Below are 136,081 nucleotides of genomic sequence, written 5' to 3' on the forward strand. Positions count from 1 at the left end.
GCATAGGCAGCAAACCTGCGTTGTTGCTTATACTCAAGACACTGGTTATCAGTGTATCATCATCGATTCAGTTTGAAATGGACAGCTGAGACAGAGGAGCAAATTTTCTCAAGTGAATGCAACTATATGTTGTCCCAGTATATTCAAAGCAGAGTAGCATTGACTGTATGAATTGGCAATTCAGTGGCCAGCAAGTTCATAAATTTGTGAGTCTTCTAATCGTGCATAAGATGGTAAGATTCATTATTTATCACTGCTTACACGTTTTGTACTCTGTAATGCCGTTGAGTGCATCATGCATGATACGATTATGAAGTATTCTGGATATAATTCTTAAAAATATTACTTTCACACTGGAGATAGAGGATCTTGTTGCTCTACTGATCCAACGGGGCCTGTAAATTTGGTGATTTACACTATGATCTACTGAAATCTTAAATGCTGACCGGGAGTCTACGTGGTTCAGATGCAACAAAAGTTGCAATAGTTTGGTTAAGTGCTTGTCCTCGTAACGGCAGTCAAACTGGTTTTCAGACACGTACAGGCTTGAAATATTGTGCCTGTTTTGGATTATGATAGGTTTCATTCTAAGTATTTCCCGTTAAAAGTTACAAAGATTCTTTTAAATGGCAATAGGAAAGAAGAATGGAAATTATTAACTCGGGATTCTCAGTTTTTTTTAAGTCTTTATTGTTCCAGTTGTAATTATCTTTCTCGCTTGTGCGGTGTCGGTCTCAAATGGAGCCATGGAAAATCTCTAACTTGGCCGAACTTTTTTGGGTTTTGCTAGAAATTAGGCTACCATATAGATGACCATGATACCGGTACTAATAATTTTTGCAAAGAGATGTTTTGCAATCGACAGCTGAAAAAAAAATAATATCTTATATATATATATATATATATATATTGTATAATGATGGCTTACATCCGACGAGTATGAATATGGCCAACAAAATCAAAAAATAAAATACTATATAAATTTTCTGACAACAATGTATGATCCAAAGTAGCCATCCAAGTGGTGAGCAGCAAAAAAATCTACTTAATCAGCACCGTTCATCTTTTTGTATATATATGTGAAATTTGGTCGAAGACTCAAAGCCCTCCTAAAAATCTGTAAGCATCGCAACTATTTAATAACACCACCAAAAAAAAAAGAAAAAAAAAAGGTAGGTCCTATCATTGCTTACTTTGTAGACTGCCAGCTCCAATCCACCTGCTCAAGGAAGCTTCCTGATTCCTCTATCTGCCGCTCGGGCATCCGTTACCGTTCCTTGACATCCTATGGTTCTTTTTTTTTTTTTTTCTGAAATCTTATGGTTCTTTCGGTGGCAAATTTTCAGTACTTTGTCTCGGGAGCTATATTTACACAATGACCATTACACTGCCTCGTAAATCTAAATCTAGTGTTGATATTTCAAAATATCAATCATAATTTGGTCACCAACACTCTTGCAATCAATCATTGGGAACTGGGTGGCGCCTCATTGGTCGCATCCTCACCACCGAGCAAAAATCATATGGGGAGGATACCCGGAGAGAAAAAATTCAAAAATTATACATTATTCCTTCTATTAATAAAGTCTCCAGTCTCGTAATTTAAAAAATAAAAAAATAAAATTGTGTATGTTTTTTTTTCGTTTCTAAAATATATTTTTAGCAGTACATATTAAATGGCTAAGTAATGCACTAATTTTGTGGGATTTCCTTTGGTGCTCGTGTCAAAGAACAAATTCATAAATTATACATTCTTTCTATTAATAAAGTCCCGAGTTTCATGATTAAAAAAATAAAACTGTGCATGGCCTTTTTTTTATTTCTAAAATATATTTTAGTAGTACATACTAAATGACTAAATAATACACCAAGCAAATTAGTCATTTAGCAAATTAATATATATATCTGAATAAATCAATACATAGTTTCTAAAATATAAGGTTTATCATCTAAAATATAGAGTTCATTAGTACATGGTCATATAAGACATACTTAGTAAAATAACCATCTAGGACCCAATATATACCTCCAAGCATACATAGTTATCAGAACATCATATTTTCTAGTACATATTATATGACCGGTAATACATAATTGTCAGCTTCTTAATATATACTGTACCCATTTGATACACATCTAATAATGATTCGATGCACACCTCCATATAAATCGATGCACAGTTTTCAGAATATATTGTTCACTAGTACACACTGCATGACCAAGTGATATGCACCAACATATTAATCATCTAGCAAGCTAAAATTGATACATCGGGATACGGCATTCATCAATACCAATATATAGTTTCTTAACTTTATCTAATATAATAAATTATATATATATATATATATATATATATGATTTCTTTGGTTTTATAAGCTCTTAGTTATAAAAATATTGGAAAAAATGAAGAATTTGGAGGAGGAGAAAAGAATGCGGAAGGAGAAGGAAGATCTTACGGATAGAATAGATAGCTTGATAAAAAAGATGGTAAAAAAGAGGCTTGACGAGAAAAAAAAAATGTTTTTGAATAATTTTTCTTATATATATTTAAGAATTATATTTTTTCTAAAAGAGAGTGAAAGAAAATACGGTAAAATAGGAATTCTGTACCGTATCGTATGCTACAATGCTGTCCCGTATGACTTTTGTTCCGGTGACGATACTGACGGCACTATATTGGCATTCCCGAGATTGTTTGAGCGGAAACCTCCAATCCGAGGGCGGAGGCGTCGCCGTAGCCAAGGGGTACTTCCTCGTCTCTCTCTGCAAGCAAACACATCCGTTTCCACTCCCGATAACGTTATTCCCGCTATCCCACAGTGATTCCATGGCCGACCCCTCTTCCGACGATCTAGACCAACTCCTTGACAGTATGCTTCTATTCCCTCCCCGCTTTCTCCCCCTTATCTCTTAATTCCCACTCCGTTATCCCATCTCTCTACTTTATTCCAGGCGCTTTGGACGACTTCACCAAGCTTGATCTCACTGCTTCTCAAAGGTGTTCTTCTTTTCCCCTCTCTTCCATCCACTTCCAATCTTTAATTGGGTTAATTTCATTTCTATCTGTCTAAATAGGAGCGGTGGGGTTGGAGATGGGAAAGAAGGAGGTGGAGGAAGTGGGGAAGAGGGAAGGGCTTCTTTGCCCCCTTCTTCCTCGGTGCTGGGATTGGGTATAGGGCTGCCGGACCTGAAGGCGAGGAGGAAGGGGAAGCAGCGGGCTCCTCCCGAGGGATCTCACGCCTCCGAGGCGCTCGAGAAATTGACTCAGCAGACCCGCGAAGCCGTCCGGGGGCTGGAGTCGGCCACCGCCGCGGCCCCGAGAGGCGAGGGTGGTTTGGATAGCGAGGCCATGGTCGAGGACTTTGTCAAGCAGTTCGAGGAGCTCGCTGGGTCTCAGGCATGTGTCACGTTTTATTTTGTTCGTTTGTGTTTCAGAAATTAAGTTCTTAAGGATGTTTGGTTTCTGATAATTGGGATTTAGAATCATTTACATCGAGAAGAACGTAGATTTTGTGAATCTTCCTTTTATTTACTTCATTTATCTGCAGTTTATGATTGTGTCGCAGTAGTTTATGTGGTGGATTAAATTAGGGGAGCTTCTGGTAGATGTAGAAATGATTTGAGTTGCTTTTCATTGTTTTGGTTTATCATTTGAATTTATCATTCTGCAAGCTTATTTAGTGTTAGTTTTAGACAGTTACGTAAGTTGATTTTTGGCTTATAACCTCTATATGGTGACATATCAATTAGAGTTGGAAAAGGTTAGTTTTCGGTTTTGAGTTAATTATGGTCAATTTTAGCATAAGTACTATGCTCTAGTTGATAATGTTCTCTTTATATATTGGAAGGGAAATATTTCCTCTCCCTGCAACTGAACTGGTTAATATAAGATTGTTTTTCCTTCCCCTTTATGGTTGATAATTAACTATGGGAGGGACATAAATGGCAAAAAAGTGTTGCTAGGATCAATCTGCAGTTATGTGGGCTTCATAAGCTCCTCCTGCCTAGTTGAGGTTTCAAGTGACTCCAGGATTCAGGAATCTCTTTGTGCACTTTTAGTTATAGTGCCATGGAAGGACATAGTAGTGGGCAAATTGATAGGCTATATCTAAAACAAGTATGCATCAATGGGCAAAAAGGATGTATGGCGAGCAGACATCAAGTGTCCATGATTTAAGTTGATCTACCAGAATCTCTGGTCTTTGGGTTTCCAACTGCATGCATGATCTTGAGAAAGAGGAAGATAAGTGTATGGATTACTGATTTGAGTCTAACATGGTGTGAGCATCTACATTGGCCACAATTCATCAAGGAAAAAGTATGCTAACTGGTAGAAATGAAGCTCTTGATACTAATATTGATATTGCTATTATGATTCTTGACATCTTTGATTTAAAAAATAAGCTATATGGCTATTCTAGGCATCCGTAGAAGTCTTTCAGCATACAAATGGGGATTGAGCACACCCTAGGGGCACTTGGTAGCAAGGTACCTAGGAGCATCTTCACCAGCGAGGATTTTTTGAGGCAAAGAGAGATCATAAGCATCAGATATCCTGGATCTTGGGACTTGGGAGTTAATAAAACATTAACTTCATGGAAGCTGAAACCTCCTCCACCCAATTATCTTACCTAATATGATACCAATGCCGGTGATGACGACCTTTGATTAGGGCAAGAACTATTATGATGCTTATGAGCCCTATGATGAGTAAGCAACGACTGGAGGATTGGTTAATTAGGTCCTGTTACTGTGGGCTATGAGTGAATTTTGAGCATTACCGTGACCATGTATTCCCTGACAAGTTCTTTAATTAGTCAAATAATGTTAAGTATTTCTTGAGGTGGCAGACTACTATTATGCGAAAGTTTTTAACTTTAAATTGGGAAGAAATATATAACCAAATATTTGCATAACTAATGCCCAATAAGGCTGATACTTATACGAGGGTAAAAAATTATTACTTTCACATGTATAGAACTTTCAGAGGGTGAAAAAAAATATCCGGAGCTTCATGGTGGGTTTACGAAGTCATTTAAAGATAAATCTTTTTTTTAAAGAAAAATAAAGAAGCCATTAGTTCAACTGTTTAGAAATATATAAGAGTTATGCGAACATAGATCTCATTCCCCCTTCCCACCCACCCCTTTCTTCTTTTACAGGCATGATGTGATTTGATGCTTCCCCTGGATTTTGTCTTGGGCCTTCGAGGAAATTTTGAGGCTTAAATTCTAACTTTATTGTCTTGTAATTTTCAAAGTGCATGTTTGATTGCTTTTATGCGCTCTGTGACAGCAAATACCATTTTAAAGTATTCAAAGAGGTTATGATGTCCCAAAACCATTATGTATATTTTATTGGTTCTGATTTTCATGAGCTCATTTTTCAGTCTATCTAGTGGCACACGGAACAAACTGCCAAGTTAAGCAAAAAAAAACAAACTGCCAATCCTTAAAATTTCCAAATTAATTTCTGGAATAGCATTGTACTTCCAATTGCTGTTTGTAATTGGCTGAATGCCCATTAACATCTGGAACATTTAAAATGGTTGACAAGAAAGACACTGTTTGCTATAGTGAATACTGCAGTGACACGTAGTCCCTGATGTAACGAGAATGGTGCTACTCATTTATTTAATAGAACTTCAATGAGGTTCATCCAATAAATCTTAAAGCAGAATGAATTGACAAAAGTATCGAGATTTAAGTACCCTTTCATTATTTGCACAGATAGCACCTCAGGACTTCACAGGGTTGCACCAGCAAATATTTGGTAGCTACAGCTTACATGTTCATTTGGATATATCCATGATTGTCTAATTATTTGACAAAGTACAATTACCTTCTGATGGCTTTGATTTTTTCTGGTGTTATTGTACCAACGAGGATGAGAATTATGCCTGAAGATTAATCAAAGACTTAACCTGTATTTTTTTTATGCCTTTCTATATTTTCATTGGAAATTGGATAGGATACTCTGGAATCATCATGGAGATGAAAATCTGTATTCCTTCCCCTATTTGCTTTATGTTTTTTTTTGGCTTGGAGACTTGTCAGGACAAATTATTACTTTAACTCAGAAATCCTGATTTAATTAACATTCGCACCATGGATTGATAAGTAATAAGCATGGTAAGAGAGATCTCTAGAAAAATGATTTTGAAATGTTATATTCTGTCCCAGAGTTACAGTAATATCATATATGATTAGTAGAGGTTATAGACTATATAATGAAAGCATTATTATCTTATGTATGATCATCCAAATATTCAGTTAAATTCTTGTTTAACATCAATAGAAAAGGGAAAATCTTGCTTTTATATAAAAGAAATATACTCTATTGCCTACAGAGGAATGGTGTTTACCTGAAGCACTATTATTCTGTTTGAGTGATATGCCTTTTTTGGATGTAGAGATTTTTCATTTTATTCTTTTACCTGAGGCATTACTTTGGTTTCTTGAATCTTTCTAATGGTCTATTGGATTGAAATTATTATGTTTCTAACACATTGATTTTTCTATTATATAGGATATGGAATCTATTGTTGAAACTATGATGCAACAACTTTTGTCCAAGGAGATTCTTCATGAACCTATGAAGGAAATTGGAGAAAGATATCCAAAGTGGTTGGAGGAGCACAAAAATAGATTGAACCAGGAAGAATACGATCGCTATCATCGCCAATATGAGTTCATATTGAAGCTGAATGATGTATATGAAAATGAGCCTGAAAATTTCTCTAAGATTGTTGATCTCATGCAGAAAATGCAGGAATGTGGCCAACCTCCCAATGATATTGTTCAAGAGCTTGCCCCTGATCTTGATCTAAACAATCTGGGCCAAATGTGAGTCTTCCATTCTATATTCTGGCTACATAACATTCTAATATACATTTTCTAAGTACCAGAATGTATCTATTATGACATTTTCCCTTGATTGATTATTAGGATTTTTTTTAACCAATAACACAGGCTCTAAGGTACTGGCTAAAGCTTGCTGATCTTAGGTCCTGGTTCCTGATAGAAATGTGATATACACATGTTTTCTCCTTTTATCTCCTCTTTTAGATGTGTCATAGATTAGATTAAAATTCCATCTTGATCTCAGACATGTCTGTTGATTCTGTATGAGTTTCTGTCATTGCATATAATGTCGGCGTCATTCTAAAGGACTTCCTTAACATGTTCAGAAGCTTCCATTAAGGATCCTATGTTTTTGATTACTTGGACATTGGTCAGGGAAGTACACCCACATTGTTGCGAGTGTATTGTTTGAGAAATATGCTTCTTGTGAACATCTTGTGTGAGGAAGGCCTCAAGGCATGTGCAGAAACTCTTGTAAGGCCTTCCATGTTTAGATAAACGAAGAAATGAGGTCAGGCTCACCTTGCACTTGGCTGAGTTAAGCATGTCAATGGGGCATTCACTTCCATGTTCTGACCCCTGACCATAGCATGCCCTGTCCAATTTTATTTAGACTCTGATAATTATATAATGAATTCTATTCAATGGACAATAGATCCAGATCCGAAAAGCATTGCAGCTTTAGAACAGGTATCAGTGGTCCAAGGACAAACCCAGATGTAGAATTAACATAATAAGCTAATGGAGACATTGTGGTCTTATCAGTAACGGTGGAGACATTTTAGAATTTGTTAAACTTCTTTAATGTCTTTGGAGTATGAACCATAGCTTTCTTATGGATTACCTTTTGTTAGTGTTTCTGCTGCTAAATAAGTTGCACCTACCTGCCTCTCAACCTTCTAGACAGAGAGATGGTGAGCATAAGGTTGCATGTAAAGGTATTGTTTCTAAGAAATTTTCATAATCCGAACCTGGGGAAACTACCATGTGCAGTCAAAAGATTGTTTTGCCTCCACTACTTCCATATTGTTTTGACCTAATGATAAAGGTGGGTTTGAGGTACTGATGCACTTGGTTTGTAACTCATATTCACCCTTTTCATTTCTAGTGCCTACTGTCAGAACCCTTTTATGCTAGTGTGCTGTGCCATCTTACAGTGCATGAATGCAAAAGCTTTCTGAAGTATAGTAAAAACTAGATAAGTTTTCTAGCCCTCTTGGTCAGATCCTGTCTGTTTCAGCTTGAAATCTGCTTCAAAATGCTACGTAATGACCAGCAACAGTCTTTATTTTACAGGCCTTGTCTCAGATCCATTAGTTAATTTGCATGCAACTGCACACCATTGACTTTTTATTTTTAATTTTACCTTTTGTTTATAAGCTGTCGTGTCTTTAAATTTTCCATACCTAACAAACATGGCTTTGAAGTTGTTAAACTTTTAAATACCTTAGAAACCCTTGAGAATCTCCCAAATACTCAGAGAATCCTTTCCGTTACAAGTCTGTTTCAATTCAATTGTATTCTCTGACATCAATAGGATTTAACTTTCCTTACAAGTCGTCTACCCAATTCCAGTTTCTAATGCAAGTAGTTGGAAAATCAGTAGGTGAGGATTGTTATAAACTTATAATTATGTGACAGTTATGGAGGAGAAAAGGTCAAAAAGCTAGGAATGGAACAAATATTCTTGACTCGAGCGTCAGTTGTTTTGCCAGATTTGTGACTAGGATCTTGAGATCATGTTCTATTCTTGTCAAACACTTCACTGAAACATTACTGCAAGAAATACCCCTAGCACTAGTAAGATTTCTCATTAGTTTATTGAAGATCGTGCTTTTAAGTCTTTAAATGACTATAATCATTTACATCTCCTTAAGTGAAGGGTAAAAAGCCTGAAAAAAAAGTTGTGGCATAATTAATTTTCTTCGGTTGTAAGTGCAGCCCATTTTCAGCCTAAGCTAATAAACAGATTCAAGTCTTATGTTTTGAGTGCAAAAGGATTAGATCTTTTTGTTGAAGATCTTTTTATTTTGTTAGCATTGAGGATGAAAGGCATGTGAAATGAAAATGCCGACATCAACAAATGATGTAGATGGTACCAGAAGTAAAAGTTGAAAAATTCATGGCATTGACCTCCAAATAGCATATATGGCTTATTTTGTTATTGGTGACATGATGTTGGTTGATGATGCATCCATGGAAGGGCAAAATATTAGTTGAGGTTGTCTGTGAAACTTATAGATGATATTAATTAAAAACTATTTAATGAAACCCCAATAACCCTGTTTCTTTTTCTTTATTAGCAACAGCAGTGAGAATGTGTCATAATGAGGATGTTGTTAGAACTGAGGATGAAGTTTCTTGAACAATTTTCATTACCTTGTTTCCATTTTATTGAAGGATGGACACATCATTGAGAATGTCGCAGCAAGGATTAAAGCAAGGCTCGTACAAATGCGCCTAGGCATAATTATGCTATCATCAACTATTATGTAGATAAACACCTTTGAATTTTATGGATCATCATACTAGGTACTGAAAAGGGCATAACATAGTTACCTAGACCAATGGCAACTAGTGAACTCATCTTCTTATCGAGACAGAGGTTAAGGCACCTTACATAGCCAATATGTGTGATTTGGAGTTTTTGCAGGCAGTGAGAAACAAGGTTAAGATTTAACAATATTATCAATGTGTGCTGTATTATGTCAATGATACCTACTGTATAGAGGTCTTCCCAGTGCAGTATATAGTCAATTTGCCTTGTGACTTACGAGGCATGCATTGAACTCGTTTTGATAAGTATCACTTTTTAGCACATTATGATACATAAACAATGCACAGAGATAAGTATTGACAAAGTTAATATTGATTGAAGTCAAACTGATTATGAACTTTATATTGTGTTAGTGGTGTTAAAAAAGCAAAATAAGTATTCATTCATTGCATTAGACATGTCTAGATGAGTCAAACATATTATATAAAAATTTAAAGGTCATTAAAAAGTTATAAAAAGAATTCATATGAATTAAAGAGAAGCTTCTCTTGCATATCACTGTAAGTTTAAACTGGTTGACTGAGTTGTGTATTCCCAAGCTGGTTTATGGCAGGCATCGTCTTGATACAGATACTATCCTGAGCGATGACCGATACGGGCACAACATGCGAAAACTTTGTTCTTGAACATAAAAACATAGCTCGTTCCCAGTTTATCCCATGAATTTTGTCAACATTTTTTCCCTCCACCGGATGGTAGTGTACATATTAAAATGTTTTGGTGATCATTTATTTCCATCATAGATATGATAAAATTAATTAATAGCCTCCTAATATCACCCAGCAAACTGAGAAATCAGGAACCATATGACCAGTTCAACAAATTCAATCACAAAGGCAAATTACAGCTCTAGATGAGCGCAGGATGAGTCAGCAAAGCTTAGGATGTTGAGGTAAATGTTACAGTACAACTAGGAAGAGTAGAATTAGATACAAGTAATTAGGCTAGACTAGGAGGAGCACCTTTAACATGGGTTTGAACATGTGCAGTATAGGTCAGAAAGTCCTGATGAGGAACAGATTGATTCCGGTTTAGGAGACTAGAAAAGAATAAAGGTAGCAAAGATGACTTATACAGGACTAGTACTAGGGTATATGGAGGTAGCTTTTGTTTCTACGGGCAGTGTGTGATAGCAACCAATTGTGTATTAGGATTAATAGGTAATTAGATGAGGAAGCTGATATAGTTTTAATTCTTGACTAATATTTAAATTTTATCAGTGGATGAGAAGTAATGCTGATATCTCAACTCATGCTATTCATGCATCAATGGCTGAACTTCTGGTATCTGGTATAGCTGCTACAGCAGAGGACAGTGTATAGGTCAACATTTGTTTGACAAACTTATATTGTTGCTTTTGTTGGCAGAACCATTTGAAAGAGAGATCATATTCTGCATCTACCACTGAGCTTTGGCTAATTACAGGATTGCTCTAAAAGCACCTAGTTATGCTACCAATTATGCATCTGCTTGGTACAATCCCATGAATGCCTGACAGGATTGCTTGAGATGATATGTATCTCATCATCTTACAAACAATCTGCTCATAGGATTTTAATGTTTTGCTTTAAAATTGCACATTTGTGAATTTTAGCTTCTCTTTTTTTTGTTTTGTTTTGTCCTGCAGATCACCAGAGCTGCTCCAGTCTACATCCAATTGCTGTATAATGTAAATTGGGCATTGTCTCTCAGTATAGCAAACTTTTTGCTCCTCTTTCTTCTTTCGGGATGTCGAGAATAAGTTGGTTTTACTTCAATGTTTGCTTCCTCTCTTTGATTTTTTCGCATGAAAAATTTTATCAGTATAGCATAATTTATTATGTTAATGCTTTTGAGTTTATAATATTTTTTGGGTTTGTAATGTCCCCATTTGAATGCCCCCTTTTTTGGGTACCAAACTGGTACGGCGCTGCTTAGTACCAAGGGATGAAATGCTGTGGAACCAAATAAGATAGTGTTTCTGTCCATTTTCTTGATTTAACAACTATATTACAGGAATCTGTATGCTATGTTATGCAGTCAAACTATATAGAAACTGTATCCGTTATTTCACTGCATGATTTAACAACAATATTTATTTAGTGGATCTGGTTTTTTTTTTTTTTTTTTTGACGTAGAAACAACAGACTTGTGGAGATAGTTGTGCTCTGGCATCTGAGAGGCCGAGCGGGTGCCTTCCATTGACGAAGTAGCACTCCTTTCAAACAAGGGTGCGACCTTTAAGGTGCTCTTTTTTTTTTTGCTAAAGCACCTTTAAGGTGCTCTTCTTCGGTTAGAATTAGAACGTCACCGGAAAAAAAATAGTTTCATGTACGGTAATTAAGGAAGAATTTTCCGAGAAGGCTATTATGAGAGTGAAAAAAGTACACAAATCTTAAAATATTTAAAATATTATAGATCGATTCTTGGATAGCGGTATTTTGGGAATAAAAAAATTTTAACGTGTGATATTGGAACTGTTGGCTATTGGTTAACCGTATACGAAATATTTCGACTGCTTAACCGGTGTTTTGTCTCAACCTCGAACTACTAAACCGTTTGTCTGTTTTTGTATCTAAGCAACAATTGATCATGCTGCTTTTTGACCATTACAAACCTTCAATATGCTGATTTCTACATTCAAGTGGGGGAAAATAAACAAATTATCGAATTATAGCCGGATATGGAGGCTCTGCCCTAACCTCACTCGCTTCCTCGCTGCCCGCCCAAAGTCTATCTCCAAGTTTCAGCGGCCGCAACCCAATGATGATGCCCCTAGCCTAAGGAAAACCATGAAGCCACCTATCCCCTCTCGGTCCTTGTTTGAGCAATAGGAGGACTTGTTTTTTTTTTCTTTTTTTTTTCTTTTGATAATAGGATGGATCATACAGCTCTAGTAAGAGCAGTAAGTCAAAAGATACAATAAGGTGAAAGAAAAAAAAATGTAGCCTCAAATCTATCCCACAAACAACTATCTGAATGCTGAGCTCCGAAGCAACCCAGTCAGCCATTAATAACCATTATGTTTGCCTTTCGATATACATGGTTAGCCCAAAAGGCGGCACAACCCATAAGAGCTTATTTTTCTAAAGTTACTCTATTTTACACTTTTCTATTTTATTTTTTATTTTTTATTTTTTATTTTCTTTTTTTGTTCCGTCACTTCCAGGGGATGGATCCATGAAGCTACTTGCATATGCCATGATAAATGCTTGCATGAGGCTGTGGGGATCCCCTATAAAGATGATTCCCTTTTTTCTATTTTTCCCCCGGTAGCCAAGAAACAGATACAAAATCAAATCAAAACCAAAACAAAAATTTACAAACAGCACTATCTCCTCAGATAACCAAACCCATGTGCATCTGCCCATAGAGTTATCCCCAAATGAGCTTGGAAGAACATCTCCTTGCTGCAGCACAAAATCCTAAGCAAAAGCTTGCCCGACAAACCAATCAGCTGCCTGATTGCCCTTCCTCTTAGTCTTAATATGAGTTGCTCTAAAAGAATTGAGCTTAGCCCTCCAAGCATATATATCATTCAACAGTGGGTTGCATTGTGATCTGTCATTAGAAGGTTTAGAAATCCAATTACTAACAGTGGCTGAATCACCTTCCACCCAAATTTTCATTGCCTGGTAAATCACCACAGCATAGAATAGACCCAACCAGGCCCCAACTAATTCATCAAACACAACAGACCAAGAGCACAGCTTCTTGCCACCAGCCATAAAGATATTCTTTTCGGCAAGCTCTTCTTGATTCTTTCTCCAGGTAACATATGATAAAACAAAACAAATAATAAACAAACATAACTAAACAATCTATATTAAAAAATAATCACACAGAATCTACTTCCTTTTGAAAACATTCTGTTTGGTAGGATTAGAGTCATGCATTCATTGGATACTGCCGCTATAATCAGATCAATCGCATGTCCTATTTGAAAGCCGTGCCCCTAGAGATACCCTTGCTTTGAACAGATGAGAACCAACGAAAAAAAATTCCAATTTTAAGAGTATCACTTTTTGAAAAATACAGGCATCCAACCGTTACATCTTCGTCAATGGATCAATTTGAGACATAAATTTGCATCAACCTAACTTGAGCTAATCATCTACTTATAGGCGTTATGAGGTTAATCAACATATCCAGCCAACCTCATTTGTCTTTTTTTTTTTTTTTAAGTGAAAGGTCTGACTAACCTCATTGGTTGAAACCATATATAGCACGAATACAAATTTAGTTTTCATTGGAAACGCATAGGCTGTAACGCTGTCTGGTTTGAGTTCTTTGGGAACAAAGAAAGAATAAACCCTGAAATAAGGGAGGAATAGCTGTTCCGGTCATGCCAGCTTATTCCTAGAATAACTATTTCCAAGAAGGGTGAAATAACTTTATCTCTTACGAAGCAACGCCCTCTTCTATTCCTTCTTTTTTTATATGAGTAATACCATCAAATCCTTAATCTAGAGGTTATCTGTCATGATTTTCTTTTAAACAAAATTCAGCCAAACATAACAATGAATAACCTTTTTTATTCTACCTCTTTATTTTTTTTTATATGAATAACACCATCAAATCCTTAATCTAGAGTTTACCTGTCATGATTTTTTTTTAACAAAATTCAGCCAAACAGAAAAAAACAGAACCTTTTTTATTCTACTCTTCTTATTCAAAATGCAGCTCAACACAAAATCTGCAAATCTCCTACACTAGAGAGAGCAGAAAGATCTTAACAAGATAACATGTATTCTTCTAGTTCTGCTCTAAAAATTTAAGAACATGACTGAACTTTTGTCCTTTTTTTTTTGAGAAACAAAAGTTCTTTGAGTTCTATTAAAACAAATTTTCCAAGAAGAAAAAGAAATGAAGTCTATTAAAAGCTTATATGCAACAAACTGAAACAACATCAAAACCCCCTACCACCTCATTGATTTATTCACCAACTACACTGCACAAAACCACACCCACCAAAATCCAATGATCCCATGAAGAAATAAGCACCATCTCACCTCAACCCAAAAATATGCCCATACTTTATTATATTGCTAGCATGGAGACTACATTCAACGTGCTCGCGTTAGCTCCCAGCATCCCAAAGGAGTGATCATCAGCAATGGCCCGCCCGTGCAATAGTTGGAGAGATCTTCGCCGGTGAAGAAGATCCGATGGAGATGGAGGAGGATGCAGCCCTAGGCATAGAGCCGGGAAAATGTTAGCCAACACGTCAACCCAACTTATGTTCGACCTATAATAAGTAAATTTGAGTTTGGGCTAAATGGTTCAGATTGTAAACAAGTAGACCTATTTAAGCTGTTTAATAATTGGGTCGAATTGAAGTTTCAGCCCTTTGACCCATTTACTGTATTTAATAATTGGATCAGATCGGGTTAAATAGGTTAAGCAGGTTACCTTTTAATAAATATATTAATAGATCATATAGGTTATACAGATTAATAGGTTAAGCAAGTAAGCTGTTTAATAAATAGGTCGACAGGTTAATATATTAAAAGGTGGAGCAAGTTGGGTTGGGTTGTCTATTTATAAATATGGCAGGTTCAGGTTTTATGTCCTAATTTGTTTAATAAACAGATCAGATGTAGAATTTTTGGATTTGATCCCTATCTAATCTGATTTATATATGATCCGACCTGATACGATTGCCACAGGTCTACGTTGGCTCTAGAGTCGATTCAGGATTTTTGTTTAAGCGAATCTTCGGACCTAATTCAGGCTCGAAGCCCAAAACATTCCGGTGGGGCTCGAATTGAGGCGTGGCTTGGCCCGGCCCATCATGTTTAAAGCCCTACGGGAAGCTGGCTAGGGTTTAAGGAGTTTCGAGGGTTAGGGTTAGGGTTTGCCGCTTTATTTGTGACCGGCCTTTTCGCTGTCGCAGAGCGAGAGCGAAGAGAAGAGGAGGAAAGCGGAGACCAGTCCATCCCCCGATCCTCTGCAGCCATAGTAATCCACTCTCTCTATCTCCTTCTCTCGTTCTAGTTTCGTTGTCCCATCGATCTCTCTTTTGCTGCTCTTGATTTCCTAATCCTTCCCTGTGGTGATGTTTCTCTCGTGATCAGGTGAAGTATTCGAGAGAACCGAACCATCGATTAAGTGTAAGCTTTTCGATCTCTGCCCCGATTTGGTGCATTTTTTAAGTGTTAAGCTTTAGTCTTGGTTTCTTGGACCTGATGGCTTCTCATCTGGTTCTGTTGGCACCCCGAATCTCCCATTTTGGGCGTCTGTGTTTTGTTTTGTGTATGGAACCCTAGATTTTCCAAATTCTCTGACAAAAGCTTGTTGATTTACAGGATCTGGACTCGAGTTTATAGGACCATTGAACCAGAAACAGGCCTGGACCTAACCCGTCTATGCCTAGGTCAGTGGCATAATAGAGGCGGCGATTTTTCAGGAGGAGATCGATCACGATTATAAAAAGGCCGCATTTTTGGGCGCATTGCGATTGAGAAGCGAGGGGGTTTTAGAGACGGCGGCGGTGTTCGGAGGGGGTGAGAGTTTTTGCGGTACTATCTTCCCCCCCTAAAAACAAGAAGATGGCTTCGGGCGATAACGAGCAGGCTCACAAGGCCCATCGGTCCCGGCAGTCCGGTGCTTCTGCGAAGAAAAAATCAGACAAGAAGAAGAAGAACCAAGAATCTTCCGATGCTGAAAAGAAGCAAAACCCTAAGGTAGCAATCTCCTCTATCTCCATGGCCTTTCAGATTGGGCAGCGGTTTATCTTTCTCCCTTTAGTCGCTTTCTTGTAACTCTAAATTTCTCGCGATAGATATTACTCTGCCTCTTCCCTCCTTGTTTCTTCGACCAAATTATTCTTTCTTTTAATTTGATCTTATGGTTGAATTACAATTTGCTTGAGATTTCTGTGTGTGCTGGCCAATTGGTGGGTTGGGACATACCTGAACGAATTCCAGACATTATGGACACAATGTCGTGGGAGAATTTGTGATGGCACTTAATTTCCAGAGAAACAATGAACTTTGAAAAATTTGCATTGCTAGTCTATGATAGGAGTCTATTTCATAGATAGGAGCTATGTAAAAGCTTCACTAGGGACAATAAAGACAAAGTTTCCTCTTCTTTTGTTTGCATGACTAAAAGCAGATCTGTTCGTCTTGTCATCCATTAAATAGAAAATTTCATAGAAGATCTACATTAACTGTGAAAATTATGAAGCTCTTGAAGAAATCCTAACAGAATGATGAGAACTCAAGTCATTCATTGGTCCATAATAAGGCTTGACGATAGAAAGTAATAAGATATACCTGTTAACCTGCATGTCCTGATCTAGATACAACCTTTGGAAGAGATGCTCGGATGTAAATTACAACTCCCCTTTGGCTGGAAGGTGCCTTATTATCTTTTGTGATTTCTTGGATCAACTTTGATTAAAGATTCACATGAAATGTATAAAGGATCGTATTTTATGATGACATGTATGATCAATAGCATTATTGTTTTTATGAGATGCATAACCGCGATATTGTCATCTTGTTTTGGAAGAAGAAGAAATTTCTTCAACTATTGTAGATTCCAATGCAACATGGCTTTTATACAGAGTTAACTCTGTGTGCGATACCTTTCATGAAGGGTCAACTTTTAAGATCAAGAAGCATTATGCAGGAGTTTGAGAATTTTATATTAGTGAGTTCTCACAATTTTATCAACTCTTTAAAATTTGGTGCTGAATTCTTGGGCCAGACAACTTTGGACAGGAGAGAGGGCTGCCTTTTCATAATAGCAAGTTGTTTGGTGGGTAGGGACACTTATGTTGGTGGTTACAGAATTCGAGCTCATGCACCTTGTAGCAGACCTATAAGGCGTCCCTCATACTTAGAAGGAGATTGTGTGAAAAGGGAAGATGATAGTTGATATAGGAGGTTGCATTCATATTTGAGGCACATTATAGACCAAACTGAATTACACATCCCTATATGAAAGTGGAAATCACATCAACAAGTTCTATATTAGTCAATTGTAATGGTGAGGGTGGTTTTTAGTAGTGAACTTCTGCTACCACAAAAATCTCCATATTGATTACCCTTGGTCCTTTTAGTAGTACATGGTTATTTTGTATGCTTGTGAAGTCCTTATTCCTTATCGTGGTATAGTTTGAGGTCAATTAGCTGTTTGCCAAGGTATATTTGTGGAGTCATGTGGCTATCATAACTTAGTTTGGGATTTGAAGCTATGTAGACCATCTCTTAGGGTATTGTAATTCAATTTTGTTTTTCATTTGTATTAATGCCTATGAGCACAAACAAAGAAACCTTGAGAGGTTCCTTCCCAGTTGTGTGAGCTTAAACTACATATATAAGAAGGTTGGTCTTTTGCCAGTTGCCGCTTCATGTTTTATGGCAAGCCTCTTTCCTATCCAAAGTTGCCTTAGCCAGGATTTAGGTGCCAATTTAGAAGGTTGATTTGAAGTTGGAGTCAATCATATAATTTTATCAGTTTATTGAATTTTAGTCCACAAAGCTGATTTGTACAAATGGGGCAGTCTTGTTACTTAGGTTTGTGGCTGGGGTGGCCGTGACTTTTGGCTCATTGCAATTTTTTGAACTTGCATGAAATTCTAAGTGCATTTTGTTAAACTATTTTCTCTTCCATTATCAGATAATGCTGTTCAGTCTTATTCTGTTCCTGTTTGTCTTTTCAATTTACCATTACTAAAATTCAGCAAGTATGCGAACGAGATGACTCATCATAATAGAAAAGTATAAGGGAAAAAGGGAGGAAGAATAAGATAAAGAGATGAGGGAAAGAGAAAGTAAGGCATTGAATTACTTTGAAGATGAAGAAGCGATTGTTTTTTCTCCGAACTTAAATGAAAACTTCACATTGCATGCCAATGGATCCTCTTGTAATAAGAAACACCAAGACAATTCTTAATCATAAAATATCCCTCTTAGTGTGTAGGGCCACTTAGGGTAGGAAAGGGAGAAAAGAAAGTGTGGTTGATATGGGCATACGGATGCTCAAGAAGGAAAGGAGGGCTAGAATCTGCTTTTCTCTAGTTCTCTATTTGACCAATATCTTTTATGGTCATATGACTAACTAAGGTTTGTTCGCATTTAAGCTATGCCACATGTTCACCTAATCTAAGCCCTTCAAATACATATATCATGGTTTGATCTTTAGAAGCAAGAAACTTCTACCCAGGAAACTCAAACCAGCAACTGCTTCCTAGAACTTCCTTATGTAGTGTTTTAGAGCATCTTTTCCCCTGCATTGCACTTGTACGATTCCCAAACCTGGCTCCCGATATTGGCAACTTCCATCTTACTCATACAATGAAAACCTCATTATAAGACTTGAATAGCATTTGAAAAATAACCATCGGGAGTCGGGACTATAACTATATCTTTCAATTTATATAGATGATCAAAATTTTCATGGTTGTACTTTTGTCAATAATCCCAATCTTGTAGCTTCTGGTTGCATCATAATTTCAATATTTTTTATTCCTCTGACGAGGAGCTAATCTTCACCTTTATTAATAGTATATTTGCATGATTGGAAGGTTCCAATCTGCTCATTCCCTATGGCATCATCTTTTGAAATCCTATATAATTTGCTTATTTAATTTGAAGAATTTTGAGAAGATCATGCAGAGAGCTCTTAGGATACCATGTCATGAGTGGCAATTTCTTTATTGATATAACAAAGTTCAAACACTAAAAGGAATGTCCACATCAATATCCATCAGATGCTCTTTATTACCATAAATTTGTACCTCTTTTCAGGAATATTTATCTAGGGAGGTTGTTGGGGGGCAAATTTCCATTCCCTTTGGTGCATCTCATTAATGTTTATAAGCCATGTTAATAATCAACGATCAATCAATGTTTTGCATGACATGCTAAATGGCAGATCACCATTTAGGATATGCAGTTTGCATGATTGGGAAAGAAGTTTCATGCTTATGAGCATGCCACACTGAGAAGAAAATTTCTTTAATTTTTTATACAATTAACAGATTTGATATTTATTTTTTTTCGAAGTGTATGACTTGGATTATACTAGAATGGTGCTGGGCATGTGTGATACATGTGAGGGAAGCATGGATGGCTATGATCATATGAGAGGAAGTGATGATGGTTGCGATCTTTTGTCTAATTGATGTACTCCCACTTTTACTTGGTGCAGTCTTGGTTTTTTTGCTTAAGTAGGAGTTGAAGCAAGCAGGATGTGTTTTTATTAAAGAAAGGGACATATAAAGCTACTTATGAATGAACATATGCCAATATTGCAATTTGAATGGAGGCTTAGGAATCATGGATGGTGGCTTGGGAGTAGCGTTATTATAGCTTAGATACTCTAAACTAGGCTTGAGGCTAAGCTTCACCTTACTAAAACTATTGGTTCTTAAAAAATGTCTTTCTTTTTTTTTGGGTGGTGGGATGAACTGTTAATGTTTCAAAATCTTTCAAATCAGTTGTTCAAGACCTTAGTGAGAAATCCATGGTTATATCTATTTAGGGAAGTTTTTATTTTTTCAGAGAAATGATGTCTTATACAAGGGTCAGTGTTTCAAAATCTTTTAAAGTGCTTGTTCAAGACATTAGCGAGAAATCCATGGCTACATTTGTTCAGGGAAGTTTTTATTTTTTTCAAAGACATGTTTTATACAAGGGTCAATGTGCCGCATCTTGTGCCCATGCAAGACACATGTTGGCATGGTATGTATCATGCATGTTGGTGAAATTCCGAACCTTGTCCAATAATCATGGCAAACAAAAAGGAACAGGCATACATGATACACAGTGTATTCTGCTGGTATTTTATTGGCATGGTGCATACCATATGTTGTGGACTGGCATATTACAGTACATCAGTCCATGGTTTTAGATTTCTAAGCCTTTATCTTAGTATGGGTGGTCACTGTATGGTTAGAATTGATTTGGATTTTGTGAGGATTTCGCATCTGTTGTTTTATCATTCTTTTCCCCCAAACTCATCTCAATATTCTTTGTTGTTCTATGGTGCTTATCACTGCTCACAAGTAGTTTTCTTTGATCAACAATATGCATTCCTGAGAATTTTTTCATAAGGAGGGTTCCTAGAAAGAATTTGGAACAGTTGCCTGCTGATTGATTTATGTTTCACTAGAGGATGATGCATACGACACACGTGGCCTGAAAAACAAGGACACTGATACAGTGAGAAATGCAGATACATATTGATGAGTTTTGAGAGCATACTGGAAAAGGCTTCCAGATGTTTCAATTGGGAAAGGCTTTTAGATATGGAGATGATTTAATTGGGGAATAGTGGGAAACATTGCGTAGCTTGGAAACATGGAGATGCTGGACATGTGCCTCATGCACATGAACTCCAAAGTTTGCATTATATTAGAGTAGATATATGTGTTGCAAATAAAGATAGACATGGGTCTATTCGAGGGACAGGAAATTGGTGTGGTTCAGTCATCAGGTTAACAATATTATTCCCAGAGAAATTGGTAAATTTTTGGATGTGGCGGTATGCATTACATATTCTTCTTTAACTAAATTATAGGTAAAACAAGCAAGTAATGCTTTTTTTAGCTGGAAATTTGATGGACAAAGTCTTCAAGCTCCTTTTTCTGATACTGTGTCTATATGCATTTTTAGGGACGTCTATGTGTTTATGAGAAGAATCTCGAGGAATTTGATTTTTGAACTTATATCCAGAATATGGTTTATGTTAGCAATCTTAACACTGTGCAAATGATTATACAAACTTTGCCACTAATGAGGTCTGTAATTGTTGCATCTGGCATTTTTGTGGAGACTTCTGGAAAGTTGATATCAGTTAATTCATGCATACTGTTGCTGAGGGTGCACAGCTACAATACCACCTTATTGGTTAGCTTATGAGAGCACTATTTTATAATTTTTATAATCCATTGTTGCAGGCATTTGCTTTTAATTCATCAGCAAAGGCCAAACGTTTACAATCCCGTGCTTCGGAGAAAGAACAGCGCAGGCTTCATATCCCAACAATCGATCGTTCAACTGGGGAACCAGCTCCATTTGTCGTTGTCGTGCATGGGCCACCAAAGGTAATGCCGGCAAGAGCTGTGGAATTTGACTACTATTTACCAGAGACAGTTTGTACTCTCTAAATTTTTATAACTAAATAATTGTAATTTGCAGGTTGGGAAATCTCTTCTGATAAAATGTCTTGTAAAGCACTATACTAAACAAAATTTACCTGAAGTTCGAGGTCCAATCACCGTTGTATCAGGTTTCTCCTTTTTTATTCCTTTTTTTCATAGATGCTGCTAGGCTGCATTCTTGCATTTTCTTTTATCGATTAGTTATGAACCTTTGGGATTACCCAAGTTTTATAGGAATTTATGCTTTGAAGTAGCTATCATTAGAAAATTTCTTGTGGCAGCTAAGAACTTTTTTCCCATTGATTCCAGGAAAACAAAAAAGAGTACAGTTTGTAGAGTGCCCTAATGATATAAATGGTATGATAGATGCTGCAAAAGTTGCTGATCTTGCATTGTTGCTAGTTGATGGAAGTTATGGTTTTGAGATGGTAAGTAGAATTTTGCTGTTAATTTTGTAGTTCATTCAGTAGATGTTCTTGCTAGTTACTCTGTGCTGCTCTGTAATTGGAGTTCTGCATGATGCTAGAGTCTTGAGTACGTGTGGTACATTACTGCAAACATATCAGCTTGTTGGCATTCATAATTTCATCCATCTTGCAAACTCAGGCAAGAGATGCCTCTGCGGTCTAGACTTCACTTTTGCTTTGAGTTAGATACGTATAAACTATTTGATGTTCACCAGTGATCCTTCTACTTTTTGCCCCCAATGGCTAAGCCCTAGTATCTGTATTCTTGAGGAAAAGATCATCCCCACTCTCTGCATCCCTAACAAGCATGATTGTAGATACTGAGTTATTTCTGTCTGGGCCACACGGATAACTGTTCCATCTCTGCTGGTTATGGATAGTTCTGCTTTTAGTAGGTTGTGAATGAAACCTGGTCATTTTTGTTCGAGAATTACAACTTTCTTTGCCCAAGGATCATCTTTCTTTCAAAATATGAAAGCTAATAACAACTCAGAAAATATTTGAAATTTAGTAGTCTAATGGATTTTCCTGTATTGCTTTGAGTACTTAATGTATAACTATTTTCTATTACCAAAAAAGCAATATCCCATGTTTATGGATCCAAGGGTAATAGATTCTTGTGCTACTTGCTTCTACACAAAATCATATGCCTCCCTGCTCGCAGTCTGTCGGTTGTCTTAGATCTTCCTTTCTTTTTTTTTTCAGGCATGATTGAGCAGATAGCGTTGCAAAATCATTTGCCTACTTTGTCCACATTGCTCTGTCTTAAGTTCTTTCTCTTTTGATGTATAAGATGGGAACCCATGTTTATCTGAAATTCTTGAAACCTTCTCTATAATAAACTGAGATAACAAAGACAATTGATTCAGCCATTCGGGTAATCTCTTAACCATCAAGTTGGACAAGCTCTTTATTTTCTTTGAATTTCTACTAAATACAAATTTTTCAAATTTTTTTCAGTGGTTAGGGTTTGAAAACCTTAGTTTTGAAAGATTCTTATCTGTAATATAGCTTTTACCCCTAGTTAAATCTCACCACTTAATACTATTATATATGTCCATAAGTAACTTTTAGCCACCTGTTTAACGTTATTAGTTGGTTTTTAGTCACTTGTATGTTTTTTTTCATCTAGAATACATGTTAATGTTCTAGGGCTGTCCTTTGGTGTTGGCCTGTTGCAAATGGAAACATTTTTCTCATCAATGTTTCTCATCCTACCGGACACTTTTTGTCACAAGCACTTCTCATTCATGTCAATGCTCGCTCATACATGTCCTTAATTCAATTTTAAATGACATGTACTCCATTAGCATACCTTGTAAGCTCATAGTTGTTAAAGCAATTCTTGACATATGCAAATTGCAGCTACTTAATGCAGATTCTTAATTTTCTTTCATGATTGCTCTTCTAGATGTGCACAAAAATTCTGTCCGAAATCGTTGATGTCATTTCTAAAAATGATGCAACCAAAACTTGTAATTGGCTGTAATTTTTTTATAAATCTCATTCAGTATGCTTAAATGCCAAGGACGCTGTATGTAGATGGAAATGTCGATCATGAGATTACATGAGGTGTGCAAATGGCAAATACGCTTTTTATGCGGCCACTGTCTTAACAGGTTTTGAGACCTGAAAATAGTATGGACCACTTACAATAATCAAGTGAATGATGTCACTCCATGTGGACATACTTTGTCTACATGTTCCATAGACTTTAGCAGTTCTGTCTAATTCTAGACCTATTCAAGCTTATAAGTAGAAGTTTCTTATTGCGTTGAATCATGGAGACTCAATCAAGTCTTTCTTTTGCAGGAAACTTTTGAGTTTCTTAATATTATGTCAGTTCATGGATTCCCAAAGGTTATGGGAGTCCTTACACATCTCGATAAATTCAAGGATGTCAAGAAACTGAGAAAAAACTAAGCAGCGTCTCAAGCATCGCTTTTGGGCTGAAATTAAGATGGGGCAAAACTTTTCTATTTATCTGGTCTAGTTCATGGAAAGTAAGTTTTTAAAATTTCTGCATGCTCATTAATTTGGTTCATCCTCTTATATCATAAGTATGCTTGATAGTTGATTATTAATGTCTGTGCTGAGAGCTCCAGGTTATCATTGCAAGTTGGTTTCTGCAAGTTGACAATAGCTTTAGTTTTCTAGCGATCTGAATAGTAATTCTCAGGAACGTTACTCATTTGTTTACTTGATTACAGATATCCTAAACGTGAAGTTCACAATCTTGCTAGATTCATTTCAGTTATGAAAGATCATCCTTTGTCATGGCGATCTTCGCATCCGTATATATTGGCAGATCGTTTTGAAGATGTTACTCCTCCTGAAAGAGTGCATAGGGATAGTAAATGTGATAGAAACATCACATTGTATGGTTACCTTCGAGGTTGTAATATGAAGAGAGGTACCAAGGTATTGCTTCAGGCCTCATGTTCTGCTGCTTTTAGTGCATTAGGCTTTATTCCATGATGGTGACAGATTGGATAAATTATGTTAATATGCTTCAGTCAGAGTAATTCCATCAATAAGTAATTCCTTCAATAAGTAATTCATGATAACTTATTTCTGGTTTACTTTTAGCTTCTTAATTGTCAAGGTAATTTGTACCTTATAATGCTTTTCTTTTCATTTATAAGTTATAACCTTCTAAAGTATTCTCTTCTTTGAGGGGGAGCAGATGCGTCTGTAGTCTATGCTGACTTTCAGTTTGGAAGATCATGTACGAACATTGATGAACACTACACTAGATAATGAGGGAATATGTCTACCAGATTGTTGAACTTTTAATCTCTTGCATGTATATTTAATTCGTTTTACTTTTCTTGAACACTCTTATCAAGGGACACCAAGTCATATCTTGAAGAGCTGAAGGGACAATCAATCATTTGAATCCTTCCTTTGTCTGCACTTCATTTTCCTTCAATCAATAATTTGGTGAAGATCTTTTAAATAGAAGCAATACGTTAAGAGAGAAGAGAGGAAGCATAGGCACGTCTAGTTAGTATCGTTCCTCATCAACAAAGTGCCTTCCGGCTCCCTCCTTCCTAAAATAATAGTCTGCAACATCATGTTAGTCATCATTGACTTATGCAAGTTTTACAAAGTATCAATTTGTAGCTCTCTTCCTTCATTGTTGTAGGGCTATTCAGATACCAAAATCTTTCAAAGATTTTCTGACATCTGAGGAATCAAGGGACAAGAAGAGGCTTTCCCTCTTTTCCCAACAAATGATTTCTTATTCGGATCATTCCTCAACATAATATTTTATCATGGTAATTATATCATTGCATCGTAGTCATGAGTATGGACAATAAACTAACAATGTTGCTAAATTATGTCTTCACTGTCTATTGTTCCTAAAGATGATCCAACTAGTATGTCTATGATCCCGACATTCATCTGCAATATTTAATTATATTTCAAATTTTTGAAAAGTAATAAAGAATTTGTCAGATAAGTTAACATTGTTGCTAGATGACATGTAATTGAGATTGTATAATTTAATGAAAACATTCATATTTAATCCAAAGGATCAGGCTAAGCTGCCAGTGGAGGCATATCTTGGATATGCATATGGTCATTTAATTTCACATTTAGCAGATTCATAAGAAATATTACTAACTTATAGATGGATACATAATGGATAAATATTGAAAGAAAGTGGATTCATTTATTACTTTTTTGATTCACAAGATCGCATTATATGATGAGTGTAGAACATGCTTGGATAACCAAATCACTATTAATTGCACAAACTATAAACAATTAAAAAGAGTATACAATTAATCTAATAATTAAGAGTAAAAAACACATTTAGCTAATTTACGTTTATTAAGAATTATGACATACTATCACATAAATAAGTAGATTAAAAAACATTATTACAAGATATGGACTAAACATTAGGCTTAATTATATTGTAAATTAATTCACATTAATAGCAAATCCACATGTACTTAAATAGTAAAAACTCCTTTATTAAATGATTATATGCTTATCCATTTATGATCCACAAGGTCAGGTTAAGCTGCCAAGCGAGTATTGGATGCAGGCATGATGAGTTAATATTGGAATTAGAAAATAATATGTACGATGCCATATTTATTTGGAGAAATATAAATAGATTAATTACAAAAATGATAGATATTAGAAAATAGTGATAATTTAATTAAATGGATACACATTATGTAAATAAAATGATTATATAATGTGAAGATGCATATTAGCTAAGTAACCATAAAAATATCATGTTATCATATAAATAACAGCATAAATGAGCATTATGACAGAATATGTGGCATTATTATAGTAAATCAGAGAGTCAGCAAGTGAGACAGTGGTGATTAGCCAAATTTTGGGGATATAAATAAGGACCTTCCAAACTTTTAATTATAAAATATGGAGGTGAGGATCACAGGCTTTGCCTGGTTGGTTGGTTTTGAAAATTGCAGGGTATTAGGAGGAAATAAGGTTTAAAAAGGTTTCTTTGTTTTTTTGGAGGGGGGGGGGGAGGGGGGCATGGGGGTATAGAGTGATTTGGTGTTGTCAATTTAAAACAGTGACTGAAGAATAAGTGGGATGAGGGTGCCTGCACGTCTCGTCCCCCATTCCTTTTAGAAATCGGGACTTGGAATGGCATGTGACTTTGATCCCTTCGGACGTGGAATTTCTTGCCCGTTCAATAGCATTCCTGCTCCTGAGTATTTGGGATTGTATGCAAAGCACACGCAATCCCCCTTCCCCTCGTTGTCCTGATCTTTAGGGCTTTGAGGTTTTTTTGATAAAATAAAGTGGGACTGGGTCTTGCACACCGTCTTAATGGTCTCGTTTGAGAAGTCACAAGCAGCAACCAAGGGCTCTTCGATAGAAAAAAGAAGAGAGAGAGAGAGAGAAGAGAGAGAGAGAGAGAGAGAGGAGTCTCGCAGTGCCCAGATTCGGGATTTCAATGCCCACAAAGCTTATAATCAAGGAGAACATCTTTTTTTGCCTTTAATTTAGTTAAAAATAAAGAAAATAAGGTGAAATCAAGTTTTTTTTTTGGTTTGACATGAAAATGCAGTATATTGTTGGGTAAGGATCAAGCTACAAGACTGTATTTTTTTTCAATATACATTTTATTCTTTAAATTATAATATTTTCAGCATGAATTAATTACTAAAACAATAGAATTTTTTTTTGGGGGAATGTATCATCCTTCATTGTTATTAAGCACATGCAACTTAATTTTTGCAATGTTTGGATAATTTCTGGGTGTGTTCAGGAGCACCTGAACCTACACCCAAATTAAAATTAATTTCATTTTATCTTGACTAAAATGCTAATATTCAGGTTGTGGAGAACCATATATAGTACCCATGGCCAACTTACAAGCTTCTAACATTAGTTACACTAAATAGAGCCAATTTATTAAAATGCATTATTTTTGAAGTCCAAATACGTTGAAAGATAATAAACCAATAAAATGTCTAAGAAAAATTGGGAAAAAAGTAAAAAAGGGTGCCCTAAGGAAATACAGGGACACCCATTGTGCCTGTGTCGGAAATGAGTTCAAGACGGGCTCATTCCCAATGGGGAAATCAGGGCAGCCCTGTCCCCATCTGTTTCCTGTTATTCCTGTTACATAGTGACTTATAACAGTGGCCCCATTATTTAATACTGGTATAACCATAACTGGTGTTGGGTGAATCTATTATACTGTCTCGTTACTTTAAATCATGCTAGGATGTAAATTATTATTTACTTTGATGAAAGATGCAAGTTATTCAGGGAAAATTTTCATGGATACTTTTTATTTATTTCTTCATTCTATCTCAATTTGTTGCAAAATAGAAAAGTTCTGATTTCAACATATTCTGTAGTTAAAGGATGTGATTCATAATTCTTACAAGAATAATGGGTTTGATTTCAGTCTGGCTGTTCTTAAAACTGGTTACACACTTGTTGTGGTGCCTGTAGCTACAGATTTGCCAGTTTATTCCAAATCTTACATTGTACTACATAATGATATCTGATTTTTCGCAGGTGCTATTGCTGGTGTTGGTGATTTTCTTTAGCTGGGTTGACTGGTCTGGCTGATCCTTGCCCTTTGCCATCAGCTGCCAAAAAGAGGGACTTCGAGACAAGGAAAAACTTTTTTATGCGCCTATGTCTGGTCTTGGGGATCTTCTCTATGACAAGGATGCTGTTTACATAATATAAATGATCATCTTGTTCAGTTTTCGAAAGTTGATGATGAAAATGGTGCAGCAAGTAGAAGAGGTAACATATCCTATCTTTTGAAAATTTTTCATGATTCTACAGCATATTTTATTTTGCCAATGTTGTACCTTTGACCTTCCATCTGATTGCTGAGTGTTTTTTGTTTTTTTTTTGGGCTGGGGAACTAATGTTATTAGCAAAGCTGGATCGTAAAAATGTAGATGATATGTGATACTTCATACTTTCATAGAATTAGCAATATTTTCCAAATATTGTTTGTAAAGTACAATGCATTGTCAATTATCTTTGTCCTCTTCTTTTGTTATTAGTGATACCTTAATCCCCTTGAATCGGAAGCATAAGGGGGAGCAAATTCAAGTGTTGGGCTTGCATGTGAATGCCTTAAAAAATTAGGGTGCTGAAGCATCAAGGAAGCATTTATACAAATTATATTAATATTATTAAATTTTAGAAAGCTTCTTTTCTGTTTCAACATTTTGAACAAATACAGGATATGATGATTAAAAGATACAATAAGACAACGAATAGTACAGTTATTGGAATAGGATTTTCATTAATAATGTAGAGATAATGGTTAATGTATCTAGATTGAAGTACGGTGGAAACATAGTAGGCGTGGGTGTTGGAATGCGGATTTGGAGCCAGTTTTCAGCACACTGATAGAAGATTCCTGCTATTAAGAGATTTAATCATATGATATATGAAATAAGTGAATGAAGGGAATTAACAATTACAATCCCTCTAAAACTTATAAAGACATGCATTTTTTTTTAATGAATTTGGCAGAGGTAGTATGATGACCTGGTTAACGAGAAGGAACATAAGGAAAAGGTTGAGATACAACATAACCTGTAGGTAAAGGGCAAAAACGGCTGTACAAACCCTATGACAGCTTACCAGCTGAGCCAAGGCAACTACCACTAGTTTATTAGCCAAATGAAGACTATGCCCAATTTCTCAAAAATCTTTCCCAGCCTTCTTTTGTCACAGCCTGCTGACTTGTCCCAAACTTTCCACGATATTGTTAGCAGAGGAGGTTTTACCTAGCCCAAGGTTAATCCTTAAGTTGCTAGATTTTGTTGTAGTGTCATGTAAGGATATGTTGGAATGTCACACAATCTATTTAAATCATTTGCGAATAATAACAAAGGAGAAGAATAGCGATGTTGATTTACAGAAAGAGAGCGAGCACAATGCAACCAACTTGTTTTAAGGAGGTTATGACACATATCTGTGAAATTAATAGGTAGATGCTTAATCTTCCCTAGCAGTAAGTGCATTAGGATTGGAATCTGAGATCAGTTTAAAGGCCCATTCAGTAATGCAGGTATAGAAGGGCTTCACTGTAAATCATTTGGTCTTCAATCTCGAAGAATCTGAGTATTCTTGTGCAATCTCAATGTAGAAACTAGGTCTTCTGAGTTTCTCTTTAAAGTTCTGTGGATACAAATTTACTTTATTCACTCTCTAGTTTATATAATTCTGAAGAAACCTTCCTCCATTGGTGAGCAATAGCACCATGGATGTCTACACCTTGAAACTAGCCTTCCTTGTCTCACTAACTGCATGGATGCTTTTTAATGTCTAAATTTGGGATATTTGGGGTTATCCTAAAAAAACCATTTACCCCCGCACATAAGCCATACTATGGATGCTAATTTATGTGTTATCCACTTTTTGTTGATGGTATTTGATTTTGATTTGCTTTGCTTCATGAGCACTGTTTTTTTAAATAACTTATCAAGGAAAAATGCTTCAGGTCTTGCACATGCCCAAACTTCGGCATTGCAATAAAGTTGAAGTCTGGTCTAGGAAAAAAACACATTTACTCATGGTTTGCTTTAGTAATTCAAGCTGAATTATACGGATTTTATCCCTCTGTAGCTTAAATATATGGATGGCTTGGATTCTTAGAGTGCAGATGTTGGTTGGGGTTGTGGACAAGCAGATAAGCTAGAACAAAACCTGATCCATCTGGAAAATGATTTACATTGTTGGACCATATCCAGTCAGTTATTTTACATATTGGTTTGATTTTAGTTCATTCCCCTTTGATGTAATATATCCTTTTTTTGATTGTCCATTCTTCAAAATATACTTCTGTGTTGGATTGGGAGATTTACTCTGTACTCATAAGCTTGTTTACTGCTTTATCAAACTTGATCACCATTGTATTCATAGCTTGTTAGCTTCAAGCATCAACTTAGTAAATTTCACATCAGTTGTTTGTTGACAATGGAAAAAACTCTGCACTATTCTTTTAACGCATCAAGGAATTTGGTTTGGTGTTGCTTAGCTTTTCCAAGAAAGTCTTATGTACTTTCCATGGTTTATCTTTATGTCATAATCTTATTTACTGTATTTCTTACTTATGGGTCAAATGCCTCCAGGAAAGGATGTGATGTAGGCGAGGTCTGTGAAAACACTTCAGAGTACGAGATTCTCTATTGATGAGAAGTTGGAACAGAGCTTCATCAATCTGTTTAGTAGGAAACCCCCTACTACATCAGGGAATAGTGCGAAGGATAATATGTTAAACCATTTGGAAGTACTACCAGTGAAATGCAAAGTGATCAAGGACAGACTGGCATTTCAGATCAAAAGGATAATGATCACATGGATGGCACTGGAGTTGCAGAGAGGATGAAGCTGAGGATGAGGCCCAAGAAAAGAAATGAACTTGATGATCTGATGAAGATAATAATTATGCTTGGGAAAACAATCAAGAGGATGACGATCAGTATATCTTTTAATCGGGATGTGAAAGAAAATTGAATCATATTTTGTGGAAGACTAAGGAGAAAAGTTATATCACAAAATATGGTGATCATGCTGATTTAAGGTAACATATGTTTTTATCTTCATTTTCATTCAGTTGATTTGATAGCATATGCTAAACCATACTCCATAGTTGTACTTGGACCTGCTCTGTGTGTGTTGTGTGTGTGTGTGATATACAAATGTAGGTGTTAATGTACGTTTTTTTTCCTTTAAGTTACAGGTAGAGTAGAGAACCATGATATATATGTTAGCATGATAAATGTTGCAGTCCATCCTGTTTTTTCTTACCACTGCTGCACGTGATATAAATGTATGACTGTTCTTGCTTATTGATTTTGGCTTCTTTTTATATACATGTGATGCTGTATGGTTGCTGTGAGCTATATTCTATGTGTTGTATGTGATAGTCATACTCTTTAGCCTGTGTGGTTGTCTTGTTAACTGCATGATCTCACATGGAAAATTATAACTTATATGATGCTCCAGGATGTGATCTATAAGGAAAAAAATCATTGCCCTCAAAGAAGCATGGGAATTCGTTTTTATATATATGTCTTTACGCACATGTATTTTTAGCGGATTCTCCAGTTTACATAGTATGCTCATAGCACAATGATGTGTTTGTAGGAAGTTCAGTTAGTGATATTTGTTTAAGTACTTTTACCCTTAAGGCAGCAGAGAATTATCAAATTACTATCAATATTTATGCAAGTAAAGAAACATGGATGGAACCAACAAAGCCATCCATGGACAGAGAAGCATACAATAACGATATGGATGAGTGCTTTTGGTATATGTAATACCTCGAATATCTCCTCAGTGGATAATTTTGTTATGCATAAGAGTCAACTGATCCGATCTGCAACAGTGAAGACTATAAAGACTCCGTTCTGCTTGGAGAAAATGGTCCTCATAGTCTATCTGGTTTGGAACTTGCAACCTCTTATTGAGGCTGGAAGTTTGACCTCTTATGGTTGTTTGTACATGATGTAGCTTTTGGATGGAAATCATTTAGGCCCTGTTTGGGAGAGTTTTGGCAGTAGAGCTGTTGGAAGTAGAGCTGTCTGAAGTAGAGCTATTATAAAAAGTTGTTTGCTGTTTGGTAACTATATTCGTAAAGTGCTGTGGTACTTTTTTGTGTTTGGTAAAAACTGAGAAAGTACTTTATATGACAAAATTACCATAAAGACATTGCATAGTATTATCCAACAGAACATAATAAAACATAACATAAATTAATACATAAATATACGATATAGTATAAATTATTGTAATATAAAATAATATTATGTAATATAGCATAATAGTAATATAATTATTAGAGTAAATTAATATTTGTAATATAACATAATATTAAATTATTTAACATAACATATTAAGTATTATGATATAATGTAATATATATTATATTTATAGTAATATAATAATAAAAGTATAAAATATTATAATTATAGTATAATTTATCATAATATAACATAATATTAAATTATTTAAAATAACATATTAATTATTATAATGTAATTAATATATATAATATTATAGTATAATACAATAATAAAGGTATAAAATATTATAATTATTAGTATAAATGAGCTACCTTTCCATCCAGCACAAACAAAAGTGAAACGCATGTCAAAATCACAACAAATACCTTTTCTAAAATGTGGTTCAAGAATGCATACAAAATTGAAAAAAAAATACCTTTTCTTACGGAAAGGAGTCTGATGCTAGGTTCTGCTCCAGCAGATTTTTAGTTTATAAAGGACAAACTATTAATTTATTATATTTTAAATGGGGCATTTTTGTCAAAAATACAGCTTTCCGAAAAAAGCTGAAACAGCTTCCTTCCAAAAGCTCCAAGTGGAGCTTCTCCCAAAGCTGTTTTCAGCTTCCCGCAAAAGCGAAACAGCTTTTTGAAAAATTTACCAAACACAGTTTTCATCTAAAAGTACTTTTGGAGGGCCAGAAAGTACTTTTTGGCCCTCCAAAAGCTCCCCCAAAAGGGCCTTAGAATTTATCAAGGGTACAATCATGTTGGTATGTTCCCAAAATGTCTCGGTTAAATTCAATTAATTTGGTCGATGTTGACATACAAATGCTTATTACCCTTGAGGGTCATTATTTCCTTTCGCTTCAGTTGGTAAGAGAGCTTACCTTTTGGTACAGGTGGGCTTCTTGGAAGCATTTACAGCTAAGAAGGTTAGAAGTATTTAGGTATTATGGGGTTTTAAGAAGCTTAAAAGATAATATTTCAATGTTTTATAATTTTACTTAATGCAAAAATTTATCAAAACATGAGAAAAATATATACTGATGTTATTTTTTCAGAAAAAAAGTATTTTAAATTAGCAAGATTTTGTTACAATTTCACATTAGACAATATATATTTAAATAATGTCTATAATTTTTCTTTTGTTAGTTTTCTAACTTCTCCAAACTACTTCATTTTTTTCTTTGGGGGGGGGGGGGGGTTGGTGGGCGGGATCTTTTGTTATAGTGCTATTAAAGCTTTTCCAGGTTAGGTCTCCAGAACTGTAGCCTAAGCCACCAAAACCACCAACTTTGCTGAAATCTTCCGTTTTGACCTGGTACCGGAATTCATTTTAAATATTGGGTTGATGAGTAGCTGGTACTTGTAGCACCTTCTGGTTTAATCTGTGCTCTATAGTAGATTCTGTGTTTATTCAATAAATCTCTGATGCTTTATTCTCGTAAACTCTTGTATTTAAGTGCAAAATATAGATCATTTGCAAATTTCTTCGCTAGAGCCATAACATAATCCACTTCCCATATATGCTAGATGGATTCTCTGTTTTTGATGCACCATGAGTTCGTGAATGTTAAAATACTTTCAGTTTCATATTGATTTATCTGTAGTACCTGCATCATTTGAGCCACATCCGTATTCATGTGTTTCAGGACATCCATGGCTTATTTTAGTTGTATGTTTTGCTCTATTGTCCTCATTTAATAAGTTTTTAGATGCCTGATTATAATATTAATGGTCATCTTGTTTATGGATGGGAGATATATTTGAAATTGTAATGCTGCTACGGTTACTCGTATGGTTATTGAATTGGAATTGGACTCTTCAACCATGTTCATATAAGGTATACAGAAAATTCATTTAAAAGGTGATCCGTGGTGTCCTAAGAACTTGGGGTTTTAGGATAAATGGCCTCTGCTGTCTGCACATCCTACTTCTCCTGTCCCCCACTGGCTCAGCTAATCAAAGGTTTCATATAACATTTCCAATTTGTGCGTATCATTTGTGTTTGACAGCCAGATATTTGAACAACCTTAGCTGTACTTTTATATGTTTATAATGATCCAACAGTTGCTCAATTCCCGGTAACCTTAAGAGCCAATCTTAGCCTAGTTACTAGAATGACAGTTCATTTCTGGTCAGTACATATACTGATGCTATCAGTACCATGAGATAAAAACCAAAACTGCATGCATTACATTGCATATCTGCCTTATCTTCCCTCTTTGCCAGGCTGCTGTACTTTGATTGAAAGCCAATTTCTTAAAAGCATGTCATCTGAGTTGTGTGATTTATCTTTTAAAAGCACTATTGTTGTCAATTTGTCAGGGTGGAATTTGTATCTGATTGTGTATTTTGACTCCTCTAGCCACCTCTTGATATCCTCATCTGCATGACTTGACTTCAAATATTCAATTATAGTTGGACTATGAATACATACTTCTAAGGTCCTTTTGGATTCATTTGTAATATTGATTATTCTGCTTTTGATGCTCTAGACTCTCAAATCCTCCTGTTTCTGGTGTCCAGGATTCTGAGGAAGATGATACAGATGATCATTTAGCTGATGGTTCAGAATCATCAGGAGACAGTGGGGATGACCTAGATTCAGGTGGTTTTCCGCTGTCTTTTTCTGTTTTGCAATGGATTGTGGTATATACAATAGCGTTCTTTCAATTACAAAGAGATGCGCCTTCCATAATTCCTTATGGCTATTTGTTTGCACATTGATTTTTTTTAATGGCAATTCTGCATCTGGATATAGGTATAACACATTGCATGACAGAAATTTGAGATCAGTTGAAAATTCTTTGAAAATGTTCTTTAATTTATCTAAATGTTCAATCAAATTGTAAATATCCAATTATTATGAGAAGTTGGAAACACTTAAGTTTCTTTGGCATTCACATTGCAGATATGGAGACAGACAATGCTTCAAAATGGAAAGAGTCCTTGATCCAGAGAACATTGTTGAGACAAAATGTCAATCTGATGCAACTTGTATATGGGCAATCTGCATCTAAGTCAACAACCAGCATGCGAGAAGCTCATGACAGTAGTGACAGTGATGGTGGTTCTGATGAAGATTTCTTCAAGCCAAAAGGGGAGAGAGAAAAGGTATAATTCATGGGCTTTCTATGAATCATTTGTTGTCTTGTCAGAAGTCTTCTTGTGTTTACGTGCTATTTGCAGTTGCTGCTTACAAAAAATCCTGGTAGATCTTGATTATAAGAACTCTTCTTTCCATCTTGTGAAGAAAATGTTCAATTTTTCTGATTCAAAATAATGATATTCTTATACATGTGCTGCAGAAATTGAATGATAAATTAGGTCATGATGACATTAATGCCGAAGACTGCTCTAAATTCATCAGTGTACAACTCAAAGACTGGTCTGATGAAGATCTTACCAGAAGTATCCGTGATCGATTTGTCACGGAGACTGGTCCAAGGCTGCTAGAAGGGGTCAGGCAACAGACAATGATGATGATGGAGGAGATGATGAACCTGTTTATGGCGATTTTGAAGATTTAGAAACTGGAGAGGTGTACAGGAATGAGTCAGCAGATAATTTTTGAGGGGAATGGAAACATTCCCAAGAGAGATGATCCGGAAGTGAAAGGAGCGGAGGATTAAGAAGCCTTGCTCTTCGTGCAAAGTTTGATGCTCAATATCCTTCAACTGTTTTTTTTTTATTTGCTGGCTATTTTCTTTAGATCATGAAATATAAAATAAACTGCAATGACGTGACCATCCGCTTTCAATAGTTGTAGTCTTGTAGGCATTTTACTTGAAGTTCTGCTCATCAACCTTCTGACTGGCTCAAAAAAATGTCATTTATGTTCAATGTTTTTATTTTTACTTATGCTGTTACTTCTACACAATGCTACTTTTTGTGTATGTGTGTGGAAGTGTTTTGTTATTCATGGACCTTAACTATGACTACATATGATGGATCTGAGCTGTCTGATGAGGAAGATCCATGAATCAACAGAGAAGAAGTTCAACCGACATCAAACCAATGATGGTGGTGGATATTTAGACAAAGTATGCCTGCCTTGTTTTAATACCAGTATCTGACATTTAACTGCATGCATGGCATGCGACAACTGATATTTGGCTTTTGCAGTTGAAAGAGGAGGTTGAACTCCGCAGACAAATGAACATATCTGAACTAAATGATCTGGATGAGGCTACTCGAATAGAAGTTGAGGGCTTCAAAGCTGGCACTTATTTGAGATTAGAAATTCATGATGTTCCATATGAGATGATTGAATATTTTGATCCCTGCCATCCTATTCTTCTTGGAGGCGTTGGTCTTGGGGAGGAAAATGTTGGATGTATGCAGGTCAGTATGTGCCTTGAAGTTGTTTCTCTGACAAAATATTGCTTTGGCTAGGCTGTGCTTGACATCATCACCAGTTTTTTGGTTTTTATTTATTGCTTCTATTTATGGTTATTTAGATTCTGTTTTCAATATTTTGGAAATAGCAGTTGTAGTTATTTTCATTTTTTAAAATCTGAAAAATAAAATTTCTTTTATTGTTGATAATGGTTGTAATTATAATGACACGAGTATTGATGATGGGGGAATGTTTTCTTTTGGGGGGTTTTTCGTTGGTAATGGAGGGATCTGTGTGATGGATAGTGGCTACCGTAGAGATTGCATTGAAGGGGCGGTTGTGGCAGCACCAGAAATCATGGTTCATAGTCTTTGTATTGGACTGCGTACCGTAGGAGATTGGTACTGTACCAGTACTATACCGTACCTTACCGAACTATATCGATCCACCAAAGAATATATTTTTATTTTTTTCAAGGTTTTTAGGGTTTCTTTATTTAGTATTGAGTGGAAAATAGGGTTTTTGTTAGTTCATTTTCGATGTTCCCATGTAAAATACTTTAAAATTTTTATATAACATGCCTAAAGCATGTGAATTTGTTTTCCCCATATTTTTTTCAATTTCTATCCGTGTATGTGATGTAACATAAAAAATAGAATAGAAGAGAGAAATGCCTAGATCGGGAGTAGCTAGAATAGCTCACTCTTCCACTCTTCCTCTTTCTCCTCTCCTTCTCTTCTTTATCTCTGACCTTGAAATGGAGGGAGAAAAGGATGCTTGAACCCTTTCTCCCTCAATTATTGTGACATCGAACTATTACAAAGCTCTTACAGGGCTGAACCCATGCTTAGAATCGAGTGTTCTAGGTGGTTCAGTCTGGTAAGGGCCGCTTGCCCCGGTTCGGCGAAAACTCAATACCTAGATCGATAATGCCGAATTGGGTTTGTGTTACAATATTGCGTTTCTTGGTGGCAATGTTGGAGCCAACAAAGGTGGTAGTGGTGGGGGTAGTAACCATTGTTGGTAGCAGTTGTGGTGTGGTTGGTGGTAGTGGTAGAAATCAATTGGTGGAGGGGTGGTGATGGAGTAGGTGGTGGTCGTGGTTGAAGTTGAGCTAGATGCAAGGTGTTGTAATAGCCTATTTTGGTCCTCAAATTTTTCCCACTCACCTTGAAGTCGATCAGAATATTCTGAATCCTTCAAACAAACCCTTATTTGTGTTGAAATACCACATGTAGTTGATGAAATCATAAGGTAGATTAAATGTAGGAGACTTATACTTTGCAGTAAGAAACTATTAGCTAGTATTGTACTACTTCGAATTCTAATGATGATGCACTATTATCAGATAAAGTGGCTGGAAACTTCTATCTGGAGTATCACTGCATCAGAATTCCTTTGGAGACTTATCTGCATGCTAAATGCATCCTTACTCTAAAACATTTTGAGGTCTATATCTGTGCACCCTTAGCCGAATCCACTCCTGCACTTGTTTCCCAATCAACATTCGGTTAACTAAAAGAAAAGATTTGAATGTATCTAGTATCTTCATGCAACAGATCAATCCTAGATCCTTATGGAAGATCATCCCTGATTTTTTGGATGCATGTGCTAAGAGATTGGTGCATAATTGATGATGGATGACCGATGGTGGGAGACTGGATGGTGATGACTTTGAGTGATTGAATGCCGTTTTCCAATTTTTTATATGATATCTTCTATTTATGTGAAAGTGTCATCCTACACACGCACACATATTTATATTGACTAAGTTAAGAAAAAATTTAATTACAGTTAGGAAGAAACAGCAATTTTTTTAAAAGTGTTCTTGTTTCACATGCTTTTATGCACATAGAAGTGTTTAGTGAAAAGGTGGGTGGAGATACAACCTTTGGTCTTTCAATATGGATAATATGAGGGGCTATCAATTCTATTTTTTTTGGGTCCTTAACAAATCTAACCATATTTTCTTATATATGTTCAAATTGAAAACTGAAACTGGAATCAAAATCTTTGAGGTCTAGTGATAATCTATTTGATGAATTCTTTTTTTTGTAAAATTTGTTTTGGATTAAGGTTGAGGGATATGTAACTAATTTGAGGTTGATGAGTTATATGTGTGTTTTCTTTTTAAATGCTAAAATATGATATCTTTCATAAATTATTATTTATTGGAAAATTATAAGAACTTTCAATTAGGTGTAAATGCATATAAGTTGAAATGGCAAATGAAGGGTTGGAGGTTTTGGCCTATAATATAATGCTTAAAATACTAAAATTTGAGGCTTTAGGAAAAAGGTGGCCCAATGCACAAGGCTCTTGCCATTGCGGGATATGAGGATGGTTAGATGTACGCAACCTCACCCTCACGTCCGGAGAGGCTATTTTCGTGTTTCAAACCCATGATACCTAGGTCATAATGGAGCAACCTTACTATTGTGTGAAGGCTCATAAAATTTGAAGCTAGTTATTATATATTAGTGTATTTTGTGAAAGGACCTTTTCCGAAAAGGTATGAACATAGATGAAGTGGCATATGAAGATAGTGACTTACGAAGGTCTGGAAACCTGATCTAGCTTAACAAGGGGTAGATTCAAAATGCTAGTTAGTTCATGCTTAGATTATTATTGGGTTTTTTATCAAGCATTTCCCTTTGAACAGATCTGTTTGGCTGGGTAGCTTCTCTCACTCATAGGCATATACATATACATATACATATACACACGCATATATATACATATAAATACATATATTTGTGCACTTAAGGTATCTAATTTTCACGAACACTGTTCTCTTTCAGTGAAACCTACTAACTATCACATCAACCCTCCTTGTCAAGAAGTATATAAAACTATAGAACCATCCTCCTTTGGTAAGTTCAAAACCAGTTATTGTTGTTACTGCTTTTGCTTGTTCATTTTCCAATAATCAGCATTCCCTGAATTCTTACAGTGTATAATGAAGAATCAATCTTGTTGACATGTTCTGTGGATGAAATCATAAAGTCTAGATATCTCATGTTTGTCACACTATCTGGCCTCTTATGGAGATTCTATTGTGTCCTTCTCTAGAAGTTAAAACTCTAGTATATAAGATCTTTTCCTATTGTAATTCAGGATAAATTTTTATACAATTAAATGTTAAATGTGATGGTTTATGCTATTCTCTATGATGCTTGTTTGCTTTGAGTAATTTCCTTTCAATGATTGATATGCTTTAATACTGATACTCTGTTCTTTTCTGTAGGCTCAATTGAAGCGCCACAGATGGCATAAGAAAGTACTCAAGACTAGAGACCCACTTATTGTTTCAGTAGGTTGGAGGCGGTACCAAACAGTTCCCATATATGCCATCGAGGATCGAAATGGACGGTATCGCATGCTCAAGTATACTCCAGAGCATATGCATTGCTTTGCAATGTTTTGGGGGCCTCTTGCACCTCCTAAAACTGGAATACTTGCTGTTCAGAACTTGTCAAACAATCAAGTAAGATTCTTTTAGAAAGAGAAATAATTTTTTTTATTACTTATCATTAGCTAAACAATAGTCACCTATCCTATTTTATAATACTATTACAATAGGAAAACGTTGTTAATTTGGGGTATATATTACCCATTAGTTTTGACCAGACTCAGCAGAGAGATACCATTTAATTTCTAACTTCTTAAAGCATCAGTTTATCTGTTCAGTTCATTCACTTGTACTCTTATCTTTTTATTTTTTTTGGACTTACTGCATATTAGTCCACAATCTCTCGTATTTGCTATTAGTTCCTGTGAGCTTCCTATATACATTTTAATCCCTGCAATCTTATAACTCTTTCCTTTGCATATAAGTCCCTCGGGTTAACTATACCAGACCTGAACCAAATATCCTTTTTTATTTCCCTAATTGTGTTAGTTTACTAACAGATTTGGTTTAATGACTGTTTTTGCCCTTATAAGAGAGTGCAATGAACCTTGAACTCTTAGACTCCTCTCCACGTGGGAGAAGACGGGAGAACGAAACACTTAGCAAAAGAATCTAGGTTCCCCTTTTCACTTTGGCCGTCTCTAAGCCCCCCCCCCCCCCCCCCAAAAAAAAAAAAAAACTCATTTCCAACTCTAGTAGCTGATGCGGATGGAGAAGATTGTATGGATTAATATGCAAAAATGAAGTATGCAAAAAATCCTTTTTTTTGGAAAAAAAACTACTATTTGCAAGAACAAAAGCATTTTCCACTGGGTATCCTGAGATCAAAGCATTTAAGTCATTTCAATAGGTGATAAGACATTGCTTTTCATTTCTTTTTCTTTTTATTTTTATGTGCAGGATGGTAACAACTAATCTTTCTAGCCAGACCACAACTAGGTTCCATTTGGCATCATGCTACTGTACATATCATCCATACTCTCCATATAATAATTTAGACATGTTTCTGTTCAATTTGATGAATCTAACCTCCTGGACCCTGAGGTTCTCAGAGGCAGGTTACCTAACTACACAAATAGGTGAATGCTTGAGTACCCACTATGATTTTTTACTTTCTACTCAGTCATATATATATATATTCTCAAAAGTTACTTAAAGACCATATTCACATTGCTCCTTCCTCTCTAGATTTTTCCATTAATTGTTCAGGTCGAGAGGTAGCATTGAATCTTGACCATCTAGCCAAGATGCCATGTTTGACAGTGGAGGGAACTTGTCTCTTATCTGTTCTATATAACTGTTGAAGAACAAGGCGATTGATTTATATGTTTTTGTATATGATTTCTATAGGAAAAGGAAAGGGTTAGCTTCTTTATTTTTTTAGATCTTAGAAAGCCAAATTTTTATGTTTCTTTAGTGGAATAAAAATTTCCTTGGACCACTTTCTGAACTTTCATATATTTTGTTCAGAAATATATAATCATGCTCATTACATTTGTGTATTTATCCAACACATTTTGCAAATCAAAAGCACCTAAAGGCCAAGCTATTTTATGATATTTCCCTATTTTTGTTCTGTGTTTTGTATCTCGGCAGCCATGGCAGTTAATAATTTGAATTTTCTATATTTTATTTTGAAGTTCCATCAACCTTTATCTGTGTACAACGTTGTCAAATTGCTTAGGTAGTCCTAGGTGGTGACGCTTTTGGAGGCCTAGGCAGAGTACCTAGGTGGTCCAGCAGGTTCTAGAGTAAAAAAAAAAATTCTTAGATTTTTACTAAAGTATATGTTCTCATATATAGTAATCTATAATTCATAAAGAAGTTTTGATTTAATTAGTTGGGTTTTGCTTAAGTACTTAAACCATCTTAGAAATATAACGTATTGAAGCATTAGCATCAAAGGAAACACTTAATTAATGGACTAAGCTTCTTTTTCTGATGGTGGAAATACCTTTTTTCTTAAGAACTAATTTGTTAAAAAAAAATTATTGCTAAAAGTAAATGAATAAGGTCCCTCCAAGATAAAGGCAGCTCTCTTAGGTGGCTAGGCGCCTACTTAGGCACCAGCTTAGGTGCTTAGTGGCTGCCTTGCCTAAAGGTCTGCAAAGCAGCAAGCACCCATGCAGTTGGGTTCTCCAAATGCTCTGACAATCTTGACTTTGTAGCATACCGAGGGGCATATCACTGCTGTTATCTTACAATATGATGGTATGCACCATTAGTCAAGTCCTTGATGTATACACTAATTTTGTGTAAAAAATTTAAATATTTTGATCAAACTATTTTGTTCCAACGGAGCGAACCATGTGTACACATTATGCAGTGCGAGTTATAAATACAGATCTTACTACTAAACCTAATTCCATTTATAACCATACAAGCAAGGTTTATCTCCTCAAAAGCTGCATTTGTTGTGGAATATGTTTAACACAGGATAAGGATAAGTTGAGGAATAAATAGGGAGTCAAATGGTGGAATAATGCTGATTCAAAGAATAATTCTATTCCTGTTCTGAAGAGATAAGCGAGCAAAAATCATCTAAAAAATGCCAAAGGTACCCTGACGTCATCCTTTTATATTTTGCCAAAAGTTTCTTGTTGTCGGGATAGGACAGAATAAACAGGAAATGCTAAATCCTGCAACCAAAAGAAGCCTCAATATGAGATTGCGATTTGTTAGCTTAAGAGGCTATACGAATCATATCATGTATAGCATATTACTTTAACTATATAGCTGTGCATGTGGAGTTCAGATGCTCTATGAGTGTACTTGTAGTGTCTATGTGAATAATATAGCAACTTATTAAGCATTTTTTCAATTGTGCATTATATTCTAAGTATATATTGAGTCTGTATATACATAGTGTATTATGTCTTTCGGACTTTTTTATATGCAATATGTGCACTGAATTTCCCTGAATAAGGAATTGGGGAAACCTTATGTAGAGTGGCTAAGATTTGTCAAAAAAGGTCAGGAAAGAAAGGCAAATCTCGAAACAGTATGAGAAGTTAAAACAATTCATTGACAAAGGTCAAAGAATGATCTATTGTGCTATGGTTATGATCTATTGTGCTTGTAAATTGCTGCAGTGGACTCTGGTTATGATGCAAAGTGCGCCCATTCACAAGTACTGGAAGAGATTTGAAGGGAAGAGAAAAAAAATGGTGGCCTAAAGTCACTAAAACAGTTGCTGCTACCTGGATGGTTCTAGAGATAGGCGATAGAATTTCCAATTAAGGAAAACACTATTCATGCTGTTAAGAGGAAAGCCACATAATGCTGTCAAAATTTTTGAACGGACCCATAAAGTGACTGGATAACTTCCTGGTCAAGACAATAACTTATATCCTTTCCATTTTAAGTTTTAGATCCAGATCGTCATCTTTTCCCACAAAAGAAAAAAAGACGAACAAATCATAGAAGTGATGGCTATTCAATGAGTGCTTCGAGATCAAGAACTGCAGGTTTTTTTTTCCTGGTTGATATCATAATTCAAATGCACACTAGGAACAAGTGCTAAAGCAGAAACCATAAGCTTCAGGAGGCCTGTTTAGATGGTTGTCAACTTGGTAGCATTGTTAAAGGAACTGAAATGAAGAAAATTGAAGATAGAGTAATCCTTGATCTTATTGTATTCTCCCGAAGAGACTTCCCTGCCAAAAATCTTATTCTCATTTCCTAGCTTAAAAAATAAAAGAGAAAAAACCTGTCCTTCTGCCTCTGAAGTATAGCTAATATGAAGCAATATGACTTTTTTTTGTGTAAAGCTGCGTTATCACAATGAAACTTTTTGGTGGTCTTCTAAATTGTCTTGCACTTCTTGAAACAAGACTACCTACATTATAATCCCGGTCGGTTTTAAGTAACCTAATATAGTAAAGTTAGCTGTTGTCTGGCAGTCATATGCTAGTTGGTTTATCAATCTAGCACCTACACATGAATGAAAGTTGCAAAATTTCAAAGAATTAAAAGCATAGAGACAAAAGAAAACCTAAATTGAAACTCTGTAACAGACTATTCAATCAAACTTGTCAGATAAATCACCGCTAGTATTTCTGGAAACAAATAAACATTAGATTGGAAATTTTTTCAGCAAACTTTTTGCCTTTAATTTCATGTTGCTTTTTCCTTGATAATTATTGGATTTTATTCAAGATTTCAATCGAAGGATTTTAAATTGGCATATTCATGTAAAGAGGAAGGCTGCCTGTTCCATAAGTTGTGATTTTTGGTCTGACTGCTTCCACTGTACATAACTGACTTTGAGGTTAGGCTCGTGAATAGTTTTTTCTCCCTTAATCTCTCTTTGTTATCTCTTTCATTATTTTAATTAAGGGACCTTCAACACTGTGCAAACATGTAAACTGAATAATTATCTCATATTAACTCATTCTTTGTTTATGAATATTTTTAGGAAGTTGTATATCTGTAGTCAGAAGTCAGAGATCCTTAATAGTTGTAATGGAAGACATTGAGATTGCGCTGATAATGATCAAACAAATCTCTCCCTCGATTATATTTTTCCCTTGTCCTAACTGTTAAGAGTGATCCATGAACTCTATTCCTGCTTGCCATCAAGAGACTTGCATGTCAGAACATTCTAGGATCCACAAAACTACATTTCTACAAGATCTCACTGGAATTTCTATAGGCAATACTTGATAAACTCTTGGAACACATGTTTGATATAAAATCTATAGGTTTAATGTGTGAAATTGCAGATCTGTTTAGCTGTAGCATTGTGCTAATATGGGATATTGTATTTGACTATGTGGCATTTTTGTTGAGGAAGTGTGATTCTCATTGCACAAATGCTGAACGTTACGAATGTTTTCTCAGGGAGCATTTCGAATTACAGCAACAGGCTGGGTGCAAGAGTTCAATCATGCTGCTCGAATAATGAAAAAGATCAAACTTGCTGGTTATCCATGCAAAATCTTTAAAAAGACAGCACTTATTAAGGACATGTTTACGTCAGATCTGGAGATTGCTAGGTTTGAAGGTGCAGCTGTTCGGACGGTAAGCGGGATCAGAGGGCAGGTCAAGAAGGTAAACTATGCAAATTTCCTTGTCATGCTCTTAGTGCTGAAGGTTTTGATCATGCTTATCACATTACACTAGCAAAATGATGTGGATAGTATGTATGAGGTTTTTCTCAATTTTGGAAAAGCTACACTTATTAGCTTTAAATCTGAAAGCAATCCTCTCCACTTTTCGTTTATATATTTTTAACTTCTATGAGTAGTTTCCCTTTTTCAGCATTAATCTAATTCCACTTCTTTCATAGAGCTGATCTAAATTATTAAAATGCCTGTTTCAGGTTGTCTTTACCATAAGTTTGTAACTCTTCCTGCAAAACATTCTTAAATAACTTTGACCTGGCTTTTCTGTCCCCTTTTTAGTTCTATGGACCCTTGAATATTCACCACATGATTTTTCATAAAATTTATGTGAAGTTGCTTTCATCTTCAGAAGTAACATCGGCTACCAATTTGATTTTTAATGCACGATAAGCTCTTATTTTCGAATTATTTAATTTAGTATCTCCTTGATGATAGGCTGCCAAGGCAGAAGTTGGCAATCAGCCAAAGAGAAGGGGAGAAAATGTGAAAGAAGGCATTGCAAGATGCACGTTCGAGGACAGAATCCTGATGAGTGATATTGTCTTCTTGCGCGCATGGACTCAAGTTGACATACCCCACTTCTATAACCCTGTTACAACATCTCTCCAGCCTCGTGATCAGGTGTGGAAAGGCATGAAAACAGTAGCTGAGCTGCGGAGAGAGAATAACATTCGAATTCCACACAACAAAGACTCGGTCTACCAGGTTCTAAAGTTTCTTACTTGCTGCGCTTAGGGCTGCTTTCCGTTTTCCATTTGTGAATGTTATCTTTACATGTCTCAATTCATCATTTGCACAGCCCATCGAGCGGAAGCCAAGAAAGTTCAATCCATTGGTTATCCCGCCAAAACTGCAAGCAGCTCTTCCCTTTGCTTCAAAACCAAAGAACATGCCTAAGCAGAACCGTCCACGTCTTGAAAACAGACGAGCTGTGGTTATGGAACCTCATGAGCGGAAGATTCATGCCCTTGTCCAACACCTCCAAGTGATCAAAAATGAAAAGGTAATGTTTTCTTTGAAGGAAAAATTTGAGTGGTTCCTATCAGCAGCAGTTTAATGTTGCCCACCAACTACATTAAGGTTACAGTCTTACAGAAGTGGTATGAATCTACAAAAGGGGAAAAACTGTCAGCTTTCCATAATAATGCTTTGCTGTTGTCTATGTTTCTGCTTCCTTGGTGATACTTTTTATATCAGCCACCACTTGCATGTGCTTATTCTTTTACTAGTTTCTTCTTGTTAAATTTCCATCTATTGTCTCTCTCTTTTAAAATGATGGGTGCACCTGCAGATGAAGAAGCGAAAACTCAAGGAGCAGGAGAAGAGGAAAGCACATGAAGCAGAGATGGCCAAAAATGAGCAGTTATCCAGAAAGCGTCAGAGAGAGGAACGCCGGGAGAGGTATAGAGCGCAAGATAAACAAAAGAGAAGAACCACCCGGAGAAAATTAGCAGCTTAACAGCAAATTTTTACTACTAAATTTGGGCCATGGCAAGCTCAAGTACGTCAGGTTGGCTCGAAAGCTGGCTCTTTGTTCAACAGCCAGTACATTTTTCAACTTCCCACTTTATGCAGGCTGCTGTGTGGACTGTGTTGGTCTGTGGGCGCCCATCTTTCTATAGTCCAGTAGTCTGGGGTACACTGACTGAGCTTCTTGGGAGGGTGTACGAAGATCGGAGATAGTTTGCTGATCTATCAGCTGCACTTGGTGTCTAAACAAATTTTCATTGAAGCATGGAGCATTGCAGCTTCTGGCACAATGGTTCTTGTGTCTCTCTGCGATGTTTATATGTACATTTTGTAGGCATCCTGTAGTTGTAAAGGTTTTGTAGTTGTGGTATTTGCCACATTTTGTTGAACATAATTGGAATGCTCATTGAAGGAAAAAAAAGGTCAGATTATATGATACTCTCAACCTATAATTGTTCAACCCTGACTAGAGTGTCAGAACAAACTGCAAATTACCCTCAGGTCACAGTGATGGGCTGCGGTGAACAGGTTAAATGGTTGCTACTTTCATAGTTACATAGTGTAATCTCCTTTTTTCCTTTCTGGATAATGCTGCTGTTGCATATGATTGGATATATGTGCAATAAGAATGCATGGTGACTCTTGGTTCGGGGAGAATATATCTTGGTGGCCAACGTCGTAGGCTTACATGAAGCTACTCGCCCAGCCTGCTTCTTAGGCTGATGGAAAGCTTCTCCAGTTAAGCAGCTCTGCCACTCATCTCTAAAGCTTTTATGGCTCGCTTCCTTCTGTTATTGTTAGTTTTAGCTTATACTCTTGCCACACTAGCAATGGCCAGGCCTGTTCATTACAACCATCGCAGATCCACCCTCTTCTGGTGCACCCACAACCGTCGGAGTTCCTGGAATTGCCGGCGGAGAGGAGTTTGCAGCAAGGGATGGTCTGATGGATCGACAGGGGCAGATGTGGTACTCGAGGATTTGCAACTGCCGACCATAGATTTTGTTGGTTCTTCAATCCTTTTCTTTTGCATTTTCTTACTCAGGGAAAGCTATGTAAATGAGTTTGGCCGTTTGGCCTTGTAAACGTACAAGAGAGAAATATAAATAATCTCATAGCATGCTTACATGAGTACTTTTTTTTTAAAATTTTCTATCTTAATGATATTTTCATCTCTTGTGCGATGTATGAGGTCTTCCATTAGTTCGGTCCTAATGCTTCCATCGGGCTTGTGCTTTATTTCTGCTTTCATGTATCCTAGCGAAATAATTGATCTAAGTTAAAGGATCACCCATCACCCAGAAACTTAGTCCTTCGTAGCATCTTGCTAGAAATAAAGATAAATGAGGGATGCAATAAAAGGCGATCCATAATAGTGAGAAGAAAAATGTGTCAGGACAGCATTGCATGATATAGCAATTATTTTTATTAGATGTTAAGAATCCTAACAAAGTGAAAGTAGAGGTATATGATGATGGAGCTCCAGAGGGACCAGAAATGAGTTGCAACTTGCAAGTGTCATCAATGCCTTGCATATCTGTGAATTTATTAAGAAAAGGGCGTCGTTGGCGGAATATGGTTAATAGCTTTTTCTCCTGTTAGCCAGGGCCATTCTTATGGGCATTCCGATCAATGGGGCTCCAAGTGACAGGACCTCTTCAACTCGAACTTGTATTGCGTAATAGGCTAAGAGCGCGCGCTCTCTCTCTATCTTCTTCTTCTTCTTTCTTTCTTTCTTTCTTTTTTCTTTTTTTTTTCTTTTTTTTTTGTGCTGAAAACGGATTTTTATACAATACGTGTATGAATACACCCAATAAAGTCAAAAAATACTAATTCACGGAGAGCCAGTGGCAGCTCTCCCTCTCCCACCCAAAGGGTGTATCCTGAATGATGAGCCGCAAAGGTAGCCACCCAATCGGTTGCCCCATTAGCTTCTCTGAATACATGTTTGGCCTGGACGGCCACCCCAACCCCACACATCATCCCTATATCCCGAACCAAGGGGTGGTTTGTGCCCTCAGCCCCTCCTGGATCCAACTGATAATTATGGTCGAGTCGCCCTCCAAGACAATCGAGCCAGCCTGCAATACCTGCCTCGCATATCGAAGATCCGCCCAAGCAGCTCGTAGCTCTGCCGCAGGAACCGACGTGCCGAACAACTGACAGCCACCTGTTGTCACCGCTCTGGAGTGCGGATCCCGTATCACAAAACCCGCACAACCTCGTGCGCCTCCATCCAGAACCAATCCGTCGAAGTTGACCTTGAGGAAACTCGGGGATGGGGGTTCTCAGGTGAAGAACACCATCTGAGGAGCTGCTGGAGCAGAGAGGGAACCCCAGGTGTCCCGAGCTATCAAAGGTCCATCTGAAGAAGGTCTGATCTCCAATGCCTGCACTCGCGCAAACTCCACTACAAACCTCGGTGACACCCTGCGCTCACTGAAGGTACGGGCGTTCCTTGCCAGCCAGATCTGATATGCTGTGCAGGTCGCTCTAATAGCCTCTTGACATGTCCGAGGGCGGGCCAACCACTGCTGCATCATCTGTAAAAACTGAAGTCTCCCACACCAGACCTCCTACGGGATCCCTGCCCACAGCCATGCCGACCTCGCCCACGTACACTAGAAGAGCACGTGGTCGACCGACTCCTCAACACTGCTTGTTCCACACTCCGCTGGGATCCCCCAGCCTCACCTGCTCAACACTGCTCTCGTTGGAAGGCGGTCCCACGCCACCTTCCATAGGAAGAGTGCCGCCCTTGGGTCAAGCCCCGACTTCCAGATCCAAGTGCAGTCCTGCCCCGGCTCATGCTCCTGCTAGATAACACCGGCGAGGTCTCCCAGTCTAACACTGGACCGGCAAGAGGTGCCCCAAACCCTGACATCAGGCCCCCCACAACCCGGCACCGGAAGGGACCGAATCCTCTCAGCTAGGTGTCCTCCGAACAACTGTCGTAGCCTAGCGTCATCCCATGCTGACTCTTCCGGGGCAAGAAGATCGAAGATCCGCAACCCCTCCACTGCCTCAGCATCGATCATGGTCGGCCAGCACCTCAGTGGGACGGTATCCATCCATGGATCCGTAGTCACATTAATACTCCGTCCATCGCCAATCAACCACCTGGTGTTTGCCGATACCGTCGACAAGTACCTCCCAATCTCACGCCACATGAAAGAGACTCGCCGCCCACTTCCTGCCACCTTTGAGCCCTCGCGGCCATATCTGGCCGCCATCACCTGACTCCACAACCTGTGTGGCTCTAGCAGGAACCGAGCTGCATGCCGAGCAATGAAAACCTCGCGCCACTCCAGTAGGGACTGCACCCCAAGACTGCCCTCACTGGTAGGCCAGTAGACATGCTCCCAGGCCACCAAAAAAAAATATTACCGGAACCCCCCTCTTACAAAATAACAGCCCGCGCAGGTTCGAAAACTGCATTCCACGTTTTCTTTTTTCCTTTTTTTGTCTCCGTCTTGTTTTTTTCTAAAAAAACTTTTTTCCTTTTTCTGTCTCGACTTTATAGATCAGAAACCCCTCTCTTACTCAAAGGATTGATGTTCCTGGAGCAAAGGAATCTTGTCATTTTTCTTTTTTCACCTTTTTTTTTTGTTCTCTACTTTATAGATCAGAAACTTCTCCGATACTCCAAAGTATTGATGTCTTTGGAGGGAGTGAACGTTGGATTTCAGCTTTTTTTTATTATTATGTTACCTTATGGCTAATGAAGTGATTCAGAAGGATTCCAGATTTGACATAAATTATTTTAACTACTGCGAATAAGATTGGATAGAGTTCAGAAGCGAGATTAATCGCATTAGAAAGTCGAGTTGCATGTTAAATTTTTGGAAATTATAATTTGATCATACGACGTTCGATTAAAATAATTTTATTATTTTTTAAAAATTAAATAATTTTTTGATATCTACATTATGACTGCCATCTCTTTTAGAGACATCTCTAATAATTAAGCTCAAATTTCATCATTTGGGTCTAAAATGGGCTCAAAGTTTGTAAGATTTTGATGGCACCTATCTTTTTATTTAAAAAGAACCAAGGGAAGCCATAGAATGATATATAAATTGAGACTTATTGAGTTTATTTTTATTAGTGATATATTTATTTTAGAAAAAAGTCGTATTAAGAAATCTATCTCGAATTATATAAGGATGGGCTTCACTATCATAAATTGAGCCTATGTTCGTAATTTTCTTTAAGAGATTTCAGTTGAGAAAAATTTTCTTTCCCTCCGACCAGATCATGGAAACAGAGGTTAATGTCAAACCCTTCCTGTTTCATGAAGCAACCTCAGAATGACAAGAAGAGAAGAAAGAAAAAATAGTATTGCTTTAACATGTACGTTAGATCCCCCAGAGTCCAGATGGAAAGTAAAGGAATTATCTGGCAGTTGCTTCCCTTCTTCACCTCATGGAATCAAAATCCTGTTCGCCGGCCAAAGCTATACAAAGGAAAGGGACGGGTTCCGCCTCCCTCCTATTCCTCTGCATTCTCCCTCGTCTCACACAGGTGCAACCTTTTCCTATCCCTTTTCTCCCATTGCTTCTTCATGGACCTTTTTCTGCTCCCCTTCTGCTGTTTGCCTTTTCTTGTGACATGTTTGATATAATCAGGTTCTAGGCAAGTAGGACAAGTTATTTAGAAGTTAATGTATCGGTGGAAGTTTCTTCTTTCCAATGTGGCCTGTACTAGATCAAGATTTTAGCTTCATCATCTCAGCTATCTTGGTGGATGACTGTTACCGAGATGAAGCAACATATAACAGCATTGCAGCGTAATTATATGCCTAAATCCGAATAAGAAGTACTTTATTTCCAACTTGCACTAAAAAATAAAAGAAAACCATTTATGCATGGAAATCATAATTCTCGCATGTCTTCTGGTTTTCGTTCTCCATTTTTTTTTTGAGTAATTAGTGTCTGGCTATCTCTATCGTGATCAATTTGTTTTCTTAGTACTATGGTAAGCACAGATGTCAGGATCTAGGATGATCAATATCTGCTATTTTTTTAAATATGTTTATTAGCATAAGATCAGGAAATTCTGGAGAAGGAACCTGAACAGGTAGTTCCCAAAGATGAGGAATGCAACTAGCTTGTCATTGCCTTGGAATCCCTGGGTAAGGGAAAGCCCTTGTGGAAAAGTTCCAAGATATGATCAGAAGATGATGTAGTCTCCATGCATTCATATGTATCTATAGATGTATGTATATGTGTATATATGTGTTTCCAACATAACACTAGGCTCAGACATATCCTGTACATGGCCATGACAAATAATATATGACAATTGAAGTGATATCTCTCCCTTCTCAAGATCTCTTTGCTTATCCTTTCCTATTTTGTGAACAATATGACCTCTGTCACGACTCCTTAGAAAGCATTGAAGTTTTTAGATTGCCTACCTGGGTGAAGACACTCAGTTATTATATAGTATTTGCTCTCTTATGTTCCTTTCTAATGATGGCCATGATATTTAATAGGTTGTACTGTATTTGATGAATTGAAGAACATGAATTGTGAATTTCTTTCAACTTTCAAACAAACTTGAAAAGAAACTTTATCAGTGGAAAGACGACATATGTCTTCGCGTGGGAAGAACGCCACCAGAGGTGCTGCTGTTTCTGAGAAACAAATTTCAAATTCTAATGAACTCGAGCATCAGAAGAGAAGGACCAATTCACTTAATTTGCCTCTTGAAACTCATTGGGAACTTCCCCAAGTAGGAAAGAAGAAGTTTTCTTTGTCACGGATGAGTTTCAGGTCTCTCCAGGATTCACTTATAAGGATTAGTAGAAGCAAAACATACCGTAGCAGGCTTCAAGGCGTTCATGACCCAAAAGAAGAACATGTGGTGCAGTCTTTCAGGCAGTTACTTCTGTCAACCAGCCAACTTCCGGAGAAATACGATGACTATCATACGCTTTTACGGTATGACTGGTTAAGTTTCTCTGACACTAACCCCCCTTCTTGGAAAAAGTAGATCATTTTATTAACTTATGTGAATCATGGTTTTCCACATAATGGTAAACAGATAGAGCTTTGCATTGGTAAGCCATCATATTTTGGATCATTTCTACAGCAAATGAGAACTCAGTTTAAAATTATTAAAAGAAAATTTAACCTTCTTGAGAACTAAAGAAGAAGAATTGGATTTTCGTCAGAGAAAAAAAAAGCAGAAGAATTGACTTCCATGTAAGTTTGCTAAAACATTTTATTTTTGTTCCCTCTAGTTTTCTACGAATGAGAGGTTTTGACATAAAGAAGGCGAAAGATGCGTTTCTAAATATGCTGAAGTGGCGTGAAGATTTTGCTGTAGATACGATTGCAAAGGTAAAAAATGAATCATGCTTTACTTAAAATCCCTCTATAGAGCTATGTATCCTTTAATTTCTTTCAAAATTTTTCTTTACTTCAATGATCATTGCTTTTTCAATGATCAAGGCAATAAATACAATCTTATTACATAGTGCAACTACACTTGGCTGCACTTCATGGGCACAGTCTTATTTTCTTCAGTACGTTATTTATCAATATGATAAGATTATGTAAGGTGCCAAGTCAGCATGGGTATTTGATGAATAGAGAGAGCTGATGAGGATAAGCAAATGGAAAAAATGTTCTAGGTCAGATAGTGGAGCCAGCTATAGCCATTAGAATCAGACCATTCATAACCATAAATATAAGCATCCAGCCTTTTCCCAACTATTTGGGGTTGGCTAATTAATTGCCATTCATATGTAAGCAAATTCTAGATTTGTGCAATAACTATATAAACACAATAAACTATTAATAAATCATTTCAAATTTTCTGTTCGACCTTAAAGTGGCAATCATTATCCAATCATGCTCAGGCAAAATACAAGCTACACTTGTTCCGCATTGAACAATGATAAAGAAATATGTATTCTTGTTTGCTGAAACAATCATTTGCCATTAGATGGGTATCATGCTGTAGTTTTGCCGGTCCATGAGGTGGTGTAGGTCTTCTTCTAATGCTGTTGTATGGAGAAACTTTTTCCCGGAGGAACCGTTGGAACGAGTAATTCATTCTGGGAAAAGAAAAAGGAACGGAGTCACCGGTCTGGGTAAAGCTCTACCCTTAATGCACCTATGGGGGTAGACTGACAGAGAAAAACAGTCAAAAGATCTTATTATATTGATTCATACATTCACCTGGAGCAAGAAACATTTTTTATAGGATCCTCTGCAAGCTTGATCGTATTTTGGGTAATCTCAAGTGGATGCAGTGTTTTCCTAACGCATCAGTCAAATTTGTTCATCCAAGCATGAAGGGACGATTCGTATCTGGGGCAGTTTGCTTGCTTGCCTTTCTCGAGCAGATGGATGCTGCGTTCTTCAATAAAACAGCATCAGTCCCCATACCCATGAATATACTGGCAGACTCGGGGACAAACCTATGCTGACTGTAAAGTTGGTTAAAAGAATTTTATGGCAGGCAATCCTCTATGTTTTTTTTAATAAAAAAAAATAAATGTATCTAATCCTACTGTCTGACATAACCACAACCAAGGAAATCTGCATGTGCAATCTTATGTAATTCAGGTGGGAACTGAGCAGTCCATATAATAATAGTATGTAGCATAATTTGCTAGCTAATCTGCAGGCTGTATGTGGACCTTATATCGAGTACCAGTGACATACTATGGCACATACTGAAGATTGCCATAATTGATTAATCACCTGCCAATCTTCTCAAAAGTGACATAAACGGCAACTTTGATATTTAAGTTTTACAATGCTTATAAAGTGAATCAATGAGTATGCATGTATTTAGATTTCAGCTATCAATATAAAATGTGTTCTTCATATTTATTCTTATAGAGATGATCTAAGAGTGTCATTCCTATTCTGATTCTTGAGTCCTCCACTGCACTCCTGGAATAGCGCTGAGCGTTTACAAATTACCTAAAAGTTGTAGTAAATGTCATGATGGCTGAATTTCCAGCTGGAATCTATTAGGATTGAATGAAATTTTGAATTATTAAAACTTATTTTACAATATTGTTGAGCAAAAATTCGATCTGTATAGTTTTAGAACCACTATCTGAATTGTTTTTTTCTTTTTGCTGCTAATTATGCCTCACTTTCGCTTTACCTTTTTTATTGAAATTATGTGCTATTTGCCAGTTCATGTGCGGTATCTGTAAATTAAGGGCCTGTTTGGCCTCGTCGTTTGTATTTTTGTTTCTCTACAGATTAGGATGTGGCAAACAGCATTTGCATGTTCAGCTGCTCCTTGCTTCTACATATGCTCATTTTTGAAAACGATAAAATCTTTGCTTCCAAAGTCTCTGAAGGTTTTACAAACAGTTTAAAAAAAAAAAACCAAGAGTTTCATCATGTTGGTAATACAGTCCAGTACATTTTTCTTCTTCAGTTTTTTGAAAACAGAAACAGAAAACAAAAATATTACCAATTGGGCCCTATATTTACGTCATTTTTCAACTAGCAAGTTAATATAGCTTGACTTATTTACAGATATTGTATGCAATGGGCTTCAATGTGTTGTTGCTTTAATCAATTAGTGCAATTGCCTAGTTGATGCATAACATAGCTCTATCTGTTCGATTGACTTCAGGTTACAAAATCATGAATTATTTGCAATTTCAACCTTACTCATTTCAAGTAGCTTTCAGATGAACCGTAGTTTGCAGGATTATGAACATGTATTTCACTTGTTATTTTCAGTAATTTCACTTTATCTGTGGTTATTTTCAGGATTTCAAGTTTGAGGAGGATGAAGCAGTTAAAAAGTGCTATCCACATGGATATCATGGAGTTGATAGATATGGTAGACCATTATACATTGAAAGAATTGGGTCGGTGGACCTCAATACCTTGTTGCGTGTAACTACAGTTGACCGCTACATCAAAAATCACATTTCAGAACAAGAGAAAACGTTAAACTTAAGGTACCCTGCATGCTCACTTGCAGCTAGGAAGTACATAGCCTCAACAACAAGCATTCTAGATGTAAAAGGAGTGGTAAGTTGTCATTGTTATAAATAATTTCTTGTGTTTTGGAAGAATTGGCATCCTATCCTTTCTTTGGTTTAATCTTCTGGGCCCCACTGCACACTAACTTTGGTCTATTTGTCAGATAAAAATGTATAAAGCAATTTAATGTGACCAATGATTGTCCATAATGTAATTCTCCAGGTGGTAATATGACCTCAAATTAAGTAAAATCTTAACTCAAATTTATTTAAGGTGTGCCAATCACTTCTAGGTGATCATTTTGTAGTTCTATATTTACAGGCTTGCTTTGCTGCTGACCATAGACAATTTAATTTTGGATATGGAAGAATGACATTGATGCATGACTATGAACTCTGAAATTCTAGAAGATTCATGACAAGATCTCTTTGCAATGTTCACTTTAACTTGGCAGCATCATTTCTTTGTCATCTAGAGAATTTTTAATAGGGAGATTCCCTCCTATCTTCTTGTGATATTTTTGCAAGTGAGACTGGGAATGAACATAAGCAATCACCACCTTTCTAATTCTAAGCAAATAATTTATTTATTGTTCTGAAAAATAGTTACTGCTTCTTATGTATTAGACGCAATATCACAGATTTGTTGATGTCATTATAAGAGCAATCATGATAATTTGCGAATCTATATGCTAGATAATTGTGGTGGCACAGATTATCTGTAGCTATCCATTGGCTGCATTAGGAAGAGCTTTGTGGGCTAAAGTTTAAGTTGTATGATTCAGTCTTTCATATTTTTTTTACTTTTTTTGAGGAATAATGGAGGAAGCAGGGAGCTTCCCCCAATTTTATTAAAGAAATATAGATTCATCTTTTATAGGTTATAATGTTATTTATGCCTAATGATGAGACCCTTGCCTAAAAAATCATACTCATGTAAGGCTTTCATAAACTCGGCAGAGGGCGTCCTGTGGATAACCACTTAAATTTATGCAATTACAAACTAGTTCAGGTAATCAAATGGCATGGATAACCACGTAAACGAGCAATCATATTTGGTTTTTTTCTACTATGGCAATGTATTCATCTTGTTCAAAAGTAATTAGAAAATTGAATAAAAAAGGTTTGCATCTCTAATATAGAATGTTCCCAACATTTGGTGAACTAATAGTTGCAGAAATCAGGTGTAAACATTTGATACAAAACTATAAAGCCATTTCTTGTGAGTTTTCTGTATGCAGTTTACTCTAACTTGATCCACAACCTTTTTTGTCTTCTTTTGTTTACTTCTGTAGTTAATTTTGAATGAATAATTCATTTATAGAATAGTTCTGCATAATTGTAAATTTTAATAAATATGTTTCTTTCGTCTATACTTTTATCCACTCTCTTGCAGTTGTATATACTCTGAACTGTGAAATTAAATTTTTTTGTATGAATACTAAGTTGAGGCTTTAATAAAGGCTTGAGTGGAATGCAATATATCTGATAGCTTCAAATTCCTGATGTAGGGTACCAATAACTTCTCAAAACCTGCTAGAGAGCTTTTTACAGAAATTCAAAAGATTGATAGCAATTACTACCCAGAGGTATGAGAATTATTACTCTAGAATTCATTCGTATGGACCTGATTAAGATAGAGCTCGGTCATATAATTGCATCTGTTTAAAATTCATCGGCTCAAGCATATGTTTAAGCTATTTCTTATGCTTATCTATCTTCTTTTGAGTCCTTTTTACTTAGCTGTTTGTTGTCACTTTACCTCTAATGACTAATGGTCATACTCCGTTTGCATCTTATTCATTTAAATACAAAATTATGCAGTAGAAATTAGCTCTTAGAAGTGTAAATATGTTTCTCAAAATGTGCAATAATTTGATTCACATTTTTAATCAACTATCAACCGCTAATGATTCTTGAAGCTGACTCCACCTAGCTGGCATTAGGCCCATAGGTTATTATTCATTAAATTGATTATGGTAATATCTATTTGAGATATTAATTTTCAATAGTTATAGTCTTTGCACAAAGACCTACGGTTGTACATGGCCTGTGATATGAGGGGTTTTGTAATTAATGCGTGAATTTGATTATTGAAAAGGCATTTCTGAAAAAAAAAATCCATGGAATTATAATCAAAATATAGGGTTTTTAAAGAAAAATATAAATGCACCCTCTTTCATCATGAAACTCGTTAACCCATGCTAGCTGTTTGTCCAATGACTTGGAAGTATCCTTGTAATTTTTCTTTTAACATTCTTACAATTCTAAATTTTTCTTGTAACATTCTTACCATTCTACTTTGTCTTATTATCACCACTCTGCCTCAATTGTTTGTATGCTTAAATCAATTTTCCTAAAAGTTTTCCTTGTACATATGTGTCTGTTAGGTCTCAAGATTACAACTATTTTTTGCCTTTTCCTATAGTCGTTTGCCACATAATTGGTCATACGGTTCCTAGTCTCCACACTCATACTTCATCATTGATTGCATATGATACTTCATCATTTGTTCACATGTCATTTATGCACAACTCAAAATTTCCCACTTCCTTTCAACGATCTCTAGGCTCTCCTGACATCTGATTCATCTGATCTTGCGACCTTTTTCTTGGGCATTATGTGGCTCGATATCATTCTTCTTCTACTTGTTTTCAGAGTGGAAATTCCAAACCACTAGTATCTGCAACATCAGTTTCAAGTACAACAACAAATTTGATCATTTAATTTTCTTTTTCTGCGTATTGGTTAAAACATCTGGTGGAGAATTTTCAAGCATTTCTTCACTGAATATTTCTTTATACTCCTTTCCAAACAGATTAAGAGATATGTAATAAGTCTGTTGAAATCACTTGAAGAGTTGATGGATCATTGTTCATAAATCATTTATTCATCTTGTTTTCCTGCTCGTTTACAGACTTTACACCGACTATATATCGTCAATGCTGGATCTGGATTTAGAGTGCTGTGGAAAGTGATTAGTGCTTTTCTGGAGGCGCGAACAATGTCAAAAATACAGGTTCAGCTGCTTCTTTTTAATTCTGTCATCCTTCTGTGGACGAGGAGGGAAGTAGACATCTGGTTCATTTAGGTGGAAATTGTGCTATCAGTTTTCTTAATCCAATTGAAATCATACATATTTAGGTGTTGGGAAACAAGTACCAGAGTAAGCTCTTGGAAGCTGTAGACCCAAGGTACATAACAGGTCCTTATGTTATCAACAAGTTGTCGTATTGTTGGCTGATAGATGAAATATGATTCTACAGTAATTTGCCAGACTTTTTGGGTGGAAATTGCACATGTTCTGGACATGGAGGATGCCTGTTGAAAGATAAGGGACCATGGACTGACCCAGAACTTTATAACATTCTGCAGGTAAAATCTTGGTGCTTGTTAAGTTTTCTTTGATCATTTTTCCTCTCTCTGCATTGGACCAATGCACCAAGTTCATACGTCCTTACTTGATAGGGAAATTACTCTATTTTTTCAGGAATTTTTCAGTAAAGGAGGGAAATTTGTTGATTATGAAGAATCAGACTCTCAGATTGTAACATCCTTCGTTCCTCATGGGAGTCCTCATATTACTAAATTCTAGCTTATTTAGCAGAATGTCTCTATAGTTTTGATGGTTTGGTTATGTTGCTGATGGATGCTTGGCCTCTTTTCACAGGAAACTTCTGATAGGTAACTTAGGTCCAGTAGTGGAGGAACTCTTAAAATGATATTAAAAGATGATATGGTGACTGATGCTGTAATTATCCTCCCATGAAGCTAATAACTTACACATTTAGTGAAGATGGGTAAACTGTCAGAAGAAAATTGTTTGAACATAACTTTGCTTAGTAATTCAATCTTTTTCTCAAACAATTTAGGGCAATTACTCGAATAGTTTGTATCCATCATGTTGGAGATTGCAGATTACCTCAAAGATCATCTATAACTAAAACTCTCAAGTTTCGGATTGCTTAATTCAAAATACTGACCAAGAGGCCTTTTCCAGTATGGATTACATTTCAAAGAAGGTTCCTAATTGGCATAGAGTTTGTATCTTGGGACTGCTAAGTTGTTCAAGATAATGCGTGCACTCCCTATAAAATGTATAATTCTGAAACCAAATACAGTAATGCATATTTATCTTGCCTTGCCACATTTAACAACAAAAAGCTTTGGCAAAACAATTTTACTTCTTAATCTAAATATTACAGAATATTGCTTTTGGCGTGAATGCCAAAATCATGTGATTATAGCAAGATGACAAAAGATATCGACTTAAGAAGCCAGATAATATGCAAAGATACAGGCTTTCAATATTCAATGTGGATTCCAACTCTTCAGCACACAAGAAACATTTAGGTAAATAAATCCTAAGCACAAAGAACGCTTGAATAAACAACAAAATAAATAGCATATAAAAGAAGCAAGAATACTTTGCAGAAATTTCCTCTCTTTAATACCAGGTTATTGCATTAGATAACAAATCATATATTTTTATTAGTATGATTCCTCTTACAATGTTTTGATGCATTCTAGCCTAATGAGATTTAAGGGAATGAGTTTAATTCATGATTAGTACAGCTGTGTTGCACAAAACCAAAGTGTTACAAAAATGGGTACATATTTTGTTTTATGGAAAAAAATAAATAAATAAAAGCTTCATAAGCCTTCATTTATTTAATGATTGGTCGACTCTTTGCAACAATAAGCTTCTCTCTCAATTTGGTGATATTTGGTCCAAAATCAAAAGTATAAGGGAAAACTTCCAATACATTGAATGATGATTCTTCCTCATGTTAACACCCCACCTGAAAAAGATCTTTGTTTGTTCCACTCAAAACCTTGATTCACATCTGATGTAAATTTTTCTGATTTCCAATAAAGGCTGGGTGGCTGTTTTATGCCTCTTTTTCATCGAAAAATATTTTGTTTTATGGAGGAAATCTAAGGACTAAAGATTGTTCAGAGTAATGTTGGCTATGTGCATGAATTCATCAATAGCCTATTATTTGGTATTGGGCATACATGAACACTTGGATCTTTTTTCTTCAGTTAGCTCTTGGAAACTTCTCGAAAAGCCAAACGACTAGAACTTGAGATGCTAAGGGCAGAGGTTTCTCTTGTATACATGGATATGCATGCTTATTTAGCTATACAATGTAATATTCATTGAATTTTGTTACATATTTTGCTGATTACCCTTAAATTTTAACTAGATGGTATATACGTATTACTTCTATGTCTTTCAATTCTTACACCTTATATTGATGTAACACCAGCATGGTGTTCATGTGACATTTTAAGAATCGAGCCACTGAAATGCTCTGATCATTTGCAGAGCTGGGCAGGCTGAGAAATCCTAGATGATAGTGGTGATAAAGGATTTTAGGTAACTCACATTGACTAAGGGGTGTTATGCTCTGTGAATCAAAAGTTGTAGGAGGGAATCGAAAAATATGAAGGGCCAGAGGATTTAAAGTGGGAAGGGATACCTAAGGAAACCTAGATGGAAGTGATGATGAAGATGTTGAGCCTGTGACAGCGGAAGGCCATGGGGAGTAAAGGGACTAGAGACCTAGGCATCCTAGATAGGAGTCGTGGGAGATAAGGATTCTAAGCCGCCTTAATGAAATGGATTAGCTAGTTGTTCATGGTATTGGTTATGATTTGTGTGAAAAGAAATGTTCTAAATGGATTAATTTTATATTGTTTGTCTTTCTCCTGTGTAGTAAAATTAATGCTTCTCTATCTTGAGTTGTGATTGTTAATATGAAGGTTGGTCACATATATCTAGTACTCATTGGTGACTCAATTGAAGTATTATCAATTTGTGTTTTAGCATAATTATCTTCCTTAGTAAAGATCAACTTTTGCCCTTATTTGAAGTCCCCAAATTTATTAATAGGAAAATATGTGTTAAGTATGGTAAACAGGAGAAAGACTGACTTTTGGAATTGTCGCTGGAATCTTCTTCTACTTGGGGCGCCATGTCTGCTTTGTAATTTCTCTTTTCACTCCTGCACCCACTTCCTATGCCTTTCCTTGCTCTAAAAAATCTTAAAAGCTCCAATTATCTTCTTCCCCATGTACTCCTGATTTAGGTAACTAGGTTTACTTAGAACTATATATTTTTGAAGGTATTGGCAGGAAGAGGTCTTTCTGCAGAAGAAAAGATACTGTCAAAGAGCAAACATATAAAAACAAAAAAAAAGCAAGTCAGAATCTTTGACTAACCTATAAAAGCTTCAGCTTTTAAGATGATAAGCATTGCTGGATCTAAAACTCCATGCATTTCCAGATTTTGATATAGTCTTCACTTCTTAATCCATCAGTCCTTCTACTGGAATAAAGCATAGCTGCAAGACAAATAATACATGCTACTCACAATACCAACCATATACCATATTTTTATGATGGCCATGAGAGAACACTGATTATGCCTGGAATTGCCAAGACCTTCATTCTTCTTTTAGTTGAAGTCTTAAATATGTTTATGTATTTCCAGTTTTTCAAGTGATCCTATTTCTTCTAGGCAGGTCTCATTTGGATGCTCTACAAAATTGATGCATTCTGTCCTTTAGGGCATCTTTGGCTTGTCAGCTTATCTGCATACGTTTCCCACTCAGGTAGGAAGATATGAAGATATGAGGTGGAAGAATGAAGGTTATGGAGTAGTTGGGGCAGTTCATCGATTCCACAATCCCAATACCAGTTATCACCTTTTTTAGGTGGATCCTGATTAAGGGAGAAAATGAGCCGAGCAGCTCGCTAGCTGCTCGAGCTCGATTGGAGTCCAAGCTCGACTCGACTTACCTATTACCGAGTTCGAGTAGTTTGGATAGTTTGTGGAGTCGAGCTCGAGTAGCAAAATATTAAAATATTTTAATATTTTAAAATATAATATTTATATATTTTTTAATCTGATCTAACCCTTAACTTTTAACTATGTTTTTTAATTATAATGTAGGCTCGGATTCGAGCTCATGTATGCCTAGTCAATCTCATTGCTTTGTTTTGATCAAGTCGAGTTTGAGCTTGGATATTAAGGCTAAACTGATCTCGAGTCGAGTTTTGAGCTTGAGTATTTTGAATCGAGTCGAGGTTGAGCCTCTAGCTACTCAATTTGGCTCGGCTCGATTGCACCCCTAATCCTAATGTCGTGAAGACTTGAGATCTTGTGAGCAATGACTTCGACTGATTATTTCTCCTCATTCCCTTATTCTACTTAGCAACTTTCATGTGACATGGGAGATATCCTATCAAAAGGGTGATAGGCACGAAAACAAGGCATTGGTCATAGAGGATGTAATCAGGAACCCTATTTAAGAAAAAATATTTTCTCAATTTTATTAAAACGTCTGTAGTTTAGAGTTTTAAGGGGTACTTTCTCAACAAAAACGGTATGATGGAACACAATATGTATTATATATAATAGGAATGATGGTGAAGAAAGATTCAAAATAACCCCAAATAGTGGGGGGAAGGCTTAATGACTACAGGTACAATAAGATGGACATTTTTAATGCAGGATGTTGATGGTTTCCAGCAAGACATGCAAACAAGTGATGTTGCTGAGCATATGGCACAGAAAATTTTAGAACTTGAAGATTGTCTTGCAGACACCAAGAGGGTGAGTAAAGAAGTTGCAATTAATCAACCATACCAAAGTATGGTAATTGAAGAACTAGTTCATCCTTTGCTTTCATCGTCTCAGATCTTACAAACACTTCTGTCTAAGCAGCAAGAGCTCGCAGAACATATAGAACAGCTAAAGAAACTGACCTCAGTAAGGACATCTAACCTTGCTTTAAGTGTTTTATCTCCTAAAGCCCCTTTGAAACTTAACCATCAACTTCTTGTCTGATCTCAGATTGAAGCATGTCTCTCAGAAAAGAGCACATAATGGTAATACAAGGCCGGGCTTTCATCGCAACATAAAGCTGATAACAATGCATCACTTATTTTCGAGATGTGCTTGCAATGATGTATAAACTTTTTAAATAAAATTTGCTTTCATTTACAAGAAGATCACTAATCATGGATAAATCCTTAATATGTAGAGTTTTTTTTTGCAAGTCTGGTGTTGTGGGAAAAATGTAGTGAAACAGCAACGAAACTCTGCTTAGTTTCAGAGAAAGATGCTTGATGTACTTTTAAATTTCTACCGTATATATCTATGAGTTCCAGCTTCTATTTTGAAAAGCCAGTATCTATTTTTAAACACTGCTCACATTCCATTTGCATGTAATGTGAGTTTGTTCAAGTAAAGCTTACTTTCCAGTTGAATATATCCAGGATATTGGCTTAAATTGCTACTCACTTTGGATGTTTACTTGCATTTCAGTTGAACCAAGTTACTAGTTAACAGAACCGAAATTCCTCGCCTTTGGTAGCTTGATTTCTGCTTCAAGAAATATTAGTTCATAGCAGCACACTCTAATTCTGCATCTTTATTGTTTAGCAAGTGTTAAATTACTTGGATGGAAATTGTCTGAACCAAAATTGTGTTGCTCACAGTTTTTTTTTTTACTGCTCGAAGGGATACGAAACCGAATTGATTATTAGAAAAATAGAGAACATTTGATAAAAAACAAGTAGTTCCAGATTTTCTATCGCAACCAATGTTAAGTAAGAGGCAACCTTCCTTGACTTGAAAATATGCTGAAAACTCCACCTTGGAAACCCAATTTTGCAAAAATTGCAAATTGATTACATTAGGTGTGCTGATTGGACTATGAACACAATTTTAAGAGGACCTAACAGCATCATCTCCAATACATGAAACAGTAATGCTTCTCAAATCTTAGCAGATGAGAGCCATTATGTGTACATGCATGCTGACAGAGATTCAAGAACCCTTCAATGGAATATGATGTTCTGTGCTAACTAAAGAGATTTGATATATTCAAAAAAATGGCAAAGATCGCATTATTACATATAGAAACCGATTTCTTTGCATCTGTTATTTATTCTTCGCCTTTCTTTATCAGTTGTTCTTGTAACAGATTTTTTTTGGGAAATCTCTGTTTGACATCAAGCAAGTTTACTGTGAAATATTGCCTTCTAACTAGAGATCATCTATGTTACATGCACAATGTCTGTTTTATGCAGGAATTTCTTTTGTTTTTTTGATGAAATTCCTTTTTTCAGTTGACTCTATATAGAACACCTCATGAGCATTGAACATCCAAAATATAAGGTCATTGTGTTCGTAAAGAAGCTGAAGTATACGCTTATTGTTATGAAGGGAAGTTGATGCAGATCAAGATAAAATTTTTCTCGTATCAGCCATCTATTCTTTTCTTTGTGCCATAGAGCCATTAGAGTTAGTTAGAGAACTTGAATTGGAATCCTATCTCAACAGCCAATTATTCAATATGCATTGTTGTTACATCTGCTCAACTTTTCATTGCATATAACTTTTTGCTAGCATGCATCATGTATCATCTCAGTAACAAGCCCATACAATATCACATAATGATTCATGCGCTATTTGTTCTTTGGACTTTCCCGTTGCTTCTCCTTGCCTTCAATCCAGCAATTCTGACAATATTTCCGATGATCACCGGATTTCTTTTCACGACGGCCAGTTCCTGTACCAACCAGCCCAAGCCGAGACCAGCCCACTGATCCCCAACGTGGCCGCATGGTTGCAGAAAGGATTGGGCTGTATGTCTGCCAGAGCTATCACCAGGTCTGCTATGTTTGCTGCCACTGCCATCAACCTCATCACCCTGTCATCTCTGATCTTCCTCACCTGTTCCTCGTCCTTCATAGCTTCAAGCTTCCTCTGTTCCACCAGTCCCTTCTTAATAATAATAAACTCCATTATGATGAAGAAAACGTAGCCAAGAGCCTCTCCGAAGGCCGAGATGTAGCTCATCCTTCGAGCTAGATTAGCATCTATCACACCTATCCTTGACAGCCAAAGCAAGTGGTCGAAGAAGAAGTAGACCATCTCACCGGCATTGGCGAACACCGCGAGGAAGCGGAAGAGAGGGGCGGAGCCAGGGTTCCGGCGGAGGGCATTGAAGCCGGTGAGGAAGCGACCACTTCGAAAGGCTTTGCGGCTGAGGCCAGAGGCCACTTCCCAGTGCTTGGCTCTTCTAGCTATGTCTGGGTGCGCGGCTTCGACATGCCAGTGCACGAGCTTGGAGACATACTGGAAGGTCTTGACAAGCTTGTCGATGCCATCTCTCTTCGCAAGGAAGACGACGAGCTTGTCGACGGTGTCGGTCATAGCTTCAGAGAAGGAAGTGGAGATGGTGGGCTACTGAAGGAAGAAGGGGAGAGGAATCTGTGGAGGCATATGAGCGTTCGTGTGCACCACTAGAACTATGTTTGGATAAGTAGCTGCAGTTCATGGCTGCAATGCCTTCCTGCTGGGTCTAGAAATGCGTTTTTTTTTTTAACGTTAGGGATAAAGATAAGAAGAGCTCTGTTTCCCTCCAAGAAAATTTTTATATCGTATGATAACGGAGGAAATCGTCTCGTCTTGCTGTGCAGAAATTCTAACTTACACCTGGTGTACCATCTCAGGGGTACACCAGGCCAATGATATTTTGCCATGTGCCGCCTATGATAGGCTTCTTGGAATTTTTTTCGCTTTTTTTTTTTTTTGGTATAACGACTGCTCATCCTACTCTAGTATAGGTGCAGCCAGCAGAGTTGAGCTACAATCTAGCATAACTGTAAAGGAGAAACTTCCTGGTGTGTCCAGAGAACCTCTCCAATATGGCGTGTTGTGCTGTATAGTATATGACTCAGTGGGCAGCCAAAATTGAAGTATCTTTTTGCTCTTTGTTATGTTCCACTTTCCACTTTAAGTACTTGAATCAAGATTTATAGACTTTTCAGAGTATCTAGGTCTCGATCCAACATGAACCCGGCTTAATCCGAGCTTTTTTTTTTTTTTTTTGAGGAAACTGAATCTGAGCCATTGCCATCCCTTCTTTTTTTTTTTTTTTTTTGATGAAAAGAAGGGAAGAGGGGGGTGAGGAGAACCTCACCGCGTAGCCACCTCTACTGGGCTCCCTCCATGATGGAGAATGTTCAATATGGATAGAACCTTTTTTACTCGTATTCTCTCCATCCGTGGTAGAGCTCCACCAGCGTGGCAACCCGATCTCCGTGTGAATACATCACACCAGCACTACCTAAGTAACTGGTATACTAGATAGCGACTCTACCGGACAAAGCAGATGGAGAGCATGCAGTCCCTGTATTTAATCGATACCCGCACGTTTCGAACCTGGCCACTCTGGTGGAATTAAAGCTTCATTCCCACCGTGCTACTCCCTCAGTGGTATTGCCATCCCTTCTTTACAAAAACATCAACCTAGAGGAATGGGCCCGGCTTCTTTTTGAGTCTTCTTTCTTTACTTTGGGGCCCGGCCCACTTGAACCGGACCGTCGCCGGTGAGCCACAAACGCGCGTCACATCTCAATCCCGACCGTCGGATCCACTCTCCCCCGTATCAGGAAAACTCGGCATTTACGTCCCTCCAAGGTGGTTTCCGGCAATCTCCTCTCCTCGACTATCCGAGGAACTCCCAAGATTTGCCCGCTTCTCCACGCCAGGATTTCATTTAGAGAGCAGAGCAAATTCGTGCACTCGTTCAAAAGGAGCAGGATTCAGGCAATCTTTGGACAATTTTCTTGATTTCCCCCCCTAATTTTACTATCGTTATATCAAGTATTTCTTCCAAGTACCCACTGGTGGCGTAGTAACCGAATTAAGTCGTCAATAAGGTTTCTTCTGCTCAACTCGGCGATTGACTTCTAGGTGTTTTTTTTTTAATAAAAAAAATCTTTGTTATTCTTGGATTTATTGGTTGTTGAATATGTCTGTCAATTTCTTTGAACTTTATATTTGGAAGGAAAGAAGCATTTTTTTAAGTCAGTTCTTATGAGCAGCTCAAGATACTAATTTGGCATCTTGTGATTTAAGCTCTTGCGCATTTGCATATGGAAGATTTTTTCGAGGAACTAGTTTGATTGGTAATCAATGTAGAAAAGCATGAGATGTGGTTCAAGAAGATGAATTGGAAATATTCACCATTTACACCATCTCAACGATGATGTTGTTACTAGCTGATAAATTATCCAATGTATTTAAGCATACTCTTGAGTATGTCGCAACTCTAAAGACAACTTGCATTTATGGCGAATAATCATTGACTAGGTATATGAAGATGTTAGTTTAGTGAACTAGGAATATGAACATGTTAGTTTAGCGAGCGAATCCTATGAATTTAGAAGGTTAACATAGTATGCAAAGAAGGAACCGTTTTAAAGCTAATACTTCGTTTCTTCTACGAAATAATTTTCAATTTTTGGTGATAAAATGATCAGTATTTATTTTTGATTTGATATACACTCTGTCAAATCTTAAACTAATCTAATCAAAACTTGTCCTGAATGGTTCCTCAGCGGTTTTGGCCTTTCCTTCAATACCCTGCTTAATCATTGAAAATGAAATTCCATTTATGAGTACATAAAAATGCATAGCATAGGGGCCGCAGGGTTCTAAAAACTTCGAGTTAAGGGATAAAGGTATAAATTGGCTCAGTTAGTGAAGTCATTGAAAATTATTTTCATTCAATTTTGGTTGGGTTTTTCACCAGTCTTAGATCTTAAAAATAAATTTAACCTGCATGGGCAAATAAAATAATGTGCCGCTCAAATTTTATCTTACCAACAATTATTTATTATATATTTTAAAAGTATAATTATTTGCTGTCCGATAGCCTGCCCATATATAAATATTTATTTTGATCATATAATATGTCCACCTCAAATATATATTATTTGCATATTTTTCTATAAGTATCGCTACCTAATTTTAAAAAAAATATATATGTATAGGAGTTAATAATTCTTAAAATGGCGTAAAAAGAATACGGAGCGCCGGCAACAACTTTAAACCTTTTTTTTTTTTTTTTGGTATACTAATTTTTCACATTAACAAAGTAAAAAAAAGAAGACGGCTAAACGGATAGGAAACGTCCGCCTAGAAAATCACCGGGTTAGCGGCTGTGTTTTGCCTCCCGTAATTTTGAACTTGTAGTAGGCAAGTTGACGCAATAGCTCACAATTTTTTTTTTTTTGGTTTTGAACCCACTTTAGATGCATATAAAAATTAGTTTGTTTAGGAGTCATATTGAAAGAAGAAATTTTAAAAGGAAAAAAGAAAACGAAAAGAAAAAGGAACTCCTCGGGCGGTGAAGAGACCGCCAAGAGGCATGCAAGAAGAGGACTACTCCAACCACGCAGCCCTGCTCCTCTTTTCGACTGCGCTATAAAACCCTGTGGCAACCACCTCTCACCGTTCTCTCCGCTGTTATCCTTTCCTTCATCGCTAGGGTTTGATTTGGTGCTCGCCCCGTTGCCTTCGTTTGCGGAAAACCTAGGGCCTTCTCCGGCCATGGACGCCCAGAGAGCACTCCTCGATGAACTCATGGGGGCAGGTAATCCTTCGCGATCGACCTCTTGGCGTAGCTTCTTTGATAGATTTATCTATTCTGTACGGTGTTCGCAGCTCGAAATCTCACGGAGGAGGAGAAGAAAGGGTACAAGGAGATCCGCTGGGACGATAGGGAGGTATGTGGTTCGTTCATGGTGCGATTCTGCCCGCACGATCTTTTTGTGAACACGAAGAGCGATCTTGGTAAGGTTTTGATCTGTCCCTTCTTTGGTTTCTTGTTCAAATTATTTTGCGACTTCTTAGGCTTGGGTTCTTTGTCAGGACCTTGCCCTAAAATCCATGATCTGAAGCTCAAAGAGAGGTAAGTGCTTATGCTACCAACTTCCTTGAATTAAAATTGGTTTTGAAGAACACCTTGAATTAAAATTGTGGAATAACGTTTTCCAATGTCAGAGTGTTCGCTTTTTTTAATGATTTTTATACCTGTTTATGAATTGGTATTTTTCCATTACTGGGACTTTATTATCCAACTCTTTAGTTGGTTTTGTAGAATGTTGTTGTGTTATTGAATGTTAGTATTTGATCTTTTATGCAAGTCAACATACCCGTAATCCATGATTTTGGCTTAGCCTGGCAACTTGTGGAATGAATTATTTTCGTTGTATGGGCATGGTGGATGACTAGAACCTGCTTTTGCTATTAGTTAGTTTATGACTAGAAGAATTCTTTTGAAGATTGCTGCTTTACACGTGTCATGTAGGAGGGAGCTTTAATATGGGTTACTGGCGTGCTATGCTAAATATGACATTTGGAGTTCCATGGCTATTGCATTGTTTTTCCTTTGAGGTAACTGGTCTAAAGCTTTGTGATCAGATCCTTGCACGGAACCATATAAGGGAATCTTATTCCTCATTCTGGGCTTTACGCATGTTTTTCCATCCGTCCATTAGTGTTACCATGACTCTTGATCCATCATTTTTAATCCTAGTTTAATTTGTCCCTTTGGGCATGAATGCCGAATTTGTCAAAATTGAGCTTTTAAACTTATTTTGGAAGTTTAATATACTATGCAGGTTCTGTAGGCATATCCCAATGACAACAGCCTCATGAGCGTCATGGAGTGAACTGAAGTTACATGTATTCATAAATAGATATGTGTGTGAAAACATGTTAAATGAATGGAAAGAATTGCTTGTTGTATAATTTTCTAGGCACATGTTCTTGTCCTTGCCTCGTGTCTTGGTCATCATAATATTTTAGAAAAATGAGTTTCATTATTTTTTATTATATATTTTTTATTGTTCCACTTTTTTGAACCATAAATATTTTAAATAAATTGCACCATATAAAATGATCGATTCCTATATATTTAATTCTCAATAATGATTTCTATGCATATCTATAGGAAGCAGAAAGCACAGATGTGAGTGAAAGAGAAGATGAACTAGCTTGAAGTCATTGTTGTATAAAGGAGTATTTTCACACATCTAGCAATCAACTGCCAATAATTTGCAAACATGACATCCAAAGATGTAAATTCATCTCCTTCAATTGTAATCCATGAAGAATGCCTTTTTGCTTAGAGTAGAATCGATCAAAAATGAAATGGCATCTTTGATAAGTATGTCACACGGTGCTAACTCTGATTTGGAGAAGCAAGGGTTTTTGGCATCTGAGGCAGCCTCTAAAGGAAACACATCATGACTTATCATCATGAATGGAGAGTGTTCCTTGGAGATGGCATGTAGAACTGCACCTTTCAAACTTAGGAACAAGCATTTTGCTCTCATATTAGATGTAATCGGTGTTGGAGAACACTGTGTGGGTCGAATATATATTGCTTGAAAGGTGGCAAAATTGCTGATATAAGTGTTCTTATTAGTGATTATGATAATGAGGAGGATGGTCGATGTAGCTTGACATACATGAGCAATGCTTATCGATAGAAATAACAGATAGGAGGGGAGGAAAGAAAATGTAGACTAATAAAAGAGAGTGAGTAATTGCTCAACAATCTAGAACTATTTAAATTGATGATAAAATTGTTTGTTATTATTCTTGTATGCACCGCTGATGGGTCTTGAGGAAATAATTATAGATAGTGGTTGGATGAAGTGGAAATATCATTGCATGGATTCCCATAAGAAGAGAGGGTGTTTCTTGGAAGACTAGATGGCTACATAGGAGAAGATAACAAGAGATACGAAAGATCACGTGGAGGGATCTATTTTGAAACTAAAATGAGATGGGATTTAATTTAATTTTTTAGTGTGTATGACTTATTAGTGAGAAAAGATATGTTTAATGAATTGTACATCATAGGGTTTTTCAAGAATAGTATGGATTCTTTACAAACTGATTATTTTCTTCTTACTGGAAAGGGACAAACAACATGCATTTATTCATTGGGATCATATGACTACCTAGCATAGCTTAGTATCCATGGACATCTGTAAGAAGAAAGGGGTAAAGAAGCCAAAGTGCCGACTCGGTTTGCACCGAGTCACGGAGCACTGTGGCAATAATGCCACAATGGCGGCCACTGTGGCATACTATGGAAATAATGCCACAGTGCGGCCTGCTGGGGCTTTAAAAGCCCCTTCAGCGGTGTTGGGAAGGCCTCTCGGGCCTTCCCAACGGCGAGTCCACACAAAGCCAAAGCTTCCTCTTTCCAAAAAATCTACAAACAATACTGATTTAGGCTATCAGAAGGAAGAGCCAAAGCTAAATAAGGTATGCTTCCTCTTCCAAAAAGAAAAACAAAAGGCACCTACAGCCCCAATGGAGAGTGTCGATAAGGAGTTCTGGAGCAGCAACGATGGCAGTTCTAGTGGTTATGGATCTGCTGGCTATGGAGGGAGCGGAGGACATGAGACTATTGTTTATGAGACACAGTCGCAGGGTGATCTTTGATACGCTGGTGAGTTCTAGTTTATGCATGCTACACAAGATAGGGATCATGATGCACCATAACCCACGAGGATATGATTGCATATAGAAGATGGGTTCTTCGAGGTTATTCAGGAGGACACGATGCAGCTGCAGATGATCTCGCACGTGGAGTAGGATCCATAGACGTATCAGATTTCGAGTCGTATACTGGATCTTATTATTCGCAGCCACAGACAGCCTATGATCTATATGGATACGGATATGGATATGGTGCGTCTGAGGCATCTTTCGGTGGCTACTATCTTATGCAGCTTGGAGCATCTCATGGGTTGGATTTTGCTGCCGACATATTCGGATGGGCCCTTCCATAGTTGTATTATCGGCCAGAGGACATCTCTCAGAGACAGAGCTTTAGCGAGAGATTCGAGAATGCTTATAATCTTAGCTCGCGTTCCTTATAGAATAAACGTATAAGACTACACCGCTGCTTGGTTAGCGGGATATGTTGATATGCCTCCTGACTATGCTTATGATCCAGATATCTACGAAGGCCATCGCTACTTGACCCGATTTTAGATATCCATATGTATGTTGTACATTAAATGTATATAATTGATTGTATTATTTTATATTTTTTATGTTACTACTTGAATTGAGAATATTTTATGTTGTTCCTTGTAGCATGCAACATCTCACTAAATATTTTATGATTTGTATGATTTTAAAACAATAAAATGCAGCATTAGGTTCAACCGGGATCATAGAAATATTAAAAAATATCAAAAAAATATCAAAAAAATACCAAAAAAATATCAAATTACACTTAAAATCATTAAAAGACTTCAATGATTTGGATTACCAATTAAATATTCTTCAAAAATAAAAAAAATTGGGCGTACTGGTACGGAACCGGCACGCCCTAGCTGTACCGGTGCCGGTTCAGTACTAGTTTCTGGTTCGGTACCGATTCTGTACCGGTTCGGTACTGAACTGGACTGACTGCCTACTGGTAGGGGTCTCGGTACCAGTTTGGCGGTCCTTGGTTTGAATTATGTTTCTTATTTGTACAGTGCATCTATTAATCAATTATGTTATTTATTATGATTCCCGCAAAATGAAACAGCAACTCATGGAAGTGCATTTGACTAACATGAAACATCTTATCACTTGGAGAGTAGACATGCTATTGTTCCATTAAACTTTGGTTGCAATTTAGAGATAGGCAACTTTAGCTATACCAGTGTATTTTACTCATGGAAAGACAGGAAAATTTGCCATTTGAGTGATAAGAGCAAATTTTAAAAGGACAATGGAATAAAGTAAGACATTTAGACTCTTGATGGGGCAAGGCATAAGCTTAGGAGGTTTAAAAATGTGAGAAAAATAATGTCAAAAAAAGCAAACAAAGGATGAGTGTTAGGTTCAGACTTGACTAAGATATTTGTTATGGTCATGCATTCCAAATGCCAAGTGCACATTGCGCATAAAGTTTAGTGATTACTGTACAGTATCATACCTCAGGATTTGCTTCACGAGCCATGCAAGAAGATATGGAGAGATTGTTTCTTCGTAATTATCTGGCTGAGGCCAATCGAAACCCAACATGTATGCCTCCCATTTAAGTCGTAATTGAAAGATTGAAATCTGCACTCATTTAAGTTGTAAATTAAAAGATTGAAATGTGCACTTCACATGAGCCTCCTACTCTTCGTGCTATAAAGCCGTAAAGCCTCAAAGTCATCATCGAAGCTTTTTTGGATAACCTCACTTCATGGTCAAAAGTTCAGCATTCAGGAATGATTCGGCTAGAGCTAATGATCTGGAATTCAGAAAAATGCAAAAAAAAAAAGAAGTAAGAGGTTCAAATAAATTCAGTTTAATAAAAATATAAAAATAACTATAAGTAAAGAATGTAAGATTGTTGAAATTTTTCATTCATCTGAAAAGCAAGCATGGAAGAGGGGAAAAGTAATAGCATGATAACACCATCATCAGCAACAACATATAGGATTGTTTTTGGGTGGGAATATTGGGGAGTCTATGAATCTGTAATTCACAAAATTTCTTAACTAGTCATGTATAATTAGTGAATAAATTGTGAAATTTGTGAAAAATTGATTGATTGTTGATTAATTTGTATGTCAAGAATAATGGTCAAAAATCTGTGTAAGTGAGAATTTTTAAATAATTGGGATAATATGTTTACTATGCCTCGCCTCAAGGCCTGAGATGAAATTTGTGGATCACTCCTTGGATAGAGAGGGTTGACTTTGTTGTAGCAGATAACAAACATTTGTACCATTTGAAGTCTCACTTTTATGAGATTACAGAATACCCAAAGATGAATTTGGCTTTGGTCTTTTTCTCGAGTGCTGCCTTTGTATTTATATACATAGATGAAATGATCTGAAGCAGTAGTTTATTTGGGCTTTCTTTATCTCATGTGGGATACAGAATTCCTTTTTCTCAAAGCATCATGCAAGAAAATTTAGGAAATCCAGCATCTGATGCTGCGAAATTTTCTTTTAAAAGAACCTTGTCTTCAAACAGTTAACTGACTTAGCCATCAAGTCCTTCCTACTTTACTGCTTTACGTGAGTGATACTCCTCTCTGCTACCTTGATAATTTTCTGATCATTGAGGGGTATGTTAAAACCTGGAAACACTAGTTGCCACCTAAAGTATCTTCTTATTAATGGTCCTTACCAGGAAACCTGGCAAGACCTAACTTTCGGATTTGAGTAACCTCAAGAACTGCTTTCAAATAAAATACTACAGTCTGTTTGGTGCCCATATTCTTGAGAGCACCATGCATCTTCTGAGAAGTGTTCGAAAAGATGATTATTGACTGTCTCTTGAGTAACCTTGAGTACTGTGACGTCTTTTTTTTTTCCCAACTCTAGCTGACTTTTTTATATGATGAGGAAAAGCAGGTAATCTCTTAAGCTGCTATTTCAGATTCCATTTTAATCTGTTTTTTTCAAAATTTTACTAAATAGCAATATTCCATGTAACCTTCTTTTTGTTCCTCTGCAGAGTTATTCTGGTATATATTCTCTAAACAGGTCAACGCAGCTTCTAACATCATCTTGATTGAAAGTTGTTACACCAGAAATCCAGATGTTAATTTCCACAAAACTCAACTACATTAGCACTATATGAGCGATTGTTTATGTGTCCCCTTTATTCTCAGTGAAATGGTGATTATTATGTTTTCTTTCTGCCGTTGCAAACATGTCAGCATGACTTTTAGCACAATCCGGTTAGCCTGGTCAAACCAGAAATCAAGTCTGTTCTATGATTGAATGGGGCCAGTTCTGTGTTGACTGTTAAACTGTGGATGGAGGCCACAGATATATTGGGGATTTGCTCTATCTTCCTATTTTAGAAAGAAAAAAATGTAGTAAGTTTTCTTACTAGATCGGGTCCAGGCTGATCAAATCTGCCGTCCAATGTAACTATTTGCACCTCTAGTTCATCCTAGATACACAGAGCCAGTCACCTTACATATCTAAATTCCTCTTGAAGACTATGCAAAATTGATATTTCTTGAGGCTTACTGCTTGCTTTTTTTTTTTTCCCCTTTTGTGAATAACTTGGATATTCATTAGACCAGGCCCAGACAGACCTTTGAGCTTATATACTTGCAGTTCTTGAGACAGTTACACATCTTGCTTGTTAACTATGACATATCATTAGAAATATATTTGCCTTTGGGGTTGTTTAAAAGAAGAAAGAAAAATCACCTCTGAAAATTTCAGATGTTTGTTTACTTTCCCTTCTTCCCAATGCTTGTCTTTTTAACTAATATCCATTACTGCTATTAATAATATGGTTTCGTTTGCCTTAGTTGCATTGTACTGAGGAGTTATATTTACCTTTTCTTTCTTTTTTTTCTTCTTTTTCCCCTTTTTTCCAACTTACAGTTTTGAGAAGTCTCCTAGACATGATTCCTATGTCCCCAAGTTTGAAGCAGAGCTTGCACAATTTTGTGAGAAACTGGTGAGCCTATCACAGCAAGACAGTCATGTTTTACTTACAATAGTTCACTCCCTGTAGGGTGAAGGTCTTAAGGTACTAATTTATGTTGCAGGTGATGGACTTGGACAGGAAAGTCAAGCGTGGTCGTGAGCGGCTAGCACAGGAGGTAGAAGTACCTCCTTCTCCTCCAATCTTGGCTGAGAAATCTGAGCAGCTTTCAGTGCTAGAAGAGAAAATAAAGAAACTATTAGAGCAAGTGGAGGCGCTTGGTGAATCTGGCAAGGTTGATGAAGCTGAGGCACTAATGAGAAAGGTGAGGTATAAGGATTCTTGCCTTATATTGATTACAGTTGACCACACAATTCAAAATGAAAATGATACTCTTTTACAGGTGGATATGTTGAATGCTGAGAAGACAGCCTTGACCCAGCAATCATCTAATGACAACGTGATGATGCTTCCACAAGAGAAGAAGATGGCACTTTGTGAGATTTGCGGCTCATTTTTGGTAGCGAATGATGCTCTCGAGAGGACCCAGTCTCATGTAACTGGGAAGCAGCATGTTGGTTATGGGATGGTGAGAGATTTTCTCAGTGAGTTCAAGGTAAAGTATTTGACACTATGCTTTTCAGGTCAAAATTTAATACTGTCTTGTTTTAATGAATTGAATGATTGTGGGCATGTTTTGCTCTGCAGGCTGCGAAGGAGAAGGCAAGAGAAGAAGAGAAACTAGCAAGGGAGAAGGAAGCAGAAGAACGAAGAAAAAGGAGGGAGGAGTATGAGCATAGTGTTAGGGGGAATGGTAGAGAGAGGTATGCAGAGCGGGATCGTGACCATGATCGGTACCGAGACCGGAATTTTGGAAGTCAAAGATCTCATGAGTGGAGTGAAAGAGGGAGCAGGGATGGAGCGAGAGGATCGGATTGGAGGCGTGGCCACCATAGAAATGGAAGGGAGTGGGACAGGGAGAGGTATCAGGACAGAAATGGGGATATACCACAGGATAGGACTCAAGGAAGGAGCAGATCACGTTCTCCTGTCAGGCATGGGTATAGGAGGTCATCAAGAAGCCCAGTTCGACCATATTAACTAGTGGTGTGGATAATTTTCCAAGTTCTATGACTGAAGAGGTAGCTTATTTTGTCTCTTTCTTCTTATATGCACTTCAAGTGCTTACGTTGAATACCATCATGGTTAAAACTCTGCTGATATTCTAACAGCTCTGTTGAAATCATACCATCTTCCTATTAAAGGAAAACATTTGAGGTAGGTACAATTATCCTTCCATCCTTTTCTTATAATATAGGGTTTTGAGTTGTGCTGTGCTGCTGTGATTCTTCTTTCTATGTCCATTGATTTTGTTCTTAGAGCATCATATTTTGTGTGCCGCATTTTCTTTCCGTTATCAAGATGACAGATCCAAGTCATAACATGAATGATGGGGATTCCATGGAAGGCAATAATTTTTTTAATCCGGATATATGAAGGTAATACAAGATCTCCATTTTCTTTTTTTTATTAAAAAAAGTGATTTACTGCTATGGTAAGATTACCTTTGTTGATACGTAGTCATAACCTTGGAAACAAATATTGCAATAATTCATGAAAAGTCATGATAGTATGTGATGCAATGTGAAGGGTGAAAGCGATTCAATTGTTAGGATTAAACTTCAGAGGTCAAAACATAAATTGGAAAGTTCTCTTGGAGAATTTTTATTGATATGTCAAAAGGCAATCCCTTGATATAATGTCTTAGAAGCATATAAAGGACATGACTCCTGATTGAGCATTATACCCATTATGAAATCATATTGGAAATAAATTCATGAATAAGGAAATATGCTAGAATTACTCAAATACAAATACAGAAATCCGGCTAAACTTTGATACCGCGAAAAATTTATGTGAAAATCTGATGGCTTGATGTGAATTGGTGAGGTTTTCTATTCTTGTACAAAAAGGTTATGACGAGCTCTAGTGTGCAGAAGAGGTGATGCCCAGTTCAGGGAGGTCCTGTGCCACTATCCATCAGGGCATAATTAACCTTGAATAGCAGGGCTGATGATTTGTATCCAAATGTTAATACATGTCAAGCTTACCCTGGACATGCATGAAAAATAGTTCCGGAAGTTAAACTTATGATAGTATGGCTTCAGGTTTCTGAAACATTTATATTGTGACTGCGACTGACATTAGTCGTGTTGTTGCTGCTGTAGTTCTATCCTAGAACAGAAAGTGAGGAGTTTAAGCAAAAAGCCTCTGCCATTATAGACACTGCATCTATAGGATCCTCCATGCTCGGAATTCTCTTATGAAGCATTGCAGCCACAATAATCTGAAAAATCTTGAAGCTCCTCGACAAATTCAAACACAAGCAAACCTGTAACCTCCATTGTGTGAAAGAGGGGAAACTGCTCATGGAGAGTTTCAAAGGGAAAGGTGTGAATGCTAGAAGTCCCATTTGACAAAAGCAAAAATCAGCCAGTGATTTCAATCAGCAGCCCTCAAACAATACATATTGTTGTCCTTCAGAATTCATCTCATTGAGCACTAGATATGCATGATGCTGATTCCTATGTAATGTCAAAAAAATACTCCCAAGTACTAGCACCAATAGTGGCACCTCCTTTGAAGCAAATTTTGCTTCTACATTTGGGACCTCCAGTGGAGTCCAACACATTTTTTGACAGGTATTCTTCCATTTGCTGAGAATAGCGTACAATCTTCTTTTAGAATTTCTTTGAGTTTTCATGTTTCCAACACCTTGTTTTGCTTTGCGGTTACAATGTACCTTTCTTTACAGGGTTTCCCATTTAAGCTTCGATTTACTTCCCTGGGTGAATCCCGCTGATCTAGATACAAAGACAATGCAAATGGCCCCAACTTGATCTAAAAGAATCATGCAACCAATATGAGTAGGTCGCGTAGGGGATCCAGCTACCCTGCAACTTGGTAATTTTATATTTCTTATCCTTTGCTATTATATTGCATACTTCTTGGTCCGCATGTGTAGTCCTCCCCACCTTCTCGCATAACATCATTAGTGTCGCACCGTCTTACATTTGCACCTGCAGGAATTTCAACTTTAACGTGCATGTTATTACTTATTTTAACTTAAACTTTCCTTGGTTATTCTTGCTGTTTTCCTAAACATAAAATCTCACACCATGGACCTTGTGATTAGGAAATGAGCAAACACACCGAAGGGCAGAAACTGAATATATGCATATTTAATGGATACAATTATCGAGAACAAAGGGTGATGTAAACTAAATATCAGGAAGTTATAACTGGAAGATGGCGGAGCTGGGCTCGTGATTCGGGATGAACATGGCCGTGTTCTCTATGCTGGAGCCAGGATCTTCGAGTCCTGTTTTGCGCCCGAGGCTGAACTCCGCGCAACTTGGCGTGCAATAGCTATGGCTGTACACCGCTTGAACCTCCGCAAAATTTAGTCACTGAATTAATTTCTTGAAGAATATAATTATCATCCAACAAAAACAAATTTGACCCAATCTGTGATGATATATATATATAGCCTGCTCCGTTCTCCAGGAGCAGAAGTCGGCCTCCCCCACGGCAACTTGGGCTGTAAATGGATCCGACCCGAGTCCGACCCTTAAAACCCACATCCAAATTTGATCAAATATGTCAAGAAGCTTGGATTCAGATCCGGATCCATTAAAATGGGTGAAATACGAACTCACATCCGAACCCAATTAATTATTGGATTCGAGTTCAGATTTAAGTTTTCTTAAATACAACTCAGCACATGATTTTAATAGGCCAACCAGCCAATAGCTAACAATTCTCAAAACCAAAAGACCCTCTTGGTAGTAGCCTTCCATATATAGTAAATTTTAGCAAATTATATAAAAGGTAAATGATTGATTTTGAAAAACTGCACTCCTTTAAGAACAAATTTAATTTTCAATTATGGTTGATTTGATTAAAGCAGAATTGAAATCTACGTGCCACCAAGAATTTATAAATTGAACTGATAATAGACAAGAATTATAGAGAGCATATATACCTATATTCCGAGATTATCTAGACAATTCTCTTCATATTTCTAAATTATTACATGCCCGGATTATCAAGTTTATAGATTTAAATATAGCCATCAATAAGAAATTGAATCCTAAATACCAAGTCTGATACTGATCCGATAGGATTACCAAAAACTTATATTGCATTCGTACACAATTAATATAAGATAATTGGGATATCAGATTTTCGGGTACCATTTACATTCCTATTGGCAACGTAAATTACAACAGGGCTATCAATTACTGAAGTGGATGCCTAAGGAAGCATCCTGGGTGCATTTTAAGCCAAGGGCAGGTAAATAAATCAGTGGTGCAATCTCACTGAAAAGAACAAAGCATTCCTGCCCATGTTAGATAATCAATTCAACACATATTACCAAGCAAGTGCCCTAATTATATAATAGAAGATATCTACACAAAATTGTAGTATGCTATCACACTACAAGTAGAAGAACATGTGATAATGCTAATTCAATTAAATAAATGAAATTTGTATTTATGAATCTGAAATTTTTTTTTTTTTTTGGTGAATCTATTTTTGAGTGAAAATGACAAGCATGTAGGAGATTCATGGGCAAAAGACACCACAGCCTCCTGACCAGATCTCATGGTCTCATATATGTTGGTGGTAAGGTAAATATATGGTGGTAAGGTAAGACAAGTTTCTCACACGGAGCTCTAAATGAAAGCCACATCTAAGATACTTTAACCAAGAGTCTTAAAAGAAAATTAAGAAAACAGCGTATGCTCGCGCGCGCGCGTGAGAGAGAGAGAGAGAGAGAGAGAGAGCTCAACATCTATCTATAGTCAACACAAACAACATTTAACTATAGTTGGAAACTGTAACCATCCATCCCTTTCTTCCCTTGGTTCTCTCCATCATTCAGTACGTATAGACATGCACCTGAGCTAGGCGGAGCAATTTTGCCAAGCAAATGCAGCTGCCAAATAATATTCTCTGAGAATGAAATTTCTGTCTTCATAAACGAAACTGCAACCGCAACTTTAACACTCTCCAGGCTCCTGCATCATGTTGCATCGAGATACAATGGTTCGAAAATCATCCAAATTAAGCTGCAAGAGTTAAATTTTAATATGAGGTCAAAATAAAAGATGACAATTATGACCTCTAGAAGTTTTGCCTAAAAGGACAAATTTTACGAACAGAAATATAAGGTCGATCTCTACCAGATGGTATTATTTTGGTTTGAGCCAAAAAGGGTGATGTAATAGTGCAAGATGATCTCGTTCCAATTAACGTCGGCAAAACCGATACCGGACACCGTATCGGTTGCCCGACAGAATGAGTCGGTACGGGCCCACGACGTGCCGGGCCCGTACCGACACAGCAGAAGAAACGGGGGAGAGGGAGAACGAGAGAGGAAGAGAGAGAGAGAGAGCGGGGGAGGAAGGGAGAGGGAGAGGAAGAGAGAGGCCGGCCCGGCGGAAGCCCCGCCTTGGCATCTCCCCGGTCTTCGCCTCCTCCGAGCGGAGGCTCCCAAGCCTCCACCGGCCGACTTCTCTCTCTCTCTCTCTTCCTCTTTTTTTCTTTTCCTTCTTCCCCTCTAGCGACGGCGAGAGGCGTCTCAGTTTCAATGGCAGAACCGTCCCTATTCGCCGCTGGTACGGCCTGGGACGCCGTGAACTGGGCGGTTTGGGGCAGTTCCATAGACCTTGGTTCCAATAATGGCGACACATTCATGCATTTTTTGCTAATTCATGACGAACTTGCAATGAACTAGCTAAAGTTGATAGAACAAGAATGCATTTTCGTTGCCTATATTCAAACACATGGAACATAAACACTCAATTTGCAGACATTGTACAATGATAAGGTTAGATTTTAGCTTGAATTACTAGAAAAGAAATGCAATTTCCATTGCCAATATTCAAACATGTCAAAGTCAAACATTCGTTCAGGAACAGATTACCAAGTGATGTGGGGAAAGAGTTTTGGTTTCATTGATGCAGCTAACAAGGTTTTTGATATAATAACAACCATAATTGCACAGTTTCAGTACAAGTAAAATATCCCTTAATAGGCAACAAAGGTGAAAAATGTGACTTTTTTCAAGGACATAACCATTCTTCCAGGAAGATTTTGTAATTTGTATGCTAAAACATGGAAATTAATTTTGTCGTTTGACCTTTTGGTGCATAATCTGCACACCATTTTTCCAGGAAGATTTTGTAATTTGTATGATAAACATGGAAATTAATTGTGTCATTGACCTTCTGGCTTATAATCTGTGCAGCAAAGATGAGTGCAACTCCCTTGGAATTCTTCCCTCCTCATCTAGACTCTTTGCAAGCCAGGTCGCATTAGCTGACACTAAATTAAGCAACAAGAAAATTTTTCCTACATGCTAACTAGCCTTGATTGTATAATGCTGATTCTTTTATAAGATATGCAAAACCTTAACAATCAATGACATTCATTATGAAAAAAGGATAGGTTCACACTTTGAATTATATCCTCATTTGTACATGCTAACTAACCTTGATTGTAAATGCTGATTCTCTTATAAGATATACAAAATTGGCGTTCATCTTGAAAAAAGGCAACGCACATTGTATTACATCCTCATTCCTAACTGCTAACTAGCCTGTTTGTACAATGCTGATTTCTTTATAAGATACACAAAACCTTGACAATCAAATACATTCATTTTGAAAGAAAGTTAGTGCCACACCTTGAATTATATCCTCATTCAGTCCAAAAGCCCAAAGTTAATGGTTACTTAATGCTCCCCCCATATTTCAAAATACTGAAAAAGAAAAAAGAAAAGGAATATACTAACCTTTCCGTCGCCATTTCTGTCAAAGCAATGAATCATATTGGCAATTTCATCACCTGTCCAAGTAAAATCATGAGCAATGGCCATTCTTTGTAGATCCCGCACTGTGATATGGCCTTTTCCCACTTCTGCACAGTAAACCATACTGATTTACATGACTTTGTATGCAAATGAATGAATATAAACATCAAAATCTCAAACTCTGAGCCATTTATTTTGGAATGCCACATTGGAAAACTCAGCAAATACTAGGAGAAAAAGGTAATCAAGCTCAAATGTACCCCCAAACAATAATCATGAAGGCCAAATTTTGACTTTGCCTACTTTTATATTTTCAATAACAGAAGTAATCCGATAGCATGCATGTACGTGTACACCTAACATAGGCTTTCGTGCCCCTCATGCAATCATTTAGCAGTTTGGGTCAGTTAATCTGATGACTTCAGAAGTCAGAATTTACCATTCATATGGAGAATCATCAGCTAGGATGCTTACAGCTGGATGCCAACTACATTCACCATCCCTAAACCTTCAGCATTATCAAGGTATGCATAGCAGTCTTATGATCTTATCTCTAATTAATGCAAACTCCTTAAGTTCAATCGACGGTCTATCCACGGCCCTAGACAACTGAATTTGGAGATTTTATCATTTATATGCCCAAAATATTAGCTGGCAAGACTCCTGAAGCAAGAATATTATATGTCTACCAGTTCAACACTCTAATCATTGACCAGATGACTTGGAACAGGATAGAGGAATTTTTGGCAGTAGATGTCAAGAAATAGGTCATAATAAATTTGGCCTCATAATGGCAAATCATGTGAATTAGTATTAGAAAATTTAAAACTGTCACATCTACAGTCATGAGTTTGCAGAGAGTGCCAGAAGGAACAAGTAACAAATGAGTACATTAGGGAAATACAGGGAATTAAATTACTCATGCACAATGAAAACCAGTGTCAGGCAAGCTATGGTGAGCGACCAAGTAATGGGGTTAAAGCCAAATTAAAGGAACCTGGTACCAAAATGAATAAAATATTTTTTTTAAAAAAAAGATGCTCACAATAAAAGAGAAACAATTTGTGCACCTTTGAACCCCAAAGTCTCTTATGAGGGAGCACACATGTAGTGGGACCGGATAAAGAAAGAACCATACAAAAAGATTGACATGGATATTGACCTGCCTCTACAAAGAGCAGGCAATTTGAATATACTTAAGAAGGAAATCAGGGAGGCATATAGGATATTGGAAAGGAGATATAGGTAAAGCACTCAAGTACGGGATATTGGAATCGAAAAGATGCTTGACAACGGCCGCAATGCAAATGAGATTGAAGGAGGCCTAGCTTGAAGAGACCTATGTTGACAAAATAGAAGGCCATGAAGAGAGTGATGACACATCCCTCTGCCCTTGTTCTACAGAAGAAATTGAAATAGGAGAGAAGCAATTATGTGGTCAATAAAGGTGATAGCACAACAGAAAGAAGGTCTATTGAAGGAAGAATGGGTAAAGATTTCTTTCATAAACAAATTTTGAAGAAAAGATACATTGGTCCAAAAACGACAAAAGGCATGCAATTTTCTATCCCTTCTTTAATATGAAAGCATAGTAAAACTGCTATTTTTTTTTACTAAAACTCTAGGCAATCATCAGAAAATAAAGGAAAAGTACAGGCCAGATTTTATATTTGGCATATGAAAATCATATGAATTTCATATTGATGTATGAATAGGATGTGCCTAAAGCTAAGAAAACCTAAGAGCTAATCTTGCAAGGAAAGAAGTAAGGTTTTATTTACATTGATCTGTGAAGTTTGTAGTATTCACACATATGGAAGAAGAGCATTGATTTTATAAACAGATTCTCTACATTATTTCATAGCCCATCCCATCATATCTTTTATAAGGTATCAGCAGATTTAGTAGAAGCAATATATGTAAATAATGAATTTATGGAAGAAGAGCATTGATTTTATAAACAGATTCTCTACACTATTTCACAGCCCATCCCATCATATCTTTTATAAGGTATCAGCAGATTTAGTATAAGCAATCTATGGAAATAATGAATTTAATAAATGTAGGTTAATTGGGGAGAATTGCTAGTTGTAGATGTATGAAGACACATTGCCTGAGGATTCGATATTAGATTTGTGCCTACCCAAGTAAACGATTGTTCCATTGTTATGTTTACAAAGTTTGGATGTGCCTAAGTAGGGGAAAACCTTCTGGATGTTAGTTAAGCCCATCCCCATCCAAGATAGATTTCATATATGTAAGAACATTGAAGAATTAGGGAAGCAACAGCTGCATAAAAAAAAAAAACCTTCCTTAGTAGTAAGGCCTTCAAGCAGATATGTATAGGTTACGAAGAAAGGAACAAATGACACTAATAAATATAATAATCAATAGAGTTTTTAGAACTTCTGAAAATCTGGCAACTAGTATTTCTGAGAACAGAATATCTTACACAGCAGGTACGATAAAGATTATTACAAAATGAGAAAAATAACAAAAGATACCCAACAATTTTAACCAGGAGATCCATCATTAAAAAGATGGATTTATAAAACCTGAATAGCTATAAACATGAGATATAACGGAAGAACATTTACTTACCATCAAAAGAAAAGAAGTAAGCAACCACTTCATCTTCACTTAGTTGCACCTGACTCTTGCTCTGGACAGAAGGCAGACTACACTGTAAAAGGGTGTCAAAGATGCAAAATGTACCATACAGATAAAAGTATATGTAGAATAACAAACCAATTTTTTGTTCTTCCTTTTCCCAACAGTTTCCTGTAAGCGGGTGTTATCTTTTTTCCCACGAGGACCAGAATCAGCTACATTTGTACCAGAATGTTGAGAAAATCCTGCTGCAGCTGATTCCTCCATCGCTTCTCCGAGTGAGAGAGCAATGGCCTGAATATGGATTTTTATTGTTGAGGCAATGTCTTAGCTCAAAGATATTATAGAGGAACATGATTAACCATAGCAGTTTTTTGTCAAAAAATTTAAATCCACCTGTTTTATGGCTGCATCGTCATCAATGAAATCATCAGAATTTTTCTTGTCCCCTTCTCCATCAAAACTTTTCCCCACCCTTGCTGCATTTAAGGAATTGCTTTTCTTTCCCTGGATTAGAAACAAGAACTAAAGTTGGTACAAGCTAAGAAATACTAAAAATCACTGGCTTAGACCTGAAGAACGCTGCACAAAATTATACTAAAGAATCATGCAGAAACTTTTATAGTGCGTCGATGGTATGACAAATCTCGACACTGTGCAGGGAACTAAAAATCTCGATATGAATGCATTACCAAGCTATTCAAATCCTGAACTAAACAAATAATAAAACATATAACATAAAATCTATCTAATATAAATTCCATGGAACACTGGAATGCTATTATTAACCTTCAAATTGCTCGTGAACAGGCCTTGGATTGCAACACGTGCAATCACATTCGTATGGAAGAGTCCATTTTGCTCCAACTTAGAAGCTGGACGCTAAACTCAGAGTTTGAAAGTTCCCGGTTTATATGACTATTCTAATTAATTGAACTATCCATCTGAAGTAGTCATTTCCTGCTTTCCATAACTTGTTGTCAGAGGGGAACAGCAAACTTAGAAAGTTGTCTTTCATTCTTAATCTGTGAGAAGTCCATTACAAGAGGGTGGAAGATGAAGTGATGCAGCAAATCAGTTGGCTTTTATGATTTTTCAACTTTTTTGAAAACAGTAAAAAAAATAACAACAATTTCTCCCATGTAATAGTTTCCTCTTTCCTAGAATTTGGCAAAGCATGCTTGCTACTTATATTACCAACTTTACACTTGAGGCTAAAGAAAACACTTCGAACACAACAAGACTTTTGGTAAAGTAATTTGGTCTAAGACCCAGATGTAAGTCGCTATGAAGCAATGTCATGTGAGCCAAATTTCCATGGGCATGCTCCAAAGACCAGACTTGCGGTCCTCTTTCCACTAGCTAAAGCTCCGAGCACTTCATCCTTGAACACTCAAATGGTGCTGAGTCCATATTTGTTATGGTTCTGTGACTACCGACACTGGTGTGCTTTATTATATGGAAGAAAACCATGGCAAATCATGAAATGTTAAATTTTAAATGAGTAGTGAAGTGATCAGGCTAACCAAAATGTCACATCAAAACATGGCATATATTTTCCTAGCATTGAATAGAGAGTTTGGAGATGGTAATTGAGTCAGTTATATATATATATATATATATACATCAACACCTATCGCCCTTAAGTAGATTAGCAAATAGAGATAATCAAAATTGAACTAAAATATCAACTAAGAAGCTTGGCAGGAACAAGTTCTAAAAAATGGGGCAATGTCTTCCTTGAGTATCCCCTAGGGCTTACTAAAATTGTTCTGACACATTATTTCTTAATCTTTACAAAGAGCGCATCTACATAATTCAAACAGAGGAGCCAAGTATATCACTACGATGAGAAACAAAGGCTTCTGTTAAGAAAACTCCAATGAAAACATTTATGAGGCATGAAGGAAACGACACGCACTAATATGGGGGGAATGGAGAATCAAAGAATGTGAATGCTAAAATTTTCATTTGAGAGGTACATTTTGGCAATGCCGTGAGCAAATTTCCATTCATTTCATTTCCATGGAATTGTTCAGACAGAAAAGAGAAACTAAAAAAGAAGATGAAGATGAAGAAGAAAGAAAACAGCCAATGACCTTCATTAAAAATTCATGATATGCATGAAGAAGATAATATTATAAAATATGAACACTTATAGGAATCTCCAGATTATCAATTATGCTGTTTAAGGCTACTTACTGAAGCACCAATCGTTTTGTTAGTTTTCAATATGTAAATTGCAAAGCATAAGTACATATTAAAAAACGGAAAAAGAAGAAGAAAAGCAGTTAACAGTCATCAAATAAGTGGAATTGCAGAAACTAACAAACTTATCGAGTCAGAAAAAAGTCATCCATAATGTTCAGTTCAGTTCTGTGTGCGTCCAACAAAACCTAAGTAGTTTTCTTTCCCAGAACCATTAGGCTAGAATTCTCTCTTTGTGATATGTGAGTTTATGACCCACCCAACCACCCCTTCACCACTGTGCCTTTTGATTAGTTAGTCCAGGAAAAAAAAAATAATGCAAATATTAAATTATATACTCACATTCATATGTCCATAAAGGAAATCAACAAGCTATCATCCAATTAAGCCAACAAAATCGATTTTTTTTAAAGAATCTAAGAAAGCAAATACAAAATAACCAGCCATCGTATCCATAAAAATCGAGCAATAATATAAAAACCAGCCAAAGAAAAAAAAAATCGCACCTTTCGACGCGAACCAGAAGGAGGCTTCTTGTCTTTTTCCTTCTCCTCTTCGCTAGAGGAAGAACTCTCCCCGTCTTCTTGTTCTTCGTTTTCATCTGACGGTCGGTATTCCTCATCGTCCTCATCATCTGCACTGCTACGTCCAACTCCCTTCCTCTTCTTCGCCTTCTTCTTTCCCTTATCTTCTTCGCCGGGCCGCCGGTGCTTGGAGAGAGAACCAATAAGGGAGGAAGCGAGTTGGGGAAGCCCGAGAGCTTCGAGCCTCGCCCTGTTCTCTTTTATCCTTGAGAGCCGCTGGCTCTCGTACTCCGATATCCCGTCGTCGCCGCCTTCTTCCGGGCTCGAGATCTCGGCAGAGGAGGTTTCGTCCCCTTCCATTCTCCTGCGAGAGTGGGTTAGGTTCCAAGGTTGTTCTCTTCAGGAAGTAACCGGAGAAACGACGGTCGTTCGAGAAAGCGGAACCAAGGTTATGGTTCACCCGGCCAACGGGCTGCGTTTTGGGAACGGGAATAAGTATTACCTCATGGATATTGGAATACTTATTCCACGAGTTATCCCAATGCTATGTTCGGCTATAATTTCTTTAAGAACAAAAATCATTTTTTTTACATCTATCTTTAAAAAAAAAAAAATCTAAAAGTCAAATAGACGTGAGATGATTGCTACTAATGGGTTCATCAATCTCCTAACTTAAAAAAATAAAAAGAAAAAAAAAAATGGGCCAAAAGTGACCATATGTGAAAAAAAAGACCATCCTATCTTTTTCTTCCTCGTCAAGTTCTATCTGTATCCTCATCAAGCTATCTCTCTCATCCATGAGGGTTTCCTTCTCCCGAGTTCCTTTCTCCCTCCCTTCTGGAAACTATATACCTAAGAGTGTGTGTTGAAACATTGGATAACTATTTTGCTAGGTGTGTTTACCTATCCGTGCAATATGTACTCATAAATACCATAAATGCATCGATTTATCTGAATATATGTATTAGGTTGCTACTGGGTATATATCAGAAAAGTTTACAATATGTATCAAAATGCCGACAAGTATATAGAGATTGAGATCCGTCGCTCCCTCGTTGTTGAGATTAGCGATAGGATCAAGATAGAAGTCTGGATTAATGAGGCTGATAGTGCCCGTGGCATTGTCGCTGCTATCAATCTCTAATGAGAGTTTTTTTCCTAAAGATTGGTTCATATCATAGGGCTTCTTCCACATCAACTACTATATAGCATGTAGGTATACGCGCTGACGGGAGGGCAAAATGGATCATTTTGCTCAGGACAGGGGACCACCCCATTCCGGCCAAGCAGACCTCAGTACCGATTAGGCAAGACCTCGGTCCCGCTGAGAGCCAGTCCTACCTCGGACCTTGCCAAAGGATAAGCCGACCTCGGTCAGATCTCTCTGTTGCTACGACTTGCAATAACCTCCTCTTGAGTCTACAACAACGACGCGCCCCAGCTAAGTTTGGGGTGCCCTATACGACGACGCGCCCCGACCCGAGCTCGGGGCACCTTGCTGAGCAGACCTCAAAGTCAAGGAGGCTAGGCCGATCTAAGAACCTGCCAAGCCAACCTCACCGAATATTTATCGTAGCCCCCATGCCAGCCTGACCTCAGTGCCCTGCCAAGTGGGCAAGGCCGATCTCGGCCCCCGTCAAAGGCCCAGCTAATCTTACTCAGTACGTGCCACTGCCATGCCCTGCGATAACCTCATCGCACCATGCTTCTCTTGATGGCCACACTAAGACACGTCCCGTAATCTCAGCATTCAATGTGTATTCCTGAATAATCTCATTTTTCAATTATTCAACCATTTCATTTTACCAAGTTCAACGTTAGCCAACAAAGGACTATGCCTTGTCGCCCCAGCCATGCATGCTGACAAGGGCCATACCCTACGGCACGCGCCAGCACCATACCGCGTGCAGGAACAGCTCAAACCGTGTGCCTCAAGCAAGCCGTTACCACGCGCTACCTGGCCAGCGCCATCTCCACCCATGATGAGGACGGGTCATATCTCCGCCACCTGGGCACCTCTGTAGGGACTATAAATAGCCTCATTAGATAACGCCTAAGGACCTTTTGTCAACAAATACTCCACGTTAACTTAAGTATCGGAGGGCCCTCACCGGAAAGATCGGTGAAGCTTTGTGCAGGTAAGCGGTCACCCTCAGGCCAAATTTGAACCACAACACACGCCATTAACAAAATTAGGTGGATTATGGATCCAAGGCTTATATTGCAGTAATTGGGAACGGAGATGGAACTTATTTACAATTTCATACAAAAAACATGGAGGATATATATATATATATATATATTAAGCAACCCCCGGAATAAAAGGCTTGGAAACGTTTCAGAAATAAAAAGGCATTTGTCGCAACGGACGCTCACGCCTGAAGGGAGAAGGGAAACATGGCGGAGAAGTTGGCACCGGACAAGCGACACAGCTTTGTCCACAACGGTACATTCTCTCCTCCTCCTCCTCCTCCCTGGTTTCTAAGATTTCGAAGCCCCTTCTCCTCTCGTCTCGTATCGGTTGGTTTCGATCTCTTCTCTTAACTGGATTCTGGAATAAATTCTAGGGCAGAAGGTGTTCGAATGGGATCAAACTTTGGAGGAGGTTAACGTCTACCTCGATCTCCCCCCGAATGTCCCGAAGAAGCTATTCTATTGCAAGATCCAGTCGCAGCATATCGAAGTTGGCATCAGAGGCAACCCCCCTTATCTCAACGTTCGTCCGCGCCCTAACCCCATCCCTTTCCTCTCCCTCTTATCTTTGTTCTCTTTCTTGGTGTTGGATTAATTATTTGTCAGGGTGTTTTCTTTCGTTTCTTGACTTGATTCTCAGCGTGATCTCGCCTGCCCCGTAAAGACTGATTCGTCGTTTTGGACGCTTGGTAATGCATCTCTCTGAACCCGTCTATGTAATTTCTCTCTGAATTTTCATTCTTAAGATGTTAAATTTATGAGAAATGATGAGAGAATGCTGGATATGAGGCAACTAATTCAAATGAAGTTTTTTTGGGGGGGATTTGAGGTGATTTGATTGGTAATAGTGGGCTACTGTTCCAAAGTAATTTACCGGTACTGTTTTGGATGCTACGGTGATGAGTTCAGTTAGCATGCTTTGGAGTGGTGCAGTTTGGTTTGTTGCAGTGACTGATGACCACGTACTATATTATCTGGTGACCATGTGATCGGAGTCCAGTCAAAATAGTATCAGATAGTTTAAGTTTGATATCCTGCAGGGTGCTAATCTCATTGCTCTTTATGGTGCATTGTCATAGATAGCTCTTTTCGTATATGTGTTGGTATGTGAGAGGCTGAGAGCATGCAGGTCTCTTGGAACTTGTGGAGATGGACATGAGAACCAAGCAATGAACTGAGGGTCTGTTTTGGTTGCAATGAAAGCTGCCAGGAAAACTTTTCTTTCTTGGCAAATCTTGTTTTTCACTTGTTTGTTCTGTGGAATGTTGACAAATATGGAAAGCTTATCTATAAATCTCTTGAAAACTTTCCTTTTCATGAAAAGAGGAATCCTTTTTTTCCATGGATTTCCTTGCAATAAAACATACGATTGATGAAATCATTAGGATCTTGGTAGGTGATGCCTCACCTGAATGTTTTTGTTTCTGTGAACATTGGCTAGCATTGTTTCAGCCAAAAAACAAAAAAATGGTAGAACAACAATGATGCACCAGCAAATGCTCACAAAGATTCTCAATGATCTTGTAAAGCCTTTCTAGTTGTAGTGGTTATATCTTCTAGTTCCACTAATTGCTCACTTCAGAATCTGTTACAGACAACTTCCAAGTATTGTGATATACTATATGCCCTAGAGAGTTTTACTTAATTCTCAAGATGGTTAGTTATCAAGGTAATAGGATATTAAAGATAATATGACATTCCTTTTGTTTTCATTTGGGATTCTGTTGAGACCTAGGCATGAATGGTAATAGTTCTTTCGCATTAATTATGAAGAGCATTTGATCTTGTTATTGGATATTGCACCTTTTGTGAGACTTATCTAGGCTGTTGGTAAGCTAATGTAAGGAATGATCCTTATTCCATAGAGGGAAAAAAGCTGAATATGAAAATTTATAGGACATAAGATACCCAAATTTTATTAGAAAAGAAACTTGTTGACAATGTTGGGTTATAAAGAAAATGAAAGCTATTGATGTTGCGAACATGCTGCTGAGAACAGATCTGGAGCAACCTATGGTAATGTAATGCAATCATAACCTTATTTGTCATGGGAGTAAGAAGTTTCTTATGATACTATAGTCCTTTCATGCTAATATAGTCATGCTTGACTAATTGGATAATATTTATTATTGAACTGTTTATAGGAGGAGAAAAGCAATATTTATTTAGACATAAATCTGATACTACAATATAGCAATGCTCTTTCTATGAAGTCAAGAGTGGATCATCTACAAAGATATTTATTAATGCGTCTTCCTCATTGTCAGCTGGCAAAAGTGTTTTATCAGCACTAGATCCATCCATTTAGCATTTGATAGTCTGAAAGATATAAAACATTCAAGCACATGATAACCAAAGCTGAACATGGATTTGATAAGCCAAAATGGCTAAATTTGATGTGATTTGAACTTGTTGTATTAGGACCACGTTTGAATCCTATATGTAAGTCAATTTTTTTATTTTGATTTTTTAAACTCATCTTCATTTAACTTGGCCAAATGTATCTAAAAAGTTTGGTGGGCTTGAAGAAGAGATTGTGTCTCACCTTTTGTTTCACTATGATTTTATATGGTGCATTGGGTGTTACAAGTTGACTAAACACAATGTTTCGCTTCTATTTCTTGAGAAGCTGGGTAGTGAATTTTTGTATGCTCACATTCTTATAACAAGTTTTCCAAAAGGTGTGGCCAAGTGGGGATGATGCTCTGAAATGTTTGTAAGGCTAGGAATGAAGATATTTGAGGTCTAGCTAGGGTTTATGATATAATTGACCATGGGTGCTTCAAAAAGGCTTTGATTTTAATAGCTTGGGGCTTGAGTATGCCAAAAACATGAATAATCACTAAATGACGGCTTTTGATGTTGTTTTGCAAGAAACATGCTTTACAGGACAGCTAAGTGAAGTTTTAGATTGTCGATGTGAGAAGCAAAGGTGTGCAAATTGGCTATTGGATCCATTGTTCTTTCACTTTTAAAGTAGAGGTTATCCAAGATACAAGGCAATGGCTGGTTGTACTTTCATTTTATTTATTGTAAAAAAATTGGAAGAGCTCACGTAGAAATTAGGTGGATGGCCTTTAAAGAAAAGGTGTGGGTTAGCTATCAAGGTGGTTTTCATGGAAATCTTAAACCCTTCTTAACCCTTTTTATCTTCTCTCCTTCTTTTACTTTCTCTAGCTTATTTGCCGCAGGCAACAAATCTGATCATAGTCTTGATGGTTGCCTAAAATCAACCATTATACCTTCATTGGATCTATTGTTGGGTCTTGAAATCTTGTCTAGGTATTGCCATCCTACCACTGTTGTGTCCCTAGATATTCTATCTACTTAGTTTGTTTGGTAAATTATTATATATGAATAGGTCTTATTAAAACCATAGTTATCAAACAGCCCACGTGATCCTAGTTGGACTTGTTGCCGTGGCAATTCCCTAAGGGCCTATGTGACTGTGTAGGTGGAAAACTTAGTGTGAAGTCACTCAATCTTGCTTCAACTATTTCATTTATGTTATTATATTTTTGTGATATAATTAACGTTTTGACACATGATGCACCCTAATACATATACAATGAATCTAAATAGTCACCATTACTTTTGAGATTTACTACAGTTCATTAAATTTATAATAAGATAATTAGTAAACATAATAGAAGTATGCTGTATTATTGGTCTAATCTTAATTGATACAGATTGTTGAGCTTCCTTAATGATTTAGGAGGATCCTCAGACTCGATGTGGACCTTTTTGGTCACTACGAGCAGGTCTGGATAGGGTTCAAGAGTGAGATCCGCCATATCGGGAAATCGAGTCGTAGGACAAACTTTAGGAGGCCATAATTTGGTCATATGATGCCTGATTGAGATGATTTTTTTTTGAAATTGGGTATCTTTTCGAGATCTACAACTTTGGGCCAACTTGAGGTTGAATCGAGCTGAAATTTCATCTTTTGAGGACTGGAACGGGCCAATCAAGCCGAAAGTTTCTTATTTTTTATGTCTTTTTTCTAGGTGGTGAATATGTTACTATGATGTATAGCACCATCTAAATGCCATATAGCCTCAACTATCTATAAGTCTTTTTAGATTAGTTTCAAGGTGGAGATGGCTTAAGGCAACTCATAGATGGAATTGGATAGACTTTCAGCCATGAAGGTAGTTGCACTTGATGAGAGATGTCTTATCCTATGCAAGGATAGAAAAGGTGCCCTTCGTATTTGCGTACAAGTCCTTTGTGCACCTTGCAAAGTACTTGAGCTGGACTAGTTGGAGCTTCACTAATGCCACATTGTCTTTCTTGAAATCCTGAGGTCCCTGTCTATTGGTCTACTATATTTTTCTCATATCCTTCGGTAAATATGCTCGCAAGTAGGGTTTAATCAAGCCAAGCTTGATCGAGTTTAGGTTTGATTAAGTTCAATATGAAATTAATTTTGAACTTGAAATTTGAGATCAAACTTAGCTTGCTTATTAGTCAATTTAGCTTAATTGACCTTAATTTCAAATTTAGCGGAAGATGAGGATATTTTGATCAGCTTGATATTCTTAAAGGGAGCTTCTATTGTAATATTCTCCAACTAGATGCTTTCTATACCTGTATGGCAAAGGATTTAACATGCAACTCCCTCTGCATTCGACTCATTTGCTTGATGGCATCATGGAGGATGGCCCATGACAGAAATCCCAAACCGCTCCCTCGGGTTTGAGTTCTGGTCTGCACAGATGCCAAAATCTATGTGTGATCCCAATATTAGACAATATATGCCAACTCTTCAAATCTCCCTGTGGACCAAGGGGCTCTTGAGCATCACTTGCTTTTTTAGCTGATTTGTCGTCCCATGATCCTTCATTGGGAATTTGTCATATTCACAATTGGAGACTGTAGACAAAGAGGAAGTTCACTGGAAAGACCAGCTTCTTTTGAGGTTGATCTTCTTTTTAGTATAGGCTTACTTCAAGCTTGAGTTAAAGCTTGGTTCAAGCTATGGGACTGGAGAGAGATGGAGTAGAAAGGATGCTGTAGAGGAGGCTAGGGTCAAGGAGAACTTTGTGCTTGTTTATGCGAGGTAGGAAGAGGACTAGGAGTAGAAAGCAAGAAGTTATAGAGATGACAAGTCTTGATGATGTGGTTGATAAGTGGGAAAAGTGGAGACTGGGTAAGGAGATGAAAGATGAGGTGAGACTAGAGAGGGATAGTACTCAGGATGCAAATTAGGATAAAGAATGGGTGCACTGGAGGAATATCCTGTTCTCTTGTACTCAACGTGAAATTGATTTTGCTGTAAAGGTCACTCCAATTTGTAGATACCTTTCCCTAAAAAGTAGCATCAAGTCAACCTTATCTAATTTCAGACTGCCGACCCTTCCCTTGTCTCTTTAGATGGTCTTCTGCTGTTCGCTGGATGGAATTATCAGACTTCTCTTACTCCTAGTGGTATCTCTTTTCTGTTCCAGCAACTTTCTTATTATTTCTGATTCTTACAGAGGATGGGACAATGCATGTGACACTGCAGAAGAGAGACAAAGGACACACATGGTCATCTCCAATAGTCGGGCAGGGTCTCCTAGATCCTTATTCAGTGGATCTTGAACAGAAGCGCCTTATGCTGCAGAGGTTCCAAGAAGAGGTAAGAACTGACTTCCGCATTTTATCATTTATTAGAGGTACCTAGGTTTGGTGCTGGATTTGTTATTATTTTAGTTAACATCTGCATGGCAATATCATCTTACATGCTTATGTTTTCAAAGATTTGATTATTTTTGAATAGAAAAGGTTTTCCGGAGCATAATTTTGATTCCTGAGCATTAAACTTTATAAAGAGATTTTGTTATTTTGATCAAATGGCTCCAGGGATGATATCCTTTTGCACTAGTACTAACTCCTTGTGGTATTTAACATATGTTATTGGTACAAAGAATTGCATCGTTTCCCCTTACATCATTACTCTGTGTCAAAAAGTTGGACTTGCATACATGCATAATACATTCATAGACATACATGCATCCAGATATACATACATGAATACACATTTATTTTTTCAAAAAGATCCATAAATGCACTTTGTATATACATATTGAGATTTACGATGACTGCAATCTATTTTTTTTTTTCAAATGACTAATTAATCTAGAAGCATTGCAGAGAATTCTATTATCCATGATCTAATCTAAATCTCGACAATCTATGACTTTATCCCAATGCTAAAACATTGGAAACAGTTTCATGTCTTTTTGCCTTTTGATTGGCATGATTATATTTTCCTCCTTACTATGCTGAACTAATTCTCATGCGTCAGCTTCTGTTCACACAATTTGTTTCGCTGATCGGAAATTTACTATATCTGGAGAAAGCAAAAGCTTGACAAGTAAGAGATCTACTTGCTTGTAAGGGTGATCTACTTGAGTGACTGAGAGAACTACATAGACAGAAATGATGGCTTAAGGGACCCATGCAGATGCAAAATACCAAAGAATCTGTTTGGCAGAAGCTGCAAGAATAGTTTGCATGCCTATCTAGTACAATTCCCTTTGTATATGCTTGAAAAATCAACGCCATTCATCAGGAATTCTCAAACACTCTAGCTTATGAAGCTTATAATTCATTGGACCTTTCAGTATTTGGTCAAGTATCCTTAAATCAAGTAATAGTGTGGCGTGATTATTATTCATTTATCTATTAGCTGTCTGGAAAACTCTTGTAAGATGATGGTTGCCATTGGCAGAGTACCATGAACCACAATAATGGTAGCGAACATTTTTCTTTTCACTTTTAAGGAACACCCATCAAAATTCAATTTTGTTTTCCTTGCTTCCAGTGCAATTCATGTTTGAACCAAATCATATACCAGTCATGCTCTTCCTAATTGTTGGTTGTTTCCTGACTAGACTATAAAAAACCCCACTCAGAATCCAATCCTGATTTTTCTTGAAAACCTCATGTTTGCATCATAGCTAATATAAGGAGGTCCATAGATAACATAGTTTTGCTGAGTTAAACTTTTTTTATTATTTGAGAATACTTGTGTTGGAGATTTTAGTGTAATGGCAAGTTAGAAATTTAGCTTCAAAATTTGTGGTTAAGGTGGACATGATCTCATGTCCTGTGTATTGCCTTGTAAATGCATCCTGAGGGAAATATCAAGCAAATTGTTTGTCTTCCAACAAACGGTACTGTTTCAATAAACAGTTAAAATGCAGCAAACTAAATCATCCTGGTAGAAAATTATTGCTGTTTGTCTTGTAAGTTCTCTTATATTTACGTCATAGCTGAATATAACCTGCTGAAGAAACTTCCTTGTCTACATTTATAAATATATTGAGGTCCTTGCATAACATGATTATGTCAAGATAAACTTGTAATTATTTATTTAGAGCACTAATTTGGAGCTTTTAGTATAACGTTGTTTTCAAATTTGGATTTTTAAACTTCTGCATTTGGTGGGTATGATCTCTTGTCCTGTTTATTACCTTATGAGCATGTATCATATGGAAAGCTTTAGGCAATTTTTTCCACTGTAAAAACAGACAGAATTAGCCATTTATATGATTAAAGAATTAGACTGATAGTATAACTTACAAGTTAACATTGAAGTTCTATATAGAATACTTGAAAATCTAGCCAGAAAACATGCAAAGGCGGAGCCAAGATTTTCCTCCTAGGGGAGCCTAACATATTTATTGTTAAAAATGAGAGATGGCCAGCATGTGTTTGGATAATTGACATAACTCCACTTATACAGTGAGAAAAGTATTTAAAAGATATTCTTTTGAGATGTATTTCAGATGGACAAGCTATTAAATTGACTACAATGAAGTTTCCATCCATTCCCTTAAAGAAATTGTCTACTTTGCCCATTCTATATATTGTTAAACCAATTTTCTTTGTTAAAAAAAAACAAGTTGAAGAGTATAGAAAATGCCTCCTTATGAAACTACACTAAATTCGATTCTAAGTTTGCAAGCTCTTTCCCTTTTCAACAACCTTTTTATTAATACATGTTTTTTTCCTTCAAAATAAGGCACATCAACTTTTGTATCAATTCCTCTTTCTTATCCTCTTCAGTTAATGGAAAGCTTATTGCTTTTCTCTCTTTTTATCAATTCCTGTTTTGTATCAATTCCTCTTCTGTTAGTGGAAAGCTTATTGCCTTTTCTTGTTTTGGTTTGCAGAATCCAGGATTTGACTTTTCTCAGGCTCAGTTCACGGGAACCTGCCCTGACCCCAGGACCTTCATGGGTGGGGTACGATCTGACTGAGAGGGCTGGACTTCTTAGCATTAGCTTGTGATCCTCAACCTTTCTTATAAATGTTATAGATTGTTGCACACATTTTAAGTTCATGGTTTCTGTAAAGTATTCCTGTATAAAGCCTTTGTGGCATCTGACTTCAAGAATCAACGGAGCTATTTATGACTTGTCAGACTCAATCTAGTGGAGACAGTTACTGTGACTTGTTTGAGTTATTTGTTTCTGAAGATTTTTCACTGTTTATAAAAAAAATAAAGATTGAGCAAGAACTTAGGCGCCCTTTGTTGAAGATCGATGATATTTGAATATAAGATGTCTGACATTATGTCATTTCATTTGACAGTTAACGATGTCTGTTTAGTTTGTGAACTTCTCGAGCTTGGTTTGTGTGGATGACTGTTAATGGTCTTTTCTGGAGTTGGTTTGTTTTGATCACTGGTTCCCTTGTAATTCTATCTTAAGAAGACAAGCCCAGATGCTGCATGGCAAATTAAGCCAACCAGCTGCAAGGGGAGTTGCTGCAGTTGAGGATAGTTGCACCCAAGTACAATATGAGTTTCTCTACCGGGAGTTGTGATTTCCTTTTGTTTCCTCTGCATTTGGCAATTGAGAGAAAGGAAATGCCAAGCTAGCAAGCTCTTTTTTTTCCAATCTATTAAATAATAATAAAAGAGGAGAGCAGCAACCTCCGATCGGAAAGCCTTGTGCAGGCTAGGTTTTTGGCAGTGTGCCTATTCTTCCATTTCAATCTTCATGGTGTAATACTATGATGACAACCTTGTACAAAGAGAGATTTCATGCTTGATGGCTGTAGTTATCAACCTTGAACAGAAATTTGTTCCACCAAAAAAAAAAAAAACAGAAATGGGTTTCCGTATGACCTGGAGCTGGTCTGAAGCTGTATCACTTCGCAAGAATCAAGATGATATGTGACCATATTTAGTAATAAAGCATACAATCTCCCATGGGTTTGAAAGAAGCTTTCAAAACTCCATGAATCAACGGAAATTTCAAAGCTACTCTTTTTTTCTTTTTGAGGAAATACTCTAAACACTGTTGAAATATTAAAATTCTACTGTGCCTTTGTGTTCATGTCCATATATAGCGTCATGAAACCGATTTCTTCTGAGAGCTTGATGGAGCGATGTGTATCCAATCAGGAGCTTAACTTGTTTTTACCTAGATTATTATTGCATATACATTGTATCTATTCTGTGGAGAGTCTGGAAACTTAAAAATTTCCATTCTTTCGGGGCTACCATGTTATGCTTGCAATAATATTCATGCAATTTTGCTTCATCAGTCTCCACAAGTCCCTTCTGTTATTCAAGCAAATATCGTTCGATCTGAGGGTCCAAGATTTGATAAATGGGCAGGGGTTTCTGCTTGGAAATCCTAGTGCTGGGTTCTCCCATTCTAGTACAGTCTTTAACCAAAACCATGATCCTCAAGTTCCACCCACACAATGCAATTCGTACTATAATAATGTATCAAAGCATCGTTCATTTCTTTCAATGTTTTCAGCATTTTCAGCCACATGTTGAGCCATCTCTTTCTCTCGTCTGATGTCCTAGATTTCCTTTCTTGAGAGAAATGTTAGGCCCAGAAACTCATATCCTTGGTGTCTACCTCCTTTTGTACCACGACTGTTGCTCACTTTCTCTGCTTCCAAACTAAATCATCAGTTGACATCTTCTGCAGGTTCTCTTCCTAGCTCCTCTTGGACTTTTGACGCTTCACCAAAGAACAATATTTATATTCTCCAATTCTATGCTCTTATCTAATTATGGCTGTTCAGCCTGTTTAACTACATGAAGTCTGATCCGTGCTATCTGACAGTCATGCAGCACCTTTAGAAAAAAAAGGAACATCCATGCATCTCTTGTTTTGCTCTTAATTATTCTATTTCTTCTGCTATACTCTCATCTTTTTATATCTTGGCAGAGAAATAAACGATCAATTTGGTTTATCTCTCAGCCACATAACCCTAAGTTTCAGTAGTTGGTGCCGAAGATGCTGCCTACAATGTACATGATGTTGTAGTAATCTGGACCTAACACTTTAACTTTCAACATTAATATTCAGTCTTATTTATGAGATTCGAAGATCGTCAGCTTTCTTCTATTATATGTTAATTATTTTTGGGCTTTAGCTGCCTAGCTGCCAGCCATCATGTCCATTTTCTACTATCCATTTACAGACCCAAGTGTTGATTTCAGAACCCTCAATGGTCCCATGCAAGTGATAATACCTTTAGGATTCATAAAGATATATGTCTTAGTGGCATAAAAAGCTTCTCTCTCAGATGCTCAGCTTTTTCTCTATTAGAAGAACCTTCATATGCAAGGTAAAACAGCATCTTCACCGTCTTTCTTTTCGCCTTAAGATAAGTCTGGCAGTTGGTCGAGACGCACATTAGCCAACTTTTGGGAAATACATTGCACTCTTTTGCAGCTAAATACCAAGATCTTCTCTAGCTTTCGCTATTAGTTTTCCCCCCTTCCTTCATGGTATCGAGCTTTCCATGGAGAGTAGAGATAGTTGGTGTATGTCTAATTAACAAAGATGAGTTGTTCATGAAACGCTTAAAAAATTTAAAGGGTATTTTACTTTTCTATTCTGAAAAGATTTTCTTTATAGAAAGGACTGTAAGGATATAAATCTTTGATGCCCTTTGACTTTTGGAATCCAAGCAATTTGAAAGTTTGTTGATTGGTGGGGTGGTTGAGCACATGATGTTCAGAATCATGGTCTTGAAGACAAGTTTGTGTAAAAGATCTAGAAGAACGTCTTCTTTTTATTGTTTTATGATTTTGGTTATGAAACTCATGTCTATACGACCATGATTCGTTCTCCGAGAAAAATAGGTGTAATTTGACTCATTGATGCTTTCTTATATGCAAAATGTCCATCCAAAAAAGTTATCTAACAGAAGCCACAATTATGAGATTCAAGCCATGCAATGAATTCTTGTTGCTTATGGTGAAATGTATGTCATGATGCCCCTATCATATATCGATGCTAGTCAAAACTCTTTGCAGGTCCCTCACACTCCACAGAAGTTTTCACCATAGTAGCTCATTTTTCCGGATTCTAGAGTTTATCCAGTGAAGTAGGGAGGCACAGCCAATCAACGAAAGAGCAAATATTGATATTAATACCATCATATTGCACATGGTGCAGTAAGGATGGACAATGAGGATTCGATGCCAAAACTACAATGATGAAGCATCTTTCGACTGTGTTGAGCAATATTTTGTTTTCTGATTTTATGGAATGTATTCATCCTATGCATATATGACCCATCCGTTTTATCAAAAAAAGAAAATCTTCCCATCCGAGGTTTAACCAAAACTAAAATATGGCTTGCGAATTCTGTAATAATGAGTAATAGATCCACTTGCCTTCTCTCATGCAAGTAATAGCTTCTTAGATGGCAGTGAGTTAAGAATATTTATTAGATCTGTCTGTTATATGCATGACTCCTAAACTTGGAGAGAACTTCGATGTGTAAGTAGTTTATTGAAGCTTGAAGCAGAGGCAGCCTAATGAAGCTGGATGAGAAGAGTAGACATAATCCCCCGAAAAACATGGTGTAGAATGCTGAGAATGCTGAGAGAATTCTATGTTTTTTCTTTTTTTTTTCCCTTAAGTGTGTGATGTTTTTTCTATATTCTGTATCAATGTTGAGGGTGAAATTACCATAACTCATATGTCATGTAGTGCATCGATGTTTTGCTGCAATTTATGTACATCTTGACTCAGACTTACAATTGATTTTTAATGATCAAAGTATTCTATAGTCTATACTATATCAAGCCAATGGTTGAATTGTGCTAATTTTGCCAGAGGTAAGCCTCGGAGGTGGACAGTTATCAATTTTCTAATTTATAAGACTAAGGAAATGCCCGTTCTCTGCTCATAAAGCACGGACCTCATGTAGACCTCGCAATTTTCTGTAAGTTTTTCCAAGAAAATAAAATCTAAAAGCTTATACCTTAGTGGTTGGTAATATTTGAACTCTAATATACTCTATAAGAATGACAGAATTCCTTGCAGAAAAAATTGTTACTTCTCCCCAATATGGTTATTTTCATTCATCACTTGACTGAGTTGAGAAGTAGGTGCAGTTCTTTGTCGGTCGGGCTCCACACCTTTTAAATACATCATGACCACACTCAAGACCTTTTAAATACATCATGACCACACTCAAGTCAAGGAGAGGAAAAAAAAGAAGAAAAAAATCTTGAGAAAATATTTTTTTCTTTGTATAGATATAATTTTTTAAAATTTGTTCAGGTGATTAAGCTGAAAATCTTATAAATTTTATGAGTTATGGGTTGGATCACTATAACTAATAAAATAATAGAGTTAAAAATTGGATTAGGTCTATATTTATAAATATCCAGTATTAGCTTTGGAGTGGGCCGATTCGAAATTCATAGGAAGAAAAAAAAAAAATCAGCTGAAATAAATCTAATTCTCAATCTTCCCAAAACAAAAAAAATCTATTGATCTAATTATTTCAACGTGCCAGAAATCTAGATATTTGACGAGCCCAATTCGAACTGTTTCTTTGGCTATTTACCAGGTACCTACGAAGTCCAGTACATGTCGAGCTTGTCTCCTAATGGGGACTAGGTTAGGTTTCGGTCACTCACCCTAGCTAGAAACCTGTCAATGTTTTGCTTGGACTTAGTGTATACCCCCACCCCCCCAGCCTGACCTAAGCCCCAGTCCAGGTTGACCTATATCTCAACGTGTGGAGCGTGTCGCAGGGACAACAAGACCCAACTTGTGGTCGGCCAGAGGAACCACGACAAGATGGCCTACCTTGACTTGGCCCACCAATAATTTAAAGGCCTTCTCAATGTAGGCATAAATTTTATATAGGTATAAATTTCCTTCTATTAATGATCTCTTTATTAACGACAAGAAGGCTCGCCTCTTAACGCCGTAGCCCATCTCTTCTCTCTACAGAGGGTGATGAGACTTGAGAGAGCCGCCGCCTCAGAGTAACCAATCATTCATCCCACCCTTATCTCAAATCCCACCGCCCAGGCGAAGAAAACGGACGTAACGAATGAATATGACAAGCAAAAAATAACACCAAAAGCCCCCTAGGCAACTCTACGCGGACTTCTCTGTGTATGCGTGGTTTCCAATCCATGGAATCCACCTCTTCTCATGGGCATCCACATGATCGAAGACAAGGGAGTAAACAATGACTAGAGAAAAGAACGGTGGCAATTGCGCCAAATAGAGGACAACGGCCACAGCCACGGCGCACCACTGCAATCTAGTTGAAGCAATCATGCTTTGAGAACAAGGAAAAGGAAAAGCCCGTGAGAGAGACGTAAGTAGCAGTTGGCCACAGTTGCTTTTGAAATAATATGAGAGGAAGAAGTGTCGTCCATACAATGAATCCTATGGGCTGGTGGAGCCACCTTTCCACCGAGTTCTACTTTGATTATTGCAATGTGGCAGTACAAAGAAGGCCCCAAAAGAGACTGAGCTTGAAGAGGATCATTCGATGAACGAGAGCAAATTAAAATAACGATGAGCCTCGCTATCTTGTGGCTTTTGACGCGCATGAGTGCATCCTTTTGGGCTTTGCGACGTAAAGATGCGTAGAAAGGGAGGGAAGCGTTGGTTCTACGCGCGCCCATGTCATGCAGCAATAGAAAATTGAGTACGTGGGGAGAAGATGAGCAAAGCGTTTTGGTTGGCAAAGCATCTAAAAAGAGAGTGCGGGCAAAAGGGTCGTGCGATCACAACCCCTGCTTTTGTTTCCCACGGAAAGGAATGACCCCTTGCTTGTCTAATCTAACTCAATCTCTTCGCTTTTCTTTAGGCCTTCCACACCATGTAACTTGGTGTCCGTTTTCCGTTTGGCCTTGGAAGAGATCAGGAGGAGAAGACAGTAAAATATGTGTGTGGCCATTGGAGTTGGTCGGCAATAATCGCCCTTGTGGTCGTCGCCCAACTGGTGCTGGTCCCAGACGTTTTTGATGCCAAGTCGTTGGCCGAGGGCCTGCGGGGTTCAGTCTATATATATATATCAAATACTTTTGATCCTAATGAGAGAATGGATTGGTAACTTGGTACTCCTATGGACAATAGAATTGCTTTATTACCACGTAATTATTAGAGCTAGCTTGAAGGATCATAATACCACCCTTTTGCCATCGATCATTACAATTACTAAAGGTTTCAGTTAAGCAGTGGGCCTACTTTCTTTCTAACACCAAGGAAAAACGAAAGAGTTTTAGTTTAGAAGTCGAGTTCATAGGACACGATACGTGATGCATGCATATTCCAACTCGAGTTAGGAAAAAAAAAAAAAGGCTCTCCTGATGTTCCTAATTGATTTAATTTACGTTCTCGACTTTATACTATGTGTTACGGGGGAACTTAGCCACCATGCCCCACGTGACCGGCACGCGCGCCCAGGAAGACTACGGCAGCCCCTTGATCCAGCAATCCGACCCCGAGTCGGACATCTTCAGCTCCGCAGCCCGACCCCGAGTCGGCTGCCCCTTGATCCAGCAATCCGACCCCGAGTCGGACATCTTCGGCTCCGCAGCCCGACCTCGAGTCGGCTGCCCCTTGATCCAGCAATCCGACCCCGAGTCAGACATCTTCGTCTCCGCAGCCCGACCCCGAGTCGGACATCTCTCGACAACGACAGGCTATTTCCCAGAGGCACGCCGCGGCCCTCTGCTCCACTACTCCCTGCAACGGTCGTATCCGGCGCTGCTCCACGATCCCCTGTAACAGCCGTACAAAGCGGAGCTCCACTACGCCCTGTCATGGCCGTACCCAGCGCTGCCCCACGACGCCCTGTAACGGCCATATCAGTGGCAGCTCCATCGTGCTACACGATGACCAACCCCCCAAAAGGGCCCCCCAGCCTGGTATATATGCGGCTGGGGGGAGAAGGGGGAGGGTAAGCAAGAACTTCCAGAGTATTCTCCTACTTGCTACTATTATCTTTCCTTCTTCTCCAATCTCCTCTGACTTGATCGTCGGAGGGCCCCCACTACCCCAGTGGTGGTGCGAGGCTTGCTTGCAGGTTTCCCGGTGGAAAGTGGAGTGCAATCAACACCAACCAAGGCAACCCAAACGGAACCCCGTTCACACCGCTGTGCCAATCGTTCTCGGTTTGGACCACCAGCAACAGTTGGCGCTAGAAGGAGGGCCCGAATCTCAGAGCGATCGTAATGGCACGGCGAGGTGGTCGTGGAGCTTCCAATGCCTCCGGCCGCGGGGCCTCTCGCGCCTCCGGCCGGGAGGCCGCTGCGTCTCCAACACATTCTCAGCAACACTCCACCGTTCCACCCCCCATTCAGATGGTCGAAGCCGCTCAGTTCGACCAGTTAGCCCAGCAGGTTCGCACCCTCGCGGAGGCAGTGCAGAACCTGCAGGGCGTGATGTCTCGGGCGCCGCAGCGGGCCCAGGAGCCGCTGCTCCCCGAGCGCTCACCTGTCCTCCTCAACCCGCGCTCCTTCCTCTCCCATGGGGAGGAGCGCCGGCGCGAGGAAGATTCTCGAGCACGGTCCATTCTGCCGGGACCTTCCCATCGGAGTTGCGCGGGGTACAAGAGGCGGGCCCGGGCGCGTTCCCAGACCCCCCAGTCCTCAAGGAACCCGCGCTCCAGTCGGTCCCCCTCTCGGTGCTTCTTGTCTCCCACCCATCGGTCGCGCTCCCTGGACCGGCGGGTGGACGATCTCCACCGACAACTCCAGGTCCTGAAGGGCCACTCCAAAGATCCCTTCGCCGACTTGGAGATCTCCTCCCAGCCGGCGCTTGCCTCGAGGATCCTGCGGACCCCGAATCCGCCGGGGTTTAAAATGCCGGCGATCGAGCCCTATGACGGGGCGGCGGACCCGCGGGATCACGTCGAGAGTTTCAGGACCCTTATGCTCCTCCACGGAGCATCAGATCCTCTCCTCTGCAAGGCCTTCCCGGCGACCCTCCGTGGCCCGGCAAGGGCGTGGTTCGCCGGCTTGGAGGCTAACTCAATCCAGTCCTTCGACCAGTTTACTCGCCTCTTCATCACCCATTTCGCCGTCAGTAGCCGGCGGCGACTGGTCTCCGACTCCCTCTTTGATGTCCGGCAAAACGAGGGAGAAAGCTTGCGGGATTATCTTACCTGCTTCAACAAGGCTACGCTGGAAGTCCGGAACCTGAGCCAGGAAGTGGCTCTTTCAGCCCTGAAGCGTGGCTTCCGAAAGGGCAGACTCACCTTCTCCCTGGAAAAACGCCTGCCGCGGAGCTTCCCGGAGCTGTTGTCCCGGGCGAACCAGTATGCGGACGTCGAGGAGGCGTCCGCCCACCGGAGCAAGGAGGCCGCCGAGATCCTTCCAAAGCTCGGGAAGAAAAGGCGAAAAGAGGCACGCCAGAGGAGGAGCCCGACGCCTCAACGTCGGCGCAGAAGCCTGTCGCCGGCGAGGAACCACGGCGCCCTACGCCCTCGTTCTCCGCCCCGACGTTTCAACCGGTACACTCCTCTCCTGACTCCCCGGGCCCAGATCCTCATGGAAATCAAGGGGCGGGAGGACCTCCCGGTCCCGAGACAGATGAAGAAGATTCCTGGGAGGAGGCCCTCTCGGGCGTACTGTGAGTACCACCGGGACCACGGCCACGACACCGAAGACTGCTTCCAGCTTCGGGACGAGATCGAGGCTCTCATCCGCCGAGGGCGTCTCGGTCGATATGTGAACGACCGACGTCCCCCCGCAGACCCGCGTCCGGCCAATCCGACCCCTCAGGAGCCTCGGGAGCAGAATCGACCCGTCGCGGGCGTGATACACACTATCACTGGGGGCTGCCCCCGGCCCGAGAGGAACGCAGGAGGCTCGACTGAAGCGTCAGGGGCAGCCGTCGCAAAGAGGCAGAGGGTCGGTAATGTAATCACTTTTTGTGATGAAGATGTAAAGGGGGTTCAGACCCCCCACGATGACGCCATGGTGATCTCCCTCACTATGGCAAACTATGATGTAAGGCGTGTTCTTGTGGATAGTGGAAGCTCAGCTGATATTTTGTTTTACGAGGCCTTCCAAAAGATGAGCTTGTCCAGACAATTGTTGCACAAAACATCCACCCCCCTCATAGGATTCACTGGTGACGCTATCTCGGCCGAAGGTGTCGTTGAGCTGCCTGTGACTGCGGGCGTTGCACCCGCAGAAGCCACGGTGCGGCTCGGGTTCTTGGTCGTCCGTGTTCCCTCGGCCTACAACGCTATCCTCGGACGACCCGGACTGAACGCCCTTCGCGCGGTGGTCTCTACGTACCACTTGCTCATGCGGTTCCTCACGGCGGCCGGGATTGGAGAGGTCCGAGGTGACCAACCGACCGCAAGGCAATGTTTCCTAGCAACTCTCAAAGGGAAGAAGCCCGTAGAAGCCTTAAGCGTCGAGTCCCTCGACGCCAGAGACGAGGTGGCCTTGCGGCACGGGGAGCCGGTCGAGGGTGTGATCGAAGTTCCCCTCGAGGAAGGTCGCCCGGACAGGACGATCCGGGTCGGCGCCAATCTCGACCTGGGAGCTCGGGCCCGGTTGGTGGAATTCCTCCGAGCCAATGTCGATGTGTTTGCCTGGTCGGCGGCCGATGTACCTGGGATCGACCTGGAGGTCATTTCTCACGCCCTCAACGTCGACCCGACCCACCGACCGGTAAAATAGAAGAAGAGACACTGTGCCCCGGATCGGATCCGAGTGGTCGACCAGGAGGTAGACAAACTCTTGGAGGCAGGATTCATAAGGGAGGTCAGCTACCCCGAATGACTGGCAAATGTCGTACTTGTCCGGAAGGCGAGCGGAAAGTGGAGGATGTGCGTCGACTATACCGACCTGAACAAGGCATGCCCCAAGGATAGCTTTCCGCTTCCGCGGATAGACCAACTGGTCGATGCGACTTCCGGATATCAGCTGCTGTCTTTCATGGACGCCTTCTCCGGCTACAACCAGATAATGATGGCTCCACAGGACGAGGAGAAAACTGCCTTTATAACAGACCGGGGGCTGTACTGTTATAAGGTAATGCCTTTCGGTCTGAAGAATGCTGGCGCCACTTACCAGCGCCTCGTCAACAAAATCTTCAAAGAGCAAATCGGCCGGAACATGGAGGTGTACGTGGACGATATGCTGGTGAAGAGCCGCCATGCAGACCAGCACATCGCGGATCTGGAGGAGACTTTCGCCACCTTGCGGAAGTTTCACATGAAGCTGAACCCAGCGAAGTGCGCCTTTGGCGCTTCGGCCGGGAGGTTCCTCGGTTTCATTGTCAACCAGCGGGGGATCGAAGCCAACCCGGACAAAATCAAGGCCATCCAAGATATGTCCCCTCCGACCAAAGTGAAGGAGGTTCAGGAGCTCGCTGGGAGGGTCGCCGCGCTCGGACGATTTGTGGCAAAATCGGCCGAACGCTGCCAACCTTTCTTCAAGGTGTTGAAACGCCCGAAAGACTTCCTCTGGACGGCCGAATGTCAAGCAGCATTCGACCAGCTCAAGGAATACTTGGCGTCTCCTCCTCTGCTGTCCAAGCCGCAAGAAGGGGAGATGCTCTACCTCTATCTGGCGGTCTCCCCAACCGCAGTCAGTGCGGTACTGGTTCGGGAAGAGGCAAAGCTCCAGAAGCCTGTGTACTACATCAGCCGGGTCCTACGGGATGCCGAGACGCGGTACACGAAGGCTGAAAAGATCGCCTTCGCGCTGCTGACCGCGACCAGGAGGCTTCGCCCCTATTTCCAGGCCCATTCTGTCACCCTCTTGACCGATCAACCGCTACGGCAGATCCTCAGCAATCCAGAGAATGCGGGACGGCTGGTGAAGTGGGCAGTAGAACTTGGTGAGTTCGACATCCGCTACCAGCTCCGACCCGCCATCAAGGCCCAGGCGCTCGCGGATTTCCTCGCCGAGTGCACGGTGCAGGAGGCGGAACCTAGGTCGCCGGAAACACCCAGCCTCGACCTCCCGATTTGGACGCTTCACATCGATGGGTCGTCGAACCCCGAAGGTGGAGGGGCCGGGCTGGTCCTTACCAGTCCAGATGGAGTGATAGCCGAGTATGCCTTGAGGTTCGAATTTCCAGTGACCAACAACGAGGCGGAGTACGAGGCCCTAGTCACGGGACTCAAACTCACCAAGGAGCTCGGCATCCGGCGCCTGAAGGTCTTCACCGACTCCCAGCTGGTGGTCGGGCAGGTCCGTGGGGAGTTCAAAGCCCGAAACCCGACCATGCAGAATTACGTCCGGAAGGTGCAAGCACTCATTTCCGACCTCGGCAGTGTCGACATCCAGCAGGTCCCAAGAAGTGAAAATGCCAGGGCCGACAGGTTGTCCCGCTTAGTGAGCGCAGACGCACACAACTTGTCGAGGGCGATCTACCTGGAGACCCTGGATGCCCCGAGCATCGGCGAGGCTGGAGCGGTGATGGCGATTGATCCGGAGCCGTCTTGGATGGACCCGCTTGTCGCCTACCTCGCCGAAGGAATCCTCCCTGAAGACGAAGATCAAGCTCGGCGACTTGTTATGAAGTCCGCCCACTACGTACTCTATGAAGGGAGGCTGTATCGGACCTCGTTCACCGCCCCCCTCTTAAAGTGCCTCCGCCCCTCGGAAGCGACCTACGTCCTCGGCGAAGTCCACGAAGGCGTTTGCGGATCACACTTGGGGGCTAGGTCCTTGGCGCACAAGATCATGAGGCAAGGCTATTATTGGCCTACCTTGTTGGAGGACTCAAAGGATCATGTACGGAAATGCGACGCCTGCCAGCGCCACGCCAACGTCCAGAGAGTCCCTTCTGTCCCCTTGGCGCCAATCACTGCACCCTGGCCCTTCGCCCAGTGGGGAATGGATATCCTCGGACCATTCCCCGTCGCTTCAGCTCAGCGGAAATTTTTGATTATTGCAATCGACTACTTCACCAAGTGGGTGGAGGCAGAGCCGCTGGCCACTATCACGGAGGCGCAAGTCCGGAAGTTCGTGAAGAAGAACATCATTGTCCGATTTGGGGTACCTCGGGTCCTCATCTCGGATAATGGTCGACAGTTCGACAACAAGCATTTCCGTGACTTCTGCGAGGAGTTTGGGATCGAGCATCGGTTCACATCTGTGTCGCATCCCCAAACCAACGGCGAGGCCGAGGTCACAAATCGGACAATCCTCCAAGGAATCAAAGCGCGAATCGGTCGGACGGGGCAAGCTTGGGTCGAAGAACTTGAGAACGTCCTTTGGGCGTATCGGACCACACATCGGACCCCTACCGGGGAGACGCCTTTCAACCTAACCTATGGCACGGAAGCCGTTGTCCCCGTGGAGCTCGGACTCCCCTCACCTCGGGTGGCCGCGCACCGACCCGAGGCCAATTCGGAGCAACTCCGAGGGAACCTGGATCTCTTGGAAGAAGCAAGGAAAATGGCGCAGGTTCGGATGGCGATGTATCAGCGGAGGGTGGCCCGATATTACAACTCCAAGGTCCGACCGAAGCTTTTCAGAATCGGAGATCTGGTGCTAAGGCGAGCTAAAGCATCTCAACCTGCGGAAGGTGGGAAGCTAGCGCCAAATTGGGAAGGCCCGTATAGGGTTCGCTGGGTAAACCGACCTGGCTCCTACCAGTTGAAGGCCCTAGATGGTCGAGAAATTCCAAGGAGCTGGAATTCCGCTAACCTGCGGATGTATTACCAGTAGAACGACAATGTCAGAAAGACAGTTCAAAAATGTATAACACTTTTCATTTCAATAATTTCTGGTTACAATGGCGTGCTCGTGTGATTACAAGGAATTCCCAGAGGGGAATTAGGGCGTAAAGAAAGTAAAGAAGAGGTGGAGACTCCGAGGAGCTGAAGATCTGGGATCCCGAAACCTCCATCCGAAGCGGCTGCAATCCCGCCGGAAGTGGGTGCTTCCAACCGGAGGCGCCATCAGCGTCTCACGAAAGAAGACGAAGAGCCGGCGCGGATGAAGAAGAACTGGACGAAGGAGAAGTCCACACTGCTCCTACCCAGAGGCGCCATCCACGCCTCACGAAAAAGACGAGGAGCCGCCGCAGACGAAGCTCCCGCTGCCTCCAGGGGAACGCCACCTCCAAGGGATATTCCGGTCCTCCCCAGTGTTAGGGGAGAGAAGGAATACATGGGAGAAGAGCATATGGAGGCGCGGTCCCGGATCAAGCGCCTGGTGCGGAGCTCAATCGGGAGGCCGAACTTCAAGGAGGGGAGACGTGATCCCGGATGAAACGCCTAGAGCGGAGTTCCGCCGGGGAGAACCTCCTTGTTGATCCCAGATGAAACGGCTAGTTGGCGGAAGTCGCGAAGGGCGCGTCTCCCGTTCCTTCGGTAGAGGTCTCTCAACCATGCGCCGGAGAGGAGGCCCACGATCCATGGCAACCTGAACAGCTCCGGCTTGGCAGGCTCCATCGCACCTGCACCTATATTTATAGCCAAACTGCGGCCCCCCGGTCGTTCCGCTGTGGGTGGCTCCAATAAATGCGGGCGCATTGAATCCGGAGCCGATCCGGCTCTCGAGGCGTATCTTCCCACGATTTCCTAAGCGTTATTCTCCTTAATCGCATTCTTTGTGCAGGACACTCCGGGTGGCCTGTACCCCTAGGTCCACATATCTCCGCTCGCGCCCAGGCCGCATCCGCCTCGAAGAACGCGCGTATCGCGGCCGCTTAACTGACACTCCTCGCAAGCAGCAACTGGCGATCCAATTTCTCAGGTAACGCCTCAATTAGCATTTAATGCCCATCTGGTGTTCCCCAGGCGACGCTTGGAGAGGAGGAGAAACACGATCGCAGCTGGCCACGGAGAAATCCCGTCGGGCGGCAAGCGCCAGGCGCACGACCAGCGAACGGAATTTCCCGAGGCTCGGCCCTCGGATGCCAGGCTAACCCGATGATCATCCCGGGAGCAGACTAGCCTGAAGCCCCGACCGGTCGCCTCGGCTTGCGCCAGCCTTGGCCGACCAACGAGCGGAATTTCCCGAGGCTCGGCCCTCGGATGCCAGGCTAACCCGATGATCATCCCGGGAGCAGACTAGCCTGAAGCCCCGACCGGTCGCCTCGGCTTGCGCCAGCCTTGGCCGACCAACGAGCGGAATTTCCCGAGGCTCGGCCCTCGGATGCCAGGCTAACCCGATGATCATCCCGGGAGCAGACTAGCCTGAAGCCCCGATCGGTCGCCTCGGCTTGCGCCAGCCTTGGCCGACCAACGAGCGGAATTTCCCGAGGCTCGGCCCTCGGATGCCAGGCTAACCCGATGATCATCTCGGGAGCAGACTAGCCTGAAGCCCCGACCGGTCGCCTCGGCTTGCGCCAGCCTTGGCCGACCAACGAGCGGAATTTTCCGAGGCTCGGCCCTCGGATGCCAGGCTAACCCGATGGTCATCCCGGGAGCAGACTAGCCTGAAGCCCCGACCGGTCGCCTCGGCTTGCGCCAGCCTTGGCCGACCAACGAGCGGAATCTCCCGAGGCACGGCCCTCGGATGCCAGGCTAACCCGATGATCGTCCCGGGAGCAGACTAGCCTGAAGCCCCGACCGGTCGCCTCGGCTTGCGCCAGCCTTGGCCGATCAACGAGCGGAAGTTCCTGAGGCCTAACCCTCGGATGCCTGGCTTAGCGCCGGAAGAAGTTCCTGAGGCCTAACCCTCGGATGCCTGGCTTAGCGCCGGAAGAAGTTCCTGAGGCCTAACCCTCGGATGCCTGGCTTAGCGCCGGAAGAAGTTCCTGAGGCCTAACCCTCGGATGCCTGGCTTAGCGCCGGAAGAAGTTCCTGAGGCCTAACCCTCGGATGCCTGGCTTAAAAAGAATTTCAAGAGTCGGGAGTCAGCGAGACGCTACCAAGAGTTAAAAAGAAGGACGAAAGTGAAATGAAGAAACTCTATTTGCATTAACTTTCATTGTTTCAGGGCCGAGACCCATACAACTTGGCAAAACGCCAACACACAAAGAAAAGAACGAAAATACAGAAGGTCAGCTTGGAGGAACCCCCGGGTCGGGAACGCCGGCCACGTCCGCAGGGGGTAGGGAGACGGTTGGAGAAGCAGCAGGCAATTGCGCCGGAGGGGAGTCGAGAAGGGAGATCCCACTCAGGTCAATTTCGGGGTACTTAGCCGACACCCTTGCCAGGCCTTCCTCGAAGCCTAAGACAAAGGAGTCGGACCCCACGTCCGACATGTCACGGACGAACTCGTCAGACTGACGATAGGCCTGTACCGCCTCCGACATATCACGGGTGAACTCGGCGGACTGACGATAAGCCTGTACCGCCTGACGCCCGATCTCCGCACTCTTCTCGGCCAGCGCCGCCTCTGCCCGCTCCATAATCTGAGCCTTCGCCTCCAAGACCTTCGCCACAATCCGGTCGTCCGCCTCGGAGGAGATCCTCAGCAGATCAGCCTGAGCCTCCTTGTGTTTCGCCTCGGCAGCAATGCGAGCAGCCTCAGCCTCCTCCAGGCGCGACTGAAGCTCCTGGTCGTTTGCGCGGGACTTCTCCAAGGCCGACTCCAATTCGCCCAGCTTGGCTTCAAGAGACCGAGTTCGGTTGCGGGCGTTGTCGGCTGACCGCTGGGCCTTCTCCCACCTCTCCCGGTAGTCGGCAGCCTTCCGGGACTGCTTCTCGGCCCGCTCCTCCACCTTCTTGATCTCGCCCTCGAGACCCGAGGCAACCTTGAGTTGCTCCTGAGCCTCCAACAGTTGCTTCTCGAGGGTGACGAAGCCGAGTGCCCGCTCTTCGGCCACCTGGAGCCTCATCTCGAGGTCCCTGGTCGTCCTCCCCGCCGCAGCCTGACCTCCCTCCTCTACTGCCTTCAGTTGGCTCTCGGCCCTCGCCAGAAGCCTCGCCTGTTCCTCGTAGCACTCCTCCAGGCGGATCATGTACTGGGCGAGCTAAGAGATAGGAAAAACGAGGGCGTCAGGCGGGGATCAACAGAGCCTATAAATGATGAAAGCGACCAAAAGAACACTCACCGACATGAGACAGACGCAGCTGGCAGCCCCAACGTCAGGGACCCTCATCTCCCGGACCTGCCTGCGGTCCTTCTCCAGCAGTACCGTCTCGATGAGGCTTCGGGCGCCGGCGAAAGTGAAAGCCGACCCCGACTTCTCCCCGGAGTCGGACGGTGGTTCCGCAGCCTTACCCTTACCCATCGCTTGGGGAAGAGTCATGCTGACCATGCTTGGGGCGGGGACCGCCCCTGGAATTGACAAGGTCCCGCTCGGCCGGGGCCTCGGCGCGTCCCTCCTCGTATCATCCGGAGCCGACCGAGTCAAAGGCTGGGCTGGGGACCGATCACGTCCGACCCGTCCATCTCGGCCGCGCCCGGGTGATGCCTCCGGAGAAACGGTAGTCTCGGCATCGAAGGGCTGATACAGCGTCAACTCCCGGTCCGCGCCCGCGGCGTCCCCCTGATCGGTGGGTCCGGACCCGTCTGTCGGCGTCGGAGTCGCCTGCCGGCGGGACTTCTTCGCCGGCGGGGCCCCCGCTCGGAGGAGCTCGTTTCTTCCTCCGGACTGCTTCCAGTAGGGACGTCCTACCCACAGCCGTTGCCTTGTCCGACCGCATGACGTCGTCGATCTCTGCAAAAAGGACGAGGTGGTCGGAGGTTGAGAAACTGAAGGAAAGAACGAGACGAAAGAGGAGAAAAGAGCTAAAAAAGAAATGGTGGCGGGCTCACGGTCAGTGGGGACCGAGCTCAGACCAACGTTCACCAAGGTATCCTCGGAAATAAGACAAGCCACCGAGGGGAGCCGGCCCTCGGCAACCAACCCCTTCAAGACGGCGACGCCATCGGATTCCTCCCTCGACAACCTCGATAGGCCAATCGGGGACTTCATCGGCGTCTCCCAGGTTGCCCTGATTCCCCAAGAGGGATCTACGTCAATGAAAAAGAAACGCTCCTTCCAGCCGTGAATGGAGGAAGGAGCCTCCTTGACGAGGCCGCACCCTCGCCGCGCCGCAAAGCACCACCACCCTTTGTCCTGGGGGTGGCCGCTCAGGCCGTAGCATTCCCAAAAGACATTCAGGGTGGCGGGAACCTCGTGCATGCGGCAGAGAACCTGGAAGGCCGTCAGGGCGCGCCATGAGTTCGGCACCAGTTGCGTCGGCGCCACTCTTAAACCCCGAAGCACCTGCACAACTAAGTCCGAGGGGGGAAAGCGAAACCCAGCCTGAAGAATGCCCTCATTGATGGCGACCTTCCCTGGAGGAGGATGGGACATCCTCTCCTCAGGCCCCGGGAGCGTAACATTGCAGGCCTCGGGAAGGTGGTATCGAGCCACGAACCTATCTAGGTCTTCAGCGACCAGCTCCGTCTTAATGCGGTCTGCTCTCACTTCGCCCATCCCTAATGGCCAGTGAATCTACGGTCAGGACGGGGTCAAGAAGGGGGAAAGGACCGGAACGACTGGAGTACCCTAATACAAAAGGAGAAAGCATGGAGAGCCTTAAATTGAAGAATGGGGCAACTCACCGGAAGAAAAGGAAGAACGGCTCCGAGAGCGTCAAAGGAGGAGCAAGCGAACAGTCCGACGGCAATGGCGGCAGCGCAAAGGAGAAACTCGAAGATGTCTGTAAAGAGAAAGGCGAACGGAGGAGGGCCCCCGGTTAAATAGGCGGAAAGGTGGGTGACGCCTCGGTGACGCCAGAGGACGTCTGGCTGCCGAAGGGTCGCTCGCGCCCCAAAGGCGAATCGACACCATTAAGGAGGGATGTCCGCCGAAATCCTCAGACTGCCAGGTCAGCAACAACCGCCGTACGCCATAAAGAAGGCGGGGAGCTCGAAGCGCGCGCGCCTCTCCGAGGGATGGCGGCAATCTCGAAGCATCACTCCCTTCACCCGTTCCCCTTCTGGTTTCAGGCTCGGAAGTGGGGGGCTACTGTTACGGGGGAACTTAGCCACCATGCCCCACGTGACCGGCACGCGCGCCCAGGAAGACTACGGCAGCCCCTTGATCCAGCAATCCGACCCCGAGTCGGACATCTTCAGCTCCGCAGCCCGACCCCGAGTCGGCTGCCCCTTGATCCAGCAATCCGACCCCGAGTCGGACATCTTCGGCTCCGCAGCCCGACCCCGAGTCGGCTGCCCCTTGATCCAGCAATCCGACCCCGAGTCGGACATCTTCGTCTCCGCAGCCCGACCCCGAGTCGGACATCTCTCGACAACGACAGGCTATTTTCCAGAGGCACGCCGCGGCCCTCTGCTCCACTACTCCCTGCAACGGTCGTATCCGGCGCTGCTCCACGATCCCCTGTAACAGCCGTACAAAGCGGAGCTCCACTACGCCCTGTCATGGCCGTACCCAGCGCTGCCCCACGACGCCCTGTAACGGCCATGTCAGTGGCAGCTCCATCGTGCTACACGATGACCAACCCCCCAAAAGGGCCCCCCAGCCTGGTATATATGCGGCTGGGGGGAGAAGGGGGAGGGTAAGCAAGAACTTCCAGAGCATTCTCCTACTTGCTACTATTATCTTTCCTTCTTCTCCAATCTCCTCTGACTTGATCGTCGGAGGGCCCCCACTACCCCAGTGGTGGTGCGAGGCTTGCTTGCAGGTTTTCCGGTGGAAAGTGGAGTGCAATCAACACCAACCAAGGCAACCCAAATGGAACCCCGTTCACACCGCTGTGCCAATCGTTCTCGGTTTGGACCACCAGCAACACTATGAATTATTGTGCATGCCAACTCTCGTCGAATATAAATCCTGTCATCGTTATTATGCATGTTTGTGACTCCAATATTGATTAGTTTCTAACTTGACGTCTAAGAATAGCATGCATGTAGCGATTCGAACTTTCATTAGGACCAAGAAGTGGACCATATAAAAAAATGAAAAAAAGAGGCATATACACTAAAAGATAGAAACATTACCAAGCATGACAAAATAATGTCACGGTGCGTAACAAGGTTCCAGAGGAGTCCATGATAAAATAATTGGTAACTATAAGAAACCATTTGGATGGACATAAGATAACTCATTTTAGGTATGGCTCGCACATTGGCAACCTATATACAATAACTCTGGTCATAATTAATAATGAACAAGTGAATAAATGAAGGGATTGATAGCAAAGCATTTTTATATCAACCCATTCATGTCTTTAGTGACTTTTAGATTTATACATAATTAATAACCACATGAATATTAACTTTTCTCAAGCTATAGGACTATGGCCCAACCCTAGTCTCCCAACTCCTAGGTCACCCTTTTTGGGTGGTGATTTAAGCACCCAATGCACATTTAGCTTGTTTAAAAGGCTGGATTTAAGATCGGAGTAATTAGAGATCTAGACACCTTTACCTTTTTTTACTATTATTCTTTGATTGAAAGAGTTAGGAAAGACCTAGATTTTGTGCAGATCCAGACACTTTTAACCTTGCGAACTGTGAGAAAGTAGGAAAGGCCCTGCCCAAAGGCTGGTTCGTCGTCTAGGTGGCCCGTGGCCCCGTCCATCAGCTTTTGTAGTTGGGAATGGGACCGAATCCCACACTTCAAGGAGAGGCTTCCCTGCGACGAAAGCTTTACCCCACGCGTTTATCCCTCCCCGCTCTCTCTTGTCCTCTGGTAATGAAAAGTTGGAACAAAAATTATATGGGCGGTGCTATAGAATACCTTATAAAATCAGACTTTTATTTTATCATATTTTTTTTAGCACCTATTTTAAAAATAAAATAAACTAGGACTCCTACGACTAATTACAAAGTCCATCAACCTAGTAACTTAAAAAAAAATAAATACAAAATGATTAATTGCTTGTCATGATTTATATAGTATGTACTGATAAAAAGCATGTTCTGAAAACTATGTATCGATGTACCTGACAGTATGTATTAGAAAGTTGATGAGTGTGTATCACTAGTCATATAGTGTGTATTGGTAAATATAATATTCTAAAAATTGTGTATTAATTTACTTGAAAGTGTGTATTGGGTTGCCAGATGATTAATTTGCTAAGTGTATATTATCTGTCGTGTACTATGTACTGATGAATATCATGTTCTACAAATTATGTATCAATTTATCTAAATATATGTATTAATTTATTAAATAATTAATTTATTTGGTGTATATTGTTTGGTCATATATACTGTAATTTCTTTTTAATTATATAATTAACAATTTCATTAGTAAAAAAATATAATTTTTTATTTTTTAAATATGCACTAAAAAATGATAAAATAGGATTATTTTTTTTTTTTTGGTTGGTTCTCTGCGGTGTCCCTTCGAAAAGTTGTTTAATCATTGACACTTTCCACGGGAGAACCCTCCTCGGGAAGGGCTACATAAGAAGTTGAATCCAAAGCATCAGTCGCTCAGAAGCTTGGTTGGCCTCCGGAGGAACGTTGGATTCTGGTCCAATACCGGCCTTCTCGAAGGGCCAACGTTGCCTTCGTGGTTCTCCTTTAAGCATCTCTTTTTATTAGGCTGAGGTGACTTAAAGGCAAGCATGCAGCACCGCCTCGCAAGCGCGAGGATGACTTCGGTGGGAAGAGGGTGATGGAGATGCTGCACTTTTCGTCCCATTCAGTGATTATTCCTTGTTACAAGCTTTTCTTCGATTTTTTCAAAGAACTATTGGTGCTTTAAACTTGGTATATGCGATGAAGATATGAGAAGCCTGTAGAAGAATCGTTAAATATTCAAAAATAAGAGTTTTGCTTTGATACATAATTTTATTTTTTTTAGTATTTTTCTTGAGAAGTTTTGCTTTGGAAAGCAATCTTAAGCTCTCAAAATGCATATTGCATTACAAGAATGGCATTACCAGCTACCAAACACTTGCGCTAATCTCAAACACAAGAAGTCATGACCCGAGGCATCCTGACCTTTATTAATTCTGCCATTCTGTAGTCCCTTGCCAATTTCATGAGGAACAGAGTTAGATGGATCAATACTTTTTTGATTTGATTGGAAAGAAGAAAGAATTCTTTTAACCCACTTAAATCAAATTTTTTTAAAAAATTAAAAAAATATAGAAAAAGGATGAAAGTAGATTTTAAGTCTCCTTTTGCTTCCGCGGATCATTGAAAAACTGAGGTACATAGTTTTTATTTATAATAATGTGGTGCAAAATTCTGATTAGATTTTTTTCTTAGTTCAAATAGAACTAGTTTTCTGAAAATAGGCATGATTAGCAAAAATAAATATGAAAAGCTAAAATTTTTAAAAAAGTAGATTCCAATTCGTATATTATATTTATTTTATGTCGTTCTATCTGATTCTTTTTAGATTGAGAGATAGGTCAAATCATTTTTTTTTTCAAGAAGAAAACTTCCAATCTTACCATCTATTTTAGAGTCTAAATAATAAGATTTGGACCTCTTCCAAAAAAAAAAAAAAAAAAAAAAAACCCCATTGTTTAAACGTCACATCGCATGGGGGACAATAATCCTACCCCACAGTTAAAGGACCGGATCCAGTGGACCAGTCCAGTGGTAAGTATTCAAGATCAAATAAGAGGTGCCTGCTATCAACCGTACATGCAATAATTTCTCGTTTTAAATTCACATTGTGCTGAGGACAATTTCGGAACCACACCCCCGCTGAAATAAAGGCTGTGGCCCTACAAGCCCCGTCGAAGTCCCATTTCAAATCTATCTACTACCACACTGGGATCCAAGAATTGAGGGCCCTCCAGTTTGCCATCCTGAAACTGATGATATCTGAGCCGTCAGATGCATGATGATCCATTGTCACGATCTACGTGATCGTGGGATCAATTAATTTGATGTAAATGATCGTTACGTCCATGAGACTCACCATTCCGTTCTGTCGACTGCTCATCTGAGCCAACAGTGATTGGAACAGTAGAGGTTGCACGTCATCAGAAGCAGCTCGTCTGACCCGCTGAAGTTCCCGACAGTCAGAAAGAATGAAACTAAAAGCAGCATGCAATGTATTGATGGTTAAAGCAAACACAATTTTTTATCAAAAGAAGCAAACACGCTGTCGCAATCCAAAAGGCCTTCAGAATAAGAGTGTTGAAATTAGGACTTCAAACAGAGAAAGAAACAAGCTTAAGAAAAAAAAAAGTCAAAGAAATATGGCATATCAAGCTAAATATGGATCCTACAGTGACATCTGTACGAATCTAGTACCGAGACAGTGAACCTTAGGTGAAATTTTTTTGTCTATGTTCCCCAAAGAATTCTTTGTATATCATCCTAATTCCAATTAAGTAATGGAAGTTGCACCTTCAATTTCACCTGACATGGTGTTTCTACTTTTTAATCTCCTAGAATTGATTTAAAACTGAACGAGAAAGCAGCTTCTGAACTACTGAAGGAAGAGACATAAAAACTAAAGAGATGGATGGCCAATTAAAGGACACTAGATCATGAAAGCAAAATTGAAATATTAAGTCTAACGTGGAAAGGACAGGGACCATGTGATAGATCAAGAGGGAAAGCATTACTATAAACCTCTGAATCATAATAGAAAAGCTTTGTCTGGTGTTTGAGTCCTTCGCATCATGAGTCAATATGGATGCTAGCCAGATCACACCCATCAATCCTGAAATGGAAGCATGAGTTTGGGACCCGCCGATTGGTGGCCACTCGCTCCCAACGACGATTCTTTTATTTGATTTACTGCATTGACCATGCAGTGGAGGCTTCAAAGAAGAACATTCATGCTGGATTGCTCAACCAAGTTCAATGTACAACAGAACTGGCTAATAAACATAACAGAAAACCTACAGATCGAACGAGGAAACAAAGACCCATGTCTTCTTTATCCAAAAAGGCTGACCTAAACTATAAGAAGATTTGATGAGTGATTCATGCAAAAGTAGTCCCTGAGAGTAAGATTTGCCATACCAGTACCAGACTCCATACCGGTGCTACACTAGTATAATGTTGGTATGGTACAAAATTTTTTGACATACCAAAAATTGGTACGCCGTCCATAATGGTACCGAACCGGTACAGTACCGATATATCTAATACCGTTTGGCTCGGTACGACCATACCTGAGAGGGATGGATGGATTTGATTTTCTAATGACCAGCTGATCTAGTGTAGCATTCGCCGAAAGGGACAAATAAAGACTGTTAACTTCTGCACTTAAATCAGCCAACTTCTGTAATTATTCTTAGGCATTTCTGGATTTTTTTTTTTTCAGGTATCTAACTTGAAGGAACAAAAGCGAACCATGGATAACAAGGGTTTCACACTTTTGAGCCGGAGGCGTATCTACAAAAAGATGGACAAAAACATGGCTGATCTTCCGAGGCATTTGAATTAATTTATCACGAGATTATTACCAAGGTGGTTTCTAATTTAGACGGACCCTGGAAAGATTAAGCATCAAATGTGGGATCAACTCAACTGAACATGCGGGAATTGATCAAAATATTTAATAGTTAGACTTGTTCCTAGCATAGCCAAGTCTATTTCAACCATAAAACCCCATAAGGATGATGATGCTTTCTATTATCAGAGCTCTCCATGCATCATGCAACATATACATGCTAGAAAAAAACATAAATCTTACAAAAACAGTACTGGTCAGACTCCAGACTATGTCCAGTGATTTTTTTTTGTTTATCCACCAGGTGCTGTGTATTAATCTGAAGATCAGAATTTGAAAAAAAATCAAATTAGTTGATTGTACAAGAAATATTGGCAGCTTTCTGAAGATGGGTGTAATTACCTGCAACACACACAATTGCATTAATGTCTGTGTTCCAAGACAGACCTGCTTGGAGAAACATTCCCCAAGAAGCACATGACTCGAAATAATTTTGCATGGAACAGCAAGGGTCCCATCCTGTTCTAGGTCAGGATGTTTCAAGGTGGTCATGGAAAGAATGACAGAACATGGACAAACTGAACGCCTACTTTGTGAACATTCATCTCAAGGTGTCGGAGTAACAAGATTCTTGAGGGCCATAGTTCCAACCAGTTCATATCAGAATAGCAGAAAGAACAAACTTACTATAAGAAATGATGAGCCAAATCGAGGCAATCTTTCAACAATGTAAGCACATTCTTCAGGTAAAGCAAATGTAGTAGCACAAAACAGTACTCCTTTTCTTTGAGGAAATAAAAGCATAAAAACCTGCTTTCTCATATTGGTAAAAAGGGTGCTTTCCATTTACAACATCAAGAATAAGCTTCAATTGCAGGATAACAAAGCACTGAAACAAGAAGGGAGAAGCATATAATATGCATACATACAAATATATAGATGAACTTGGTTGCATCTTTAACTACAAAATACTAATGTTAAGAGGTTTAGACGTGGCTTTTATGATTTAGCCGCCACCATTTATTCCCATGGAGGGCTGACATCCATTACCATGAAGGTACTATTTTCTGTATACTTCTCAAACTTCAGCCCCAAGCCATCTCAACTCATTTGCCACAACTTCTGGATAACAACTCCATGCCCCTTATACTACCAGTGTCTTTTCAGATATTCCTTGCATATGATAACTACCTGTACTTATATCTATCGGCGCTAAATTCTTAAATTTTCCCCTGAATTCAATTGTACGGATTTCTAAACCTTCTCATCGCATGGCCACCCCAATCATTCTCATCAATGCAAATGCTTATCTGTGTCCAAAGCCCATTATTTTCCATAGTTCAACACTATAAACCTTAGTATTGACCTTAATTTGTTACCCGGCATCTCAAAAGATGGTGGTGACTGCATTGCCCCAAAGAACGAATTTTCCACTTCGCCCACTATTCACCAGTCTTCTTTTATCTCTCTTTGTATCTGTGCATAATTAGTCCACAATGATCAAAGCTAGGATGCATAGGAAGAAATTCTTAAGCATTAGAAGAAGAAACAATGCACACTTTCACCTTAGTCCATGCATTATAGGCTGCCATCCAATCACATGTAACCTGCTCCCTTCTGAATCTGCTATATCATACTGTCCACGGTGCATAACTACAAAAATATTTAGTTGCTCCCTTCGGAAACCTTTTCAAATCTAGTGAGGTTTACAAATATAGCAGCATCCATATGATAGTTTCACTAATGACAGGACTCCCCTGAATTTCAATGAGCCAACTGCTAAACTCTCTCCAACATTTTGGCAGACATATGTTAGCGGTTGGAGCTGCTGCAAACATGTATGACCTATGTTTCCAGATCATTTGTTTTAATCTTAGTTACCAACCTGACTCATAGTTGTTGGTATTGACATAACATTTTGGGCAAGGATCCGTACTTAAAAATATTAGAATATGCAACAGCTGAGCCCTGCACCTGAGACATTTCACCTAGCCCGTGCTATATAAACTGCTACAGATCGCATGGAACCTGCTTCCTTCAAAATCTTGTCATTCTTAAGTTATAATTGCTGCCCCAGTCGCATTAACTCACTCCCTTCCGAATATGTTTTTTAAGACTTGCAAGACCTAAGTGCAATAAGGTAGCAGTATCCATTTGGTAGCTTCATCACTAGGCTGAGAGTGGGAGCATATCCAAATTTGGATTCGACTGGATCAAATTTCAGATAAAAAAAAAATCTGTACCCGATCAGATTTGATTATGGATCAGATATCAAGACAAAATTTTTCAGATATGGACATGGATATAGATTCTAACTTTTCATACCAAGGTTTGCCGCACTAGCCCATACCGTCCGGTACGGGGCATACCGTACCATATCGGAAGAAAACCGGTACGAAACACTCATTTAAATCGGTACAAGATCCATACCGAGGCGTACCGAAGTTCATACCGGTCCATATCGAGGCATACATGATGAAAATTGAGTTAAGAAAATTGGTAAGAGAGTTATTTCGGCACAAAAAATGCACCATACCATATTGTACCGCATTGAACCGAATTGATAAGGTACCGATACGCCAAATATTTTGACTTCGCCTTAGGTATCCACTCTCGATACTTGGAACATATATATTGATACATATATGGATATATCAATATCTGACTGTAACTAACCTGTTTTTAATCTATGCATCAGCATAATTTTCTTGAAATTTAGAGAACTAGCAACTAAACACACTCCTAAATTACAAGGGAGAGCATCCATGGATGGAGCTACTAAAAAGATGCTGCCACATATATTATCCAGATACTTTGGTTTAGCCTTAGCTATAGATGATACTTAGATGTCGATATTGATACGAGATTGGTCAACCATCCATCAAAATAAATTCTTAAATATTGCAACTAACAACATTCAGCCACCTACATCTGACACATATACCCTAGTCCCACACCAAAGGCCGCTATCCAATCATATGTAACCTGCTCTGGTTTGAATCTTCTATACCATGTCATTCTCAATACAATAGGTTTCCCCTGAATACCAAAGATCCACCTACTAAAGTTCTCTCCTAAATTATAGGGGATGCATGTAAATAATGGAAGCTGCTACAAGGATGTTGTCACCTATGTTACCTAGATCTTTTTGTTCACCCACACTCAAATCTTAGATGTCATTATTAATATGACACTTTGGTAAGGATCCATAAGAACATCAAAATATTGGAAGATACAGTACTCCTGCACTTGACACATACACTATATTCCATGCATTGCTACCTGATTGCATCTAACCCCCTTCCTTTGAAATCTTCCATGTCTCGGTGCACAATCACTATCACATTCTTCAATAACTTGCTCCTTTCCAAAAATTCCTTTACATGTCTGTGAGGCTTACATGCAAAACAAGAAACACCCATATGATAGTTCCATAGTCCACAGGTGTCTCCTGAAATTCAAAATGCTAGGTACTAAATTCTCTCGTAAATTATAGGAGATACGTGTCTACGATCGAAACTGCTATGAGGATGCTAAACTCCATGGCGTTTGAGTATAGATTATATAAGCAGATCTTAAATATTGGAATCATGCAATACTTATGCCACCTAAACACATCTGTAGTCCATGCAAAGTACATTGCTACCTTGACTGCATGCAACACACCCCTCTCTAGGTTTTCTGTGCCATCCATTTCTTAGTGCACAAAAGTTAAAAAACACACCCACACACCTCTATTTTACCTATGTGGCATAAAGAATGATAGCAAACTATGGAAGAATGTACCTTACTCTGCTACACCATTCAATCTTTTAAAAGATGAGAGTCCGGTGCACCATCCAAAAATTTGATGTTGAATCATCATTTTGGTCGATAGAAATTTATCATCTAATAACTTTCATGTCAAGTGTAAAGCAACCATAACTAGGATTGGAATTGCTCCTTGAATGTCAAAATTGCATGAGGATCACTTCCCATGTCCAACAGATAAATTAAAAATGTAGCGGGCCTTCCAATTTGTCAAATGCCTTCTTACTTGAAAATAATATCTCCAGTAATACATCACGATTGAGTAGAGAAACCAGAAGAGGCTATATAACGCAAAAACAGGTTACCACTATAGTACAGTCGTAGTTGAAGATCAATTGGACATAACAGAGAGAATAAGTTAACTCGGGCGGCACCTTTGGCTAGAGATTGGAGGAGAAGAGCACTTCAGCACCCCCAAGCTGACACAGAGACAAGCTCTCGATGCTGCCAATAGAGGAAAAGTGAATCCTGGTGTGTCTCCACGTGGAAGCCCCTCACCGGCACCCTCTGCAGGAGGCAGTCAGCCTGCGACTCAGTGGCGCTACTGAATTGCAGGGGTACAAAGCCAGCTGATGCAAAGAGCATCCGCCAGGGGAGCATCTTGTTGGCAGCACGGTGGCGCCCGAGGACGCTACTCTCAATCCATGGCTGCACTATGAACCACTCGATATTGGTGGTCACTTCCCGGTCGGTGACTGCAGCATCAATGGAGTCGAGGAGGACCATGCAAGACTGGAAAGCATGGAGGAAGTGGTGTGAGAATGGCATCTCGCTGCGGTCACACCCAAGGTCCACCGAGACCACGACTTTCGGGGTGAGCTGCTTCACGAGGCGGAGGAGGGTCGGGGATAGGTTGTGTGCAGAGCCGACGGGGAGGTTCACGGCAATGGGTGCATCGACCAGGTTGCGGACTGCCGAAGGGTCGAAGTTGTCAAGGTTCATCACACTGAATTCAAATGGAATATTAAGGCGGCCAGCCCAGAAGGCAAGGGTGCCACAGGCAAGGTTGAGCTCGAGGGGATGGTAAGCTTCGGGCGAGACGAAGGCGGTAATTCTGAGCATCGGAGGCCCGCCGCCATCCGTGCAGCTCCTCTGGGCCAGCTCCTGCATGAAGGCGGACCAGTGGGTGCCGCTTCCGATATCGAAGTCGACGATGTGGATGCGGTCGGCGCCGGCGAGGCCCTCGAGGAGGGCCTGGATGCAGGTGACGTTCGTGAACATGAGAATCGGGGAGACCTCGGAGAAGGCCTTGAGGGAGGTGAGCTTGAGCACGGCCTCGAGAGAGCCCGTGATGGGATTACTCGGGAAGACTCGGCGCGCGTGGGAATCGGAGGGGTCACCAAGGATACGGTGGAGAGTCTCCTTGAAGTAGAAAGCGGAGCGGAGGAGGGGCTTCCCCTGTGGGGAGGGAAGCTGGTGATTGAGCCGCGCCAATATCCCACGCGCGCCAAACGAGTCTCCGGCCTCGACCATCTTCGCGGCCTCGAAGAGCTCGTCCACCAACGCCTGCTGCTGCTGCTGGGCGGCGGCGTCGTCACCCTGTGCCGACAGCAGGTGAGATAGGGGAGAGCCCTGCGAGTGCTGCTGGCCCAGGTGGCTTCTTTGGAGGAACAGGTCCGGCGTGCCGGAGGGTTTCGGAAAGGGAGGTCTGGATGGAATTTGGCCGGCCGGGTTGGAGACCATGGACTGGCGGCGTTTATGCTGGGGTGGGAGGAGCTGCGGCGGCGGCGGGGGCTGGTGCGCGGCCGGGTCGGCGGCGATCGAGGTAACTGGGACGAAAAAGGCCGGGTTGGAAGGAGAGAGAAATTGGAGTTGGCGGTTGAGAAGAGGGTTGGAGCTGCAGTTGGGCTTTTGGAGGAACATCCCTACGGCGGCCGCCGGCGACGGTGTCGGTGAGTGGAGGGTGTGGCTAGTTTGCCTACCAAACGTCGTAGCTTGGTCACCGGGACTCGGCGGCGGTGGAGGAATACCGCTGCTACAAGCGCTGGTATTGCTGCTCGAAAGTGAAAGCCCGCGACCGCCGGAAGAAAGGTCAGAAGAAGAGAAAAGAGGAGGAGGAGGGGGGAGAGTACTAGAGGAAGGGGAGAACAATAAAGCTCCACCCATCCCTCCGGTGGTTTCGAGGCCGAAGCCTGTGTCGGCGAGCCCGCCGAACCCCAAGCCAGCATTATGGCCATTGAATTCCGCCGGCCCCGGGGAGAACTGCGGTTGCTGCCTCGGGCCGCCGCCTCCGGCAGCGGCGGAGGAGGTGGGGGGGTCTTCAACGTTGCCCATGATCCACCCGAGGAACGTCTGGTCCTGGTCAGGGTAGGCGGCGGGCTCTGAGAAGACGGCCTCCCAGTCCTCCACCCCGAGCCCGCCCTTGTCGTCGCCATCGAAGCCGAGGTCCAGGCCTGCCGTGATGGGCTGCAGCTCCGCGGCCCACTCCTCCTTCCTCTGGGACCCAGCGCCGCCGCACTCTTCGGAGATGGGCCATCTGTGGGCCGCGGGGGCATCCGAGACCGCCGCCGCCGCGGCCACGCTGGCGGTGTCGAAGGAGCCTCCGCCTCCGCCTCCGCCACCACCGCCGCCGCAGCACAACGAAGAAGACAGGGTGGAGGTGGAGCTCGGGGGGCTCAGGCTTCGCCTCGTCTCCAGCACCGACCTCGGCTCCAACCCCTCTATGCCTCCAATCCTCCTCTGCTTCTTATTCTCTCCAACAAAAATAGCTTCCTCTCCTTGCCCTGCTTCCCCTACTACTTCCAAGAACCTCTTTCCTTTGCCACTAAAAGGCATCGCTTTCAATACAAGCTCCCACGCAAAGACACCACAAGCCACCAAGCCCAATACCACACAAACACTACACCCCGGCTCGTAGCTTGTACTTCGCTCTTGGAACGGTTGATGGCTTTATACAGTCTCTAACAATAGACTGGGATTTTTCTCGTGTCCTCCCTGCATTTATGAAGCAAATAATAGCATCAAAACACCGAGGAACTCCATGCAGTTCGATCTCCTCATATCAAGACACGCTTGTTACGAACTGCAGATTTTGTTCCTCCCACCTTCTACTCGCTTCCATCTCTATTCGATGCCTCTGTCTCCTTCCCATCTTCTTCTCCTTCTCCTTCCCTCCCTCCTTTCTCGTAAGATGGGCTGTGGCTGGAAGAGGAGAGGGTGAACAGGCAGCAGTACCCTGGACTCTTCTTCTACTCTTGTTCCTCTCTCTAGTTCTGCCACGCGGATGCGTGTGACATAAAAAAGCAATAAAGTATTAAAGTGACTTCCCTCCCTCTACTTGCCTCCCATTGTCTCTCCAAACTTCCTTTATTATTTTTATTTTTCTTTTTACCATCGGATTTATTATTTACATTTATGAAGTCTGTTACAATTACTATTTCCCACTCTTTTCTTATTATTTTCCTCGCATTCCGAACGCAGCAATACGGCTCGGAGCCTCGGAACGCGCGGGTCGACAAGGGAGATAACTGACACCGCAAAAGAGAAAAAGCCGGTTGCAGGTAAAAAAAATATCACGGACTATCGTAATTTCTTTTATGTCTAAATAACCCCTACATCGCTCGCGCCCCACGTGAACCCTGGAGGAGGTTCCTGCCTCGCGGCTTTTGTCGCACTTTTTGAAATTAAATGTACTGCTTTCTCGAATTATACGGTACTGTTTCAATGAAAGGCTTCTTTCCTTTATTTAATTAGCAGTAGTATATATCCTTACAAACACAACATTGTATTACTGAGAAAGATGAATAATAGCCAATATGTTCTATTTATTACTGTGGTATTGATGAATATATCTCCATCTTTCCAACAACATTGGCATGTTTTTTAGTTTAGTTTACCTTCCTAATAGTGATATTATTTATTTGATGGTTTATAAAATTGAATTTACAGTCTACTATATATGTATTTTTTATCTTATGGTAATTAACATCTAATTTATGTCTGTATCCATTCAACAATACGGATATAAATTTTAATATCTTAGTATCCATACTTGCAGGATAAAGAAAGATATAGATATAGAAATATGTATATCTCATTTGTTTTTCAACCCTAAAAAGGCGGTGTTTTTATTTGAAGAAAAGTTTTGAAATGTGATTTACCAAATAAAAAAGAGTACGAATAGGGATACTGATGTCTAATTTATATCCAATCTATTTTTCAGTCCTAAAATAATGTTTTATCAAAAGAAAAGTTTTGAAATATAATTTGTAAGATAAAAAAAAGGGACATTGGCATGGATAAATAATATCTAATTTTGTATCTAATATGTTTTGGAGCTTCAAAAAGAAATGCATGTTTTTACTAAAGAAAGTTTTTGAATGTGATTCGGTTGCTTATTCTCTATTAATATTTGATTTATGTCTATATTGTTGCATGCATGGATAATATCTAAAGTGTATATCTGCATTCGTTTAAAATAATATGGATGCGAATTTTGGCATCTGAATAATATTCATATCTGCATCCATATCTGCTAGAAAAAAAAGGATATCGAAATGAAATAATGATATATGATGCATATCCAAACTATTCTCAACTATAAAAGGAGGAGATTTTATTAAAAGAAAATTCTTAAAATGTAACATATATTTTAATCATTAATATCTAATTTATGTCCATATCTAGTTTTGTTAATATCTATTTTTATGGATATCCATTCGAAAGAAAATATGAATATTAATTTTAGCATCCAATCCATATCCATAAATGGATCATGTTAATCAAATAAAAAAGAATTTGAAAATGAATATATTGATATTTGATTATCTAATTTGATGCCAATGCTAAAAAGAGGCAGCTTTATTCAAAGAAGTTTCTAAAATGCGACTTAACAACTCCATCTCTAGGTATCCTGATAGAAGCCAAGCCAATTATGCGTGCACAAAAATAGATCCAATGTTAGGAGAAAATTAAGAGTAAAAAAACACCTACCATATATATAGCATATGGAGTTTGGCCTGTTATAGGGGTCAAAGGCGTTGTAATCTAAAAATAAACAATAAATGCTTATGGTTTATAGTAGAGCTATGATGCTCCTATAGAAGCATTTTTTAAGTTGCTCTGACTGATAAATAAAAAATTTACTATCATTTACAATTAGATATACTATACATGGAGATATTTTAATGTTAGTTGATCTATCATCTATACATGTCATTAATAAATTTTCTTGCAATGATTACGATAGTGATTGCTTCGACAACATAGGCTAGATGACAAAATTACCTCATTCATGTAATACTATCTAATTTGATACATGGGATAATTTGTCATTTGCCGGTAAAAGTAACTTCTAAAGGTACTCCTATCGAAATACTATAATTCTACCCATACGTGGGCGCACATACACATACATACATACATACGCACATACATATATATGTAGGTATATTTATATGTGTGTGTGTTTATGCGCGCGGCTTGTACGTGTATATGTTGTTTGGAGAAAGTTGAATATCTTAGAACTTATATTTTATGTAAGTTGTAAATACATAATTTCAATCTATATTCTTGATTTTTTTTTTTTTTGTTTATCTTTTATAAGAAGAAGAAGCAGCAAGATATGGATCATGAGAGGTGTTATTTTATCAAAAGAAAGCTTTCAAAATCTCCTTTGTATATCTACAGGTATAAAGTAGGTAAGGAATTTGGGGAATATTTGCTTTGCACAGGGGCATCTTTTTTTTTTTTTGGCCCAGGGTGGGGGCGGGGGAGGAATATGACTATATGATTCCAAACAAGCATTCGGAAATTTGGTTCTTTTTCGCCTCCATATTATTTTTTTTCATAGATTTCTATCTCCCCTTGTGACAACAAGTGAGGTTTTATTTGATGTGTCATGTCACTTTGGCTCCCCCTGCCAAACTAGCTAAACCATCTGTGCAAGAGTTTGATGAGTCTCATCCCAGGTATCTTGTCTCTTGGTAAAGCAAAGCACAACTTAATTTTTTGTTTGCATGCTGACGAGTCCATTCCCATGTATCCTAGGTTTTGTAGTATCCCTTTTGGTTTTGCTTGTTCATATATCACATAGTGCATCCGTGAACTCAAAGGACCATGCTCTGAATTTCTCAATGCCAAGAACATCTAATCTAAGTACAAGCTATTGTTTTGCTCGTTTCTAGAGTTTAGGTGTGTATAAACTCGTGGTGGCCAGGATCAGAGTGCCAGTCTTATTAATCATAGTGAGCTAAGCATGTCTTTCATGATCTCATTATGATGCTTCAATTTCAGATTTCATTTATTTGATATGAGTTTTTTTTTTTTTGTTGCTGTTGAACAACTATGAACTTGTTTTGTATTTTATTTGTTTATTTATATATCTTCACGATCCCTTTGGTTTAGACATAATGAAGATTAAGTGATAAAAAATAATTGCTTGAGATACCTTGAATTTGTGAATCCAATCTATGGTGGGAATTACATATTAGAAGGTGGAAATGGAAGAGAACATTAAGAAACAACTAAAGTTTTAGTGATGTTCAAATAGCCTGACACGATATCCATGGATTTTCCTTTACCTTGAGAGGAGGTGCATGCATTGAAATGGTAAGCTGGAAGTCTCTCTTCTCCTCTTTTCCTTGCAAAAGCTACTCACTCGACAAAAGTCTCATGCCACGACATATACCAGATGTTGCATGTACCGTTTGAGATGATTTCTGACATTTTAGTAACTTGCCAACCTCTTCCACCCCTTCAGATCATGCTTCCTCATCCACTTCTTGGATTCAAGACTTCTAATTATGTTCTTTCCCACCTATAGAATATCACATAGGCAGGCAGATGAGCATCCGGGCACTCAACCAATCACTTGACATTATAAAACACCTAAGTAGAAATATGATATGATTGTGCAGGATGCTGACTATAGCCTGTAATTACTCTGATGTAACTGGCTCTCTGAGGTGCTTGAATATTTTCCAATTGTTCTAGTGCATTTACTGTTATTGCCTCTGTGAACATAGTAGCTAAATAATCCCAACGTGTTGCATAAGGAAGACGACGTGTAATTGTTCATTTTTCTGCTATTTTTTTTCCAACCAAACAACTACCTCCTTGCCTTATCAATCTAGATCGGATGAACGGAAGTATGCATTGGTTGAACTTTTTAGGTCTGAATTATTGTTTAACCACAAAGTCATAACTTTCTTTTCGCTGTCCCAACCTAATCAAGCATTATCAGATGAGGCTGAGAGATGCATTTCTCCAACTCTCCTATATACCTTTTCCCATCCCCCTTTTTTCTCAGAAAAAGCTCCTACTATGAGTGATAATTAACACAAGAAAGCTCGCAGAAGTGAACCATGTTTGCGTTGATATCTATACGTATAACAACTGAAGATTAGAGGACTAGGGCCATTTATGGTACCTCATTATCAAACATGGATTGTTCCCTTGTCCATTCTAAAAGAAAGGTTTTATAAGTTATTGTGGGGAATGGAGGCTAGAGTTGTGCATGCTCAGCAGCGATGTAATTTGTTTAGAGAGAACATCTTTCTTGCCATGTAAACATGAATATGAATCAATCCCAAGCCCATGTGTAGGCTAACAAGGCACTGCCCCTCCCAAATGCGAAGTGACAAAGATTATCCTAGCTTTGCAATCCCTAACACCCTAGTCAAGGGTTATTCTTTTCTTTCTTCTTCTCACTGTCTTCTTTCTGTATTGCCAAATTTTGCTGGCCAGAAGAAAAGGATTGCAACATTTTCTTTCCTCTCCTCCAAGACTTCCTATACCCAGGCAATATACTTCTAAAACATGCCAACTCCTCTCTTGCCTACCTTGCTTGTACCAATTCACAACACAAAACTATAAGGGAAACATACCATGGCATGTATCTTTTTCGAAAAAATATCATTGTGGTTTGTTTGTTTGTGAAGGCATTGTAAAAATATTTTAGCATGATACATAATAGGCGTTGTGATTCGGTCATAAGTTGATGTAAAAGACTTTCTATCAAATAAGATTTTTCCGACTACACTCCCGAACCCAATGCAGCCTTATTAAGTTTAATGTGTGAAGTTTGAGAATGTAAAGATGACGATTTGTGTTGTTGATCTTAAGCAGACATGTTAAGCCTTTTGGTTAATAAATTAATCCAAGGTCAAGAGGTGTGCGTTAGATATACAGATGTAAAACAAGAGCAGGTCTCTTCCCCACTTTTTTGAACTTTTAAATACCTATCTTGTCTTAATTGACAGTCATTAGAGGGACATTTGGCACTATTGTATCATCAATCTTCAATCAACAAATTTTTTAAGCAGCATACATGCAGTTAAATACTATGATGTATAAGAATATGTCAGGTACTTTCGTAGCCACCGACTTGCTTCTCCAAAAGATTAGAACATAAAACCTAGAACAAGTGTGGAATTTATTAATCAGCTACCTATGATTTACCCCTATGATGTAGAACCCATGCTGTTAAATGATAATTAGGACCCTGATTTCAATGTATTTTTAATTTAATGTTAAACGGCGAAGGTATTGAAGACACTTGTCATGGCGTCATGGGTGGGTGTTCCCTTGGATTTAGCTGCATCATCTTAGCCTATCAACCATATTTCTATGAATGAAACATGGCATGATTAGGTTAATCAATAAAGAAGAGGAAATGCACATGCTATCCGGTTCCTGTTCCATTCTTAGTCTCTTAATGTATAATGAAGTTAGTCGTTGGCTAACTCTACTGGTAGCAATCATTCGGTGGATAGAGTAGGGCGGCGATTTTTTTTTTTTTTAAATTTGTTCTTGTAGGACTTGTCGGCGTAATTTTTAATTACAAACTAATAGTTTAAACATGCAAGGTAGGTGGATCAAGGCAGAAGTAAAATTCTATATTGTTTATTAATTTTAGGTTTGGTTGTTTTGTTAAAACATGTAGCAATTATTGGATATATGGATTTGAGAATCAGAGAAGCCTAGGTAGGTGCTTTTACTTTCTAATGAAGGACGAGAGTTAAATAATCCAAGTTACTGCTACGAAATGTTGGAAAGTATTTATTATGATCATATAATTAGAGAACTTGCCGTCTCAAAGGTCCAGGACTATGAGGTTTCAGGTTTATGGAAAACAGGCTTGCAAAGGCTATACTTTGAGAGAGTTTATTCCTCATCATATTTTGCGCAAAAGCTATTGTTGCCTTATGTAAATGTGGAACAAAAGCAAAAGCATTGCTTGCAGAACAAAACTTGATTACTTAAATCGTAAGAACAAAACTAGTATTACCTTGGGATTCCATTGAGTTGATGAGTTTTGCCAAGGGTACAAGCATCATTGCAAGCAGAGGAACTTGCAACATTCTTCCGCAGCTCGAATAACTCATTCCTTGTGAATGGTAGCATGCCTGCTAGTGGTGATAGCTGGTGGGCGACGCTCTTTCGAGGTATCGGCTTTTGGAGCGGAGTTTAGGGCGGCGTAGGAGGATATTTTCTACACGAGACAGGTGTTAGGGGCTGGGAGCATCATCTTTGACGGAAACTCAGCCGTAGTGATTGAATGGATACTAAAGGAGAGGCAGAGGGGGATGAACATTCGCTTTTTGGCGATATCTGGTGGCTGGTGAGGGAGTGTGATACATTCCTAGCCGTGCCTGTGTACCGAGAGACGAATAGGGCTGTAGACTGAATTGCTTCCTATACTGTCCACCACTCTAGAGAGGTTTTGTGGACTCGACATTTTGTCGTTCCTCCTCCCTAAGTTGTTTTCTTTTTTTTGATTCTGCTGGTTATACTCACGCGAGATTAGTATGAGTGTATCAAAAAGAAGAAGAAGAAGAAGAAGAAGAAGAAGAGACGATCTACCCAGTGTGGATACGGGTCGAGATTTTGGACTTGGATTGGACCCCTTCATTTACCACGCCAGTCAGTGCGATGTTTCACATACAAACACGTTGGCAAAGTCTAGCGTGAAGCAAAAGCTAACTGAGTTCAGATCGAGTCCAATAGATCTTTGAAGCTAACTTCAGTCGAGTTAGCAACTGAAATTTGGTCCATGTATTGTAAACTGAAATTTGGAGCCCTTAAAAAATTAGAATAACTGATCTCAGGGCTCCTTCCAATCCTCAAAACTTTTACTGGTTGTAATTAAACTTTTTTTTTTCGGCACAAACACAAAGTATCCTAGAATTAGGAATTCATACTGGATAACAAATTTTTAACACCAGTATACAATTCTATGCAAACCACGTCAATGTAAGTATAATTAAAGTCATCATTAAAGCATCTGCTCAAAAAATTGAATATAAAATCCTTATTGGTAAAGGCATCCTATATATATATCATGATGAACATGACACCCTGCACAAGCCTGCAGGACGAGACACTTAAATTCATGTGGCTTGGAATTTTTTCTTAAAAATAATATTATACGTCCACTGATGTCGATGCTAATATATACCAATGTGGAGGGCCTGGAAGAACCAAACACCGCCATGGAGAATTTTGTGAGATGGGAGGAGTTTCAAAATCTATTATCTTGATTTAATAGGAA

At 39.6% G+C, this 136,081-nt stretch overlaps 8 protein-coding genes across 16 annotated transcripts; 5 read left to right on the plus strand and 3 right to left on the minus strand.

Annotated features, from left to right (window-relative positions):
* The first annotated feature begins 2,669 nt into the window (after nt 1-2,669).
* LOC103711633 (peroxisome biogenesis protein 19-2-like) lies at nt 2,670-11,268 on the plus strand. 2 transcript variants are annotated; one of them, XM_026806422.2, is made up of 6 exons: nt 2,678-2,748; nt 2,824-2,873; nt 2,956-3,001; nt 3,079-3,400; nt 6,532-6,848; nt 11,051-11,268. In XM_026806422.2, exons 2-6 carry the CDS (start codon nt 2,831-2,833, stop codon nt 11,094-11,096), a joined length of 774 nt encoding a protein of 257 aa, XP_026662223.1. In that variant the 5' UTR covers nt 2,678-2,748; nt 2,824-2,830; the 3' UTR covers nt 11,097-11,268. The 2 variants fall into 2 exon arrangements, with proteins under 2 accessions (XP_026662222.1, XP_026662223.1); XM_026806421.2 differs by lacking the exon at nt 11,051-11,268 and adding an exon at nt 10,791-11,044 and having other exon boundaries at nt 2,670-2,873.
* Nucleotides 11,269-15,246: 3,978 nt separating this feature from the next.
* LOC103711632 (ribosome biogenesis protein BMS1 homolog) lies at nt 15,247-47,202 on the plus strand. Its single transcript, XM_039126968.1, is given in 28 exon segments — nt 15,247-15,363; nt 15,480-15,515; nt 15,711-16,088; nt 21,317-21,463; nt 21,558-21,648; nt 21,830-21,948; nt 23,800-23,901; nt 23,903-23,942; nt 23,945-23,990; nt 24,198-24,408; nt 26,401-26,431; nt 28,050-28,100; nt 28,103-28,183; nt 28,186-28,254; nt 29,041-29,046; nt 30,606-30,855; nt 34,762-34,874; nt 35,178-35,380; nt 35,575-35,695; nt 35,698-35,932; nt 36,209-36,239; nt 36,241-36,309; nt 36,392-36,610; nt 39,853-40,092; nt 44,860-45,069; nt 45,579-45,848; nt 45,943-46,146; nt 46,435-47,202. Coding segments are annotated over 26 exon segments (3,462 nt in total). The 5' UTR covers nt 15,247-15,363; nt 15,480-15,515; nt 15,711-15,953; the 3' UTR covers nt 46,603-47,202.
* A 3,622-nt stretch (nt 47,203-50,824) lies between these two features.
* LOC103711677 (phosphatidylinositol/phosphatidylcholine transfer protein SFH11) lies at nt 50,825-63,772 on the plus strand. The gene is made up of 12 exons (XM_008797921.4): nt 50,825-51,137; nt 52,111-52,558; nt 52,861-52,960; nt 55,370-55,636; nt 57,099-57,176; nt 58,505-58,606; nt 58,732-58,781; nt 58,854-58,962; nt 59,078-59,134; nt 63,110-63,211; nt 63,296-63,367; nt 63,452-63,772. The coding sequence occupies exons 2-12, from the start codon at nt 52,209-52,211 to the stop codon at nt 63,482-63,484; spliced, it is 1,320 nt and encodes a 439-aa protein (XP_008796143.1). The 5' UTR covers nt 50,825-51,137; nt 52,111-52,208; the 3' UTR covers nt 63,485-63,772.
* Nucleotides 63,773-64,916: 1,144 nt separating this feature from the next.
* Nucleotides 64,917-65,963, minus strand: LOC103711630 (peroxisomal membrane protein 11-4). The gene has a single exon (XM_008797864.4). It carries the CDS (start codon nt 65,819-65,821, stop codon nt 65,159-65,161), a length of 663 nt encoding a protein of 220 aa, XP_008796086.1. The 5' UTR covers nt 65,822-65,963; the 3' UTR covers nt 64,917-65,158.
* A 2,844-nt stretch (nt 65,964-68,807) lies between these two features.
* LOC103711629 (luc7-like protein 3) lies at nt 68,808-79,381 on the plus strand. Of its 8 annotated transcripts, XR_604793.4 has the most exons (12): nt 68,808-69,050; nt 69,122-69,250; nt 69,329-69,368; nt 75,826-75,901; nt 75,993-76,193; nt 76,272-76,484; nt 76,577-77,010; nt 77,101-77,146; nt 77,291-77,367; nt 78,097-78,570; nt 78,684-78,832; nt 79,065-79,381. XR_604793.4 is itself a non-coding variant. In XM_026806420.2 (8 exons), exons 1-7 carry the CDS (start codon nt 69,008-69,010, stop codon nt 76,967-76,969), a joined length of 1,095 nt encoding a protein of 364 aa, XP_026662221.2. In that variant the 5' UTR covers nt 68,808-69,007; the 3' UTR covers nt 76,970-77,010; nt 77,101-78,456. The 8 variants fall into 8 exon arrangements, 2 of the variants coding, with proteins under 2 accessions (XP_026662221.2, XP_008796084.2); XR_003386562.2 differs by having other exon boundaries at nt 76,577-77,146; XR_604792.4 differs by having other exon boundaries at nt 77,291-78,570.
* A 1,168-nt stretch (nt 79,382-80,549) lies between these two features.
* On the minus strand, nt 80,550-88,580 carry LOC103711628 (YTH domain-containing protein 1-like). The gene is made up of 6 exons (XM_008797858.3): nt 88,073-88,580; nt 85,755-85,865; nt 85,497-85,652; nt 85,350-85,410; nt 82,731-82,855; nt 80,550-81,003 (listed from the first exon to the last, which is right to left on the minus strand). Exons 1-6 carry the CDS (start codon nt 88,448-88,450, stop codon nt 80,935-80,937), a joined length of 900 nt encoding a protein of 299 aa, XP_008796080.2. The 5' UTR covers nt 88,451-88,580; the 3' UTR covers nt 80,550-80,934.
* Nucleotides 88,581-90,408: 1,828 nt separating this feature from the next.
* On the plus strand, nt 90,409-98,815 carry LOC103711627 (nudC domain-containing protein 2). The gene is made up of 5 exons (XM_008797856.3): nt 90,409-90,536; nt 90,658-90,806; nt 90,924-90,972; nt 95,764-95,906; nt 98,449-98,815. The coding sequence occupies exons 1-5, from the start codon at nt 90,488-90,490 to the stop codon at nt 98,533-98,535; spliced, it is 477 nt and encodes a 158-aa protein (XP_008796078.1). The 5' UTR covers nt 90,409-90,487; the 3' UTR covers nt 98,536-98,815.
* A 26,867-nt stretch (nt 98,816-125,682) lies between these two features.
* On the minus strand, nt 125,683-128,801 carry LOC103712147 (scarecrow-like protein 22). The gene has a single exon (XM_008798584.4). It carries the CDS (start codon nt 128,362-128,364, stop codon nt 125,995-125,997), a length of 2,370 nt encoding a protein of 789 aa, XP_008796806.2. The 5' UTR covers nt 128,365-128,801; the 3' UTR covers nt 125,683-125,994.
* Nucleotides 128,802-136,081: the final 7,280 nt, after the last annotated feature.

This window comes from Phoenix dactylifera, chromosome 5 (genome assembly GCF_009389715.1).
Source record: "Phoenix dactylifera cultivar Barhee BC4 chromosome 5, palm_55x_up_171113_PBpolish2nd_filt_p, whole genome shotgun sequence".
Lineage (NCBI taxonomy): Eukaryota > Viridiplantae > Streptophyta > Magnoliopsida > Arecales > Arecaceae > Phoenix > Phoenix dactylifera.

Coding starts and splice junctions, on each gene's coding strand:
- LOC103712147 (XM_008798584.4), bottom strand. CDS start 128,364: ATGCCTTTTAGTGGCAAAGGAAAGAGGTTCTTGGAAGTAGTAGGGGAA.
- LOC103711630 (XM_008797864.4), bottom strand. CDS start 65,821: ATGACCGACACCGTCGACAAGCTCGTCGTCTTCCTTGCGAAGAGAGAT.
- LOC103711677 (XM_008797921.4), top strand. CDS start 52,209: ATGTCTTCGCGTGGGAAGAACGCCACCAGAGGTGCTGCTGTTTCTGAG. Junction 57,177..58,504: donor ATAGCAATTACTACCCAGAG/GTATGAGAATTA, acceptor GCTCGTTTACAG/ACTTTACACCGACTATATAT. Junction 63,368..63,451: donor AGCTAAAGAAACTGACCTCA/GTAAGGACATCT, acceptor GTCTGATCTCAG/ATTGAAGCATGTCTCTCAGA.
- LOC103711627 (XM_008797856.3), top strand. CDS start 90,488: ATGGCGGAGAAGTTGGCACCGGACAAGCGACACAGCTTTGTCCACAAC. Junction 90,973..95,763: donor TTCGTCGTTTTGGACGCTTG/GTAATGCATCTC, acceptor TGATTCTTACAG/AGGATGGGACAATGCATGTG. Junction 95,907..98,448: donor TGCAGAGGTTCCAAGAAGAG/GTAAGAACTGAC, acceptor TTTGGTTTGCAG/AATCCAGGATTTGACTTTTC.
- LOC103711628 (XM_008797858.3), bottom strand. CDS start 88,450: ATGGAAGGGGACGAAACCTCCTCTGCCGAGATCTCGAGCCCGGAAGAA. Junction 85,866..88,072: donor CTTCTGGTTCGCGTCGAAAG/GTGCGATTTTTT, acceptor TTTCTAATCCAG/GGAAAGAAAAGCAATTCCTT. Junction 85,411..85,496: donor AAAGGAAGAACAAAAAATTG/GTTTGTTATTCT, acceptor CCTTCTGTCCAG/AGCAAGAGTCAGGTGCAACT.
- LOC103711633 (XM_026806422.2), top strand. CDS start 2,831: ATGGCCGACCCCTCTTCCGACGATCTAGACCAACTCCTTGACA. Junction 3,401..6,531: donor AGGAGCTCGCTGGGTCTCAG/GCATGTGTCACG, acceptor TCTATTATATAG/GATATGGAATCTATTGTTGA. Junction 6,849..11,050: donor CTAAACAATCTGGGCCAAAT/GTGAGTCTTCCA, acceptor TTTGTCCTGCAG/ATCACCAGAGCTGCTCCAGT.
- LOC103711629 (XM_026806420.2), top strand. CDS start 69,008: ATGGACGCCCAGAGAGCACTCCTCGATGAACTCATGGGGGCAG. Junction 69,369..75,825: donor GATCTGAAGCTCAAAGAGAG/GTAAGTGCTTAT, acceptor TCCAACTTACAG/TTTTGAGAAGTCTCCTAGAC. Junction 75,902..75,992: donor CACAATTTTGTGAGAAACTG/GTGAGCCTATCA, acceptor TTTATGTTGCAG/GTGATGGACTTGGACAGGAA.